General features: G+C 40.5%; 13 protein-coding genes across 15 annotated transcripts in view; 9 read left to right on the forward strand and 4 right to left on the reverse strand.

Moving 5' to 3' along the window:
• Positions 1 to 877: 877 nt before the first annotated feature.
• Positions 878 to 22,730, reverse strand: LOC138596103 (enoyl-CoA hydratase EchA19). Its single transcript, XM_069667704.1, has 7 exons — positions 22,476 to 22,730; positions 20,695 to 20,865; positions 16,283 to 16,380; positions 15,623 to 15,767; positions 4,243 to 4,392; positions 2,307 to 2,422; positions 878 to 1,697 (listed from the first exon to the last, which is right to left on the reverse strand). Exons 1-7 carry the CDS (start codon positions 22,612 to 22,614, stop codon positions 1,590 to 1,592), a joined length of 927 nt encoding a protein of 308 aa, XP_069523805.1. The 5' UTR covers positions 22,615 to 22,730; the 3' UTR covers positions 878 to 1,589.
• A 277-nt stretch (positions 22,731 to 23,007) lies between these two features.
• pdcd6 (programmed cell death 6) lies at positions 23,008 to 44,885 on the reverse strand. Of its 2 annotated transcripts, none has more exons than XM_069667407.1 (6): positions 44,690 to 44,885; positions 40,746 to 40,807; positions 28,050 to 28,094; positions 26,921 to 27,079; positions 24,824 to 24,933; positions 23,008 to 23,877 (listed from the first exon to the last, which is right to left on the reverse strand). In XM_069667407.1, the coding sequence occupies exons 1-6, from the start codon at positions 44,770 to 44,772 to the stop codon at positions 23,779 to 23,781; spliced, it is 558 nt and encodes a 185-aa protein (XP_069523508.1). In that variant the 5' UTR covers positions 44,773 to 44,885; the 3' UTR covers positions 23,008 to 23,778. The 2 variants fall into 2 exon arrangements, with proteins under 2 accessions (XP_069523508.1, XP_069523507.1); XM_069667406.1 differs by having other exon boundaries at positions 26,909 to 27,079.
• Positions 44,886 to 46,386: 1,501 nt separating this feature from the next.
• rec8b (REC8 meiotic recombination protein b) lies at positions 46,387 to 57,955 on the forward strand. The gene is made up of 18 exons (XM_069667775.1): positions 46,387 to 46,442; positions 46,601 to 46,669; positions 47,176 to 47,318; positions 48,494 to 48,569; positions 49,071 to 49,188; positions 50,967 to 51,042; positions 52,294 to 52,361; positions 53,196 to 53,277; positions 54,385 to 54,451; positions 54,699 to 54,879; positions 55,189 to 55,320; positions 55,764 to 55,839; positions 56,105 to 56,283; positions 56,585 to 56,624; positions 56,746 to 56,821; positions 56,901 to 57,002; positions 57,407 to 57,513; positions 57,639 to 57,955. The coding sequence occupies exons 1-18, from the start codon at positions 46,387 to 46,389 to the stop codon at positions 57,728 to 57,730; spliced, it is 1,740 nt and encodes a 579-aa protein (XP_069523876.1). The 3' UTR covers positions 57,731 to 57,955.
• A 1,045-nt stretch (positions 57,956 to 59,000) lies between these two features.
• On the forward strand, positions 59,001 to 61,828 carry LOC138596234 (uncharacterized). The gene is made up of 5 exons (XM_069667857.1): positions 59,001 to 59,084; positions 60,447 to 60,688; positions 60,767 to 60,866; positions 60,979 to 61,108; positions 61,740 to 61,828. Exons 1-5 carry the CDS (start codon positions 59,001 to 59,003, stop codon positions 61,826 to 61,828), a joined length of 645 nt encoding a protein of 214 aa, XP_069523958.1.
• Positions 61,829 to 62,361: 533 nt separating this feature from the next.
• ipo4 (importin 4) lies at positions 62,362 to 74,386 on the reverse strand. Its single transcript, XM_069667397.1, has 30 exons — positions 74,096 to 74,386; positions 73,673 to 73,759; positions 73,487 to 73,566; positions 73,324 to 73,365; positions 73,050 to 73,179; positions 72,757 to 72,936; positions 72,549 to 72,614; positions 72,332 to 72,433; positions 72,123 to 72,206; positions 71,525 to 71,680; positions 71,344 to 71,397; positions 70,987 to 71,096; positions 70,710 to 70,818; positions 69,058 to 69,187; positions 68,701 to 68,814; positions 68,330 to 68,443; positions 68,041 to 68,164; positions 67,703 to 67,814; positions 67,483 to 67,610; positions 67,286 to 67,363; positions 66,982 to 67,039; positions 65,894 to 65,999; positions 65,454 to 65,647; positions 65,307 to 65,357; positions 64,902 to 65,027; positions 64,390 to 64,616; positions 64,163 to 64,295; positions 63,887 to 63,991; positions 63,145 to 63,214; positions 62,362 to 62,872 (listed from the first exon to the last, which is right to left on the reverse strand). The coding sequence occupies exons 1-30, from the start codon at positions 74,159 to 74,161 to the stop codon at positions 62,742 to 62,744; spliced, it is 3,267 nt and encodes a 1,088-aa protein (XP_069523498.1). The 5' UTR covers positions 74,162 to 74,386; the 3' UTR covers positions 62,362 to 62,741.
• A 3,321-nt stretch (positions 74,387 to 77,707) lies between these two features.
• On the forward strand, positions 77,708 to 79,954 carry nanog (nanog homeobox). The gene is made up of 4 exons (XM_069667859.1): positions 77,708 to 78,107; positions 78,593 to 78,975; positions 79,070 to 79,213; positions 79,622 to 79,954. The coding sequence occupies exons 1-4, from the start codon at positions 77,708 to 77,710 to the stop codon at positions 79,952 to 79,954; spliced, it is 1,260 nt and encodes a 419-aa protein (XP_069523960.1).
• A 1,963-nt stretch (positions 79,955 to 81,917) lies between these two features.
• Positions 81,918 to 92,230, reverse strand: tm9sf1 (transmembrane 9 superfamily member 1). The gene is made up of 9 exons (XM_069667342.1): positions 91,758 to 92,230; positions 90,151 to 90,362; positions 89,669 to 89,800; positions 89,139 to 89,261; positions 87,151 to 87,509; positions 85,427 to 85,581; positions 84,953 to 85,138; positions 83,815 to 84,088; positions 81,918 to 83,022 (listed from the first exon to the last, which is right to left on the reverse strand). Exons 2-9 carry the CDS (start codon positions 90,355 to 90,357, stop codon positions 82,629 to 82,631), a joined length of 1,830 nt encoding a protein of 609 aa, XP_069523443.1. The 5' UTR covers positions 90,358 to 90,362; positions 91,758 to 92,230; the 3' UTR covers positions 81,918 to 82,628.
• A 195-nt stretch (positions 92,231 to 92,425) lies between these two features.
• Positions 92,426 to 97,770, forward strand: fen1 (flap structure-specific endonuclease 1). Its single transcript, XM_069667451.1, has 12 exons — positions 92,426 to 92,483; positions 92,911 to 93,026; positions 93,116 to 93,218; positions 93,341 to 93,443; positions 93,751 to 93,814; positions 94,079 to 94,188; positions 95,084 to 95,220; positions 95,771 to 95,837; positions 95,946 to 96,077; positions 96,507 to 96,658; positions 97,085 to 97,199; positions 97,450 to 97,770. Exons 2-12 carry the CDS (start codon positions 92,945 to 92,947, stop codon positions 97,525 to 97,527), a joined length of 1,143 nt encoding a protein of 380 aa, XP_069523552.1. The 5' UTR covers positions 92,426 to 92,483; positions 92,911 to 92,944; the 3' UTR covers positions 97,528 to 97,770.
• Positions 97,771 to 97,880: 110 nt separating this feature from the next.
• Positions 97,881 to 103,706, forward strand: LOC138596236 (B-cell receptor CD22-like). The gene is made up of 8 exons (XM_069667860.1): positions 97,881 to 97,953; positions 99,117 to 99,185; positions 99,411 to 99,797; positions 99,934 to 100,239; positions 101,243 to 101,517; positions 101,604 to 101,683; positions 101,806 to 101,842; positions 102,470 to 103,706. Exons 1-8 carry the CDS (start codon positions 97,881 to 97,883, stop codon positions 102,560 to 102,562), a joined length of 1,320 nt encoding a protein of 439 aa, XP_069523961.1. The 3' UTR covers positions 102,563 to 103,706.
• A 2,317-nt stretch (positions 103,707 to 106,023) lies between these two features.
• Positions 106,024 to 132,495, forward strand: LOC138595894 (vascular cell adhesion protein 1-like). 2 transcript variants are annotated; one of them, XM_069667395.1, is made up of 8 exons: positions 106,024 to 106,077; positions 129,292 to 129,367; positions 129,593 to 129,979; positions 130,121 to 130,426; positions 130,525 to 130,785; positions 130,890 to 130,977; positions 131,089 to 131,143; positions 131,444 to 132,495. In XM_069667395.1, exons 1-8 carry the CDS (start codon positions 106,063 to 106,065, stop codon positions 131,666 to 131,668), a joined length of 1,413 nt encoding a protein of 470 aa, XP_069523496.1. In that variant the 5' UTR covers positions 106,024 to 106,062; the 3' UTR covers positions 131,669 to 132,495. The 2 variants fall into 2 exon arrangements, with proteins under 2 accessions (XP_069523496.1, XP_069523497.1); XM_069667396.1 differs by lacking the exon at positions 106,024 to 106,077 and adding an exon at positions 128,842 to 128,875.
• On the forward strand, positions 106,479 to 111,015 carry LOC138596074 (B-cell receptor CD22-like). The gene is made up of 7 exons (XM_069667662.1): positions 106,479 to 106,539; positions 106,756 to 107,136; positions 107,273 to 107,575; positions 108,576 to 108,850; positions 108,937 to 109,016; positions 109,139 to 109,175; positions 109,804 to 111,015. Exons 1-7 carry the CDS (start codon positions 106,512 to 106,514, stop codon positions 109,894 to 109,896), a joined length of 1,197 nt encoding a protein of 398 aa, XP_069523763.1. The 5' UTR covers positions 106,479 to 106,511; the 3' UTR covers positions 109,897 to 111,015.
• Positions 119,186 to 128,525, forward strand: LOC138596186 (sialic acid-binding Ig-like lectin 12). Its single transcript, XM_069667802.1, has 8 exons — positions 119,186 to 119,612; positions 123,334 to 123,408; positions 123,537 to 123,986; positions 124,211 to 124,516; positions 124,618 to 124,878; positions 125,402 to 125,474; positions 126,503 to 126,542; positions 127,624 to 128,525. The coding sequence occupies exons 1-8, from the start codon at positions 119,186 to 119,188 to the stop codon at positions 127,870 to 127,872; spliced, it is 1,881 nt and encodes a 626-aa protein (XP_069523903.1). The 3' UTR covers positions 127,873 to 128,525.
• A 7,753-nt stretch (positions 132,496 to 140,248) lies between the features above and the next one.
• Positions 140,249 to 141,080, forward strand: part of LOC138596237 (sialic acid-binding Ig-like lectin 12) — a 2,326-nt gene continuing 1,494 nt past the window's right edge. Inside the window, exons 1-2 of the mRNA XM_069667861.1 lie at positions 140,249 to 140,576; positions 140,758 to 141,063. Of these exons, the coding sequence (XP_069523962.1) occupies positions 140,249 to 140,576; positions 140,758 to 141,063 (634 nt within the window). The remainder of the gene's footprint in view (positions 140,577 to 140,757; positions 141,064 to 141,080) is intronic.

Here is a 141,080-nt window from a genome sequence, read left to right on the forward strand (position 1 = left end):
TCTTCGTGGTCCCTTCAGACTGTGATGGTCCTGGTGATAAGAACCAAAGGTGTTCATATCTCTGTGTCTCTGCTACTGCTGCTACTGCAGAGCCTATCTTATCTGCATGTGAAGAGTGAGAAGCAGCATCAAAGCTACGCATACCAACACCACGCACACAGTTAATGATGTCAAGACTCAATGCAGAGTAGTGTTTTTGCATATGTTTGCCCTCTCACTTCCATAACCTCTTTTTAGTATCTCTGCAGCAATTTTGCAGGACATACCGTATCAGTAGAGATAAAAAACAATATTGTGCTAAGACTTGTGACCTGTTTGAGATAAGATTTTGCATATACCTGTGTGCCCATGAGTGTGTGTGTATGACAGTTTGTAAGAGGGGCAGCCTGACATATCATATTCTTCAATACCAGAATCAGGGTTAGAGGGTTAGGGTTAGAGAGCCTGTGTTCCCAAGGATGTAATTTATTAGCCTTTTACCTTTTTCTTGGTCTTGGTTAACTGAGCCTTAATGAATAATTAACCTAACACACGGCACAATAACATCACAGCATCTTCTGCTTTGTTTTTCTACAAGTGCTCAACATTTTGCTTGACATTAAGCAGCAGCTGTTGGTTTGTGTGTGTGTGTGTGTGTGCATCTCTGAGGTAGAGCAGGTGATGTGTGTGTGCGTGCTGAGCGAATTGGAAGCAGAGGGAGGAGGAGGAAACATTAAACAGAGGTTCTGTGTCCTGTCATCACTCTGTCTAGACAGGACACCTCCTAGACCTAATGAGGTCTTTGTCTGTCTGTATCTATCTCCTTTACTCACACACACATCACCATACATCTGGGTTTTACTCCGTCTCTGTAAGACATTTTTATTAAAGAGCACGGAAAAAGGTCATGACAGAGTTCACACAAATTCAAACACAAAGAGAAACTTGCGTGTGTGTCGTTTGCTCAACGATGAAACGGACACACACACACACATCTCTCCAACACGCAAATTAAGGGGAAGTGTGCTCCAAAACCATAGGAATGCTTACACCTGGCACAGATCTGACATGAAGTGCTGAATCTTCTGCAGTAATTACAGTAGACTGCAATGGTTACTTGGTCACACACATATGAACACACGCATGCAAAGAGACATTCAATCCCGATGATCAAGTGTTTTTAACATAGTCAGAAGAATAATGGTTTTGTGCTTTGATGCATTTTTGTCTTTTATGCTGGATTCATTTTGTGGTCATTGAATTACTGTGTGATTGATTTGCTTTGATTGTAGGGCCACTTTTTTAAAAACATGTATATTTATAATTGGTTGAATCTGCTTGGGTTTAGGCTAAAGTTAAAGCCCCAGTCTAAACTTAACACAGCATTCTGTTCTCTGCCAATCATCAGAGTCCAAACGTCCCTCATTTGAAAACAGTTTTAACCATATTGGTACATGAAATAAGGACTCATCTGACTGACAGTTAATCGGACTGCTTATTGCTCACAATTGCAACCTGATAATGAAATACTTGTGTTCCAAAAGCAGAGTAACCACCTTGGATGCAGCAAGATGTACCAGATCACCTCTGCGACCTTTGCGAACTAAATACTAAGAGAATTTTCCGCCTCTCCCTGCTCCACTTGTGAATCTGGTTGCCCCGGTGACAGCTTCTGCTAGGATGACAGGAACTCCATGATCCATCTCATACTGCATGGCCTGGAGGTAGACAAAAGAAAAAACCCATTAAAAAAAAAAATACTTTTCCTATAGTAGGATTTTTCTAGAAAACTTTTACAAATTTTCATTTTAATTTAAATCATCACTTATGGGCCTCTATACATGTGTGTTGGTGAGTGTGTGTGCAGACCCTTGTGAGACCCTTCCCTCTGCATCTATTCTGTTGTTTTGCTTTGCACGGGACGTTTTCAGGAGGGGCGCTGTTGTGGTTCCTTGAGCCAATCACAGCGTATAGGTAAGTGTGGGAGTGGTTCCAATTAGCAACTGGGCTCCATTCAGACCGGCGAACATGGTGAAAGAGCGATGCGGAGTTGGCCTTCTTTCTGTTGGACAGGTAGGTGCCTTAAACCGGGTAGGACAAGCTAACCAGTGGTTAGCATGCTAGTGCAACGGTAACAGGGATGCTGTCGGTGTGTGAGCTTCTGGTGACAAAGAGCCCAGGAGGAGGGGCCCGGTTTGAATGTGTTGTTGACAAAATGCAAGGAAAAATCCTACTTATTATACCTTTAAGTAACTTTTACTTTGAATCCTAATGTATGTATGCCATATGGAGCTGACATGTTGGCATCATAGGTGAGGTAGCTATACCTGTGTGAAGGAGGGAGCGTCATAGCAGCTATACATGGCTGAGGAGCGATCAGCACGTAGACACTGCTGAGGGAAGGAGCTGATCTCCTCTGCTAACTGCAGGGCTGCCTGTAAAGCTGTGGGTGCAATGGTGACACAGACAAACACATATTAATTCACACTGTTGCAGTCATTATATGTGCATTTATCATTTGTTTATTTTTGTATTCATTATAATGACCACTGGGTGGAGTGTGAGTGAAAGAGCATATAGGTGAGCTCACTAGGGCAGGTGGTGGTGATTGGAGACCGGGATGACCACACAGTTTTTGACCGTGTAGCCATGCACACGCTTTGATTTTTTTTTACAGATTTATTATTAGAATAAACCAGTCTTCCAAATTAGAAGTCCTCTGTGTTGAGTTCACGTGTCTAAACATCAACATTTTTTCGTTTGACCTATGCTACACTGCCTCCTCATCCACATGAAAGCACCGGACCACATCCATGTCAGTCCTATGGAAAAAAACTTAACCTCATGATGCCGCACTTTGATATCTTGTGTGTGTATGTGTTGTTAAGCTGCTACTTCATCGCTTCACTCTTGATGTTAAACCTGAGCTATGATCCCTCAGAGATGCCAATTAGGCCCAGGCTTGACTCTGAGAAGAAGAACTTCCTAATAGAATTATGCTAAGTCGAAGGAGTGAGGAGAAGGAATCTGGGATTAACGCTTGGAATGCTTTTTGGGGATTTAACAAAAAGGGAGTGTCCAGGCGTTAGTATATTTCAGGAAATGCCATATTGAAATGTGTGTATAGCTTAATCCTCACACTGCTGCATGAATGAGGAAAAGACGGTGCTAATGTTGAGTTATGACTTCAGTGTGGTGTTGGAGCCAAATAAAGAAAACAGATTCACTGGAACAAATTTAGATTATAAATGATTTAGTCTGAGCTTACCTACAGGACAGCTCCTTAAAACTATGTTTCCTGAATGAAAATGGGTCACAGGCCTGTTTCCCTGTGGGGTCGACATGGCTGGATTTCACAGTGAATAATGATTTTACTTCCCCCACAGACCGAGGGCTTCCAGCCTCTCTCATATCTGGTCTTATAATCTTTATCATTTGCCATCAAATGTCTTATAATACCAACTACAGTACACTGTAAATACACTTTGAACATTTTGTATCAACACTGTACCGAATTTGGTTTCCTACAGTCCTTTTGACTCCCTCTTGTTTTGTGTTCTGATTAGAAAAATCGGTATTTGTACCTCTGTACACAGAAGCACTGCAATGTTTCACTGTCTTCACTGTTATGTTTCATACTGATGACCATGTCAGTATTAAATATTGCAATAACTGTACACTGGCCCTCGGATCATTAAGCTAAGTATTGCTTGGGAAATTTGTTTATAAGTGCCAATATTATACCTCCCATGTTTTTGTTTAAAGATATAATCCTGAAGGTTTTCATTTAAATAAATGTCTGTTAAGTCACTATCTATCACTGAATGAGGTAACACAATGGTGATTGAGCCTATGGCCAACTGATGAAGAGTTACAACCGGAGCCAACCGTGGACGTCACACATGAGACACTGTCTGGATAGCTGGGAACAGTGCTCCCGCAATTACCGATTATCGCCATAGGTGCTGCCAAAGAGAACGAAACTGAAATCTTCAGCGATTATAACTTTAACAAATGAATGTGTCCTTAGCATTCAATGTCAAAAATATCTCAACAAATAGTGCATGGTTAAATAAAAAACTTAAGTCAGGAAATATCTGATCAAAGACGAAGTAAATAAGCGCAGGAATCTGTTCAAACATTAAAGGCCGACTTCAGTACTTCAGTACTTTGGAGACATGGTTTTTGTTGTGTGTTGAGGTGTGATACCTTGCCCGATCTATGACAGAGCACTGAGGAAAAACAGAACACTATCTCAAATACCTTGGCCATCAGGAACAACTCTGTTAGCCAGTCCGTAGGCGAGAGCCTCCTGCGCTCCGATTGGCCGTCCAGTCAGAATCAGGTCAAGGGCTCGGGAAAGGCCAATGACATGCGGGAGCCGCACCGTGCCTCCATCAATCAGAGGAACTCCTGAAAAACAAGAGATATTCGGCATTGAACATTTCTCTAATTTCTTTAATTGAACTTCAAATAAAGTCCAATGTGTACTTCAGAAAATTTCCCAACATTTGTAATAAAAACACTTACACTGGGCCTTAAGTATTAGTTGATTGATCTATTGCTCGATTAGTCTGTCTTAGTATTAGTCTTATATCAAGACAAAAGCTAAATATTCTCATTTCTGCTTCTCAAATGTGAAAACATTGGCCGATTGAAAATATGTAAACCTCCCGTCGTTCCTTCACATTTGGAGATTCCTGAGAGAAATATATCTAAATCATGAGGCCGGGGGACTTTCTATTACCTCTAGACAAAAACTTGGACTACTTATCTGTAAAAGATGAAAGGAAATGTGGGCCAGTGTGCCAGTGTATTAGGGTCAGATCACTTAAGCCGTGTGAAAACAGCCTAAGAAATACCTACTATACTTCTGGCATTAATCTAGGTTACAGCTGTCAGGGGAACAAAGATTTGAAACAATTTTACTCCTTAACTGTAACTCTGTTTTCTTTCCTCGGTACGTGAAAACTCAAACTCCTCCTTAGTCTCAGTCTCACTGGACACATTTGCATTATTACTGGGTCTACCAGGGAGAGAGAGGAAAAGCAGGGGAGGGAGAGAGGAGAGAAAGTACATTGCAAGGTACAGTAAGCTTCTGGCATCTGTCCTAATTTCTAAAGAGCACCAGCTGGAACTGGCATACTTTGTACTGTTTAACGCTCCCAAGTTCCACACCACAATCCCGACTCCCTAATTCCTCCAAGTCTCTGATTCTATTTGACCGCCCCTTATTGAGAGCACATGTGTCGGACATGTTTTCATAACCCCAAATCATCATGCGAGCTTTCAGGGTTTTTTTTTCATCCCCCTCTCTCATTCTGTGGGGAGTCATGGAAATACTGTGATTCTATTCATACTCTGCAAGCGACTCTCTTTCTCAGTTTAGTTCAAATAAATCAAATTGGAATACATGGAGTACCAGTGTTAATACACATGTGAACAATCCGGGAGCCCAGCAGCCCATGCAGTGCTCTGACAGATAGAAGACCGCAATTATTGCGGGGAGGAGGGTGTTACACTGTCTGCAAATACTAGACTTCACTCAATTTTTCAGTCATTCCGCATTACAGGAACGTATCACATTGAAATGTAATTTACAAAGTGTACAGCTGAGCGCCCTGAGCTGAGCAAAGTCAACATAAATGATGCCCGAATTCCTTTTGGTGCAGTTTAGTTATTGTACACGCGCAGATCCCTGCGACCCAGGTGTCTGGCTGGGTGTGTGCAGTTCAAAGTCTTTTCTATATCGACTGAGACAACAACACATTGTTTCAGCCAAGATTTTGCTCCATGGAGCTTTGTCTTGCACCGCATGTAACTACACACACTTACACGCACTAGAGCATTTCCATAACACGTACACACACCTGTAGTGCAGTGATTCTTGTCAGATCTATACCCAAAGCCCTACAGGATGAACTAAAGGACCCACCAACACCACCCATCCTTTTGCATCAGTGATTTGATATTAAGATTTTAAACTAGCATTTAACTTAATTGACAGTATAAAAAAAGAGTTACAAATGTAACTAAGGTTCTATGAATTCTGAATGACCACCAAAAACAATATGTAATTCCTGGATATGCATTGCACGCACACAAAGAAGGTGGACACACAATACCAACAAAGTCACACACGCGACCCGGGTGATGCAACCTGATAAAGGCGTCTGACACCCAGCAGTCGTCACCTACAGTAACTAAGCAGACAAGACTGCTTTCCCTACCGAACGAGGGGCGGCCACTCTGCAGAGGTACAAGACTAAATAGGTGCAACACAGATGTAATTCAGTAGAACACCCTTTAATGATCCCCAAGAAGTGGAGACAGTCCTGATCCAATGACATTTCACATGAAGGACTTAGAGGCAGGCCCCAGAGCCGGTAGGCATGTGATAAGCGTTTGTGAGTCTGTTTACAAAAGGCACAGAGAAACACTAAAAATACACCCTCAACTACATTGCAATGAGTTGATGGATTACAAGAATACTAACATTAGGGGTAAAGCAATCTTGGAAGCCCATATGCGATAGTCTGAAGACGATATAGCCTCTGGGGACAACGGTGAACATGTTGGGCATGTAGTCGGCTCCTTAGGTTTGTGATGTCTCAAACCTGCCAATCTGAAAACATGTTGTTCAGCCTGTCCTTGGTACACCGCACTTTTAAAGCAGATGCTGCTTATGTTGTCCCTGATATGTTTTATAGCGCATGAAAAACACCACATGGAGATGTTCACAAGGTTAAACACTTGATTTTCACTGGAGGGGGGCTTTAAGTAACAATATTTTAAGAGCTTTAGCTAAGCTCTAATTTCCACATACCAGTTGGCAACTGCAGAAGTACCCTCTGTGATACATGTACAGTATTTGAAGGTTGATATTTTCCAGCACAATTACTACTTACAGCAAAAGATAAAAAGGGGAAGCAGAGAGGTTGACGGAGACAGATTCGAGGGACGCAGTAAGAAGCACACGGAAGTGAATGAAGAGGAATGAAGCAGAGGAAGACAGCGCCTCACTCCAAGAAGAATAGATAAAGAGCCAGGTTGACCTCCAGCCCGTCTGTCTTTGGCACCGCCGCTATCAGAAACCGGAAGGATCTCTCTTATCCACAGTACTTGTCTCCAGCCCCTCCAACCCTCACCCTCTCTGTCTGATAGTCCCGTCTCTGACGTGTCCTGTTTGCAGGAATTTACCCGGACCTGCGCTTTGTCCCGCATGAATGGGAGCTGAGAGGTTGGGAGTACCTCCTTTAAGGACTTTAAACTCAAAAGGCATGTTTAGCTTGAAAGAATAAAGTTGAGGCGGAGTTTGGTGGCGTCTGATCCCTTATTCCAAGTTTCATAGAGGGAAATATTTGGCAGTGATCCTGATACATGATTATCAGCTGCTTCCGCAGAACAAGAGCATGGATTACTCATGGTTGGTCTACAATAATGAGCTAAACATTTTAAGAGCTCTCTGTCTTCTTGGTTAAAGCAGATAAGCCTACTGCCAAGACAGCAGCTTGTTATTAACGAGGTTAAACATGAGTCAGCAAAGCCTATTGTTTAATAATACCATGGAAGAGGTGGTTCTCTTCCTGCATTTTAGGGCCGTCACTGACGTGAAGCACAAGTCTGAAAGAAGAAACCTTGTATTTCACTTTCTTGCTACAGTTTGAAATAGTGATTAAAACAAACTCTGCTCTTCCTTTATGTTAAATACTTCATCACAAACAGTTTTTAGACTTCTGTATTTTGGTTTTAAAGATCCAAAACTATTTGAAAGTATTAACTACTTTTTAGCACATTGATTCTAAATAATGTTTGAATAATTTCCAAAGAAATGATCTTATTTTCATGTAAATAAATGTCTGTTAAGTCACTACCTATCGCTGAATGAGGTAACACAATGATGATTGAGCCTATGGCCCACTGATAAAAGCCTTTGCATTTGCAGAATTACGGACTGGGTGTCTGGTGCGACTTCAGCAGAAAAAATCACAAGCAGCGCCCAGTGAGTGATGGGTTTTCCATCACCCAGCAGTGGTTGGTCTGCCAGAGAGGGTAGGCGGAGCTAAGCGCTTGTTTTTCCAGTCTCCGCAAGTGTTGCGAGTAAACAGTAATCTACTATGGCCGAACAAAGAAAGAAAAGATCGATGGCTACAGATACAACGTCAAAAATAAGTGAAAATCCAAAGAAAAAGAAACAAATTGGACGCTCAGATGAAGGCAAACAGTCTAAAAAGGAAAGCGACCATCAGCGGGGAAAATCACGAGGAAAACTGGAGCCAATCGTAGACGTCACACATGCAACACTGTCTGGATATCAGGGAAGTGTGCTCCCACAATTACCGTTAATCATCATGGGTGCCGCCAAAGAGAATGAAACTGAGATCTTCAAGATTACCAGTTTAACTGACTATACCAAGTTCTTCACTGCTATGGCATCACCGTCAAGGCTTGATGCAGATGTTTTTTGATGACAGTATTTCAGATGCTTAAACCTGAACTATGGCTCTAATTTTTCCCTTCAAAATGACACAATGTTATACGTGATTCCTTTTACTGAGCTAATAACAGTAACAAATACTAAAAAGTAAAAATTCAATGAAGGTTAATCTTATGTGTTTGTTTACCTTCCACAAGGCATATTTTTGGCTGATGATCAAATGTAAATATATCTACCTTTAAATTAGAAGCATCTTTTCAGTATGTCAAATAAAACCAGGCAGCACATCACTAAGATATATAACAGACCTTTGTTTAAGCCCCCTTGTCAGATTGTATTCACCCTGCTGAAATGTCAGTTAACAACATTGAATCCCTAAAAGCTGAAAGGTGCTCTGCGTAATTTGCATCTGAACTCCTTGTGCACTTGGGCAAACAAAACAGAAAAGTCATCAGTCAGGCAGAAGGAGACCACACTCAATGACATATCAAATCCGCCATCTATAACTGCTGAAAACTTGAGAACAGAGTGTGACACATGACACTCGGAGGTGTTCTGGTTTGCTACTGGTACTGCTGGAATCCTCACCACATCAAAGTAAAACCCACTACAATGGCCTCCCATGAGGGTAATGCGATTAAGTTTGATGTGGATTAACGATTTCCGGACAACTCCAGACTAAATGGATGGAGGGAAAAAAGCAGACCTTCAAACGGAATCTCACTTTAAATAGTCGATGGGAATCACGTTAAACAGCTCCCACTGGAGTAAACCTTATTTCATGTATTTAGCCCACTGAGGTAATACCACGGCTGTGTATTCTGTAGTTTGCAGCACCATATTCAAAGACCACCAAGGTTTCAAACAGGGTCTTTAACTATGAAAATAGCAGAGGACTTGCAGCACCACCAAAATAACATAATAGTATAAACATGTTTAGATTCTATCAGGAACCAAATCGGCCAAAAAGTCAGTAAGCTTCAATGTATTCTGATTTTGGATAAAGACATGAGATGGTATGATGTGTTGTTAGATATGAATCTGTAACTGTCCAAAATGACACCTGTATCTTGCCATCAACTTAAGAGTCACACAACATTCAGTTCTTTATTGGAAAAGAAGCCTTAAGTTTCAAAATGAGTGCCGGTTTGAGGCAGAATGATGTAATCACAGGACTATGTCACTCAGCTTCAAACTCACCGAGCGGGTGTTTGAATTGGCTGATGTAATGTCAGCTTTGGACGGAGGTTTGACTTTTCGATTCAACATGTGGCTTCTTCTTCTTTGGCACTCCTCCTCTGTCCCTGGTCCAGGTATGAGAGAGGACTTAAAACTGAGAAAAGGCAGAGACACCGACATGACTTATTGTCCCCATTTAGCGGTCTCAATTTCAAACAGGAAAATCAGAGGAGTACTATGACTATCCTGAACAACCTCCGCGCTTGCCTGATTTAGCCTCAGCATTTAAAGAAATATCCTTGAATGAATTATTACAGAACTATTTTAAGTTTCCTTTCCTCGTGCCAACTTTTTTTTGTGATATTCTCCTGCTTTAAGGATCCAAAATAACATCAGGGAATGAGGTTAGCGCGGTGTTTTCTTATTCAGGTCTCTCAAAATTCAACGAGCATTAGACACTAATACCAGACTCCTGTGACGCAACCCTCTCCTCCTTCTCATTTCCTCCTCGACGAGGCAGAGGGGCCCCAGACAGGAAGCCACAGGTTCGGTAGCCAATCACGTGCCAGAAAGCTGTCAGATCCTTATGGTTGCCATTGGCCCACATCAGAACAGTGCAGTAGGCCTCTGAGGGGTTTTTTTCGACTCCAAAACCACAAGGGATTCCCTCCGGCTGCTGCCATCTGTGCCCGACCCAAAAACGGTTACAGAATTCAACCATTAAAAGGAAATAATCTGTAAGAGACACAGGATCTTTAAATAAACTGTGCGTCCCACAGAGTAGTGCAGCTTTTGATGTAAATGGGGAGGGAAGTTCGGTTTCCAATTGTTTAATGTTGGGAAATAAAGTCTAAATGCATGCTGCTGTGTCTTTTTCCACTGTATGGTCTGTTTTTTCTCTGTAATATATCAGCTTTAACATATCTTTGACCAAAACCAGGATTTAAACTTTATGAACTACAAGGTTGAAAATGTAAAGATCCTGGTTGCGCAGCGTAAAGCTACAAAGAGTAGGGGGATGCAAATACTCATGCCAGCAGTCGTAGCAATAATCACTCCGCTAAATACACATCTGAATGAGAAACCACAGTGGTTTCAACAAGGCTGGGGGAAAAGGGCTCGAATGTGTTGACAAACAAGTCTTGAAGATATGTGGCAATCAAGAGGCGGATAATTAATTACTAGGAGGAAATGTGCAACCTTATGTGTTGAAACCACAGTCAGGCTCATTTCTGCCTCCCAAACATAGTTTTGAGCTGATGGAAGAGGTTTGAGTGCAGGCGTTTGATTAATTTCATCCCTGATGGGACATGCAGAGTTCATACTCAGATTTTTAAATCTGCTAAACAAAGTGTGTTGGTTCATGTCAAGAGATGCTCTGAGAGTCCATTGTTAAAAGTACAACCCTGGCATTACAAGCCTTCTCCTGTATCTCTCCCAATCTTAAACTCCTGCTGTTTTCCGACTTCTTCCCTATTTTGTTCCTTACAGACAGCCAATATGCTGCTTGAACTTATGCAGAGATACATTAGAGATAATGTATAGTGAGCAGGTTGTTATCGCGGAATCCTGACAGTGTGAGCACAACCCTGAAGGGGTTCCTACGCGATAACAACCTGCTCACTATACATTATCCGGCTTATTACACGGCTACCTACTTACAAAAATAATAATTTGACACAAAATATTGATTTGGAAATTATTTTATTAATCAAAAAATGATTCTATTTCGGTTTTCCATTTTAAAATCTAGCCTTCTTAAAATGAGCTAACAGAGCTCTTATTACACACTTGACATCGTGATCGTAAACGTTCTAAAACTGAGCCGTTCACATCAAAGCAACGCAATGCGCACAGACGCAGCTGACTGTCTCCATAGCAACGACGCACTGACATACCCCACTATTGCTGCGTTAATACTATAACGTTAGTATTAGGCCTGGGTTACATGTATTAACTTGCTGGAATTCTGTTATTGTTATAAAAAGAAATGGATGACAGTGACAGTGACATGCTCACAATGTTAGCTGTAACATTTATTACTAAACAGCGAAGACGGAGAGTTAGGAAAGACAGGATCTGGAGTCGTCTTTGGCTACTGCAGCGTCAGAGATGGGGTGCCTACGCCAATTTATCAATCCGTTCTAAAACTGCATTTGGAGATTTGACAAGTCAAATCTTTTGCAACTCCAGGCAACGGCTTCAGACACTCTGCAACTAACCAGTTCACACTGCTGCAATTTCTCTGCAACATTCTAAAACCGTTTTGTCGCGTTGCAAATCATTGATCTGAGCTGGCCCTTTAATGAGCTAAGTTAGCTGTTTTTACTCACATTAAATGGAAACATTTCCACTGATGGAAATAAACTAAGAAAAGTTGAATCGGACAGCAGGAATCAGCGCAGCACCTTACTGAGGTGTTCTGTCTCGTCAGACATTTTCTTTCCCATTCACCGTCATATCCCATACTGTGTTCTGTTTAATGTTTACTTCATAGTTTAACCTTTGCTTTCTTTCAGCTGTTTTGTCTCTTTGCTTTTTTCCCTCTCTAAACAGACTGACGTCAAATTTACTGGACTTCTTTCGGTGGATTGATATGATTACAGTTAGTCCTCCAGATTGTGTAATTAGAGCCGAATCCCTAACAGTCAGTTCTTCATAAGAAACGCTTTGTTATCGAGAAATAGCAGACCTCATAATGCCATAATTAACCAATCAGAATCAAGTATTTAACACAGCCGTGTAATAATAGCAGGTAACCTACTGAATTGATAGTGGCAGGCATGATCATTTTGCTATGTGACATATGTATTTTTAACACATAAGTGAATGTTTTAAGCTCATCATTATGTCTTACTATCAGATAAATGATTTTATAGAAGGACAAGGTTCTTACTCTACTATTCTATTAGAATAAGTAACTAGATACCTCAGTAGTCAAATTAAAGAAGTAGTACTTATCTTAAGTAGAATAATGTTGCTTAAGTTGAACTAGGAAGTAAAGAGGCAGAGACTAGAGTTCGGCCTGGCACTGAAGAGTTGCCACCAGACAGGCAGAACAGTCAGACAGACAGAAAGGCAAGGATGCTGCCAGGATGCTTTCCTGTTAAATTACAGGCCTGAGAGGATAAGCTCTGCATGTTTACACTCTAAATCTAGTACTGCCAGTAAATTATAGTACAACAGTTGTATTTATAAACACCATGGTTGTATTTTAAAACCCTATAGCAGCATGGCTATAGCAATGACAGCTATATGATAGATGCTGCAAAGGCCAAACACGAGCCACTTTTACATAGGAAAGCAAAACACGACTTGCTAGGATCAGGACTCACTTAAAGTGTTTTCAGCAGAAGATCCAAAGTACCACTTGTTCTTTTAAACTATAGCTGAGTCAGAGGGCAAACCATGCCAATAAGCTAAGAGACGCCAAAAAAGGAAAATGTTGTTTATGAGGAAATTGTGTGACATAAATAATATGTAAGCCCTGTTTGGCCCCGCAGTGGAAACCTGGCAGTCAGTTGTTTCCTTTCCTACTTATCAAGACTGCCCAGCAGACTCAGGCTGCGATGCCAAAAGGTCACAGTCACTGGAGTTATCACACTATGACTCCGTCCTACCGCACAAACAAGAGGAGGCTGGGGTGATAACAGAGGACAGAGTAACAAAGTTGAAAAATAGAAACACCGTGGACTTCCTGGCATTAGGAGTCAGATGATGAATGTTTGAATGCAAAGACAAACAAAAGGATACTTTCACGGAGAGATAGAAGGAGCAGCAAAACAAAGACGCAGGGGGAGCAGAGACAGTTGGCTGAAAAATAAACGGTTTTGTTATTATTAAACGATTCTGTTTAATATTGCCAGCAGTGATAGGATTGTATTATCAATATTAAAAGTAGCACGATTATAACAGAAGCATGTATGAGTCACATGTTTTCCTGTGAGACGTCATTGTCAGAGTTTTCCAGAACACACTCATTGCTGTTTATTGAATGAAGGATTTTTGTTCTGTTTGTTGTCAAGAGAAGGAGACATCTGCGAGGACTTTGGTTGCCTTGAAAAAAAACGTGTGAATGATAAACACAGAGAATTGTTTAAGAATCATTGAAGTCTACACACTGACATGCTGTTGCATGTGTTCAACGAGGCAGCCTTAATACAAGAACAGATATTCAACTGGCAAAATGGATGTTCACTTTGCTCTTCTTGACTGATTATTCGATTTATCAACTTTTGTAATATCATAAGAGAAACTTTGAGTTGTAATATTATCTGAAATAAAAGCTGAGGCAGTAGTAGCACAAAAATTAGTTTCAGCTAGTAGATTAAGGACCTATAATGGATGTGTCACTGTAGCTAGCTTTTGAACTTTGAGGCGCTGGTTCAATCTCTGGAAGACGTCCGAATCTCCATATTTAACACAACTCTGTTGCCCTCAAGCAAGGCTCCAAGCCGCCCACTGATTCTGTGTTGCAGCTGAGTTACCAACAGTTCAGACTGAAGTTGTAGTCAACAACTTTAGGGCATGTTTATCTGTGTCAGTGTGAGCAGAGTTCCTAAAAAGTCAATGCTTTTTAAGACCTTTTATAAGTCTTCAACAAATACAATTTAAGCTAGCTGCTGCCAGTGCTGGTGCTTTCGTGATCTTATGTGTGATTCAACAGTTTTCCCCCCCATAGTCCCTGACGAGAATGTCTTTCAGCATAAATTGCACCTTGCGTCGTCGTTTCTTGCGTCGTTACCTCTCTTCTTCCAACCATTTTTTGCTAAACCTGCATCGCCCCATCTTAGCTTAATTATATCTAAGCACAAATCACGACTGACAACCACAAAACGATGTTACACAGCCAGACGTAACTGTTTGTAGCTGACCAACATAACATAAACACATAAAGCTTGAGGAGTCTCTGAGACATTACGGACAAAAAACTGCTTCCATTCTTATGTTACAGTAGTGTTAGACAACTGTGTTCCCATCAGCCTTAAGCGCACCATCCACAAATTTAATACCTTCTGCAAATTTACTGTAAATTTAAGACAAATTAATTTCTCAGATTTTAAGACTTTATAAGGAGCCGTGGGAACTGTATATGCTCTCAGGGAATTTACATTGGAGACAGTCTCGGAACCCATCGGCTGTAGTCTGATGACGATATAGCCTCTGGGGACAACGGTGAACATGTGAGGCGTGTCTGGTTTAGCCAGCGTTTAGCGATAAGGACTTCCAGCCAAGACTTACTTTTCCCTTGGCTGCATTGTTTACAGTCCAGCAACTTGAGAGGTGACGTGTGTTCAGATCAAAAGTGAAGCGAAGTTCACCCCTCTAGATATGTCTGCACAATAAATGGCATAATTTCTTGGTTTATTAAATCGACCAGAGGAGCGCTGGTCTGTTTCTGGTGAGTCACAGTTTCACTGTAAATAGTATGTTACACAGAGGCTGCACTGGTTAACTACAGTGGTACGAACCTGAAAAAGAAACCGTTTTTCTTGTGATTTACTTGCAATTAACTGGTCTGACCTTTGCAGAAAATACAACATCATGATGAAGATTTGTAAAAAGTAAAAATGAAGCTTTGTCAGGTCTTTTCTAAAGAGAAGAAGAAAACAACTTTTAAAATGCCTGTTTGAGGAACGGATTGTCGGATCGTTCATTTCTGATGCATTTGAGGAAGTCGGGAAATCTAAATGCTGAACAGCTTTTGGGACACAGTGTCAAGGGAATTTGTCTAAATGTACTGTTTTTCCTGCATACGCCGCAGGCTGCTGATACATGATTGGTCAATATTACTCAGACTACAAATGTACTACAAACGAAACGAGAACTAAATCCATGTCACTGCCTACAGATTCTTTATTTCTACTGTATGTCGAATCTGTAAATAGAGATAGATGTTATTAAATTACCAGCAGTAAAAGAAGCATTTTAAACAAAGTAGTAGTGGTACCATTCTACCACTAATTCTAGTAACATCACAGTACATCATCATACAGTAAAGGCAGCAGTGCCTGATGTTACACATACCAAATCTGCGACAAAACACTCCCATGACGGCGCTCTCCTCCACAACTCTCAGATCTGCCAGCAGAGCCAACTCCAGTCCTCCGGCCACAGCGAAGCCACCGACTGCTGCTATCAGCGGCTTTGAGAGCTGCAAACGGGACGGACCCTGCGGGAAACAACTGGATTAGTACATCCAAACACTCGCACACAAAACAATCGCAAAGCCGTAGTACATTGTTAACAAGGCAGGGATGCTGCTTCCTGTAGAGTATTTCCACAGTATGGCAAATCCGAATCAAGCCAAAACTAATCTATATTTTCATCACCCATGATCCATCTTTTGACCTTTTCAGACTCTTTCCTTTCTCTGCACAGCTTGGTAGCACTATCAGTTGTATCAGAAGCTAATGCTTTCTTTTTAAGTGTGCAAAAAGTGAGGGCTTTCTGCACACACACACACACACACACACACTTTTAGTTACTGAGCTGTTTCCAACATTCATTACCATTCTTTAAACCAGATTTGGACCCTTATCCGTCTTCTTAACCCATAAAAATATTCACAATCACAACTGACAACATATTTTGTTGAAAACTTCTGCCATTTATTAAGATCATAAGGAAATAAAAATATTACCCTCACCAACACACATGCACGCACACATCCTACACAGCGCTCACCATCGGACCAGGACCCTTGGTGACATCTTGCTCCAATTTGAGGGAGGCTGTGTGATTGGCTAGCTCTTTCAGATCATAACCAGCGCAGAAATTCCCTCCTGAAAGAAACCACAAAATTACAAACTATGGCAGCTGGCAAGTCAGAGAGGAAGGAAAATGATGAGGATGAAAAAAAACAAGTTGAGCTGAAGTCCAAGGCCTGCAATTTGGATCGCAGCTTGCTTTGGCCTGGCTGGCACACAAATGCTTCTCTTCCCTAAAGAGCCCAAACACGGTATATAGTCACAGTTCACACATCTGCTCGCACACATATGCACATACACAATATCCTCATTAATGGGAGACTAGTATACCCCGACCACAGCCCCTTCCGTTGGATTCATGTGGCAATTACAACATTACCCAAGAGGCCAACAAACACTATGTCACAGTCTCAGACAGGGACTCATAAAATCCTCCTCTCTACTTAATGTACTAGTAATGAAAATGATTATAACCAACACTTGTGCCAGCAACACCCATCAGCTTGGAGCTTTGATTACAGCTGTGGGTCAGCGCAGGGCAATTATAGAAAAACTGCGTCATGCTGTTTATGGCATCAGCGATGTGAAGGAGCTCCCTAAAGCCTTTTGTCCTTGTAGGAAGAAGAACCAGAAGCTGTAGAGAGACATAAAGGATCTCTAAGCATTATGTCTTTTGGAAGAGGTAAGTGAAATGAGAGGCCATTCAGACAGACAGATATCTTAGGAGCGACAAGCAGAGACACGATGCTTCTTTTAGTTTTATCAGAGATGTTGCTGTGAGAGAAGAGCAAGGATTAGGAGACTATGGGTATGCCTTGTTGGTTCAGTATGAGGATTAAAGGGTCATTAAAGGGTCATTAAAGCGTCACCCAAATTATGTAACAGACTGAAAAACCTTTTCAGTTATGATAAATGCAGGAGAGTGGACACAGGACTGGTTCACAAATGCAGACACATAGCAAGCTGACTAAAGTGATGTATTATTACAGTACAAGGCTTACTAAAAGGTTGCAGCAAGACAGGCAGGCAGGTAGGCAAGGTCAGGGTGACAGAACTCCTATTCAAACAACAAACAATAAACAGCCAAGTTAGATCATACAAGACCACCCTGTGGGGTGTACACCTGGAGTCTCCAGATTCTTGATGTATTCTTTTTAAATTGTAAACGTATTGGGATTATGTTGCATGGTAATTTTGCACTTTAAAGGGGACATATTTTATCTATACAATACATTTTTCTAATTCAAAAACACGTTATTCTAATGTGTTTTTGACTTACTTTGGTAAAGTTTGTTGTGTTTTAAAAATTGTATACATATTTTAATTCAATTATTTTTCAGAGCCGCTCCTTCCTCCTAAAAGGAACAAGCTGTTTTGCCATTCAAAGGTCAGACCTTAGCCACCGTTGGTTGACAGTATTTGGAGCGACTGCGTAGCCCCTCCCCCTCTTGTGCGGCCGCACTACACTGTCACTCCAAAGTTGTAGAAAACATGGCTGCTCTAGGATCGGTTATTCGGCATTATATGTACGAGCCAGAATCGCCAGGAGGTATCGGAATGGTAAAGTGAAACCTTGACAAAGACTCGACTACAAACTAGAACAAGAAGGCAGCCTGAGGTGAATGACGGCGACTGACGATTGGTCGATTTCAGTGAAAGCAAAGTTCTACGTAGAAACCTGCAGCTGTTCTGAACGGCCCATTTCAGAGGCGACCTTTTTAAAAATGCAATTCTGGGAAAACACGGAATTATGCAGTTTTCACTTTTTCATTGTGACCAATAAGCACATGAAAAAAATGTGAAACCCATGCTAAATATGAGAATATCCATTCAAAAGATATGGCCCCTTTAAATTAAATTGATTGATTGATTGATTAACCAGGAGGGGTCCACAAAAGTACTCGCTGCTGCCCTCATTTAAACTTGACACTGCCAGTCTCCCTTTGCATATGACGAACCACATGAATTATTGTGTCACATTCCCCTGACGTGCATTGTCTGGCTGCTTGAGGAAACGATAACTGTGCTTCTTGAATTAAAGAAAATTGGAATTGCAATTTTATCTAGCTGAGCAAGTCATAACCTACCTCTACCTTTAGTCTTAAAGTAGGGCATGTATGGAAGACCGGCAGGAAGGTTACAGGCAGGCAAACAAACGGTAGAAAGGGCTCCAGGTGACAAAACTCATTGACAAAATACCATGAGGTAAAAGGGGAACTAAGCAACAAGGCACATTGCAACTAGGATGGACAAAGGATCAGGGACTGGTATATATGATGAGTGGTTGATGAGGGAAGTGAGGAAGGTGAGCAGGTGAACCAGCAGAGGGCCAGGTGAGTGCAGGGCTGATAAGTGAGTAAGTCTGAGGGCATCTGGTGGACAGATTGAAGATGGCAGCTTTGGGAAATTGGAAGAGCCAAGTACATGGCATGGGAGAAGTGGATATGAGGGGCAATGCAAAGGAATGTGAATGAGAGTGTGGCTGCAAGAAAGGACTAATATTTTTTTGCCGTGCTGTTTTCAGGTCTATTTTGTTCTGTAGAGAGTGTGCGGTTTGACTAGAGGAGAGGGTCACACCTGTCCTTTTCCTGACATTCGGATTGCACCCGACCACAAAGCCCACAGACATCTGAATCCCAAACACTCCAAATATGTGCCAGCATACTCAAAACCTGCAGAAAGCAATTACTCATAATTTTTCAAGTAAAATAAAACGTTGACACTGAAAAATGAGAGCTGGGCGAGTGATCGAGTTGGCGCTAATTTGAACAAAATGGATTCCTTATGTTTTCAGACACACTACATCCAGAACAAGAACTTCCATGCTTGTCATCTCATAGCACAGACAGACTGCTAATCACTACTGAAGGTCAGGCTGCTTGTTAAAATAGAGCAGCAATACAGGACGACCTGCTGACAGAAAAGTGTGGTGGGACGATTAAAAGCACATTACAGACATAGCGGGAATCACATAAGAGCTATATTAGCTGGAACATCCTACTGTGATGCTAATTGTTAACCTATTTAAAACAAGCTAATGACTCCCTAACACACTGTTCTCTGCTCAAAGCTGAGACTAGTGGCTCTCAGCAGCCATCACTTGGAGCGAGTCCAACCTCGGAAGTACCAAACAAAGTGTACACTTGTGTCTCGAGGCCACCGTGCACTTTCTACAGCAGGCAGGTTGATCCAGGTTGAAGACATTATTTCCACTGAGGAAAGGAGTTCATTCAGTGTGTGTGATGATTATTTTTAGAGCTATTAAGAGCCGTGGCATGACTCTGGCTTTGGGGGATTGACACAGTGCAGGCCACCTCACAGGTGTGTGTGTGCATGTGTGTGTGTGTGTGTGTGTGTGTGTGCACTAGTACGTTCACCTCGGCCTCTTGGCTAGATCTCAGGACTCCGAGGAGCAAAGGGTGGAGGGAAAAAAAGATGCATGGGAAGGTGATAGAGAGAATCTAGGTAGAGTGCAGAGGACAGAGAGAAAGAGATTTAACAGTTGATGAAGGATAAAAAGAAGTTGGAGTAAAACATATAGAAATTGCAGTGACTACTCCATGACTTTTTATGAATAAATAAATATGTCTTGTCTCTACAATGTTGACAAGTAGCCACTGAAGGCTCCATAAAAACACCAAGAACTACAGTGTTAAATACTAATCCTTCACTAGTAGTGAACTACAATCTGACAAAGCTCCCTTTGTTGTCCAGATGAGAGGATGGTGTGTAGGATGTGTTCTATGGCATTTTCCATTGAATCGTTGGGGCAGTAGGAAGACTTCAGTGGCTCTAGTGTGCTGGGAAGGGGGGAGGTGATCTTGACAAGCCATTCAAAGCACTTCATCACTACATAGGTGATGCCACTGGGCCCTAGCTATTCAGGCAGGTTGTTTGATTTCTTGAGCATAGGAATGATGTTAGACTTCTTGTAACACCTGGGTCTGATAAACCTGGCCAGGGACAAGTTAAATGCGAGTGTAAACAAAGGCACTAACTAGTCTGCACATAGCTGGAGGACCCAACCAATGATTTACTCTCCCCTTTGCCTACTTTATGCTCATTCTACATTGTAGGCTGCTACTTTCTAATTGTCCAAGTTTCCCTAAATTGTAGTCTGCTGTTTGTGTGTTCATGGCATCCTGGATGGTTCTGGTAATCCATAGTTTCTAGTTGAGGAATAATTAGTGTGATGGGTTTCATTGTAGTTTTTGATACTAGGTATTTGTATCAAAAACTACAATAGGTTTGTGTTACCTTTGACAGGACAGCGGTTACCCCTCGTATCCAGTCTTGGGGATAAGCTTAATAAACCGGTAACTGTCAGTAGCAGCAAATTTAGCATTTTAACTATTTCCTTAAGGTGTTGTACTCTCCGACTTCTCTTACCTTTTCCATGCAGGACAGCCACATTCAAGTCTGGGTCACTGTCGAAGGCCTCCAGCTCTTCCAGCAGACGCCTCGCCGTCTCCTGGTTCACCGCATTACGCACCTCGGGACGGTTTATCCCCACGGTAACCACGCACCCCCTGCGCTCTGTGACCACAGTCTGTCCCGCAGCTAATGACAGAGAATGATAAAGATGCACAGAGAGAAACCAATATGGACCACAACACTAAGAAAGAGGCCTACTCAGAGACAAGGAGGGATGAGGATGGAATGTTAATTGTTTCATGTGGATGGACATGATAACCGAAGCAGTGAAACACTGAAAGAGATGGTCTAGGCTGAGGTGAGGGCCTTGGCTCTTGCAGTGTCTTAGTGTGTGTTTATAAGTGTGTGAGTGCTAGTGATTGTGGCTTGGGGTTGCAGCAGGCAGTTGACCTGACATTGTTCGGGTCATCCCGTGGAATCCAGCTGTCAACCGCAGCCTGAGGCTGAGAGCAAAGTAAGAAAAGCAAAGCTTCTGGATGCTGTTACCTTGCTCACACAGGCTATTTTAAGGTGATTGGACTGTTAAACAAAGCCCAGTGAAGCGAGGCACGGCAGGGTGGAAAAAAAGGCAATTTGTTTCATGCAGCCTTGTCTACTCTGCTACACCTAAAACAAATTATCACACAGCAGTTAGTGCAAGTGAATGGAACCCAATTTAAACCATGGTTGGCCTTTCTCACAGCACAATTTTAACATGTCATGGCAGGCAAACTACAAGAGGGGCATTAAAAGTGGTTGTTTAGATTCATCAATTTTAATTAAAGCTACTGTTGATTTTGGCGCCCCCTGTGGACAAAGCTGTACTTCTTATCGCTTTGCTGATTTTGTCCTGTACATGCATAAGTGGTGGTTTTTAACAAGAAATCTAATCCTGCTTTCTTTAACAGTCATTCCCTTTACATTTTTGCCCTGGAAAATGCAAACAAAGGCAGCACGCAGTAAACAGCTTCATCCGACACCTACCCACCCGCCAGCGGTTTCCGGCATTGAAAGTAAGTATATAGACTGACTCTTGTCACTGATGGTCTGTTTGCTTTTGTATATATTTTAAATATGTCTTTTAGTGTGCAAGTCTATGAAAAATAAACCATAAACAAAGTCCAATTTCATGTATGTGTACACATGCTTGCTGCAAATAAAGATTTGATTGTAGCCATTACAGTACGTAATGCTTTAAATATGCATCCTGCCTACATCCTACAAATTCTAAAATATGGATGGTTCACACATTTTCCCAGATACACTGAACAGATATTTACAACCAACACAGTTTAAGGTGGGCAGCCTAGATTAGTGATTCAGACCAAGGTGTAGAATTGGGTAGGGATGGGTAGGGACCTACCAATATACAGAAATTACTCAAGTATATAGACTGGCTCTAGTCATTGATGTTCTGGTTTGCTTTTGTAGGTCATAAAGAGTAATCAGAATAATTTTCAGTCTGTTTCATAACCAGCGAAAAACTTGTTCTGTTATGAACGGTCAAATATGTATGTGGTGAATAAAGTCTATTAGATAATTAAATAATGACTAGATATTAAACTTCAGTGTATTAGTATTGAGTTTTTGAATTGTTTAACTAACTTTGCGACCTTTTGTGTTCTGTGGTGTCTCAAAATTAAAGCTATTTGATAGAGGACCCAAGTTATAGTCCTCGCGTTGATAAACTAGTGTTATAGATTTGCTGCCACCTACAGTCAATATTTGGTAACTGCATGTTTCCACACATAGCGTACCTGCTTCCGTTTCTCCTCCCGCTGCAGTGCTGTTGAATCTCACTGGCAACAAACGGGCATTTATCGACAGTCCAAATGTTTTACTTCGGTAGGTGACCCCAAAAATTGGTGCCAACGTACGAAAATGTTTCAGCGCCATTCCTATATCACTGACGTTAAACTTAGAAGCTCCAACTAGTCAAACAATCCACAAAACAAGACCTGACGCAATTTAAAAATATCTAAATGTCCTTAAGCGTTAAAACCACTGTTACAGGAAGTACTTTAAGAAGGCTGCTAGCTAACTTTGATACAACTCTGATATGATGGCGCAACACTAATAAGCTCCCCCACAGAAACTAAAGCCATGCACAAGGTTCTGGAACACATTGGTGCATTGCAGTGGTGAAAACTGCCACTGTACAGCAGAGGGCGACATCGTGCCACTTTGCGGGTCCACCGTTTCCTCTGCAATGCAACGTGGCTCTGTTGACATGCAAATGATGAAAACAAACAACACGAGATTTTCATTTTTTTAATAAAAGATTTTGTCATTTGTGTTGTTTTTACACATTTTAAGGCATCATGCACAAAAAATAAGCCATACTAAAGGCGATATGCTTAACCTCTACCAACAATTATATTGTCTAACATTTGAAGATTTGTTTTTGTTAAAAATAAGTTTGTACAAATATGGCATGTAAGCTGGCATGTCAGTGAATCTTAAAAGCAGAACATTACCTGCTTTCACTGTTTTGTAAACATGGCTTTGAGCAAAATAGGGCTGAGGAAAAGACAAGAGAAAGGGATAGCATGCTTCAATGTGGGGCTAAATTTCCCTGAAAAGCATGCAATGCATCTTAAATCATATTTACAATGCATCATTGTACTCTCATCAGAGCTCTTTTTTCAAAGTTATTAATTAAATGTAAGACATTAAAAAGTTTGTCGACAATAACAGACAGACTTACAGACAGAAAGACATGATGTGTCCACAATATTCCCCAACCCCCACACAGATGTTGCTCAGTTTGGTCATCGAAAACACACTACAAGATTTTTTTTTTAAACAACTAGCATTGTTGTTGTACCTCGGACAAAATCTGTCATCTGGAGGGTATTTATTCTTCAAAAAGCTGGAGGTTCCTTTAACTTTTCTTAGATAATTTTTTTTTTTTATAAATTTGTGTGAAACAGCCAAACAAGGGCTACAAATTGGCTTTAAAAAAATCTTGTAGTGTCCAACATGGCAGACATCAAGGAGGTGCCTGTAGCTTTGGCACAGTTGTGTCCAGTTGTGCTCTTCAGTTGTGATCCTTATACGTTATACTATATTGAAGACCATGGATAGATATTGTTCATATGAAACCTGGATCCAGCCATCTTGATCCGTGTCGTACCGCCTGAACACATCAGTCAACCTCTGTTGAAGAGAGGGAAAATAGTACATTTCATTTTAGGGACATACTTGGGGTCATTGATATAATGCTGTATTGAAACAGCATTATTATAACACATTTCTGTTACTGTTTTATAGCATGATATCACTTTTTATTCATTCACTATCATAGTAAACACACATTCAACACTTCACTGCTTAATAGTATAAGTGCTTGATTGATACCTCTTACTTCTGAAGATGGGTATATACTCAAACAAGGTCACTCATTAAAATGTGCGGCCAAAAAAGTGGCACACAAAGTGGAGCTAGAGCTAAAGATACCTTGAGCGAGGCACTTCAAAAGCTACAGTTATATTAAAGGGATAGTTCGGTTTTTTTGAAGTGGGGTTGTATGAGATACTTATCAATAGTACTACATACAGTGGATGCCGGTCAGCACGGCTTGGTTTTGAGATACCGGCCAGAGTGCAGGCACGGAAGCTAGGCTATATGGCGCTGCAGATACGGTCATTTTCACACGTAATTTATCCACTTATAAGGACGTCCCACCTAGAAATCAATAGTGGTTTCAAATGTACGCTTTATTTGAATAATTCACCATGGTTCACTTTTCAGTAAGAAATCCTCTTTATTTGGCACTACTTTGCGTGGACCGCAACACATACGTGTTCACATATGTTGTTGGATGAGCTGTTTGGGTCAGCGGTTTGTGGAAGAGACAACCAACAAAAGAAAATACAATATTATGGAAACGACAAAGTGCCATTGGCGGTGGGGACCAGAGGACATTGTTTTCCTATGCATGCCGTGAAGTGTTTTATACTCTTGTATACTGTATACTGTACTGTTAATGAATAGTGCAAGAGTAGCCTTGTTGTGATTAAAAAGACATTCTTTGTTTATATGTGCACATGTGGAAAAAAAACGACATGGACATATTCTTTATTCTTGAGTATGAATGTGTTACCTGTAGTACAATACAGCACTGGATGAAGTCATCAAAGGCAACTTGTCCCTTCCTCTGGCGATCAAACTTCTCTATCAGTGTGCCGTAGAACTGATCTGATAGACGATATCCTGCAGAGAACAGCAAACAAGAAAAAATAAATACACTTACACAGATTTTATGTTTTTGATAACTTCACAGCCATGTGAAATCAGACGTCATTTTGGGATTGTCCTGCTCTGAGCCCATTGAAGCAAATGTTAAATTTGTTTCATTGAGATTTAATGTAGAAATTCAATTCATTGGACTCACTGTTTCAAGCTTTGTTAATCTAGTTCTGTTGTATGTCTTTCAGTGTAAGTTCCTCAAAATAAACTAAAAACTAAGTCAAATTCCATGTATGTGTTCACATGCTTGGCAAATAAAGATGACAGTAAATAATGCTACAATAATGCTAACATCCTACAAATTCTAAAATATGGATGGTTCACACATATCTTCCCAGATACACTGCACAAATCTTTACACCCAACACAGTTTAAAGGTGGGCACCCTAGATTCAGATAATTCAGTATCTGACCGACAGTGAAATACACACACACACATTCGCCTTCAACCTTCTAATCCCAAGTAATGGCCATTTAAGTGCTTTTCCTGTATGTCTTTGTGACATTGACCTTTGACCTTTCAGGTATAGAAATGTAAATGTAATCAAAGCCAAACTGAAGAAGTTCATTCAAGGCCCTCCTGAGAACGGGAGGAACTGTTGACAGAAGCACAGTGTAAAATGTAATTCCAGGGGTTGTGGAGGCATAAAAATGAGATTGAATGGTGTGATGATTTCAAAGTGAAGGACAAATAGTGAAATTGAGTCCCACAGAGCTTTAGACTACTTGGAAGTGAGGTGTTTAGCTCAGGTGGTGGAGCAGGCACCCCATGTATAGAGGCTGCAGTCCTCGACACACTGATCGAATAAAGGCAAAAAGCCAAAAACAATAATCTTTTAAAAAATAACAATTAATAATGGCAGGGGTAAATGAAGAAGTTGTGAGTGACATGTTAAGGTCTAATAAAGGGTGTTCTCCACAGCACTGCCACCATCTAATGATACACAGCTGTTACCCCACCTTGAAGATATTGAGCTTTTCATTTGCACATGTTAGAGAACAAATGCAAAACATTTGATGAGGGCAAAACAGCTGCCAATGTTCAGCCAAAGCTACAGCAGTGTGACAATAGTTATTTATATTTATATCATAAAAAAATAAATAGATTCTAAAGGCAGTTTATGCAAGTTCACTCCCTCACGTTTCTGCAAATGTAAATTGTGGTTAAGCAAACAACAAAAACTGAAAGTTTTGTTAAATATAGATAATTGGCTAAGCAACATTTGGGACAGGGTTTCCGTTATCTAGTAATTGCTGTTTTTTTACCGGTAAAATATGAGTCCGACATATTCAAAATCCATCCGTCATAATGTCCGGTGAAAATAATATATTTTCAACAAAAAATTATATCACCGATACATTATAACTCCATTCCCTCAGCGCTTCAGGAATATGCTAAACCAGCCATCTGAACCATTATTGGTCATTTTGGCAAAGGAATTGCTCTCATCGATGCCACAAGCGCATGAGATGACAGCGCTGTGATGACAGCGCTCCGCTGCTATGGAGGCTTGAATTTCTCCATTCATTCTTTTTAAGCAAAATAAATGCAGATAATATTTGACTGTAATGTCCCCCATTTTTCCAGAACATTGAAAGCTTCCAGGACATGTGGACCGCCTATGGGATCATGTTAGCTTTGTCAAAAACATTCTTTTTTTTTGTCACTGAATGAAGATTTTGGATTTATCCTCTGCTGTCGTCACCGCATTGGTATAGCATGTCCATGTATCAACGTAAAACCTTTTCTCAATTAAGGATAGGATTTCAAACTTTTCCTTTAATAAATAACTTCCACCGGCATGCTGATCTCTCCACACATACACAGATGTGGTAAAAAGACACAACCTGACCTGACCTTCATTCCGAGATAGGACATTCCTTTAGACAGCTGTAGAGCCCTCCACCACACTTGTCAAATTTAAATACATAAGCATACTTTGTTGCTCACCGAATCCAGTCAGCGCCTGCCTGAGCTCGTTCTTATCGATGAAGCCGGAGTTGTCCCTGTCGTAGGTTCTGAATATGTTCTGCCAGTCTGTGATGTACTTCCACACGCCGGCAAACTCGTTGAAGTTCACCCCGCCTTTATTTTCCCTGTCGAACATGGCTGAAGGAGAGGGGGAGGGTGTTTATTATTCAATGTATGCCTCAAATACTGACACATACATTAGGTATACACACACAGCTCGAGCCATAATGGACTTTAGCACAGAACAAATATAGTGACAGAAAGGTAGAAATGGTACCACACGTAGTTTGAATGGGCTGTCAGAGAACAGAGTAGTGCAAGCTGTGCCTCTCACAGCTGACTAACTCGTGCCTCCTAAGACTGCATTATACCAGAAAAAGAAAACCTGCCTGCTCCCCCCCAAACAAATACTCCACTCCTCACCCCCATGCGGTTCAATCCAATTACCTCCCAACAAAGGGAGTGTTATCACAGGATATGCTTCTTGCTAAGGGGACAATCAAACAATGGATTTACTGAGTCTGGTACAGTCAGAAGGCGAGGCGACAGAATTATAGGGATTTACTCTGCAAGTCACACAACAAAACGGGAACACAGAATAAGGGGAAAGATATTTTATTATATTTTGTCTGGCTTAGAGCTTTAAAAAAAAAAAAACAGCCACATTTTCGTCAGACTCCAAAGGACAGTTAAAGTACGAAAACAGATTTTGCTGAGTTTGTGTTGAGGTACAGTCTGACCTACCAAAGCTGCCAACCCAGTCCTCAAGTGCACTTCAGAGTTTACAGTTTTTAACCTCTGCTGTTTATTACAGCTGAGTGTGTAAACAGATCAATATTTAGAGTCTGAGGCAATCGGCAGCTGCCCTTTGAGACAAGCTTTCCCATTTCCTCCAGATGCGCTCTCCTCCTCCTCCATTTATTGATGGCTGCAGGTTTCCACTACAGCAGCAGTTACTGAAGCCAAAGATAAGTTTGTTTGCTGGAGAAGGTAATTCATTTAGCCAGTTGTCATGGTGAGGAGGGTAAATAAACAACACGCATAGTCTGAGAACAACAGGCAGTTGTGTAAAAATGAACCGGGCTCATCAGTGTCAGCGGATACTTACATATGATGGAGCGTACAGTCACTGGGTTGAAAGGAGTCCATGTGCCTGTGAGACAGAAGAATACCAGTTAAAACCAGTGGGCTATTTTAGTATCTATTATAAGAGGAAAAAACTAAAAACTTTATCACATAAAATGCTTTAATAAAACATGACATAGCTACTCAGGTGACAGTTATAAGGGGATAAAGGTGTTTTGTAGAGATTTGTAAGATTGCCAAGAACAGAAGGTAAAGAGAGGCACTTTATTGACACAACATAATCTTTAAGACCACTCTGTTATTAACCACCTCAGTATGTCTAGATAACAAAGGCATTGTTAAATTAATGTTTGGGGAGGGATAATTTATGTTCTCTTATTACACAGCCGTGTTAAATACTTGGTTCCCATTGGTTCAGAGGTCTGCTTTTTTTGATAACAGACCACTGCTATGAAGAACAGACTGTTGCTAGGGAATCGGCTCTAATCACACAATCCGGAGGATTAACTGTAATCATATCAATCCGCCGAAAGAAGTCTGGTAGAAGTCAGAGGGAAAAAAGAAAAGAGATGAAAACAGCAGAGAGAAAGGTGAAGGTTAAAAGACGCAAAAACTTTAGGCTACAACAGAGAGGTCTACAAAACTGAAGACGGCACACGAAGTAAACAATAAACAGAACTCAGTACGGGACACAGCGCTGTTTAAAGATGGTGAACATGAAGTAATCATTAAACGAAACACAGTGTGATATACGACAGTGTTTAAAGTAAAAAACTTGTCTGTTAGTCGCGATCTGTTGCCAAATAAGGTAACACAATGGTGACTGAGCCTTTGACCCACTGATGAAAGCCTTTGCATTTGCAGTATTACAGACTGGGTGTCTGTGGTGACTTGTGGAAATAATCACAAGCGGCGCCCAGTTAGTGACGCGTTTTCCATCACCCAGCAGTGGTCTGTGTGCCAGAGAGGGTAGGCGGAGCTAAGCGGCTGCTTTTTCGGTCTCTGCAATTGTTGCGAGTAAACAGTAATCTACTATGGCTGAACAAGCAAAGAAAAGATCGATGACTACAGATACAACTTCAAAAATAAGTGAAAATCCAGAGAAAAAGAAACAAATTTGATGCTCGGATGAAGGCAAACAGTCTAAAAAGGAAAGCGACCGTCAGCGAGGAAAATCAAGAGTTACAACCGGAGCCAACCGTGGACGTCACACATGCAACACTGTCTGGATACGTTGGAAGTGTTTTCCTGCAATTACCATTTATTGCCATATTAAACTATTTGTACTGTATTTTTCGGAGCTATCTGGCACTATAGTTTCCTTTGTGATTAATAAAGTTCTAGCTTATCTCATTTTATCTTATAAGGTGCCGAAGAGAACGAAACTGAAATCGTAGAGAATATCTTTAAGGACGGTGAACAGAAAAGAAAATGTCAACAGACTCTGACAGTGACGAGACAGAAACCCTCTTTCAGGGTCTGATTCCTGCGGTCCGGTTCACCTTGTCTTACTTCACCATCAGTGGAAATGTTTCCATTTAACGTGAGTAAAAACAGCTCGTAAATCTTTTCCCTTTTTTCAATGATCTGCCCCCTCAATGAAAAATAAAACGTTTTTTCCAAATCTTTCTCACTTTTTTATGAATTCATTGCCCTTATGGTATCAGTTTCAGTCTGTGTCACAAAAGATGGGGTAGAGGCCAGACAACAGCTTCTTTGGCTTGATTTATATGTCTGTTGCCTGTGCATTAAAAATTACAAATGGCTGGTGAATTGGAAAATAAACACTGCCATGTATCATCATTTTATATCCTCTGAGAATAATATTTCTCACCCCCATCATTTTCAAACATGCTGGAAAGATGTGTTTGACATTCCTCTTCCCTGTTAAAGATATTTCTATTTATTTATCAATCATCTTGTTGAAATGATTAAATATTGCCAACAAGAAAAAATATTAGAAATATGGAAAATAGCTGATGATCATTTTTGTCATGATGAAGAAGAGGATATCATGCATGTATTTTGGTATTGTCCTGTTGTTGCATCTTTCTGGCAGCAGGTGGCAGACTGGCTGGCTGAGCAGGCAATCCTACCTTTATCCCCATTTAACGTTATTTGGGGTTTTCAAGATGATCAAAACATGTTTTGATCATCTTGAAAACATGTTTGTGCTTGGCAAAGTTTATATAATGAAGTCAGTCCAAAAGTTGTCTTTGAGAGCGTTTATTTTAAGGATTATTATCTTCAAGAAAAGCTGATTTCGAAAAGTAAAAAATGCGATAAAAATAAATGGGATATCCTGACATTGTCAAAAACCTTGGATACAGAGGAATGATTTTTATGATGATCTTATGTTATCCATAATGTGATAATTTTTGGTTTCTTGTGATGTTGAAATAGCGAAGAGTTTTTAGACCTGAATTAAGGTACACATAATTTAGTTTTTCTTTATGTATTCAAATGTATGTAGATATGTATGTAGACATGTATATATATACTGTTTGTTTATTTGCTTGTGTCTGTGTATTTTTGTTTATGTGTAATAATAAATAAAAAAAAACAGCTAGCATAGCTCTTTCTAAGAAGGCTGGATTTAACCGTTGCTATGGACGCAGCTCTCACTGTGAGTGTAACAGACTATTTTTAAAGACAAAACTGAAACATAATAATCCTTAAATTAATAAAATAATTTCCTAATCAATATTTTGTGTTAAATTATTCGTTTGGAAGTAGGTAGTCGTATAATAAGCGGGATAATGTGTCGTGAGCAGGTTATCACGGAGAAGCCAGTTCCATTCCCGCGATAACAACCTGCTCACTATACATTATCCCTTACTTACATTGTTGCTATAGTTTGCTGTAATATTTGAGCTTTCCCACCACCTTCTCCCATTGGGTTGATATACATTTTGTTAGCTAAGTCCAAATGATCTGTGCCGATAACGAACAGAGGTCAGCATTTAAAGTAAGTTATTTTTAAACAGACTTGAAGGCAGCTGAGTTGAACACACAAAATTGTGAGGACAGTTATACGGTCAGGAAAAGACTGATTGGGCTTTAGTTCAGCCTAGTGTTTTTACTTTATAGCCGTCTTCACGCTCTAAACTCTCAAGACACTGAGATTTATCAGGGCATCTAAATCCTTGCTGACTCACCCTCTCACTTTATTACAGAGAAGCCCGACAGTTCAAGACCAGAAATAAAGACAAGTGAGAGTAGGGGGGTGGGGGTGCAGAGAGGAGACAAGAGAGCACATAAAAGAGAAGAGGAAAATACAACCAGAGGAGGCAACAAAAGGAAAGTGACACAAGGAGAAAGGAGGGAAAACTTTTGTGGTTACGTTTTTGTTACAGTAATCTGAACTCTCTTTCAGACTTTTGCTGACTTAAGATCACTCCCTGCAACTCTATCTGCAGCCCCTAAAACAGCATCTGCAGAATTTTAACAACTCTGCATAGCGTGGGGGCCTTTTTCACACTGTGCTGGTCCTGGCTGCTTGTTTTTGATTTCCCTGCCTGCTCAGACAAGGTCCTCTTTGAAATAGAGCAAACCAACTTGATTTAAATAAAAGGGTTGCGAGCAAAATAGAACAAAGACATTTTATTCTATTATTTTTTGCCTTTGAAAATGTGTCAAAATTAAAGTGAAGGCAGAATCGACTGAGTTTGAGATGTACTTCGGAAGCACCCGACGTTTTCCTCTTCTTTTCTTTGGTGTGTATTATTGATGAGTGAGGCTGTCTGGGACCTTTGGGTGGAGCTGCTCTGGGTGCAGGCCCGAGGCTCTTGCTGGAGCTGGGGTTTGGGCCAGAATCCATATTCTTACACTATCTATTGGAGTGCTGATCTGAAGCAACAATAATTAAATATGGTATTGATGTCACACCAAATTGTTGAACCTAGTCAGAGTAACTGCTGTGTTCATTTGCAACAGTGCAGTCAGATGTATGTTAGAAACTACACAGTATTCATCTGACATGTTTAACTCATAGATTGTATAGAAGTAGCCGTAGCCTCATGGTAAGGCCATAAACCTGCATTCTTCCTAAAGGCCAGCAGTGGTTCAAAAACAGTCAGATTGTATGATTGTATTTTTCATGAGCTGAACTCAAAGATCTAAGACTTTTTCTATGTACACAAAGAAATTAAAGAATAGAATTAAAGCAGCGGAAAATATCGGCAGAAAAATGACATATCTGCCGAAGCCTGTATGTAATTTTCAAGCCATTATCTGCAGATACTGATAACATGCCGATAACATCATGCATCCCTAGATCTTTAATATGATTTAGGGCAGGGGTCTCCAACCCTGCTCCTGGAGAGCTACCTTTCCTGAATGTTTTAGGTTTCTCCGTACACTGACACACCTGATCTGCTCATTATCAATCCCCTAAGAAGCTTCAGTTGGTTGATAACACGCACATTATTCAAATCAGGTGTGTCAGAGTACGGAGAAACCTAAAACATGGAGGAAGGTAGCTCTCCAGGAGCAGGGTTGGAGACCCCTGCTTTAGGGTGTGGCTTAATGTCATTGAGAAGTTGCTACCCAGGGGGCATGGCAGGATCAGTGTTGCCAGATATCGTGTTCGTATGATAATTTTGGCCTATGTACGAATGATAATGCCAAAAAAGGCCAAATGTACGATCATTTTTTTCCCTTTCAAAGAAACCCACACTAACAGTTCAGCGATGCATCTGTCATTCATTGCATCTTTGTGCGATCGCGGCTTGCAAGCAGCTTCCAGCTCTCTCTAAACTGACATTCACCAGACAACATTTCTGCCACCTTTGCTACAAAACTAAACATATTGTTCCTTCTGAATTGCATGTTGGAAAATGTTCAAAAGTTGTAAGATGAACGCATCAGACTTAAAGATACAGAGGCATCTGAAATCCTTAAATAACATCTGATAAACGTTGCCCCAGCATTAGATCCATTAGAGAAAAGACCAAAGCAAAGAAAAGAGAACAAGCTGTGACCCTCCCAGCCACACAGATCTTCTACTCTGACACACACACACACACACTCTCTCTCTCCTCACACCAGTAGCTAGCTGTGAGGTCACCAATGAATGCCAGACAGACTGTGGCTGCTGAGAGTGAGGTGGTCAGTATGGTTGAGATGTTTGTGTGCGTCTGTGTGTGCGCCTGATGGCCGACTGGTACAATCCACCCTCTGTCCGGTCCGCACACTGGGCTCTCTCACTGGGGAACCGCCAGGGGTGAGGTGGAGAGAGGGAGAAGTGAGGAGGAGGAGAGAGGGGGGGGAATATATGAGGTGAGGAGGGAGGCAGGCTGGTGGAAAAACAGAGTGAGCTAACCGCAGTGTACACAAATACATATAACGGCTGTGTGGGGCTCAGTGGGACACTTGTATGGAAGCAGACATTGATGTGAACTTTTACACACAAAACATTTCTGTCATACACCTTAAAAAGTAGTCTCAATTGATTAAACCAAAAAACAGAAACTTAATTCTCTTGGCCAAAAGGTAATGGTTTGATTTGGGGATATAAAAGGAAAAAAAATATACATATATATACTCTAGGGATGCACGATATTGGATTTTTTGTCGATATTTAATATGCCGATATTTTCCAACCCTTTTTGCCAATTGTCAATTTCAATAAGTCTCCCCTGTAGTGGAATTGATATTGTTATATGCCAATTCTTGCAGTGTCCAAAAACTGCCATAGAGCAGACATCTTGAACCCTTCTTCACACAAAATGTCACGTGTCTGATCACTCACGTTTCTGAGCACACCTGAATGCAGCATCCCCCCGAAACACGGCAGTGAGGGAGACATGCCCAGACTTGTTTACTGCACCTACTACGGAGACGTCAGTGATCGCTGACGGACTCTTTTTATTGCGTGTGAGTCCATGAATATGTGAGTTAGTTTTGCACTGATGTTTATGTTACTCTCTGTTAGCGTCGGCTAGTGTCTGTTAGTGTCTTTTTCTATTCATTGGCTCGAGTTTCTGCGACTTTTTAGTCTTTATTTGTACATTGTTGATAACTTTGCGCAGGCGGTGCAAGTGCACACTCGTGTCGAGTTAATGTCGTAGCATTACGTAGGTGTAGCGGATACACCTGCAGCGCACACATGGCGTGAGGTCGTGTGTGTCGTCAGGAAGCAGAAGACGTGACCGTCACCGAGCAGATCACGCTGATTAAACATACATTTGAACACAGTTAGACATGGCCGATGACATACCGTAAAAATAACCCAACTGCAGACCATAAGTCTGTTAGTATTTATTTCATAAAGAACATGTCGCTCCCCCTGAGCTTTCTCTACTTTTTCATAAGGGTGTCAGAGTCACTGAGCCAAGAGTGGTAAAAGTAGGAGTGGGGTTTTTACAATCCCAAATAATAAAAAGTATGAGTGTTATTGTTTATACGACCATGAAAACACACTGCATTTATCTGGTATAATTTCCTGTGTATTTTAAAATCACAATAAATATCGCAGAACAAAAATATATCACGATGTATGTTTTTTTCAATATTGTGCAGCCCTACATGGCATGTACACACGATATCCTACAACAGTGGTTTTCAAAGTGGGGGCCGCTAGGGGGGCCTCAGAAAATAGGAGGAAAAAAAAAAATATATATATATATATATATATATATTTTTTTTTTTAAATAACCATTTGTCCTGAACCTAACAACACGTAAACTGGCGTAATCTCGGATTCTCAAATTCAGCAATACAGAAAAATGGCCATGATTGCCCGAAGTGCGTCCTCTGTCTGGAGACCCTCTCAAACAAGTCTTTAAAGCCTTCGAAACTTCGGCGTCACTTGATGCAAAAACATCCGGCAGAGGCCGATAAAACAGTAGACTTCTTCAGACGTAAAATTAGCATTTGGTCAGGCGATCTGCTGCATTCACACAGCAAGCTACCGTGCCGAGCGGGCCCTGAAGGCATCATTTTTAGCCTCATACCACATTGCTCGTGCTAAAAAACCTCACACAATTGGAGAGGATTTGATTCTACCAGCTACCAAAGACATTGTCCGAGAATTGCTTGGTGAGGATGCTGCCAAAAAAATCAACGCTGTCCCACTCTCTGTTGTCTGTGGGTTTGGGGGTCCCCGGCCAGAAGCTAATGCTGTTTGGGGGGCCTTGGCATGGTAAAGTTTGTGAACCCCTGTCCTACAACACCAGGGAGTCAAATCGTTGTTACTTTTTCTAGCTCATTCACTGGGTCATTCTCAGTTTGTTTTGGTGGTTTAGGCCACACAACAGTTACAATGTGTGAGACATAGACTGACAGGCTTGATGCAAAGGATCCCATCACTCACAAACAGCAATGTTGCCTCAGACCATATGCTAAAAATGACACAGTGAGTGAGAACATTAAGCAGCTCATCCACTGTTTAGATACAGCACAAATCGAAAAGCGGGATTGAACAGTGACAGCGTGAAAAAGGGTTTAAAAAGCTCGACTACAAAAATCAATGTTCACTGTCTTGTAACCCTGCGCAACTGTAACAGAGCTTTGACAAATGTTACAAATGTAGTGTTGAGGTAAGAGTTGTTGAGCGAGCTCTTTGAATCCCGCCATTTGGCCGACTCTGCAATCTGCACGGCGAGCCCGTGCTCTCTCAATCGAATCAGCAATTTTAGAGCCTATTACTTCTCCTACACACTTAAATAAATAACTCAAGGAGGAGTATAAATCTGTGTGCGCAGGAGAGTGGGGGGAGCATTCTGGTAAGATGTCTACTCACAGCTGAGTGAAAGGGAGGCCAAAAAAACATATTTATAGCAAATGGCGCATTTTCTACATGGCATACACACAACACAGACATGCACATACACACCAGTGGCTCAGGTCCAATCAGTGTCTCATCAGGGAGGTTATATTGTCACACCCAGAACTGATACAGGGATGAGAGAGGGAGGGAAAATATAGAGAAAAAAACAGCAGAAGTGGGACTAAGTGAGGGAGCATGGGCGAGAGACAAAGAGAGGACAAACAGACAGAGGACACAGCAGGCACTGAGTCTGTGCCATATCCTCCTGGGGAATGTAGGGTGAGGAAATAAGAGAGGAGAGGAGAGATGATAGTGTAGGAGAGGAAAGAAAAGAGTAGGAGCAGGGATAGGAAAGGAAATAAAAAGGAGAGGAACTAGGAGAGGAGGGGAGCGATGCTAAAAAGGCCCATCTTGAACAGTCATCCATCTCATGCAGTCATAATTGTATTTGCTTTAAAACAACAGAGGCAAAATAAATCATGTGCCAGTATGAAGAGATGATAACACTCTTATAATGCAGTCTGTAATCCTAAAAACAGAACCATCACTTCACAGTGAGCCTCACAAGCATGCCAACACTTGATAAAAGAGAACCTGGGTTAACACAATGGAAATATCCTGCTGCGTTGGCAGGTTGTTGAACTTTGAAAAAGAAAAGCGGAAACATGGAAAGGGAGGCTGGCAGACTTCAGAAATGCAAAAAGGCAGGTTTTGAAGGCAGAGAAAGAAAGGAGCGATAAGAAGAAGAGAGCGTAAGTGGTGTAGAAACATCAGAGGATAGAAGAGTGTAAACAGCAACAGCAAAGCCCTGACTACTCCTGCCTCGCTCTGCAGCCTCAAGGGCCTTGATTCTCCTTGCACTCTGCTGCCCTGAGGAAGGAGGAAAGGAAGAGAGGAGAAAACAAGAGGTAGACGACTAAGATAGAGGTCAAGAAAGCAAACAGCGGTATGGCTGACAAAGCTTGGTTTACAGTGTGAAACTAAGTAAAAGCAGCGATATCGGGGTCAGTAGAGCCACAACACACACAGGTTGGTGGCTTCATAGCGAACTGTCGGGCAGGATGTGGTGAAGTGTGTGTTCAGCCCCACTGGCTCTGTTTCACATCACAGTGAGCCCAATGAGCCGGCGGAGGCTGGACCGGGAAACCTGCCGTTTACTACGCGCACAAACGCAGCAAGGTGCAGATCAACACAGCCCTGACAAAAAACGCACACACACACGATAAATCTGTGAAAACAAAAACGCGTCTCGCTGACCCTTGGAATAAATGCATGCAAAATAAATCACACTCACACATACCGTATAAACACAGATATTCATGCATGCATGCACAAACACACACTCACACTAATCAGTATGCTGAGCCAGAGCCACTGCGCAGCCTGATAACAGCTTCTTTCACTGCTGCTGCTGGCTTCAACGCTCCTTTTTTTTTTCTCCCCTCCCTCTGAAGTGCCCAGAAAAATGGGTTTCTGAGAGTAATCTGTTCAAAAGTCTTTGAAAAGCTGCCTGAGCCATTCAGCCATAAACCTGATGGGGAACACATTATATTTTAATGAGAAGACAAACATCAACCTGGTGCTACAGTTTCTGGGCAAACCGTGCTTCGTAACACACGTCACATTAATCATTACCGGATTTCAACCTTCCTGTCTGACTGTGAGCAAGGTCAAGAAGCAGTATTCAGCTATTTTAACTACCATGCTCTTCTCGCTTGCCATGATTTGGGCAGAGAGGATGACCTGTATCATTTATTCAGCAGTGCTCCTCGTGCCGCCTCGCAGAATCACAAGTATTCCTTCTTTCTGTTTAGAAGTCCTGATGGGAGCTAAGCCTTAATCCAGCTTGAATCCTCCTTCTCCTCCTGAGCTACACAGGACCAAGAGAGATTATACTTCCTTTACTAGCAGTTGTAATGCTCGTGTTGCTCTCTCTCAGGGTGCTTTTCATGATGATTTTTTAGCTATTACCGCTTAATCTTCAATCTTTTTCAGATGAACTCCCATTATGCAGCACAGAAAACACTCCTAGCCTGATTTTAATTTTGATATTACCTGTCACCTCCTTTACTGTTGCTACACGTGTCACAGTTTATATGCAGTTTACAATAATACTCCTTGGACCAGCAAAAAAATAGGTTACACTTTTAACATAACAAGAGAAAATACTTTATATATGAAGACCATAGGCACATCTCTTTTCCTCGCTCCTTGCTTTGAATAAGGATTTTTTTTCTGACTCACCATCTTGCAGGCCGTCCCTAAGCTCTTATTCCTGCACTGAGGAAATAGGATCAAGGATTGAGGTGGGATCTCTGAGGAGCCGTGAACGAGGGTTCACTAGAGTGCCTCCGCAGAAGTCTTTTACTGACAGACATCCCACATTATTAGATGTCAGTTATGGATTGCAGCAGTGGATTGGAATGATCTGATATTTTTACTCAGAGTGCTGATAAAAATCGATTCATGTCAGAATCGCAATTTTTTAATTTCTACAATTCTGAATTGATTTGAAACTTCAAAAATCGATTTTTATAAACGTTTCTTTCGTCTTAGAAAAAAACCCACTGCGTGAATTGTTTGCCGTGCACCATTTCCGGCTTCCATTGTACACAGTTCCAGGAAGGAGTGTGTCGGGCCTGGTCAGTAGTGCTGCTAACATCAGCTAGCTCTCGGCGTCGGTAAAGTACGGGGGAAGCCCTGACCAATGCCCACGGAGGAGCTCTTATCTGTGATGCGTGGACCTCTCGAGCCACCCGGTCATTCGCGACATTCACCGCTCACTACAGCACGGATTCCTGACAGCTCGAGTCTCGTATAAAAACGCAAGTGATGCACAAAAGTCACACGGCTGCGAACGTGACTCTGCAGCTGTCCACCACACACACGCTGAAAATCAATGTCTCAAAGAGCTGTCGAGCGTTATTGTGCGATTGTTTTGAAACATACAAAATAGGAGTTTTTGTGTTATTTGTGTAAAAATATTTTTTTAAATGGCAAGTTTCTGATAAATATAAAATAAAATAATTATAAAATAATTATATAATCTTTTGTCTTAGGTTTGCCTCTGTGTATTTACCTTATTGTATCAAATATTAAAGCTGCATAATCTTGAAAACATTTTACTGTGCTTTAATGTCAAACAATAATTTGCCACTGCGGTTTCCTAAGCACATGGCAGACTGGAGTAAATCCTGAAATAATCACCCCTTTGTAACAAATAGGGCATTGATTGTGAATCAGGAATCTGTTTATTTTACATAACCAGAGTTTCATATCAGAGAAAGGTATACAAAGACCCTAAAGGCAGTCAAACTACTAGTCTTGAAAGGCTTGCTTTTTGTAAGTATAGGATATTATCGACTGATAGGGGTCTATGAGGCCCATATACAGCGATATTGGTATAACTGTATTCTGTTTTTTCAATATACACTGATATGAAAAAACATTTTATAGGACATATATGAATACAATGCTTGGGTTCATTTGCAAATGTTGTCATTGCATAGTTTGTCCAGTAAAGCATGCGTCTTCTCTATTGTTTTACTCTCAGGACTGCAGCACATGCAGCAGAACATCCCGTGTGAGCGTACAGCAGTCCGAACTAGCATTATAGATAGAAGATATAATAACGCTGAATATTCCTTAATGAAGACTTTGGCTTAAGAACAGCCTTCTGTGTACCCTTTGCATAGTTATATTAGAGTAAAAGAGGCGCCCTATCCATGAAGAAAATGTCCATTCTCATTCAAGGTCAAAAATTCACTGCATAGGTATCATATAGTAAATCAGTTAATCTGGTATCAGCCTTTAAAATCCCATGCAGCTCAGGCTCTACCTGTTACCCCAATATCACACCAGTAAGCATGCTGTTGTACTGAATATCAGCACAGCTGTGATTCAGTCATAGGTAAAAGGCTGCAGGTAAACACAGCCGCGCTTATTTTCAGTCAAAGCACGACCCAGGTGTGATATTGCTTTTATAAGAGTTCTACAAGCTGCATTGATTAAAAGCAACACATTCAAATTTAGTCTGTTGACAGTTGTTTTGCTCGCATGTTTGAATGATTAATCTAAACAAAGACTGTTACACTGATAAACGGTATGCAAAACACCTTAGGCAGACTGATACATATGGCTAAAAGCTCCAGTGCTGTTATACTCTATATCAGCGCTCATAGAATGCCTCTTGTCTAATCTAATAACTGGGTCGTAACTAATTGTTGTATCGTGTAATGTGAAATTCTCCAGGACTTTGGAGTACGACTGGATTCCGACTATAGTTTGTAAGGTAGCCAGACTGACACGCTAATGTTTGCAGCATATGTTAAGAGCATGCAAACCTCATGTTTCATTCAATAAATCTACTTGTGTGAAACCAAGTGGTGTGCTGGATATCTGGCTATAGTTTTCCACTAAGCAGAACTGTAGTGAAGAAAAAACACTTCCTGATCCTGCCTTCCACTCATGGCAGGATCCTTCAGTAGTAGATCTGTGACACTGTTTGGACTGGTAAGGACCGTGACACAATTTCCACCATCAGCCGTAACAGTTTTGAGTAGGCTGTCATCACAGGGACGCTGAGGCATATTGAAGTTTTCTCTTTGAAGCTACACTGATAAACTTTTCACCTGCTGCTCTGTTGTCCTGGGACAAAAATAATTCATCTTTTCTCAGTCCGCCTGCCACTCCGGGATAAAAATAAAATCACTAAACATTTTCTGCTTAAGCTTGGCAGTTTTTTTTTTTAAATCAAAGAGTGTCTGAGAGCAATGGTGTGTAACGGCTAGAGGGGAGGGAGAGATCAAAAAAGAGGCAGAGAGAGAGTTATAAAAATGTGAAGAAGACAGGAAGAAAAGAGGAGGAGAGAGACGCCAGCAGAGGAAAAATGGTAAGAAGAAAGGAAGAAAAAAGGGAGTGGCAGAGCAGTCAGACACTGATACATACCATTCGATAAGGCCTGCTGAAGCTCTGAGTCTGATATCACTCCACTCCGGTCCTTGTCCACCCTGGGGAGAAAAACACAGATTAGATACTGCTTGCATTAACAGCTTCACACGCCCACACTCTCTGACACACAATAGGAGCGGGCATCAGCATGCGCCAGCTGAAACTTTATCCTGCAGAGCGTGTGTCAGTATTTCAACAGTTTACCGAGTATGAATGGAGTCCTGTGATCAGGACACACAAGGCCGCTTGTACGCTAGCAGCTCCCCTGAGAGTGGCCAGGCAGGCTCTGAGTGTGTGTTTGTGTTGATGGTAAGAAAGTAAAGTGAAACTGAATGTGGGCAAACGTACTTATCACTTGTAATGCTACCAGCATAGTGTCATCTTGCCAGTAATCCAGACATTGTTACATATTTTAGACTGATAGGCGATTGGATCACGTTGAAGTAAAGATGCCAAACATTCTCAGGTTCCGTCTTGCAATGCGGGCTTTGGAACGTTGGGACTTTTTCTAACTGCCAGGCGTTTTATGAAGCAGTAAATTACATGATTAATAAAGAAAATAATTTGCAGTCAAATCAATGCAACTAAAGATTATTCTCATTTTTAATTAATTAACACAAATCCAAAGATATTCAGTTTTCAAGACATTAAATTAAATGTTCACAGTCGAGAACCGGGGAATGTTTGGTATTGGTGCTCAGTTAAAATCATTAATCCCTTCTTACAATAACAAACCTAACTGCAGTGCTCTTGCGCTTATTGACGCCGTTGGCTGCTTCTTCTTTAAGTAAGAAGTTTGTTTTTTAAGTGATGTGTCAGTATTTAAAGGTAGCTTTAGTCGCCTATCTCGGGAGGTGCTGGGTTGTTGGCAGACATTAAAGAAGTATTCAGGAGGAAATACTGAGCAACTGGCTGGCGATGCGTGTCGATCTATCAACACTCCTCCTGGGTATTAGCTTGAATAACTAAATAAATAAAGTTAAAATAAACACACTTGTGTGGGTTTGTGTGGTGAGATGTTTTATAACCTTAAGGAGTTTAGTTTTTCTTCCTGTGTTTGAGCTCAGCTTAGAAAAACTTTCAGGAAACAAGGCAACATCCAGCAGTTTACTACATGGAAAACATACAGGCATGAGGAAACCTCCCTCATAAAACAACAAGGATATCTGAACGCTGAGAGCTTTAATTGTAAAACCTTCTACCTAAAAAGATAGAGGGTCAGCCCTAACGTAGCCAAGAGTCTTTCCCTGAGACGCAGAGACGTAAAAACATCAACAGGCTGGACTGTGACACAAATACCGAGTTCACAGTTTGAAAAACAGCTTAGTCAAACATCCAGTGACTCAGATGTTCCTTAGCAACCTGCCTGACCCGACCTGTCAATACAGAGCGCACTCGACAAACGCAGTCTGAATACCAGAGGAGAAAAAGACGGAGGGGAGGAGACGGGGAACCCCCCGAGAGAGAGAGAGTGAAAAACCACAGGACCGCCCCAGTGCGGACTTTATAGGCTGGGTTTCTGCTCGCAGCTTCATGTTGCACTCTTCATGTCTGGAGCTTTAATGGCTTTCTACACAGTGATCAGCTATAAGTCTGTGTGTTTTCCTCGCTTTACCTGCCCCCAACTAAATAAAGAAAAACAAACATATGGAGACTTGCTTGGCCTCCTTGGGGAGAAAAACAGCTCTCTGCATGACTCCATAAATGAGGGCTTTGTCACAGTTAGATGAGGGGTGGTGGGGATGGTGAAGTACCCCACCTTTACCAAACATTGATTGATTAACTCAAGATTGAAGTGTGTATGTGAAAAACTGAGCTCTCCCTTTTCTCCTCCTGCCGTCCTACTACTAACGCACTTACCAAGTTACCTCGCCGGACTCTTACAAAAGAGCGAGCTGAAAATGTGAAAACATCATTAAAAGCTCTCTCGCCTGCAGCACGGACAGTTAAGCATCTGCTGTTACCATCAAATACGAAGCTTGTATGTAAAACTGCCGGACAACGTAAAACACCACGGTTCAGTCAGTTATTCTGCTCAAACTTTCCCATGTTTCACTGTTTCCTATGAAGCAACCAGGTCGGAATATGGCTTGCGGAATCAAGGCCGCCCTACTTTCCACATAAACGGTCCAAAAGTAAGGAAAGCGGAAAAGAGAAACTTCCAAATTTAGGCTGCATTTCCGAAACCTTCAGAGGAAATCCTGCTCTCCAACAGTCAGTTTCCATAGCTTCTTTTTGTAGCTATGATCAATGGTGTAACTAAGTTACAAATCAAATCATTGATTGGTATGTTTCTGGTTAAACTGTCCCTTTGTTTCAGTGATCACATCAGCTTTACAGTAAATGGAATTGTCTGTTTCCTTTTCTTGACAGTGTCGTGTTTTTAATATGTTCTGTGTTTATCCAGCACCATGAACATCTCCATTGTTGATCTGAATCCATTTCAAAATTGAATATATCTATAGAATAGAATGAAGTAACTTAACTATCCAATGTAATAATTGCACAGAAAAGACAATCAAAAAAATGTGACTCAAGATGAACAGATAATCAAAGACTGTGAGACTGTGAGTCATATTTTAAAAATGCGTGGGTCACAGAGATTAAGAGGCCTCCCGCGTCAAGTATGCTCTACTGACTCTGATCACATGACTGAGGGGATTCCAGCGCCACTCTGCCAGATTTTCACCAAGAGGCAGCAGATGTTGCAGCGTAATGCTCATGTGAGGGATGACTGTGTGTTCATGAGAGTCTTTTCTTTGTGATGATCACTCCATATGTGTGCGTGATTGTCATGAGGTGCGCTGTTGTGACTGTGAATAATAATGAGATAGGGCAAAAGGGCAAAAGACATACATGTGTACATCCAACCTGATTTCTGAGGGGTTCTGCACCATACATAAATAATTCGTAAAGAGTGTTTCAAGCCTTGCTATGCGTGCAGAATCGCAATGTTGTGAGAAAGCAAAGCAGCAGGGAAGAATCCTCTGCAGTATTACATAACTCTATAGCTTACTACAACCAGGGGCCAAAGCATATCAACTATTTCCCCTCTGCCTTCTGCTGTGACCTTCTTAGCTGCTGACACACTTTTGACTCAGGCTATGCTGAAATTGATGACTATCACTAGTTGAAAGCCGCCACTGACACTGTAACATCAGCCCAGGAAAAAAAACACATGTTGTGGTTATCAAGCTGGACAGAGCTTTCCAATGTATTCATGTCATTCATGAGTTAATTCATGAGTCCCATAAATAGATACACGCTGCGTCATATATGGACTCACAAATGTGAGGGTTACTCCAGGAAAGCCCATCTTGAGAGGGTTTTCTGTGCTGACTTGGTCCAGACAAGGACTGTGGGATCATTCATTCATAAAAAAATCTCACAAATGTCTATTTTTATATTAAAGATTCTTCAATGGAACTGTCTCTCTTTTATAAGTAGAACCCAGAACAAAAGCCTTCAAGGACTCCTGGAGGTCCTTGGACCTCAGTTTGTAAACTCTTTTTGCCATAGAAGACAGTTTCCTGGTTGAACCGACAGATTCCTTTAGACTTTATTGAAGGTATTAAAAGCCTATAATTAAGCTCTGTGACAGGGTATAGTAGCGACTCCAGAGTATTACAATGTGACCAGCAAAGTGACGTATGACAGCTATTGGATATGTACGTACACTGTGCAGTTGTATTTCCAGGAAGCACCACAGCTGAGAGGTAACCGTAGAACTGAGATCACTTCCTACACTGCGGAGCACTGCTTTTTGCCAAAAATAGTTTGAAGACCACCAGAATAAAGACGAGCTGTCAGTGAAACATAGTATCACCAGCACCCAACCCCACTCTCTTCCTCTCGGCGCTACAAACGACAGCAGTTTTCACTGCGGATAGGAGTGAGGGGCAGGCAGACAGCAGCGAAACAGACCGCCTTTATCCACTCACCTCTGAAAGATATTCCACAGAAAGCCCTGGTCCGGGGGAGCGTTGATGTGCGGCGGAGCTTTGTACGGACTGTGATACGCCATGATAAAGGGAATGTTCTGTCAAAATTGTGCGAGTATAACCGAAAGGTTGCTTTCCCTTCCGCTGTAGTTTCTTCACTGGGCAGCTTCAATCAGACTCCACCACCCGACGTTCACGTTACTGCCTGCCTTCTCGCGCACAGAGGCGTGGCCAATCATTCAACACTTCCCATAAGGAGGCTGACGTCACATTTTCCTCACAATTTCCTTTCCTTTCATGAGTAAAAATAGACTGAAATATTTAGGCTACTAAAGCTCAAATTAACTAACTTAAAGCTAAAATTCAAAGAAGAAATTAAAAAGTAATAATATTAATGAAATAAAAGACACAGTAACATCATAATGACATTTTTCATAGTTACTGAAAGTTAAATGTTTTTCAATGTTACATTTGCATATTTTGTGAAGTAAAGTTGTAAGTAAAGTATAAGAAACAGTGTACTTTAAGTGCCAAAAGCAAAAGTACTCACTAGGCAAAACGACCACTGTAAATGTTTATTGAACATTAATTGATTGTTTATTTTCAATATTTAAATATTACTTGTACTGATGCAATCTCGGATCCCTTCGGCACACCTGTGAACATGCGGGGATATGTAGCCGGCGGTTAGCAGTAAATTACTTCCTTTTCCGCTCCATTGTACACAGAAAAATAACCTGTTTTTCTTGTGATTTATTGTAATTAACGGGTCTTACCCTTGCCGAAGTTTAAATATCATGATGCAGATTTGTAAAAAGTAAAATTCAAGCTTTGTCAGGTCTGTCCTCAAGAGTCGAAGAAATCTACTTACAAAACGTTCGTTTGTTGAACGGAGGTCTGTTAGATAATTTCTGATGCATTTGATTAAGTCGGGAAATCTTAATGCTGAACGACTTTCGTGACATCACCTCAGGGAATTTATCTCAAATTGGATTTTAGATCTAGAACAGATTGTTAGTGGTTAGCATGCAGATATCTGTTTATAGCGATTAATAAGGAACTAAATCATCGTCAGATAGCCGCTGATGGGAAAGGGGTGTTATTAAGGCTCATTACATTTCTGGTTTTCCTGCATACGTCGCAGCCTGCTGATACTTGATTGGTCAATATTACTCAGACTACGACTGCAATGTAGTACAGACAGAAACCAGAACGCTTGCTTCCCAGAAATCCATGCCACTGTAAATAGAGATTACTACTGATGTGGCAGTGTCTGGGTTGTAATTACTCCAAAGGTAGCCAATCATCAGAATTATACATACTGAGAATAATTGATTGATTGAATAATTGTATGTACCACAACTGTAAACAATCGACAGTAAAGATAGTTCCACTCGTGGACTTACTAACGTAAAACACATCTATGTATACTGTAGTCCTTGTTTCATTATTCACAGGACTTCCTAACTCCCTAGCACTATTAATAGCTGTCTCTATTACATAACATGTCAGTGTTCTTATTTTGTACTTTACTTGAAGGCATCATGAGTGTTTACTTTCAACTTGACTAAACTCGCAACCTGATTGGTCAAGTGTGACTAGACGCGGGAAAACCGTGCTGGGACTATATCAAAGAAATACTCTAAACTTAAACCTTTTTTACTCAAAGTACCTGCTATAGAGAGACCACATAAAATATGTTTTACTACCCAAATGTCCTTCAACGCCATTCTGGATGTTTTTCCACCATTTGGTAAGTTTTTAAAAAGCTAATTTAGGTCATGAGCTTGTACCTACAAGATTAGCGAGCCTTTGTTAACTGTTTACTAACATTACAGCAAAACGTCTTAACCTAGATGGCTGATAAGCCTGTGTAAGCCCGGTTTTTTTCTGAATTTGTTGGTTATTCAGGTTAGCAGCCACAAGAGGTATCAGGGTCACTCGGAGAGAGCTTCTCAAAGTCAATGTCAAACGAACATGGTAAGAATTTCCATAATGTTTGTCAAATGGCTAATGTAAGCTTCAGCTGTCAGGTTTTGTTGCTAGCAAGGTGAACAATTTTGACTAAATAAAGTTAAGATACAAATCTTTTTGAAGCATATATTGATTGATTTATGATTTTCCATCAAGTTCTTATTTTGTTACCTTATCTTGCTTAGTTATACAAGATAATCCGCAGGGGGGAAATTCAAAATATATATGAACCTTATAAAATGACCTTAGACATTTTTTGTAGTGTGTTGGTAATTTAAGCAGCTTGGCTCAAGCAATTAGTAGTTTAGTTTGGGGAAAATATATTAGCTCATCTGCCAAAAGCTGCTTTAAGGTTTAAAATAGGTTAAAGAGTTTGCAGGTAAAATGTATGTCTTTGCATTACTACCTAAAATTGTATGAAATTGTACATGGTACTGGGTTAAGTAGTACTGTTATGTTACTGTTACAATGTTAATTTGATTATACCAGAACATTTTGTTTGATTTTTACAGTGGGGACATTGTGGACTATGTGACAGCCCAGGTTCCTCCACCACAACCCAACCTACCGAGACCTCAGTTTTCTCTCTACCTGTCGTCCCAGCTGCAGTATGGAGTGGTTGTGGTGTACCACAGGCAGTGTGGCTTCCTGCTCGGTAAGGGGAAATCAAGCAAGTGTAGAAAGAGAAGAAGTGGAACTGTCCTCAAAACTACATTGTCTGAACATAATGTACTGTAAACTTCTGATAAATGAGCAAGAAGAAAGGGGGAATTGAATAAGCAGAATAGACCAAAGGAGACTTTATTTCTTTGGACAAAATAACAGTTAAAGCGGTAGCAGTCTTATTTTTTAGTATTTACCAGAAATCAGTCAGTTGATTTTAAACAAGGGCAGATTTCTGTCTGGTATATTTATATAGGATTAGCAGAAAATGCTGTGAAAAGGATGATTTTAAGCTAAACAAGGAATTCATTTTCTGTTGGGCTGCTTTACAAGGTAAACTCAGGTGAAATGTGAAAACGCTGTTTGTTCAAATTATGCAAAACACAGCAGATGAGTTGTCTCTGCAAAATGTAGAAGCTTCAGAAATGCTGTTTTAATATAAAACCAAAACAGTGCTATCGGTGCTCAATGCATGTTTCCCAGATCGCCCTGGCAAAGCTGATTTAGAAGCCGATATTGAGCTGATGCAAAACCATCAGACCCAGCTAAACAGTCTCTATTCATCATGTCTTAAATTACAGCCTAATATTGCATCCCACAGCTTCACAATCATGCTGTTGTCATGGTTGATGAAAACTGTGAAAAACACTTCATGATGATAAGCAGGGGGAGAAGCCAAGAAAGCATCCACTGCCTGTTGTCCCCTTAAATTTAGCAATGGTATTTCATTTCATCTGTCAGTAGAATAAGATAGAATCTCCTAAAGCTGTCACATACAACTGAGAGTATTTTATAGGGTGTGGTGGGATGTGCTTCATAATGGTCTTGTAAACATGATAAATATCTTTCTGTAGCAATCACAGCTGGGACAGTACAAAAGAGTATCTGTAAAGCTTAATAAAAAATCCACAAATGCAGAAAGCAAATGCATCATGCATATCATGTATTAGCACATGATAATCCCATTTAATATTGAAGGTGCCTTGCTTATTGCCATCTTCTGCTGACTAGACAGGCAGCATTATGGTAATACAATCACATTCATTACATTTGTCATGTCAGATATTTTAGACCCTGACCTAATGTGACATCTCTGCTTCTGTTACTGAGTGAACCGCTCATCTAAGAGTTGCGTGTGAAAACTTCTAACTCGTTCTCTGCTTCCAGAGGAGGCTCAGCACACCATGGACCGCCTGCTGCGCTCTGAAAGATGCCTAGGTATCGACATGGCTGGGTCTGACAGGTGTGCACACAAGGACATGTACAACCGTTTCATCTTGCACAGGGAATGAGTGTTTTGTATCCTGAAGGCCCTCTGATTATAAGCAGAACACTGCAGAGGTTTTATGTGTTTGGGGAAGTCTGAGCTCAAAGCATCTGGTGGAATATTTATGAAGGAGATTATTTTGGGGAATAAAGACTGTGAAAGGAGACAGTATTTTATTGGGTGGGTGATGGACAAATTGAGCTACTTTCATTTGAATGGCATCATAAATGTTTAATAGGCTGTGTTATGGAACAGTGGTGATGTATGAGCTCTTGTTTCTGCAGATGCAGTATATCTTTACACATTGTGCACCATGCAGATGGTGAACGTTAATCTTACTTCCATCATATTTTATCTTTTGTTGAAAAACCATGAAACAACCTGTGTGTCTGAAAGTGTTTATAGTGTTGCATCAGCCAGTCAGCACTTGTATGAAGTTTTAATATTTTAGATATTATTGGTTTGTTTGTCTGGCAGGCCGGCCTTGGACGTACGTGACAGCCTGTACATGATGGAGGAGGCAGAGGGGGCTCAGGACCCTTTCTTTGGTCTCATGGAATTAAACCAACTGCCCAGCCCCTACAAAATACACCAGGTACATTAAACCATGTACTGTATGTGTTGTTGTGGCAAGGGAATATTCTAAAAACAGGCAGTGTAAACTAATGTGTGTCTCTGTTGTGTAGCATTACAAAACTCAACAAATATCAGGTTAACCTTTTCACAGCAGGCTGGATAGATGTGATTGTCAGGAGCAGCAGTCACTCTAGAGTTGAATCAATGACTGTATATATAGATGGATGATGCGTCTCCATCTGCTCTTACGTTACGTTTCCTCTCGCCGTTCGGCCTCTACTCTGCTAATCCGAAACAGTTCAGCTGCAGGAGCCGTATTTGTCAACAGAGCTGTCAATCATCATTTTGACAGCATCAAATAACTAATTAAAAATGAATTTGTCAGAAAAATGAACACTTGGAAGTAAATCAGATAATGATAAGAACTTACTATAATGACAAACCATGTTTGAGAAAACAATTTTTGGCATGTATTTAGATTTTATAGTTTGACACATGTCCCATCTGTTAACATGGAGGAGGCGGGCTTTATGACCTATACTGCAGCCAGCCAGCAGGGGGCGCTCGAAATGTTTTGGCTTCACTTTAAGGGAGCTTTTTATACAGTCTATATGTTGAATACAACGGATATAAAAATAGTTTATTCACCATCACTCATAATAGTAGACGTTGGAGGTAACACAATAAACTAAACATTGATTCTGTCAATATTAAATATATAAGACATATAACCTGTACCCATAATATAATAGATGTATAACTGTGAATGTCGCAGACAAACTAAAGTTTCCTGAGGAAATATTCCCACATCTGGAGAACGGTTCATTAATAAGACAATACTCTTATGTCAGACCATTTGACACGGCAGCTACTTTCCTTTAGTAAAGCTTTCATTTGGATTTCTGCAGCAGAAGTAAATGGATCAATTATTGAAAATAACATAATAGTAAGTAGTGTCATCTGACAACATTCAACACACATGCTCTGCTGCTGCAAGTGTGTGGGTGAGTATTGTCTAACCACAGTTCAAATACTGAGTAAACACACACACACTAACCTACACATCCCATATATGCCACACCTATTTCAAGGACAAATACAGCATTTTTCCACTGAATTGAGAAAATATGATGCTTCTCTGATGTCACTGTTTGAGATAATCCCAGGATATGTACAGTAATTTGATGCACACCCAACATTTTCAAAATATTCAATATCCCAGCCTTTTATTCTTACAGTCAATTCACTAATAAACAATCAACTACCACAGGTGAATCATTGTTTCATGGCCTTACATTACAAGTGAATCCCATTCTAACATAACATGCGTGCAATATCTCTACATGCAATCCACCGGTATCGTCAGAGAGATTAAATCTCTAACTTAAACTCACACTGTGTGCAATAAATCTGTCTGACAAGGATGAACTTTGACCTCGTGGTCTTTCCCTGTGGAAATACCACGTCTGTCTTAAACCATGAACAGTGCCACTGTGTGATGCAAGATAATATTGTGACTATAATATAGAACTGTTTAAGTGGTTACTGTCATGTAATTTATAGAATTTTAGTACTGGGGTTTGCCATTTGCAAACTGCTGTATATTGAGATCCTGTTGTGTATTATTGTCCCCATGAATCCAAAGCATAGCAGGGTCATCCTTTTGGTAAAGAGGTCATATTTACACATAACAAGTGGTTTATATCAGGCTCAGTTCCTACTTCTGTTCTGTTCAAGAAAATTGTTATATCTGTCAGTATGTTTTCTTTTCTGATATTTTATAATGTGTGTTTGCAGTCAGTGTTGGTGATTGCAGAGGCAGGTTCACAGCACTCCCTGGTGCCCAGTCCCCACACCACACCTGACAAAGAGGGTGAGACTGATACGTTGCTGCCTTTTAATTCTTCATTTCAACATCAAACAGGTCATGATGGCTTAATTAGGTGGCCCCATTTCAAAAGCTTCAGGAAACTTAGATGTTCTTGTGTCTTTTTGTGTCCATTTCCCACTTCTCACGTGTCTGTTTGAGACGTGGAGCAGAAAAAAAGCACCAACATGTAAATGTAGTATATGTATATGTCATAGCGCTGCCTTGTTGCGGCAACAAGCAGCAGTAGTTACGATTGCTTTTAGTGTGGTTTTAATGTGTTGCTTATGTGAGTGGTGCTTATTTTAACCTTTTTTTTTTAACTATGTGGATTCATCGTGCTCTGCTATATTTTATTAATCTTTTATTGAGTTAATTGTAACTTTTGCGATAATCTGTTGGTTTGGAAACCTCAGCGTTGTTAACAAAAACAGGCTGCGAAACATTGTTATACTTTGCCGAAAGACTGTCGGCATTACCTTTAAAGATCTTGGCCATGTTTATCAAGACCGAGCCACTCAGAAGGCCATCCTGGAAGACCCTCACCACCCTCTTTATGTAGAGTTTAATCTTCTGCCAACAGGAGGTTCACCTACACTCGGATGGCTAAATCAAACAGATATCTTAGGTCATTTGTTCCATCAGCAGTTGAGTTTTTAAACAAGCTTTAGGCACTTTGCCATTGCATATACACCAAGGACTGTTGGCTTTGTGTCTATCATGATGACATCCATGGGATGTATGTATTATATTATATGTATGTATTTATGTCTCCTGTTCTTGTCTTTCATGATGTGTATTGCTTGTGTGTGACCCTTGGGGACCATACACACTGGATGCTTGCTTTGCTTCCAAACTGGTCTGTGACACTTGTGATTATGTTCTTTACGTACAGATTATTCTGATTCTAATTGGATGTCTAATTAAATGGTTGTGGTATCACTTTGCATGATAAAAGTCAAGATAATATGTCATCAGACGTTTCATAAATGGGTCATCTAGCTAAAATTCCATTAGTGGATTTTCTTCTAAAAATAAACGTTGGCGTAGTAGGGTGCTATTTCCACCCCTGTTAGGAAATTTGTGAATAAATGCTCAATCATCAGTGAATTTAATCTTATTTTCTATGCACATATTTAATAAAAAATGCATCAGTCCCGGATCCAGCCCAGATCTCTTTGTAAGGGCTTAAAATGATGTCTCACTGTGCTACAAACACACTTGGCTTCTAATCCCCCCCCCTTTGTGTCAAACCAGGTTTCAGGTCACCTCCAGCTGCCATCACCCTGACAGAGAAGGAGCAGTTGCTCATCCCCGCTGCTGAGGTAAACTCTCTGTCACAGTACAGGGACAGAAAACATCCCAGTCATCAGTTTAGATTCAGCAGGGGTCCTAGTGATTCATTGGGCTGGGATGTTGGACACGTGCCCGCAACAGCTTTACTGAAGGTTTTTATCGCAAGTCGGACACTGAAAGTCGGTCTTTTCCCTCACTCTGTGCAGCATGCTATGTGATGAGGAAGTAACATTAAAGCCAGATAAAGTTCAATATAGGTTTGTGAGAGTTTTTGTGCGAGGTTTGTGCTTCCATCTGCTTAAAGCACAACAAATATCTATGGGACAGATTTTTTTTTTACAAATGAAAAAAAACATTTTCTTAATGTTTTGTATAATCCAGTGAAGTTAACGGTGTAGGGGAATGTGGACGTAAAATACCTGATGCCTAACAGACTGTCCTGAATTCACCTGTCAGAGCTTTATTATGTACAGTCATCAAATGCAGCTGTTTCACCACGGTGAGTCTGTGTCCCACAGTACCTCCACACACTATTAGCCTCTTCGTATTGCCACTTAGGGACTGATAATGCTCCTCCTAAAGCATCATCAGCCAATGAAGTCCATTTTGTCCATTTGATAGGATGTGACTTAATTACATCAGCATGCACTCAGTTTGTTTACAGAGATATGTGTCCTCCGCCCCCGCCTGTCTGCCCCTTGGGTTTGTTTTTGCTTTGTATGCAAAAAATGTGTACATTTTTTTTATCATTCTGTTTTTTTTGGGTACACTTAACAGACTAAACCTCATGATTGTGTTTTTGTTTTACATTTTTCCTCTTCTGACCTTTCCTCTCTTTCGCTGTCACTCTGTTTCTGTCTCAGTGTTTTGTGGGTGATGACCTTCCTGAGGCCACAGCCAGAGAGATTGACTTGTTGATGGATCAGCCAGACCAGTTCCGGGGAGGTGAGTGCTTCTGTCTTTAACAACAAGAAGGATAAGCTTTGCATGTACATGTCTTTAAGTTTTGTTGTCTGACACTGGAGGTTTGTACTAAATGTAATAATCTGTGAAGTGCCTACTTTATCAGCCCCACAGCGTGTTCCTTTTTCTGTAATGTGTCTGCACCAGTGAACCAGGTCAAACTCTTTCTACTGTCACTATAATTGAAAAAAAAAAGAGGCAATTCTGACTCTGAGAGTGGTTTTGCTACTGGAAAGACAAGGGTTTATTTTCAGGAGACGCCTGCCTTCCTAAAACATTCGCTCTGAATTCAACTCATGCATTAAAACAGCAGTAAGAGAATCCAAATTGGGTTGTTAAGAGTTTTTTGACAAGAAAAAACTGTTTCCTAAACAAAGAAAGTGATTTAACTGTTGGTAAACTCTTTAGATTAGATTGTTTTGTTAGAGATGGGTTCACTTTAATCTCCATTTACACATTCTATATAGAAATGTAGAATCTGTAGGCAGGGACACGGATTTTAGGGATGGCAAGTGTTCTGGTTTCCGTTTGTAGTATGCTTGTTGTCCGATTAATTACATATCAGCAGGCGGCGGCATATGCAAGAAAAACAGAAGCAGGCGGAACATAATGCTATGCAGCTAACAATCCGTTCTAGATCAAAAAATCAACTTGAGTTAAATTCCCTTGACGCAAAAGCTGTTCAGCGTTTAGATTTCCTTACTTCCTGGAATGCATCAGAAATGATCAATCCGACCTCCGTTCAACAAACAAGCATTTTGAAAGTAGTGTTTTTTTCCTCTTGAGGACAGACTTGACAAAGCTTCATTTTGACTTTTTACTAATCTGCATCAAGATATTGAAATTTTGGCAAAGGTAAGACCCGTTAATTAAAGTAAAACGGGTTGTTTTTCTGTAAACAATGCAGCACGCGGAAAAGGAAGTCTTGACTGGAAGTCGTTTATTGCTAACCGCTGGCTATATGCCCGGCATGTTCACCTTTGTCCCCAGAGGCTGTATCATCGTCAGAATATAGCCAATGGGATCCAAGAGTGGGTTCACTTGAATTCATATTGTTTCTCTGTCATCATGTACTTGTTTGTTAAACAGAAGTAGGGGGACAGCAGACAGAGGAAAGGATCAGGGATCTTGAAGGAGCAATGTCCTCTATTGACCAGTGAGTCCTGTAGAGAACCTAAAAACTGACAGCCCATTAGCTACACACCTCAGAGAGCTCCTTCAGGGTAAACATCATTGCGATAATACCAGTCTGCTTTGTTTGCATGTCAAAGAATGTTTACAGACAGGTAAATATTGACAACAGATAACGACCACTTACAACACAAATACACACACACTGCTTTAAGCTCAGACTTGTGAGGACCAACTGTGTACAGTCAGCATGTGTGTGTTATTGTTTCCAGGCTGAAGGAGACGATGCTGGGACCAGAGCGGGACACCGTGTGGCTGCTAGACGAAGAGTCAGGTCAGCCTGTGGAGGTTCCTCTGGCAGCTGTTGCCCTAGAGATGACCCCACTGCAGGTTGCTATGCCAACTCCACCCTCTGGGGCATCTGAGAAAGAAGGAGACAGAACAACTGAAGAGGTGAGACATAGGTGATGCTGTCTATTCACTACCTTGTTAATCACCTGCTGTTTAAATTCTGACATGATGGAAACAACAAACAATGACAAAGCAGTTTCTGCTGGGACACTTGTCATAAACTTCAATCTACATTCCACAGAGTGACTCATGGGCGGCTTGTTTCGTTTTGGAAACAAGTAATGGAAAGCACATGTAGGTGCGGCTCCGCATAGATTCATAGTTTCCAGTTTGTGAGCTGGAGTGTGACGTCTTTTTTATAGATTCAATCGTCCAAACATTTCACCTGTGTGTTTCTCTCACTGCCATCAGGTTGTTCTTCCTCTCCCGAAGCACGTAGGAGGTCGCAAGCGTCAACTGGTCTTTGCTGACCCTCAGGTCCAGATATCTGACAGAGCGATGAAGGAACAGATCGGAAACCCACGGGCCGAGACACTAGAGCTGGTACTGAAACATGCTGGGAGCGTTTTACTTTACTCATATACTTAATCGTATATGTAAAAATTCATTATGAATATAATCTTAAACAACCCTTCTCTACCTCAACAAACACGCACAATATGACACAGGCTGTATATAGTGTATGCACCACTTTAATTCACACTCTTTCAGCCGTAACACTGACCAGCTGAATTTTCAGTCTTTGCTGTTCTGTAATCAAAGTGTTGCCATCAAAGTATCTATTCACCAGGGTCTCAGTTAATTAAACTCCAGATCTCCAACCCTCCTCCTGCTCTCTAACCCCACTGGAAAATTGCTCATTGATTTTATTTCCTTCCTCCCTTATTTTCTCTAATTTCCTTTGAGACATTGACTTTGGCCCTTCTCTCTCCCTCCACTGTGAAATTATTTGTACCATCATGTTAATATTTTGTTCCTCCTGTCAGTCCCAGGTGTTACTGGATTTGCCCTCCCCGACCAAGCGTGCTGCTCCTGCTCAGCTCTTCAGCGCCCCCTGTGGATGTCAGTACAAAGTTCTACAATAAAGATTTTTGTCTCTCTGCTTTCAGACTTAAAATTGCACACAGATGTAGGGACTATAACGTAACATTAAGAGGCACACAAGAGGTTAAAGAAAATGAAACTGCCCTGGAAGTATGAATATTAACTGCCAGCATGTTTTCTAATCAGCAAACACCTCGTAGATTGATTACAGCATTCTTTGATTTGGACTGTCTTTCTTAAACTGCTAAAAGAAATGACCAAATACCCCTTGACCCCTTTACAGCCCTCCTCCATACTGACCTCCAGTCTCTATGGAAACAGTGTGCCTCGCTCACCGTCCTGTCTGTATATGGGGAAAACCAGAGAGGGGAGGAGGACAAAGAGGGCGTGAGAGGAGAGTCAGAGCAGGACAGAGAAATACTGAGGACAGAGAGGAAGAGGAGGCACTCAAGCATGAGAGAGGTGGGTCTGTGCGAAGGTGTGTAGATATTTAATACTTATCTTTTTTAACAGCTTTTCTCTTGGTATCATATAATAATCTAAAGAAAAATACTAAATAGTCTTACGAAGCGCTGTACAGTTTCTTGCCGTGCCAAAATCTGCCAGGCTATTTGCGAAACTGTGGGTCGAGTAATAAAGGTTATCCATTAGGCAGCTGGCCTGCAGTCGTAGCCTGCCAACTGTGTTCAGTTCAGTGGTGAGACAAATTAGATTATAAACCTCGTTTCTGTTTCACGAAGCTCTGCCTCTCTCTCTTTCTCAGATATCCAGTGAGTCAGGACTGCAACCCGCTGAGGGCTCATGTAAGAATTCTTTCTCTTTTCTCACACATTAGTTTTTCAGATCATGTTTTGGCAGCACAACAAATAAACCATTTACCTAAAGCTGCCAGCGTTTCAAAGTGTGTATTTGTGTGTGAAACAGCTGCTTTAGATGTGATCCTGGACATGTCCAAAGAGGACAAATCCATGAGCGATGTGATGACTCCTGTCAGCAGATGGTGAGTCTCAGATGGTAAGACAGACACACAGCTGAAAGGATAAAGAAATAGATCACTGTGTTTTTGTTTTAATGTTTAGGTCCCCGCAAGAGGAGGCTCGGCTACCAATGGAGCCTATCGCTGAGGAGAACATTGAGATGCCCGAGGCTCAGAATGATGCAGAGAGCAGGGACATGCTGAGGTATTTCATACACACGCACACTCAGTACAATGAGCTCAAAAACACCCTGACATCTGCTTTGAAATTCAAAATAGAAAGCAACCATTCTGTCGAGGGATAAACCTGAGGCAAACACACATTTCCATGTTAAAGACCTCTACCAAGGTTGTATAGAAAAGAAACGCAAACATAAGTGAGGGTCAGAAGATTAGATAAAAAGCTGTTTCATAGTATACAGTATATTATGTATAAATGAGAAATGTCTTAATGCACAATGCTTTCTGCCCCGCATCAGTAAGATTTGAAAAATATGAAAAAAATAATCTTAGAATCAAGAAAAATATTGGAAGCTTAATAACAAATACCGGTAAGTCATTATCTGTCTTCTAGTTGAATCACGGCTTAAACTGCTTGTCTGTTTTTAGCTGGATCTCAAGCAGCCTGCAGAGATTTGGAGAAGTCACCTTTGACTCTCTGATGCCCCCAGAGGCCAACCGGACCACTGCAGCTCACACACTCTATAAATTGCTGGGTGAGGAAATCAAAAGCAGCTGCTGATTCAAATCCTGGAAGTTCATTTTAATGCAGAATGAGACAAAAAGGAATACCTGATGCAAACTGAAATAATGTTATCTAACTGTGTTTCTCTCTTTTCAGACCTGCTGTCTGCTGGACAGTTGACTGTACGACAGGTGGAACCCTACAGTATCATCACCATAAACCGTGCAGCCCTCAGGATAGCTGTCTGAACATACACACATACACACAGTTATTTCTCTATAGTTCTGTAGAGGGAGTGTTAACAGTGTTTTTTTATTGGTGAATATATTGGATGTATTAGATCCTATGACTGCTTCAGTAACACATGAGGTCATGATATCACAGGTTAAATGTTTTTAATGAATTTTTAAATAACTCCGAAACATTGAACTGTTACTTTTTTTCAGTGTTTTTAAAGAACATTTACAAGATTTTTAACCATTTTAACTGATTTTAATGCTGTTTAAAATAGCTATACCAATTGAGTTTATTAATGTTTCCTGTTTTATACTCTCATACTGTTTGTGAAGATTTAAACATGACGACCTAGCAGGTTTAATCATACAGTTTGTGTCTTTCGTATGGCTTTTTATCCTTTGTATTGATTTTAAATTAAGCTTTTTATACAGTTTGTAATGGCTGTGAGGTTTTTATCCTTTTTAATTATAGTTTCAACTTTGTAATAAACTTTGCTTGGTCAGTAGATCTGCATATGATGAATTATTCCACCAAACTCTTAAGGCTTGATAACCTCTATGGCTCTATAGGTTAGAGGTTATTCAGGTTTGTGTTAGCACAGTATTTTCTTTACTTAATTTATCAAGAACAACTGAAAACATTTTAACACTAGTCTCACTTTTGAAGTAAACTTGTTTATTATTTTTACCTATATTAATGCTTTGAGTCAAATGTCAAATAAGAACAAGAGAAATCAAGCAGTCTATAAATCCAATAGTTTATTTCAAATAGTCAAATTGGAGCTTATGGTGCAAAAAAAAGGTATAGAAATCATTGAAATGTGACCGGACAGTACATCAGCACTTGGACCATATTGTGCCTCGCTGGCAGAAAACTGTCTGACCTCATGCCTCAATAACTCCACACAATTAAAGTGTTTGCTCGTTAAACACACCGGGGACTGCTTTGTGTGTGTGTGTGTGTGTGTGTGTGTACATAAGCGTAACACCAAATCCATGTGGCACCTCATTGTGACAGAGGCCAGAGCTGAGGTCAGTGCTGCAGTCACAGAACAGAAATCCTCATTTACATCAACATAGTAGAATGAGTATTTTGTTGATACTGCTTGTGATACATTCAAGTGGCAGGGTGCTATGCCAGGACATGTCCTTTCCATTACCACGTCATGTTTTCCTACACAGATACGGCCTCTAAACTGGTCCGCTACTTTAGTTTATTGTGTTTCCGAGCTAGTACCTACTTCATACAGATGAAAAAAACCCTAAAGGTTTTCAGGACGCAATGTCCTCACTCAAGAGCAGCTTGATGCTTACAGTGAGCATCTTGAATCGTAACCACTTCTCTTACTGCTGCATCAATGGCACTGTAGGACAAAATGACATCACTTAGTTTACAGACACACAGATGCACACATCTGGGAAACCTTTAGGGACAACAGAAACAGGCCAAAAAAAATGACATAGAATTACAGTTGTTTTGGGAGATTTGGTAACAAACTGTTGCTTATTTACACGTCCAACAGACATTAAGCAACAATAGATGTACGTTTTTGCTGCTCTAGTTTCTGGGGGAAATATCTGGCTTATTAGCTACTCAATGCTCAATTATGTTAACCAGTTCTAATGGCTAACCCTGCCTGTCAGCCTCTTGGTGCTTAGCACACAAAGGGTATTTGGAGCTTTCCTGTAAAGCAATGCAATGACAGACATGAGAATAAACAGAATAAGACATTTTAACTATTTAAAGGAGGTTATAATAGCCGACCAAAAAGTGCAACCACGACCTGCTGTTTAGACAGCCAACCTCTTTTCCGCTCTACACATTCCCGGGCCTTTACATCATCTGTATCCCTCCACAGTGCTGACATTAAACTGCTGTTTTTGTTGACAGGATTCATTGTGGCTGCTCAGGGAATGTGACATGCAGAGTCCAGAGTGCTGGTTCACTGGTGGAAAAGATCCCTGCTCTAAAGGACAAAACACACACGTGTTCCACGGCATGCAGAGACACGTGTCCTGAGTTTGTGTCCCCCTGTAAATCTGAATGTGACACTGAACTGTAAATGGCCCATATATCAAGCTCCTGAAATGAGAGGGAGGGTAAAGAGGGGACACAAATGATGAGAGGGGGTATAGTTACGGTGAAGTGGATCATGTCATTACACAGATCTGTTGTGCATTCTGAACCTAAAGTGACATCTTGGCATGTGTTATGTAACCAAATGTATACATTTTAAAAACAAGTACCAATTATAAGTCAAAAAGCAATTAATCATTTCATTACAGGCTGGAAGATCTTTAGGTCACAAACTTCCGCCTTTTACACCTGAAACATGTTGAACTAAACACTGACCTCACACAGGCCCGGTCAAAATGATAATCCGCACAGACACCGAGCAGTACAAACAGCACCATCAGTCCATCACCCCCTGACAGTCTAATAAACCTAACATCTGAGTGACACATAACACACATTTGCACCGGCTGCTTATATCAGCCAGCAGTGCACAGCACAAGCCTTCATGCAGTCAGACACTCTCACTTTCCAGAAGCCTTTATCATCTGAAGACGCAGAGCTCTGAATCATCAGCCCTGAGGAGGAAAGAGTGGACCAGCCAGTATCTGCAACAACAGAACCACTGGAGACAGAAGGAGCAGATACAGAGCATCAGTCACAGGGATAAAGACCGAGGGATACATCGCATTCTTTTTTTGAGATACTGATCAGAGAGTCAAGCTGGCAGCAGAAGACACAAAAAGCTTGCTGGAGGAGGGAGAGGCCAATGCAGAGCAGGCCAACGGAGGGCCTGATGGCCCAGCAGACAGGGAGTCCCCTGGGCCAATGGTGCGGGTTGAACTGGAGTGGGAGATCCCGATGTCGGTGACACTGCCCATCGAGGTGCAGCCCGACCCAGCGCACCAACCGTTCCCCTTCTTGGACACGACGCTGGCTGACCTGGGCATCCAAGAGTAAGTCTGCTGTCAGCATGAGGGGTCTTAAAACACAATTTATACAGATGTATTTCAGCTTCTGTGTATTTTCTCCAGGTCAGAGGTGAAGGAGCGGGTGGTGTGGGTTGACAACAAGAAGACTCAGGTCAAGAACAAAGCAGGGAAGCTGAAGGAAAAGGAGATCACCATCCTCGAGGTTTGCTTTAAAATGCCAAAGCTTCTAAATTCATTTGAAGCTTTTTTGTTTTGTTTTAATCTACCAAATACATGTCTGAGAGTAGTGCGATGACAAATGTTTCCTCTTGTAGGTCAGAGTGAAAGCCCAGAAGCCTGGAGACAAACAGCTCCAGGAGGTGCTGTACAGCACCGAGGCCCACACTGACCGCTCCTTCTGCCGCACGGGAATGAACATCCTGCCGTGGAAACAAACATCTACAGGTTTGGAAGCAATTGAAATCAGTCAAATATTCAAATACAGCACTATTCGAGTTTTAATAGTAGCGTATGTTGCTTCTTGATTCAGATGTGTATGTTTTCCAGTGTAGATGTAAGCACATATTATATTATTTGCATGTTAATTCGTCCCGCTGCAGTCTGAAGCGACCTCTCAGATAGCAGAAGAATTGTCAGACTGATGTAGATCACAGTGGTGTGCCAGAGCCTCAGGCACTGAAATGACATCATTGTAAACATTTCATCAGCATCCAGATAAAACTTTAGACCTCAACACTATAAGGACTGGTGAAAACCACTTTGACTTGTCGTAGCCATTTTTACGTTAGCATTTCCCTACTTGTCATGGCATGACAGGCTTATGTAAGAAATAGGCTGTTTGTTGTGGCACAGAGGAAGCTAAAGCTCATGCCTCCTGTAAATAACATCATAAGACACTAATAGCTAACATGAACCTGTTTCTTCTTAGTTGTTTTATGTGTACTCACAGAGCGGTTTCTTTTACTGCTATAAATGTGATATTCCTCCCTGCCATCATTAGCACATACTGATATATCTATGTGGTTTAAGTGGCACATGCATTTAACAAAAGACCTCTGTCTGTCTGTGTCAGTAGAGGATGGACTGACACCGGTGCAGATGACTATGGCATTGGAAAACCAGCAGCCTGATTCCGTTGAGGCGCAGGGGCAACGGGAGATCTGAGAATAATAATTCTTCAAATAATAATCATAATTCTACCGCAAAGCTCATGTTAAACTCAGTTCTACAGTAAGGGGAGGTTAAAAGGCTTGACACTAACTACATGGTGAAACATGTCAGCATTGAAGCGTCATTCTTTATTTTGTTGCATTTGTTAAATATCTCTTGCACTTGTTTAAAACGTGTTATAGGATACTGTTAAATGGAGATTGACTGGTTCAGGCCAGTCACAGGCTGAACTGCTATGAGCACTAATAGACTGTACGGAGGGTAAAATAAGTGCTGGTTTTCGAGTGTAGCCTATTAGCTCAGTCTGTTCAGTAAGTCAGAGTGCTCTGGGGGTTTTCGCTGCAGTATTTCTGCCAGAGTTCACACAACACACAGCTGCAGTGTTGGCCCATGAGAGAACCCCTTTGAAGCAGCAGATACATTTCTGAGTGAGGCCACAGTATGAGGGGATAGCATAATGATCACACGTTTCAAGTCCACAGACTTACACTGGGAGATGAGAGTGAAAATAACATTTATTAGGAGATCTAAGTCATTGCTTCACTCTCCGAGAGTAAAGCCAGAAGTCTGTACAAACAGTGGCAAAAAAGGGGACAGTAGTAATTCATATAAGCACTTTACAGAAGTAAAAGGGAAACAAAATACAATGGTAACAACACAGGATGGTAAACCCTAACTCTTAAAATAATAAAATTTGAAATTGGCATGCATATAAGGAAATAAATTAAAAGGTAATATTCAGAACCGTAACTTCCAAATGTGATAACTATATAAGAATGGTTGAAGTGCTGTATTTAGATCAATTTGGGGGAAAAGTCTCCAATAACTGTCCCATTTTCCACCTACAGTATAAAAATGCATCTTTTTTTTGCTGGCTTTCACGCGAGAGTGGCAGGATGTGCGAGGGCTACGAGCCAGAGATGGCCACGCCAAGTTTGGTCTGCTGCTCTCCAGGTAGTGAGGTGACAGCTGCTTGGAAGTCTGCAGTGTGGTGCTGGGCAAATTCTTTTATCAGCATGGCCAAAGTGTTCTGGGCGTCTGTGGTGGGGAAGAGAAAGGAAGAGTTAAGCGATGACAGGAAAAACACTGATGATGGATAGCTAAAGGAGGAACGTTACAACAGAATGCTGATAAGTGCTGTGCAGACAGTCTGAGGATACTCAATGAGGGAAAACGTTCAACTCTGTTAAGTGAGAAAAGTTTGAAGCGTCATGATTTTTTTTTCAATAACTATAGAAGCAACAATACTTTTGTTTTAGCACTTAGTTCAGTTTAAGTGGCTGACAGAGAAAATAGAAAGACATTTTTACCTTCCTCAACATCCTTGTTGCCAAAGACATGACTGGAAGCAGCAACTATGGGCTTCATCAGCTTCACTACCTAGAGGTCAAAAAAAAAATGTGGTAACAATGTTCAACATGTGTGTCCAAATCCATCCACCAATTTAAGGCAACATCTGAGGAACTATATATTTTGGGATTCTCTCTGAAGCACTTGTTTGATGTTTGTTAAAACTGATCGGACGCTTTGTCGGACTGTAGTTAATTTGCTAATGTTTGTCAAACTTATTTAGGATTGCCTGATGTAGAGAGTTTGAAAACACTGTATGCCTGTACAATATGTTGAAGTGATACTTTAGTAAAAATAAAAATAAAAATAAAAATGAAGAAAGACTGTCCTGATAATGGTACAAACAAAGCTTGGTAGGATCTTTTTGAACATTTGAAAAGCTGCTCCAGCATTATACCGTTTCACTTTATTACATGTTTTTGTTTACTAGAGAACCTCAACATCATGATCCCCAATTTCAGGCATGAGAAGGCGCACTGAAGGAGAACTTGTAACAAATGAATGTAGCTTTGTTGCTTGCACACCCCAAACAAAATATAGCTTTCTGCAAGGCAGGAAACACCTTTTATGGAGGACAACTCTTTACTTAATATTACTGCTTATGTTGTAACTAGCTTGGATCCCAATGAAAACAGAATCTTAACACATACTTCCTCTACACGGGGATTGTCAAAGCAGTTGTAAACAGTGTTGGTACTGTACCAGAGCAGGACTGTGTGTGTAGAGCAAAGCCAGGCAGCTGAACACCGTCTTGTTCTCCTCCAAGTCCTCTTTGAGGGGAAGTTGAGCCACCAGAGCAGGCACAACCTTTAAGGGAACACATCAAGCCATTTCTATTAGTTTCCACTGCACACATCAGACACTGTTGTTGCCTCTCTTGAGTTGTTAGTGAATTTGCTGCATGTTAAAAGGTGTTGTCAGCAGTAAAGATTGCTTGTGATTGCACAATGACGGGAAAGATGAAAGCTGGAAACATACCTGCTCCAGAGGGACGGCTTCCACGTTGCTTATGATCATCCTGCAGAGGGCAGCGCACAGGTTGTCAATCACCCTGAGGTCTGACTCTTTGGTCAGCATGTTGGAAAACACTGACAGCATCATGGGATAGTCTCTGGAATAAACCTCACTAAGGAACAACCCTGTGTGATGCAATCATTTACAACACCTACACTTAGAGAAAAACATACAAACATACAGAAGGATACGATACAACAATGGGTCCAGCTGCCTGAGCCAGACAACCCAGTCCAAACACGCTGTTGTTGCGAACTTCAGCATCACTGTCCCTCACTCCGGCTACCAGCACAGGCAGCAAACGATTGGACAGTCTGCCTGCCACTCCCTGGCCGCCAGACACGCTCACCAGGGCCTGCAGGATTTCTCCAATCGTACCCACGGAGAAGGACCGGTCTGCCACCGTGCAAGTGGATTTCTTTTGAGGAAGAAAGACAACGAATCAGCGTGACGCTGAACAAAAGGAAAAAAACCTAAATATTATCCCGGCTTACTATCAATTGTTAGTACCCTAAAAATATTCTGATCCTTTCCATGTCATTTGCAAAAGATTTACAACCTCTCCTTGTCGCTGCACTTTTTAAAACAGCCCCTGCAGTTGCAGGAAGTAAAGCATCATTGCATAATTTTGAGGTGGAAAAAATGTGTCTGAATAAATACACTTATGTTGAACTCCTGTTTTTGTCATTGAGTCCAGACTCACAGCTTTGCTCATGATGAGAGGCAGCAGGTCGTTGAGGAAAGGGGCGAAGTTGTCTGCAGGTACGGAAGATGCCAGCAGGGGAATTCCCTCCCCTGCAAACTCTTGGAGCATGGCGTCATACTCTGCCTGAAGCAGAAAGAACACTGAGTAAACAGACAGCGATGTGGATACAGGAATGTGGAAACAATTAGTGCAAAACCTCCATCTCAAAGAAGCAGTTTTGTGGATATTAGGGCATACACTTCAATAGGGATGCCACAGAGGGAATTGAAACCTTGCTCTAACAGTGCTTTGTTCTATTCATTGACCTTCATAGTACGAGATGAGCTTCTATAAAATGCTAAAACACATTCAAAATGGTTGTGGTGACTTCATAAGATCCCTTTGATGTGTGAGGGAGCGAACCTGTTGATCTTCATCTTCAGCTTCATCACCACCACCGTCCTGACAAATTGTCTGAACAGAGAGAAACGATGGTTACAAAAAATGGGTGATCTCACAGATAACACAGAAAGGCCCCTCCCCTATCGATCAGCCTCCTCCTCTTCTAACCTTTTTCTTGAGCACATCGCGGATGACGTAGCTGATCTCCTTAAGACGTAAAGGGTTTTTGAAAACCTCCTCCTTGCAGGTTTTGATGACATTGTTCATGGTTTCCAGGACGCCCATAACGACCTGGCGCTCGTGCTCTGTTCGCACCGTTTCCACAAAGCAAGGAAGCACCACATCCAGCAACTTCAGTAGAGCTGGGGGAGGGATATAATATATGAAGTAATGAGGAGGGATAGATTCAAGTCAACAGAACTAATGCCTGCACCACAGTCTTACTAAATTAGCTCACCTCTACTTTAATGTTTGCAATATTATCTTATAGAATCCATCTACATCTGTTCATTGATAATACCCACTCTAGCAGAAAGCAGCACTGTGTATTTCTGTATTTCCTTAAAATAATAACAGTAGTGTAGAGTTCCTGAGGAGGGAGGCTTTACCCTGGTGGTTGGCCTCAGTGGGATTTTCCTTCCAAACTTGGTGCTGAGCTCGGCAAAACTGGCCCATGGCTCCAAATGCTGCCCTGCGGACATCCTCATGGGGGAACTAGAGTAGAAGGTAAGTGATGGAGGTAACAAAAAAAGGATCAGGTTACAGCTCAGTTCACAAAGGGTGTTGTTGAATAGAGAAAATATTCAACGCTCCAGACACAGATTTATGGTTTCACAGGTTGAGAGACAAACCAAAACCTAAACTATGGCCAGGGAAAGTTTGTCTAAATTTGCTACTATTAACATGCCGACTTTAACCTCATAGTGGGCTTACGCCGGGAACACACCGGATGCCGAAGCGCTGCGAAGCGCCGCGCAACGAAAATCGCGCGCGAGCCGGAGCACTTCCGTTCACACCAGACGCGCATTTCTCCGCGCCGGTCGACAAGCGCCTCAGCGCCTCTGCTCCTCAGCTGTCGTTAACTCACGTTTGGAGCTGTTTTCATGTTTTCATCATGCTCTCTCTCTGTTTGCGTGTGTGTTTTGACACCCTGCCCGCACCCCCTATAGCCAGTCCACTTTGTGTCTCTCTCTTTCTTGTGTGTTCCTGTGTGTCTGTGTCTGTGTGTGTGTCTATGTCTGTGTTTGTTTGTGTCTGTGTCTGTGTGTATCTTCATCTCTCTCGCGCTGTTTAGATACTGACAAATATATAAAAGCACACAAATATAACATCGCATTTGTCAATCGCGGTGTTTTATTTTGAAAATTGTTTTAATTTTGAAAATTGACCGGATTCTCTCGTTGTTTCATGTGTGACTTCCTGCCAGGATTGACGCGATCGCTCGCGGCTCGCGCAAAAAATAGACCAGACGCCGAAACGATCGCTGCAGGGCGCGAGCCGGCCGCGGCGCGCCTGGTGCGAACGACACAATCGGTTAACATGAGCGCCGAAAGGAAACTGGCTCCGCCTCTCGGCGCTTCGCGGCTATTCACGGCGCTCCGGCGTCCGGTGTGTTCCCGGCGTTAGAGTGCCCTGTACAGAACATAGAGAGACAGAGAGGGACGACTAGGTTGAGTAGCCAGCCAGAATTACTCACATCTCTCATCTCGTAAACCTGCTGGAAACTGGACTCCAGGAAAGGCTGGAAGGCAGCACTGTCAGTGGGAAACACATCAATAACAGTTAACAACACACAAAACAAATCTCTGACAGAGTGTCAGCCATCGAAGCCTTTTTATGAACATATGTATCAAAATTAGACAGCAAATTAATTCAAAACTTATTATTCTCATTACCTAAAGCATTACAATTGGGGACATACATTCACATATATCTAATGAGTGAAGGTTGTAACAACATTTTTGACAGTATAGAATGGATTCTATGTGAGAATCTGTTACCCGGTGCTAAAGGCAATCTCTCCCAGTGCCTCACACGCATCCTCCTTTTCATCAATGTAGGCATTTTCTACACTGAACCTAAATGATGGAAAAGCAGAATTAGACAGAGTAAGAGCAGTCTTTTGTCCAACAGTGTTAGTAAATAAATAATAAAGTTAATATACATGCATATGTGTGAGCATGTGTGTGACTCCTACCCTGCAACATCATGAACATCGGTCTCAGGTTCATCTTCCAGAATATGATCATCATCTTTTGCTTCTTCATGGTCATCATCATCATCTTCATCAAGAAGGACAAATGTCTTGTCCTCTTCAAGGTGGGCCTTAATGGATGACAGAGGATGTGAAATTTATTTAAACTTTATTTAAACTTTGGACAGTGTAGGTATCAAAGTGTTGTTATGATGCTTTATACCGTAATTCCTTCATTAGACTTGAGAGCGAGCAGCATAACTGTCGTAATGGCAGTTAGGTGAGGAGTCAGGCACTCTGGGCTGACTGTGGATACAGCAGAGTATAGACTGTACCTGGTAGACAGAAGTGATGAAAAGGTTACAGTAAACAAAATTATATCTGGAATGAAATTATGAAATCATATATTATACTTTATTGTCTGTAAATAATAACAATGAGTATATCCAAGTCTGTATGATGTGCAATTTAAGCATTTAACTAACAGTTTATGGACTGGTTCATTTAGTGGACACAAAAAGAAAAATGTATAAAAACAATTTTACAAACTAAGTAGCATACGTGCAACGCCTCAGGTCAGGGTCATCAATGGTGTCAGTGAGGTTGAGGCCCAGCCGAACACACTCTGCAGCGAGGGGACTGAACACATCTTTACCGACGGTACGGGCTAGCACTGAGAGTGTATCTAAGGAAAAAAGATGATCCATAGTGAGATGCAAGCTTTCTTTCCCTAACAGTAACAATAGAAAATAATGTATCTGCCTGGAGAACATGCTACCAGGGTATATGGTATCTAAGATAAGATAGAGAAATATCACAATGTCTTTCTTTTCCTTTGGGATGTACCTACCCAAGGACTGAGTCTGCAGAGACCTCATCTCCTCTGTGGTGGCTGTCAGGAAGCCCTTCAGGCTTTCAATAACTGGAGGGAAATAGGGAACCAGCAGCTCCTTGGCAGCATTGGCTGTTAAGAAAGTGATTCACTCATTCATTTCAAGCAGAATTTGTGTCATATTGGACCAAGACTTAGCATGTTGACAATGTACCAAAAATGACAATGTTGTGTTTTTGTTGATGATATAAGGTGTTAAGCTTAACTTTTTGATTTTAAATATAAATAAATATATATATATAATTTAAATAAATAAATATAATCAGGAAAAAAAGTGTATGAATACTTTCTTGTTCAATTATTCGGACAAATGTTTGAAAGCTTCTTACCTATGGCACCTATGGCGGACACAGCGAGCTCTTTTATCTTGAGGTTGTCAGTGTTGTTCAGGGCAGACAACATAGTTTCCATCAGGGTGGGCAGGTAAGGCTCAATATCTGCTCCTGTTTGCAAAAAAGGAAAAAAAGATAAAGCATGCTCAAAAAACAATGGATGACAAAAGTTTTGGCTATAAGAACTAACTAACAATGAGAAATAATTAATTGCATCTTGTATAATGTCAACTTTTTTGTAACCTGAATCAGCTAAACAACTCAATTAAAAAACGTAATGTTCATTACAGTCTGTGTGCAATGTCTGCTGTGTGCTACTGTGTCTCTCATTGCATGAACCTTTTTTCAGCTTACCTAGGTTCTCCATGAAGTTCTCTAAGGCATAAAAGGCCTTAGTAACATGGCCAACCTTGGCCTGGTTCAAGGATGAAAGGTAGCCTAGTAGCAAAGGCATTAACTCTGCACAGTACTTGCTCACTTCAGGCTGGGAAAAACAGTAAAAAAACAGAGTGAACCGTTGAAAACAGGCATCAAAAAATTCATTTTAACCACGATAAAAATAAATGAATATATACATTTACAGGTATAGATTTACAGGTGAACTACGGTAATTAAATTGTACCATAAATCAAAATGAATCAATGCCAACAGATGTGATATTGTACTGTCATTTGAAGAGTTCTGATACCGGAATATGGCTCCGCTACAAACTAGAAGTTTGGGATCGGGTATTGGCAAGTACACCAGTCCGGGCACTGATCTTATACCTGAATAAATTCCCCAAATAAAAACTGTCACTGGAAATCATGTCTTCTTCTCAGAGACAAAACATGTAGCCTACACAGCTGGAGCCGTGCTGTACTATCACCATAAAGATAAGATATTATGGCTGCAACAGGTAACTAGTGTTTTAGAGCTGCAAAGAAGAACTGATTTCCAGTCATTTATGTTGTGATGATAGCCAAACACAACAATGTAGCGTTAGCGGAGAATGTAACGTTATTCAGGGCTTCTTTAATTAAGCAGTGTCATTATAAAATCTGTGTTCCTCCAACGCTTTAGGGAAAACAGCAGGTCAGGAGCAGCAAGACTAGCTGCCTCTAACGTTACCTCAGCTTTCCTCAGGAAGTTGAACTGAGCTGAATTCTTCTCCTTTCTAAAACAAACTGACCAGGTAATAAAACCAGTAAAAACGCCGACTAAAGCAGCTTCACATGAAAGATGAGATTTTTCTGAAGATTTTCATTTAATGAAAAGTCACTGTCTATCGCCGAATGAGGTTACACAATGGTGATTGAGCCTAGGACCCACTGATGAAAGCCTTCGCATTTACAGTATATAGTATTATTATGGAATGGGTGTCTGTCGCTCCCAGCTAGTGACACGTTCCATCACCCAGCAGGGGTTGGTCTGCCAGAGAGGGTAGGCGGAGCTAAGCGGCTGCTTTTCCGGTCTCTGCAAGTGTAGCGAGTAAACAGTAATCTACTATGGCTGAACAAACAAAGAAAAGATCGATGACTACAGATACAACTTCAAAAAGAAGTGAAAATCCAAAGAAAAAGAAACTAATTAAGATGAAGGCAAACAATCAAAGGTGTCGCCCATAGGCTGTATAAAACATGGATGACATGACAGCTCCCTAAAAGTGAAGCCAAAATATTTTGAGTGTGCCCTGCTGACTGGCTGCATTATAGGTCATAAAGCCCGCCTCCTCCATGTTATTAGATGGGACATGAGTCAAACTATAAAATAAAAATACATGCCAACATTTTTTTTCTCAAACATGGTTTCTGTCATTATAATTACTTCTTATCATGCTGATTTACATCCAAGTGTCCATCTGACAAGTTTATTTTCAATTAGTTATTTGATGATGTCAAAAGGATGATTGACAGCTCTGTTGACAAATACGGCAAATCTGTTGTCAATATAATAATCATAATGTCAGAAAAATGTTAATAGCAACGGGACAAAAATGTGACGCTGTGATGCGTGTGTTGACTAACCTGTAAATGTTCGGAGAACTGTCCTAGGGCAAAAAGGCTGGCACTGCGCACCACTTGATTGCTGTCAGAAAGACTCTGGCACACTGTCTGCAGCACTGATGACAGCATCCTAGCAGCAATAATGACAAAGAGGAATACACTCAAATCCTGGTGACTTTTGATAAAAGGCCAACGCGAACAAACCAAGACATTGAGTCCACAAAGGAAGAAAGAAATAAGTGGACAGACGGATGCACAGACAGGCAGAGGGAGTATTTTAAACAACAGCTGGACGTACTTGGTGCGTATGTGGTCAGCACAGCCTTCAGCCAGCACAGCAAGACATAGGAGGCCACCCTTCCTCTGATAGGGGTTTTCACTTGCAAGGCAGGCCTGAGTGAGGGGCATCTAAAAAAGAAGACGCAATGGATTACATTATCAAGAAACCGGTACCTGAGTAAGGGCTTATATTCAATTATAATAATCTGCATTGAGTGATATTGTTTAAAAATAACTTTAAATGTCAAAGGAGTCCCCTGAGAAATAAAACTCAACTGGATATACAAAAATGGCAGCAAAAAATTCAAAAAGAAAAGAAAGTTCAGCTAAACAAAACCGATTTGTAATTGTTCACATAGGCTTACAGAAGACTTACCAGTTGCTGAAACAGTTTCTCAGGGGGCATGTGGAGTGCCATGGTGTCAATTATCTGGAAATAACATGACAACAACAATTCATTAAGTTTAACCTTCCTTGCAACTCCTTAGGGTTGTTCCAAAAGAGATATTGTTCAAAAAAAGAAGAACACATTATTGACACAAATAACTTCTCCACACCTGAGCAGCACAGTGTTTGGGATTGTCATTGTCTGTGCCATCTCCACTGTCGTCCTCCTCATCGTCTGGGTCCTGCTCACCAGGTGGGGGAGCTGCAACCAGCACAGGGAAGATGGCCTGCAGGATGGGGTTCAGCAGTTTCTGCTTCAGCACCGTCTAAAAAGACGAGAAAAAGTTCAAGATCTTTGTTTTTTGGTTAAAATAACATTACTATTCCTGATATGCATTCAATCATAAAACATGCAATTACATGAGATCTGAATACTACATCATATTTAGGCTAATAAAAAGGTGTCCAGTTTATGTTGTCTAATTTATCTGTACCTCTGAAAGCTATTTCATATACCATTATGATTAAAAGAAGAATCATTATTGATGAGGTTATCACCAAAATGCCGTTAACAAAATCTTTGACATCTTAGAGAATAAAAGGATATGTGCCTTCAGGTTTTCCCAAAACAGATCCAGAGGGATTGAGCGGCACCATGAAAACAGATAGCTTAGATACCTTTTGTCATATTCTTTATCGTTCTCACTCATTACAAACAGAAGGAAAGATAAAGGACAGTTATTTATAGCAGCTGATGTGTGACTTCACCTTGCTCTTCAACTTGATCAGGAAGGTAATACAAGAGAGTGCTTTCACCCGCAAGGAGTCGTTCAGAGTGGTGTCACTGCCCGCCTGAAACAAAGATTTAATTCAGCAATGTTCTCATTTTTTAGAATGACCTTTCAAGCACTTACATGAACACCATTTCAGAACACAGACTGAAAATAAAAGGCAGGATTCAAACATGAAGTTCCCACCTCCAAACAGAAGCGGACCATATCGGAAATATGAGGGACGATAATGGACACCTCGCTCTCCATGAGCTCGTTAAACACCTCCATGGCCTCGCTGGCTTTTTCCTGTGCAGACACAGATAAACCAAATATTTTAACAGGCTTTATTTATCCATCACAATGAATACACTTATCTGACAACAGAGACAGCAATAAATGTCTTTAAAATAATTCACATCACCTGATCTGCCTTGATGAGGTGTTTCAGAGCAACAATCAGACATGGAATGATGGAACGCATCTGGTTCTGTAGAGCAACAGATGTCAGGTCAGTCATTATGAAGTGTCTTCTTCATGTTCAAATGATAATTTCCTGTCAGAGTTTCTATATACTATCTGAATCTTTGTTCTGGTAAAATGTCAAGGTTAAAACAGTAACACTGCCTCACCATCTCTTCTGTGCCAGTGTATGCAGTTATGGCTGTTAGGGTGAGGATGCAGTAGTACAAGGCTGTTGGGTTGTTGTGGTCCTGTAGAACAGTGCTAAACAGCTGTAGCAGCTGGCAGTAGTGAGGCTTGAAAGGTTCAGGGTTCGACTCCATCACCTTATTCAGCAGCAGAAGTCCAATCTGTTAGGACAGAAGAGCAGTGATTTTCAAATGCTTTTATTGACAATGTTAAACAATAAGTGCCGTTGCCGTATTTGTAGCCATAGATAATACATGTTTGAGGAGTCCAGTACCTGTCTGTCATGAGGGTTGCTGCTTTTGGTGGATTCGTTGAGGAGCTGAAGAAGGGCAGGCCAGCGGTCTGGTGTCTCATGTTTGACCATCACTGCACAAAGCTGGGAGAGCGAGTGCTGCACTGTGTGCCTGTAAAAAAAAACCAAAGAGACACATGGACATATGTATGATGTACATGGCTTTTGAGATTTGTATGGCTATGTAACAAACACATTTACAACAGAAAACTTGATCATTTAAGACAAAGTCAGTTTTTAAGACAAAACAGCTTACTCTGTTTCCTGCATGAAGGCCTGCAGCACCACTGCCTTGAGGCTATATGATTAAAGGCAAACATCACAATTACAACTCACTTTCAACACAATGTACACTACAACAATTTGGTGCAGTATATAGTTAAAACATTTTTAGTTTAAAAAAAAACTAGTGGGCAAACCTCTCTCTGTCATTAGGGCTGATCTTCTTCCAGTGTTTTTTGACTCTCACTCTTATCATCACTGCAGCTGACTGACGAATCTGTAAAATCAGGAAAGGATTTAAGGTAGTTTACAAAGATGAAAACACATGAAGTAAAAGCTGACACCTCTCTCTCTCTCTTACACACACACACACACACAAATACCTGAGGGTTTTGGGAGCCACTCATGACAGCACACAGGGCTGGTATAATGGCTGGGTCTTTGAAAGCCTGTTTCAGCTGGGCTGTGGCCTAAAAAGGGATGAAATCGATCTTACTTTAGATTTAGATATCATATAGCACCAACAGATATAACGTCGCAACTTGGGATCAAATGGTTCATAGCACAAGAATGTATTTCCTTGAATAATATGAAGTTAGCTCCTTCACTGATAGTTCACAGCTACTAGCGTTAGAACGCAATGGAGTTCATTGAAGACAAGTTGTCTGGCAGTTAGCTAGCAGTCTGTTAAAAGACGTTTTTTAACGGTCAGCTAGTTAGCCAATTGTACAACGCAAGCAGTTACGTTTCAAAGTTGTCGTCTGTCTAACAAGCCGCTAAGTTAAGAAAGTTCTTCGTGGCGTTACCTGCTGAATAACTGCATTGTCGGGCTGTGTCAGCTCTGAAAGAATTTGCTCAAGTTTCTCGGTCATCTTGACAGCTCAGCTATCACCTTCGGTTAAACTGTAGCGACCGTTAACGTTAACCTTTATATTTCTAATAAAGTAAGCTAGACAGACGAGTTGTCCTCCCGCAGCGTTGTGACCAACGATAACTCAAGTTGGCTATACCAGTCAGATATGTAAACAAAAGTTCTCTGGGCAGCTTTTAACGCTGATTGAAGAGCTCGCCGTGAAAATTAACTTTATGAATCGAAGGATACGTATGCTGTGTTCACGCCGAAACGGAGAGTCTGACAGATTGTAGCATCCAGCTCACTCGGGTCCGTTAGTGCTTCCACTGCCAGCACGCGGGGCAGAACCGGCCCAGAGTTCCATGTGAGTTGAGTTAAAGGGACCTGCAATTTTTAGCCTGATGAGCAAAGAAAAACAGCGCCTACAATTGGAGAGGAGGACATGATGCAGCAATTCGAAATCGATAGTAGTAGTAAAACAGGGCTAAACAAAAATACAGTTTTAGTAATTTAGGTTGGCCTTACTAAAACGGTAATAATTCAGTCAAATACAAGAGTTCCGCAATACATTTTATTGAGTTAAGAATGTTCTGTTTTATTGAAATTGTTTTAAAGTGATGTTAATTCAACTGTATGGTCATTTCGGAAGATGTAATGTCCTACTGATAAACCGCCTATTTGCAAATTGAAGTTAAATGGAGAAAAAAAATTCACTACAAAAGATTTTCATAATGGTTAATGTGTTCATGTTTTGAAAAAATAAAATGTCACTTAATCATGACAGTCCAATGCCAGTTTACAGAGAATATGACATCTCAGAAGCTGGAGTTAAAGAATTCTAAAGATTATTACAGTTGTCCCTTTTCTATCCATCGACTAATCAGTTAATGTTTCAGAAATACGTGGATCGAGGTGTAAAATCTCAATATGACCAGCTACCACATTAAAGTTATGCTCACCTTAATCAGTGATTATAATACAGCACTGAAATGGACCATTTTATATAAGTAATTTTACCCATCATATTAGTTTTACTTTAAATCGATTGCCTTTATATTTGTTATTAAAATAAACAACATTTTCTTTGTATTGTTGTATGACCACTTTACTAAGTTAAATACCTTAATATTACTGCATGTAAAACACACTGTTTAAATTAGAGGAAAAGATTGCAAAATGAAGATTGAAAGTGCCTTGTTGCTGCAGGCCCAGGTCAGTTTGGTAAAGACAAACAAAAATTTTAATTTGCACACTTTTAATACAACAAAAGAGAACACCCAAAACACCCTTGCTGAGAACACAACTTCAGTTCATTATTTGATATCACTTGTTAACTTGTAACTTGTCAACTTAAGACAGTAAGAGACCTGTTATTTTAGAGATTTATTCTAGGAGGCTAAGAAAAACTTAAATGATATGAATAATATTGTTCATGTGGCTACTTTAACTTTTCAATAGGAGCTGTGCCTAACAAACACACTTACAAAATTCACTTCAGGTCCTTGTCATCAAAGGCCAATCTGTAGCCCTCTTAGCACATAACAATGCTAATGCAGTGCACACCTGTTCACCCACCCCCTATTCACACTTAAACCATAAACCCCCTTGTGTATGTCTTGACTCATTCAAGATCAGAAAAACACACCCTGTCCGAGCAGAGATCAGTAGAAATGCTAATGTGCCCATTAGGCTCACTGTTCTCACAGCATTGCATCACTAACTGACTCATTACCAAGTCAATACAGCCAAGGAGGAGGAACACAAACAACCACTTGGACAGTAACGTGAAGGCTACTCTATTCATCTTTGTGAAAAGGATTGCAAATAGAGGTTAAAGCAGTTTACGTCAACACGTCCAATCTGTATGGGGGATGTTGGGATTTGTAGCTATAGTCTCTGTTTTTAACACTTGTTTTTAAAATCAAGTTTGAGGCCTAAACGTGTTACTCTTTACAGAGAGCAGGTAATATTCTAAGGAATGCCCCTTAGTAATTGGGTCCACTGCCTAAGATTTATATTTTGAGTTGTTAATTATCAACAATAAATGACTAAGGAGTACAAGTTCTTCATTTACTATCCATGCCAGATAGACAAATTATATATTTAGTCTATTGATAGGGGGCTGAAGCTCATAACATTAATTATCACAATTAATCATGCCATTGGGGAAAAAAATCTGACTCATGTCCAATTTCTAAAAGCACAGATTATGTGCACATAAGGCAACATGTTATTTACGATCCAACATTACCTATATTTGGCTAGTAATCTTAAGCAACCTTTTTATTTAATGTTCATAGTTGCTGATTTCATTTGGCTGACAGAGAATGGGACGTAATACTGTTTTGTAACTCACAAACTCTTCGCTGCTTAGAAAGCACTTTTTGCACAATATACTCATTCAGCCAGGGAAGTTTGCTTTGTATACCAATGCCGTTGCTTTACCAAATGCCAGTCTCAGCCAGTTGCAAAACCACCCTTTCCTTTTTATTGAGGATATAAAAAGATGTTTCTGATAGTAGAGTGTGTGCTCCGTAAACAAACTACCACAAACCCACACCAGTGGTGCCTATCTGAGCGCCCAAAACAGAGCTTCGAGACAAAACGGTTATGGATGAACCACACAATGTTATGGTTATAGATTTTTGTACTATACTAAACTACTACTTTACTCAGTAATTTATCTAATGATTAAATCCCCCAAAATATATATCCATTAGGTATTTTGCTTTCTATTCCTTTTACCAAACACTTCTGACAGGACAGACCCTGCTGGGTAATTTCTTTCACCCTAAAACGATCGATACTTAGTTCCTAAACTTTAATTCAAAGACTAGGCTAGATTAGACTAGGGATTTCAACAGATTAGCTGCAATAATAAACATTATTTTGAAAAACAAATGCTTCTTAACACAGGGCTACAATAATATGTAATTATGCAAAAGCACACTCAGGCTCTTATCCTGCAAATCCAAGTTTTTAATATAGAAACTTCATATTTCAATCGAAGTCATATTAACTGTGTGGACTTATACTCTAAACAGTGACACTGAGACAGCCCTTAAGAAAGATCAAGAAATTCAGGATATTTAGTGTATAATTTGAACATTGCAAATAGTGCTTTAGTCGATGTTAAAATTGTTGGCATTTAGTAACTGCACTAGCATTACAACTTCCCCACTACAAATACAAAAAAATACATTTGAAATTTGAGAATAATCTAGGTGGCCAATGAAAGGGAACTCCTGCCGTCCATGGAGGGTGAATCAAAGAGATTGGCTCAAATCATAACACCCACCTACATCCCTGCCCACACCCACACGCGTCCTTAAAAACAGCATCTGGAAAGCTGCGCGCAGTTTTTGAACAGTGAGCGGCCTCACTTGTTTTAGTTGGACAGGTACTTGCTTTTATCTGCCTTTCCGGTTCCCCGGGATTGTCCAGCTGGATCTGCATTTTTGGCAGCAATAATTAGCCGTTCCTGTATTATAAATATACTTTTTATTTTGCTTTATTTATTTATTTTTTTATAGATTTTGATCACAACGAAAGTAGTTTCAGAAAAATGGCAGACTGGAAATCGCAGATAAGTTACAACTATAACCCTTCTTACCATGCCTACGCCTACGGCCTCGTGTACCAACCCGGGCCCGAGCAAAACCACGGGAACCTGTCCAGCTGGGCCGAAGCTGAAGATTTGAGCAATTACAGTTCCGGAGTGACACAGGCCTACTACGCATCTACCGCCAGAACCCGGGAAGAGTCTCCGCCTCACAGTCCGGATGAGCATGCAGTGAGCGGCCATTGTCACTACCAGGGCTCAGGGGTTGTCTACCTCGGTGACACACAGGCAGGCCGTCTGCTCTTGGCCGGACCACACCGGGCTGCCTACGATGTGCGGGAACACGACACCAAACGGGCCGGATGCGATTCAACCAGTGACTCTGAATCGCACACCTCACCAGGTGTGTTCTTGTAAACCAGGCTAGCATTTCCAAAGCTAACATTAGCCCGTTAACAAGCGTAATGCATAGTCCAGGTTAACGCGCCTTTTTGCCGTTTAGCAGGAAAAGCAATTGATCCACCGTGCTGTTGAATTTTAGCTTACGTGTAGTTGGGTGTTAAAAGTGATGATTTCTTCAGCTAGATTTGTCCATGATGTCCGACTCAGTTCCATCTTGGTTTTTTGAGTGTATAATATCCCGCCAATTATTTTTTACCTGGACCCCCGGAAAGGCAGAGTGGCGACATCTCGCGACAGAACTTGAGAATATCAGAGACATGCCAGTAGTTGGCTTTTGTACACTACGGCTAAAAACTTGCAGTAATGTGAAGTATGCGAATCATTAAGATGCATGATATTGTGGACTTTTCCTTTACATAGACTGTAACATGAATTATGTCAAAAATGACCATGTAAACTAACGTTAGTCGCCAATTGTTCACTTAGACTCATGGAGTTCTGGCAGCAGCAGGGAAGGAAGTCTTCCTCAGGCAGACCCTGTTACCTGGGCAAAGAAAGATCTCGACGACGAGACTAGCAGCAGAAGCCCCGATGCTAGTGAGGATGTTTCGAGCTCTCTCGTGGAGGAGCCAAGGACCTTTGTCATCGTAGGGAATGACAGCACCAACAACACTGCCCCTCTACATGCACCTATAACTGCCCCAAAGAATCCAAGCACTACTGCTGTCAGTAACCCTAAAGGAAAGGTCCGGGCAGCCTTCTCAGAGAGTCAAATGAATACTCTTGTTCAGCGCTTCAGTGTGCAGAGGTACCTCACCCCAGCTGAAATGAAGAACCTGGCAGAACTGACGGGACTGACATACAAACAGGTGAGGGATTAAGGAAGGTTGCTGCATCATATTCACAGCAAAATATATTTAGTGGTATATTTCTGACTCATCTGGATCTTTCATTTTGTTTAAGGTTAAGACATGGTTTCAGAACCGAAGAATGAAGCTAAGACGACATCAGAAAGACAACAGCTGGGTTTCTGAGCGCTACACCACCAACAAGGAAAGCCCAGTACGTGGCTCCATCTTCCACAACATACCTGCACATATCCAACCTGTAAGTAACTCCTAATTTCACATTAGGCGATGATACCTGGGTTGCATATTATATGTGTATTTTTCATATTTAAAAATACTGTTTAAAATATTGTTTTGGGACAAAGTTACATATTTGTATAGAATTCTGAACAAAAATTTGCGTCAGTGGATTATGAGGGCAAAAAGTTAGAAAGCCGTTATAAATGAGATCTGACAATCGTCCTGCCCAAGTTTCTTGTTAAACAATAACAGAGAAACAGTGGCTTGGACATAGAACAACACGTCCATAAAGGAGGCCGTACCATAGTCTGGTTGTGGCTTTAAAGGCGAGACGAAACATGATCAAGTAATATATTGTGATATGAGGCTATATACATTTTAATCTATTCCCAAAGTAGATACTGAACTACCGTTGTTTCTCTTTAAGTATCAGGGAGAAGCCCGACCCCAGCTAAAGGAGCATTACAACCAGCACATGATGGAGGCAGCCTTCAAGAAGACTGCTCCCCAGAACCTGGCCTTCTATTTGGCTGCTATGAGCTCTACAGCTGGTACTGCTGGCTACCCATCCTGGTCCTCTGGTTCCACCCAGACTGCAGTGCCCACAAGACCCCAGGCAACTGGCTGGTCCATGCCACCTGGTGTCACTCATTACGAATACAACTCCAGTGCATTCAACTTGGCCTCTGCAAATAACACTGGGCTAGACACCAGCTTTGAAGGCAAAGATGGGGAGCCTGTTCCATCACGCCAGCCTTAGTGCAGAGTGTCAGCCAGAAGTTGATGTTTGAGCTGATAAGACTGTACGCATTTCTGTAAATGTAAAACAGTCATGTTAATATTCTTCTATTCAAGTTTCCTTCAAGCCGAGATGCCTTTTGTCAGGCTGGTTGTACATAGGCTTTGTTCATACTTCTGTTCCGCTTTTATCTTGAAGTTCTATTTTTATATTCAACTATTTAATGTATGTGTGTGCTCTTTGTGCTTGGATATATGAAATCGGTCCAAGTTGATGCATTCTTACATTTTTTAAAACTGTTTTAAGACGAGGACTGATGATACCTTTTTTTTAAGTGCACACAGTTCAATGATTTTTTTTTTCTATAAATACAGGTTCACTTTGGCAACTTGATGTATTGTTTAACTGAATGTTTTAATATGGTAACATCTTTAAAGCATTCATTTTTGCATTAACATCCTCTAATTTGTTTGATTAATTACTTGCATGTGATTCCACAGTTGTGTGGAAACACCCATGGCCACTTCACTGAAAGTTGTGTCTAAGTGAGAAACTCTTTGCATTCAAGAGTGTTGGTGCAGTTTGTCAAACTTGCAATAAACATAGCCAAAGGCTGAAAGTACTAAAAGTGTCACATTTTCACTCAACATAACTATGTGCAGTTAACTGGTCACAACGGAAGGTATACCAGAGTTTGTTAAATACTGCCTGACCAAAAAAAAGTCACTAATATTTAGTTGGACCGCCTTTAGCTTTGATTACGGCACGCATTTGCCGTGGCATTGTTTTGATAAGCTTATGCAATGTCACAACATGTATTTCCGCCCAGAGTTGCATTCTTTTTTTGCAAAGACCTTGTATTGAGTCGGGCTGTTGAGTAAAATCTTCTCCAGCACATCTCAAAGATGCTCAATGCAGTTACGGTCTGGACGCTGGTGGCCAGTCCGTGTGTGAAAATGATGTCTCGTGCCCCCTGAACCGCTCTTTCACAATTTGAGTCCAATGAATCGTGGCATCTTGGAATATGCTCGTGCAATCAGGGAAGAGAAAAAAAAAAATCCATTGAGGGACAAATCTGGTCATTCAGGTAGTCAGCTGACCTAATTTTTTGGGCACATAACATTGCTGAACCTTGACCTGACCAACTGAAGCAACCCCAGATCATAACACTGCCCCCGACAGGCTTGTGCAGTAGGCACTAGGCATGATGGGTGCGTCACTTCATCCGCCTCTCTTACCCTGATGCGCACATCACTCTGGAACAGGGTAAATCTGGACTCATCAGACCACGTGACCTTTTTCCATTGCTCAAGAGTCCAATCTTTATGCTCCCTAGCAAATTGAAGCCTTTCCTTTCGATTAGCCTCACTGATGAGTGGTTTTCTTAGGCTACACAGCTGTTAAGTCCCAATCCCTTGATTTCTCTTCACATTGTGTGTGTGGAAATGCTCTTGCTTTCACTATTAAACATAGCCATGAGTTCTACTGTTGATTTTTTTATGATTTGATTTCACCAAACATTTAAGTGATCAGCGATCATTCAAGATTTTTTTCCGACCACATTTCTTCCTTGAAGATGATGGTTCACCACTATCCTTCCAGGTTTTAATAATGCGTTGGACAGTTCTTAACCCAATTTTAGTAGTTTCAGCAATCTCCTTAGTCGTTTTCTTTGCTTGATGCAGGCCAACAATTTCATCCTTCTGAAACATCTTTTCCACGACCACAGGATGTCTTCCGACATGGTTGCTTAAGAAATGAAAAGCTTCTCACTGCATCAGTTAGGGTTAAATAACTTGTTGCCAGTTGAAACATGCAGTAATTTTCCAATGGAAGGTACTTACCTATTTGCTTAGTTAAATCCGAGTGGTGACTTTTTTTTGTCCCGGCAGTGTAGAATAAAAGGGAAGGTGTTAAGAAATGGGGGGGAAAGCAAACAATAGGAGATACTTTATTAAAAAGCTTTTTATTGAAAAGACTATATTTACATCAGAACCAAAATCAGTCAATGGTGACCATAGAATACAATGACAATATTGCTCCCATCACCAGCATTTTTCAACAGCTTCTCAATCTACAAGGCATCATTTCACTTCTTTGCTGCAGGGCCATGTGATGCTTGAAAAGGCCAGTGCAAAACATTTTTCTTATATTTGAATAGGCTGCCATCATTTTACGTGTCTGGGAATATAACGGCAAGTACCCTTTGCATTGCTGCTTAACTAATTAAAACTACTAACTCAGTCGTCTCAGAGGATGATCGGTGTATTGTGTAGATCCTGCCCAGCCCTGATAAATCATAAAGTAGGAACGTTAGCAGGAGATGCCACACTGCATCATACAACAATTAAGTCTATGCATTCACAGGCATCACACATTTTGCTCGTTCACACTTAATCAGATACAATAATCCCTTTTACTGAAATAAACCATTTTCCGCTTAATTACCTGATTCACCTCCCCAACTCACACATATCCAGCCATTGATCCCTTATTTCAACAATGACAGCTCTACTTCAATCAGCTACTGTCAAATCAAGTTAAAGGCCCCGATTTCTGCTCCCGTTACCCAAGAGGAAGTGTGTTTGTTGTGTTGTGTTTGACTGAAAGAGCAAGAGGACAGTATGCAGATTGTCCATGTGTGCTATGAGGATATGTTTGTTTAACCTTGAATCTGTGTCTGCACATTTTTTGTCTAGTCCATCTTGAGGCTACGGTAGATGTAGCGAATAAATGCCAGGGAGGCCCAGAACGACACACTGCCCAGCATCAATGAGAAGACCATCGCTGTGAGCAGAGAGTAGCCAAAGAACTCCGTGCTCTGCACCAAGCCGCTCATAGAGGACCGGTTCCGGTAGTAGAAAACTGAGTAGACGAAGATGAAGAGGCCAGTGGAGCCGGTGCTAAGCACACTCCGCCACCACCACCTGTAGTCCTCGCCAGACAGAAGAAAGTAGGTGAGTGCCACAGAGATGCAAGCGCCAACTGAGAGGAGGATGGCGAAGACGCACAGCAGGATGCCGTACAGGGTGTAGTGCTCTCGGCCCCAAACGGTGGCAAAGATGTAGTACAGCTCCACTGAGATAGCACTGTGGGAAAAAATGGACAAGTGAGTGTGTAGAAAATAATATTTAAGAGGCTCTTACTACTGGGGTTCATAAATCCAGGGAATAATTAGCGATAGAGGTGATTCAAAAGTCAAGACGAACAGAAGGACCATTTTAACTGAATACCTTTGAAGATTGTAGACTTCATACATTATTCAAACATCTGGAGTTGAATAATAAAAGTAAGTAATTCTAATTTCAGAGCACCCCAGAAGTATACAAGTACATTTAAAAAAAAAAAATGTGTACTACAATATTTTACTTTACAAAAATTACTCCTGCAATTCTTAACATAAAAATACAGTTAATTGTGGGATACGCTCTCAATTGCTACCAAACATCTGAATAATAAAGATGGATAGTATTTCGGGGCGGCTGTGGCTCAATGCTAGTCGGTCATGTCCCTATTGGAAGGTTGGGGGTTCAATCCTTGACTGCTACAGTCACATGTCGACCTGTCCTTGGGCAAGACACTGAAATTGCTCCCGGTGGCATGAATGTTACATGTAGTGTAAAAGCAGCTTTGAGTGGTCGAAAGGCCAGAAGAGCGCTATACTGTATAAGTACAGTCCATTTAGCATTTTTTACATTAAAACGGAGCCGTGAAGCTAACCCGTTTGTATTGATTCTCATAACTTGTGAATGGCAATACATTGTGTGTTGATCTTTTCATGTTTACATCTCTGCTTTATGTGTGGGGAAAGTATGGACTTCATGCCATTAAAGTCACAATTTTATGGAGGCATCTCTCTTCCACACCCGACGACAGCTCACCTAAATGGCAGAAAACCGCCGATGGCCATGTGCACGGCCGTGTGTTTATACCAAGGCTGTGAGGGGATCTGCCGGGCAATGTTGCGAGTGCGGCAGGGTGCCTGGAAGCTGCCAGCTCGGTTCTTTCCGACAATGCCGCCGATGACGGTGAGCGGGAAGCCCACCAGCACCCAGGCACCCAGCAGTAGGAGCACGGTCGTGGCCGGCAGAGCCTGAGTGGAGCCGCTCCACCAGTGGATGGAATTCACAACGCTCCATGTCAGGAACAGAGGAGCTGAGGACACAGGAAAAAAGGACAGGCGTTGTTGTTTTCATCATTCCAGATAGAGAGTTGCTAAAAATGACCTTTATTAAATGGGGAAATATGTATAATTAGATAAGGCTGTTTAATCATGGCACTTAATAGGACCAGGAAGTTGTATGCTGCAGAAGACATAGGTTTTTTAAACATGTTCCTGAACCTGAACAAAGGTACATTATACATTAATAAATAATTAACAGAGTAGCATTGTTTCACTGTGTATGCAAAACCAATGGAGACCGATACTCCACTGGCGGGAGTGAAATCATTTTAGCTATAATCACAATTAGACTATTTCGGTAATGTTTACCATGATTTCACTTTAAGATGTCGTAACCAACAGAGTAAATAACGCTCCTGAGAAAACATATTGAAGATCTACAGACACAGTTTTGAAAGCATGAAAATCGATACCTTTTTGTCAGTATAAATTTTTTTTTTCACAAAAATTCTGCTTCACCTTGATGATTTAATCTACAGGAAAAATCGGTTTTCCAATTCCAGATGGAAAATTGTGAGATAGAAAATATGAGACTGATGTTACAACATTAGGAAATACAGAAGAAAGGATGGATGAGAATAAATGGGTACACACAATTAATTATTGTGAGAGGAAATCATCTCCATTCTTTACAGACAAATAATGTTTCCATAAACTGTGAAGATACTTTTAAGGAAAAAGTAAACTATACAAAGCCATGGGATGAAATTAGCAAATGGATATGGTTTTGCAAGGTCAACGATAAACTTTGAGAGACTGTATTTATTGCTACTCTACAGAGACATCCCTCACAACCAAAGTGTGATGTGATCTTAAACCCATCTTATGAGACTCACCAGAGAAGAGCGATGATGTGAGGATTATGTTCCACACCCAGCGCTGGCCGTTGATCTGTGTGTAAAAGCTGCATGACACGTAGCCTGACACACAGCTGGTCAGAGCGTACAGGACGATTGCTGCAGAGTTTATGGCACCGTGGCGGTGCACATTGAACATTCCAAGCAATGCCATGACAATGATTCCTAAAGAATGGCAATGAGAAGACACAAGGGTGATCAGACTTGACCTGCATGTATAAGCAATTATCTGGTTTGTCATTTTTTTTTTATAACTCTGCTGCATTTCAAAGACTGTTGCTAAGGGACTGCACTGAAAATAAGACACACTCTATTTGCAAAAAGAACAATAACAGTTCCTGATACTGAAAAATAAGTTTTGTAATTAATCACACCTCAATGCGTGTGTGTGTGTGTGTGTCCATGTTCAGCTGTGTTACTAGTTTTCAGCGCATTTTAAAAATGAACGTTCACCTGTGGCAAGGGTGAGAAACTGAGCCCCCACTCCCAGCACGGCACACAGCAGGCTTTTGTAAGGGGGAAACCTGAAGACGTCAGTGTGTATGATCTTCCAGCCGTTGTCTCCCTGGTCCAGATCATCGCAGCTGCCGTCCTCCTCCACATTGTACCTGGGAGAAAGAAAAATGTCTTACACTTGGTGTAATCCTACTCTTCATTACCTTATACTATATCAGGGGAACAAAGTAATGCTGGTTTTAATTGATGATGTATTGAGGTCTTAATTAGCCTTACAAAAGGAGACATAAACCTTAAAGTCTCACATACAGTACTGTGCAAAAGTTTTAGGCAGGTGTGAAAAAGTGCTGTAAACTAAGAATGCTTTCAAAAATGTAAATAATAATTGTTTTTGTTTGTTTCGGTTGAAACACATCCGTTAACTGAAACAGAAACAGCTGTGTAGGAGGAGTAACAGCCAAACTCTGCTACCAAGGTGAGGTTGTGGAAGACAGTTTCATGTCTTCAAGACTGAGCCCAGCAACAAGACACAAGGTAGTTATACTGCATCAGCAAGGTCTCTCCCAGACAAAGATTTCAAAGCAGACTGGGGTTTCAAGGTGTGCTGTTCAAGCTCTTTTGAAGAAGCACAAAGAAACGGGCAACGTTGAGGATCGTAGACGCAGTGGTCGGCCAAGGAAACTTGGTGCAGCAGATGAAAAACACATCAAGCTTATTTCCCTTCGAAATCGGAAGATATCCAGCAGTGCCATCAGCTCAGAACTGGCAGAAACCAGTGGGACCCAGGTACACTCATCTACTGTCTGGAGAAGTCTGGCCAGAAGTGGTCTTCATAGAACAGTTGCAGCCAAAAAGCCTCCGACATGGAAACAAGGCCAAGCAACTCAATTATGCACGAAAACATAGGAACTGGGGTGCAGAAAAATGGCAGCAGGTGCTCTGGACTGATGAGTCAAAAGAAGATATATATATATATATATATATATATATATATAATAGAAATATTTGGCTGTAGCAGAAGGCAGTTTGTTCGCTGAAGGGCTGGAGAGCGGTCCAATAATGATTGTCTGCAGGCAACAGTGGAGCATGGTGGAGGTTTCTTGCAAGTTTGGGGCTGCATTTCTGCAAATGGAGTTGGAGATTTGGTCAGGATTAATGGTGTCCTCAATGCTGAGAAATACAGGTAGATACTTATCCATCATGCAATACCATCAGGGAGGCGTATGATTGGCCCAAAATGTATTCTGCAGCAGGACAACAACCCTCAACATACAGTTCATTAGGAACCATCTTCAGCGTAAAGAGGAACAAGAAGTCCTGGAAGTGATGGTATGGCCCCCACAGAGCCCTGATCTCAACATCATGGAGTCTGTCTGGGATTACATGAAGAGACAGAAGGATTTGAGGAAGCCTACATCCACAGAAGAGCTGTGGTTAGTTCTCCAAGATGTTTGGAACAACCTACCAGCCGAGTTCCTTCAAAAACTGTACAAGTGTACCTAGAAGAATTGATGCTGTTTTGAAGGCAAAGGGTGGTCGCACCAAATATTGATTTGATTTAGATTTCTCTTCTGTTCATTCACTGCATTTTGTTAATTGATGAAAATAAACATTCTTAAAGCATTCTTAGTTTACAGCATTTTTTCCCACATGCCTAAAACTTTTGCACAGTTCTGTACATTGGCCCAGAAATAACCGCTTGGGCACCTCCGCTGACTTACCTGGCAAAGTCATTCTTCAACACGCGCATGAGAATGATTATGACGAAGCCCAACAGCAGCACCACCAGCACCAGAGAGTTAATGATGGACAGCCAGTGAATCTCCAGCGTTTTGGGGAAGAAGGAGTGGTCTCTGAGGCGCTCGGCTCTTCTGGCGTGAGAAAGAGAGGACTCAAACCAGCGCACGCTGTAGGTGTGGGTGACTGTCAGACTTCCTCCACCCACTCCAACTCCACCTACCACTGCACCTGCCCCCTCTTCCAGGGGAACAGGTTTGACATCTTTCACTGAGACATTAGCAAAAATTACTGAGTCGCCGTTGTACTCGATGTTGAAGTCTAAGTGAGTCCACAAACCAACCTGTGGAGTTAGAAAGCAGGGCAGAGAGGAGGAGGAGAAGGAAGTGAGAGAGAAGAAGAATGACAATGAGTGTGGCTTAACCAAAACATGAACTTTGAATAAAGATAAAACTTACACACTCTCTCCATTTGTCTTTGTCTCCCACATCAAATACACTGCTCAAAAAAATAAAGGGAACACTGAAACAACACATCCTAGATCTCGATGAATTAAATATTCCAGTTGAAAATCTTCATTCATTACATCGTGGAATGCGTTGAGAACAAAATAACATAAGAATGATCAATGGAAATCAAAATCATTAACCCATGGAGGTCTGGATGAGACAACGGATGTTCTCCTGAGGGATCTCCTCCCAGACCTGGATCGGGGCATCAGTCAACTCCTGGACAGTCTGTGGTGAAACGTGGCATCGGTGGATGGAACGAGACATGATGTCCCAGAGGTGCTCGATTGGATTCAGGTCTGGGGAACGGGCAGGCGAGTCCATAGCATCAATGCCCTCGTCATGCAGGAACTGCTGACACACTCCAGCCACATGAGGCCGAGCATTGTCATGCATCAGAAGGAACCCAGGGCCCACTGCACCAGCATATGGTCTGACAATGGGTCTGAGGATCTCATCCTGGTACCTAATGGCAGTCAGGGTACCTCTGGCTAGCACATGGAGGTCTGTGCGGCCCTCCAAGGATATGCCTCCCCAGACCATCACTGACCCACCGCCAAACCGGTCATGCTGAAGGATGTTGCAGGCAGCAGAACGTTCTCCATGGCATCTCCAGACTCTGTCACATCTGTCACATGTGCTCAGTGCGAACCTGCTCTCATCCGTGAAGAGCACAGGGCGCCAATGGCGAATCTGCCAATCCTGGTGTTCTCTGGCAAATGCCAATAGGGCTGCACGGTGCTGGGCTGTGAGCACAGGCCCTACTTGTGGACGTCGGGCCCTCATGCCACCCTTGTGGAGTCTGTTTCTGACAGTTTGAGCAGAAACATGCACATTAGTGGCCTGCTGGAGGTCATTTTGTAGGGCCCTGGCAGTGCTCCTCCTGTTCCTCCTTGCACAAAGGAGCAGATAGCGGTCCTGCTGCTAGGTTGTTGTCCTCCTACGGCCCCTTCCACATCTCCTGGTGTACTGGTCTGTCTCCCGGTATCTCCTCCATGCTCTTGACAGTGTGTTGGGAGACACAGCAAATCTTCTTGCCACAGCGCGCATTGATGTGCCATCCTGGATGAGTTGCACTACCTGAGCCGACCTGTGGGTTGCAGACACCGCCTCATGCTACCTCTAGTGGTGAGGGCACTGGCAAAATGCAAAAGTGACCAAAAATCAGCCAGAAAGGATGAGGACAGGGAAATGGTCTGTGGCCACCACCTGCAGAACCATTCCTTTATAGGGGTTGTCTTGCTAATTGCCTCTCATTTCCACCTGTTGTATGTTCCATTTGCACAACAGCAGGTGAAATTAATTCACAATCAGTGTTGCTTCCTAACTGGACAGGTTGATATCCTAGAAGTGTGATTGACTTGGAGTTACATTGTAATGTTTATGTGTTCACTTTATTTTTTTGAGCAGTTTATATCCAGTCAACATATCCAACAAACCCTCAGAAGCAAAATAGGTTTTACCTTGTGGCTGTGAGGCAGGAAGCCGCTCTCCTCTATGTATCCCACGAACCCCCAAATTGGAATGTCATCCAGGACAAATTCAAAGTAGAAAAGTTCCTCGATGGCCTCACGAAGCTGGTCCACCTGAAACACAAAACATATCCAAGATCACATGCTTTATGTTTTCAGGATCTTAGCTTGTTAGCCTGTTTTTGAGGTGCTTATTTCAGTGAACTGGTTTGAGAGGAAACATTAAAGACAATCATCACTGAGACTGCAAGGTGAAAACAGGTCTGGCATACATAGACCACACCAATTACATCAGATCCTAATCCTGGAACACATCTTTAAAAGGCATGGAAGCTATTTTTTTTTCCCAACAACCAATTGACGCCATACAGCAATTTTAATTTAAAATCAAAGTACTTAATGAATTACAAACTAACATCAGCTATGAGCCCAGAGTAAAGTGAAACTCAACACAAGATGTGTGTTAAGTTTCAAAGGGTTAAGTGCAAACTACCCTTGTGTCAACAACCACACCAATGTACCTGTTTCTCTGACAGAGTGAGCTGGCAGACAGTTTTTTTCTCCACGTTCTCTCGGAATCTGACGTGATATAACGACTCTGCCATCCTGTCACCATCCAACACTTCTCCCAGACTCAAGGACTTGTGATGCACCTGAAGGAAATGTGTTACAATATGAGTTAACAGTATGTGAAAGAGCAGCCTGTGTGAAATTCATTCTTGTATTTTTATAGCAAAGTGATAAGGTTAATTTTTGTTTCAAGTAAAAACTCAATGGTATGCTCCCCACATGGAAATAGGAAAAAAGGCATCTTTTTATAATCTTAGATAACATTGTTTTCTTTTGCCAGATGGGAGTACAACACCTGTAAGTTATAAGAAAACTAACAAGAAACATGTTATCTTTATACAAGTGTTTTCATTTAACATGACCAATTAATATACAGTTCCACTGTGAGTCACAGCAGCCCATTAATACACAGTAAGAGAGAACAAAGACTGACCTTCTCCGGCCTGCAAACAGGCAGGGTGTAGTAGTGATATGTCTCCTGGGGGTTATGATAAGGGCCCACTTTGTTGACATAGAGAGTCACGTTGTCCCCCTGCTTGTAACCCACGGCCCAGCCAGAGAACAAGCACAGGATCAAGACGCAGTGCAGGCCCATCGTCCTCTGGCAGCCACCTGGCAGGTGTCCTATTCCACGCTGCATAACCCCTGTTGCAAAGAGGGGATAGTTCATCCGAACATGAGAGACAGAAGAGATTTAAACTAGACTTTCTGATCCGACACTTACAGTATGCATCTAATTTCAAGTCCAGATATGAGCTCGTGTCCATTCTATTTAGACCTGATGTGTGATGATTTATGTCAAATGTATAAATTGAAACTTTTATACAACATCACTCTGAGACACTGTAATCACTATGATGTATGAAACATTTCACTTAAGGGGAGCTTTTTGACAGGAACCAAATGAGCTGTCAGTTAGTATCAGTCAGTTATGAGTTTGTGAGTATGGATGTCTAACATTGCTGACTTTTGGGGTCTGTAGTTATTTTCTCTTTAAAACTTTAGGGGTCTCCACAGAATTCCTGAGTTTCACTCTATTTCATTCATTCATATTTCATATTTGTAATATATTTTCTGCACTTCACACAAAACAAAGCATGTTACTGTAGATTAGCGCCACATTTTGAAAGTAAAATGATGATCCTAGCAGGAGAATTTGATGCTTCCAACATCATTGCTTCCATTTGTCTCCAACAAAAACAATAACTTTATTGATCCCCAAAGGGAAATTCACTAGGGAAATCCTAAAGCATTGGCAAGCAGGCTAAACTAACGCATAGCTAAAGACCTACCATACTATGCATTGAAACGCAAGTATAGCTCTATAAATTTTGACATGACAGGTCCTTAACCTCACAAAAGCAAATCACCTCTGGGGTAGAATTAATACTTATGTAGAGTTACTGTCAAATTTCAAAGCAATGCAGAAGTTACCTTTATGTTGAAGTTTTAATTAAATCATCTAGTGGATACAATTTTGAATGCTTAAATTATGTGATGCTCATTATTACACTGTCTCAGTGTTAACACTAAAGAAAACATTGAATGCTGTAGTGACAGACGATTTAAGTTTAAGGGGATGAAAGGATAGTGATTGCGCTTGATAGATAGTGGGCACGTTTAAAAAAACTGTAATACTGATTTAGCTGGTTTCTGACCAGTACTCTTGTCTTTAGAATCTGATCACCTCCCAATAACCTTCTCTTTTTGGGCAATCTCTCTCCCGTAAAGTCAATAAAGAGTAGCATCACAGCTGCAGATCTGGCCCTCTTTAACTTTTTAGTGTCAGCAGATATGAAGACACACTTATGATACAATTTGTTCAAGAACCCACCGGGTTGTCAACATAAGATTTAACAAAATAATTTCTCCAAATTACAACGTTAAAGAAGGAGCAAGGTCATTTAAAACAAACACTTTAATCTACATCAGCACTGCTGTATTCCAAAGACTCAAATTGCGTTTTCATTTAGACCACCGACTCAGGATGACAGCAGATGCCGAACAAACAGACAAGAAGTAAGTAAAAATATACATTACCGGTTCACGTTGTGTCGCTTCAGTCCCGATGCTGTAGATCCTACAAAACCTGTCTGGCCGCCGAATTCCTCGGACTCCAGGCCCCAACAGTCCCCTCTAAACCAGTATGCGTCTCTACTGGAGCTCAATGTAACGTTAAAGACTTACAGCTCAACATCTTGGAAATCCTCGAAGCAGTGTTCAAACGTATTAGGCATTCTCTTTCATATTTTGGAACATATAGTACTTTTACTGACATATGAGACAGCGAAGAAGGGGTCCGACTCCACGTCACCTTAAAAAATAAAAATAATGACGAGTCGGTTGACTTTTCCGGAGTGGGCGGAGAAACAATAAGATACCTCCAACGTTACCGGTTATTCGTATGCGTAACTATTCCACACCACGGGCCATTTGAAATGGACGTGGTGCATTTTCGTTTATCCAAAATACAACATATAGACCGTTGGAGCCCCGACCTGAGCAACTCTATTATTTTTCTATATGACCGGATTTCCTTCCACCGCAATGAACCAATCAAATGCCTTCGTACTACTTCCGCGTTAAAAGTCAGACCTTTCTAATCGTAACTGCATTATCGATGGTCAGTTCTTCAGTGAGTTGACGATGATTTGCTCGATGGATTGATGTTTTATGTCTGTTATTTAATTTCCCGCGAAAGAGCCGCAGTTCCTCGCGCTCGAGACGCTTGGACAAGTGCACAATTTCGAGCTAAACATCCGACTGGTGAGTTCGTTGTAAACAATATAACTGTTCAACTTTATCGGACATTTAAAATATATGGATGGCAGTTGTTTCTCGATGCTAAAAACAAAACAATGTGAATATATTTTACAATATTAATGTTTAGCCTTCTAACTAGCCACACTTGCAGCTTAACCTGAACTCTGCGGCAAAGTTAGCTTCTTGCCAGGACATGTTCTATTCCCGCATGCCATATTTGCTTAAAAAAGAGGAGAGTTTCTTTCTCCATCGCTCACTGAAACTCCACATCATAGAACATAGCTTACGTTATGTGCTATGTGTCCCCAGTATCTAGTCTTTTATTCGGCAGCACATATGCCCTATGCATCGGTAATTGAGCCCCTCTATGAGAGTAGCCAGAATTAATGTTTATGACAATAGAATAATAACATTATTTCATTGTTTACAGACTTCGCTGTTTTTGAGTCCTTCAGTCCAACACTATGGGAATAAACGGGCTCGCTAAGTTGATTGCTGACCAGGCCCCTGGAGCCATCAAAGAGCAAGACATCAAGAACTACTTTGGTAATTTTTACAAGTTGCTTTCCCCACATATTGATTGATTATCAGGCCTGCATAAGTAGTAAAGATTTTGCTTTTCTGAACTTGTGCAGGCAGGAAAATTGCCATAGATGCCTCCATGTGTATCTACCAGTTCCTGATAGCTGTGCGACAGGACGGCAATGTTCTGCAAAATGAGGATGGCGAGACGACAAGGTACACCCCCTACAATTACAGACATTTTAAAACTCAGACTATAGGTGATGCATTACAAATACAATGATCTTGATCCTTGAGACTGGAATATTTTTTTCCATCAATATGTTCTTTTTTCTCAGCCACCTGATGGGAATGTTCTACCGGACAATCCGCATGCTGGAACAGGGCATCAAACCTGTGTATGTGTTTGATGGCAAGCCCCCACAACTAAAGTCAGCAGAGGTAAGTGTGGGCTCTGACTTCCTGTGTTGATTTTCTCCCTACCTTCTGTCATTGTGGAAGTGGCAGTCGGATTGGTCTTCCTTATTCATTTAAATTTCCATGTTGTTTGGCTTTTGTTTGCTCGTCACTTGCAATCCTGATCCCTTATAAGTTAAACAATATGGTCAGAACTGTAACACTTACCCACATATTTACCATGATGTCTGTCTCTCTAGAACAAGCAATGATGTTTTGTTTTTTGTTACCTTTTCTTGTCTCTTGATGCTTCTTTATCTTACTGTGTCTTTACTCTTCAATTAACCTCCAGCTGGAGAAAAGAGGGGAGAGGAGGGCAGAAGCTGAGAAGCTGCTTGCTCAAGCACAGGAAATGGGTACAGTTAATGCTTTTTGAACTTTATTAAATAATTGCCTTGTGTGTTGCCATTGTTTCTTTACTAGGTTGTGTTTTTATTCAGGCCCTGTCCTGTCATTTAGGGTAAACAACATATTTTTATGTACAAAGATTGAAATCAGTTTATCATTCCAAAATAAAAATGGAATAAATATTTAAATGATTTGTCTTGATATTTTTGTGTAATGAGCTTAAATCTTACTTATAACGTATTTAAATTTCAAAATTGTGTGTCTCTGTCCAGGGGAACAAGAGAACATCGACAAGTTCTCCAAGCGTCTGGTTAAAGTCACTAAGCAGCATAATGATGAGTGCAAGAAGCTGCTGACCCTGATGGGAGTGCCTTACATTGAGGTTAGAGCAGCTCAAATTCTGCTACAACTCTTGCTGGTTAAGAATATTTTCACATTAGTGTTGACAGTGACTTTTAAAACACTTTGGAAGGACCTCCCCCCCCCTGGTTGATTCTATGTATTTATTTTGGTGCTGTTTCTTACATTTTATCATTATTGACCTAGTTCTTTATTTATTGTGAGAAAAGGCCCCAAAAGTCAGAAAATGTTATGTGACAACATAAACAGCAAGTATGTTTTTAACATTGCACCATAAGATATGGTATGTTCATGATTTACATATTGCAGAAAGACATAAGAATGAAATATTTTACTTATTAGTTTAACTCCAAGCAGATTTGCCTTACCCTCAATGGCGGAATAAAGAAGTACATTTGAAGTTTATGTTCAGTGAAATGCCCTCTGCTCTATTGTATGCCTTTCAACCAGTGACTGTATAAAAATATGGACGACACATCTCTGTCTGTTAAATACGTCCTGTCCTCCTCCTTTGCTCTGCTAATCTGGAGCAGATCAGCCGCAGGAGCTGTATTTGTCAACAGAGCTGTCAATCATCCTTTTACTTCATCAAATAACTAATTAAAAATGAACACTTGGATGTAAATCAGCATAAGAACTAGCTATAATGACAGAAACCTATTTGGCGTGTATTTTGATTTTATAGTTTGACTCATGTCCCATCTGTTAACATGGAGAAGACAGGCATTATAACCTTTACTGCATCCAGTCAGCAGGGGGCGCTCGAAATGTTTTGGCTTCACTTTTAGGGAGATGACATGTCGTTCATCTTTTTATACAGTCTATGCTTTCAACTAAAGCATTTTAGAGAAATCACTTGCAAGAGGACAAGTCTGGGTGAACAGTTATTCAGAATGTAATGTGTGTTTTTATTGTAGGCTCCATGTGAGGCGGAGGCCAGCTGTGCCGCTCTGGTTAAAGATGGAAAGGTCTTTGCCACAGCAACAGAGGATATGGACGGGCTGACCTTTGGGACAAATGTTCTGCTCAGACACCTCACTGCCAGTGAAGCAAAGTAATGATGCACCTCTATCCCGCTGTTATGGCATTAGTGATTTCAGCTGTTGGGTTCTGTAGCTCTCATGCATACACTTTGATTCTAAACTTAATAGGGATAAAATTCCACCTACAATCAGTTCCACTTTATTTAATTATCCATATTTGTTTAGGGGGTAGAAATTTCCACATTCATGTTGTTACATGTACAGTTTTCCTTTTGGCACTGCTTATGCACTGACTGCCTCACCAGCTCTGAATAATTCAGGAGGTACTGCTTTACATGAAACAAGTGCTACTGCCATTAAACTACATGAGACAGTCCCACTACACATTCTCCTCTGTTTTATTCCACTAAACTTGAAACCGCAGTACTAAAAACCTTAACTTTTTGTGACACTTTTTGTCCTATATTATCCTGTCTTACTCTTTATTTAATATGAATTGTATATAAGCCTTGGACATGGGATAGAATAAGCTATATGTAACATAAGTCAAAGTCATTACATTTAAAAGCAATGTTTTTCTTTATGCATTTGATAAAATGTTAAGTATTTTTTTTGTTATAGGAAACTCCCTATCCAAGAGTTTCACTTCAGTCGCATCCTGCAGGACATCGGCCTGACCAATGAACAGGTAAAGTTTGTGCTTTGGAACTGTGAACACATTTTTAAGGGTACATTGTGTGAGTGATATTTCAGTCTTTCAACCATCAATACCACCCACCCCTCCATTCTATCCTAGTTCATAGACCTTTGTATTCTGCTGGGCTGTGACTACTGCGCCACCATCAAGGGAATTGGACCTAAAAGAGCCATCGACCTGATCAAACAGCACGGATGCATTGAGGAGATCCTAGAAAACATTGACCCAAACGTAAGTTGATGTCTGCTACAATACAGAAACTCTAGCAGTCAAACGTTTGGATTAAACAAAGACACGCCCTCATGATAAGGATAAGCGCTCACTGAAAGAAACCCTCCCCTTGTACCCTTATAATTAACCTAATACTTACTATTACCCTAACCTACCACAGCAACCCAAGAAGCATTGCCTCTGTTCATGCAAGCTCCAGGTATTGACAACACTGATACTACCTCCCCTACCACATGGCTTTTACTGGCCCCCACCTTTGAATTAAACACACAAGAGAAAAATATTGAGAGTTTGTAGAGAGAGGTGTGTTAGAAAGAAGACGGGGAAGGCAGAGCTAGGGTCAGGTGCCCCGTCTGGGGCTAGTTCTACAAAGACAAAGGCGGTTTGGTTCTGACTCTTTGTGTGTTTCTTCTGCTCTCCTTCATGCAGAAGCACCCTGCTCCTGAGGACTGGCTGTACAAAGAGGCCAGGGGTTTATTTTTGAAGCCAGAAGTGGTGGATTGTTCCACAGTGGAGTTGAAGTGGAGTGAGCCGGATGAGGACGGACTGATCCAGTTCATGTGTGCTGAGAAACAGTTCAGGTAAACTATCAGCAGACTCTCCTTAGTGCTGCGTGTCGGATTCTTCTCTTACTTGTATTTAGAGTTTTCTGACATTGACGATGATGCTGATCAGGATTCTATAACCAGACAAGCTTGTTATACAACATTTGACCACTAGGCTTCACTGCCTTCCACGTAGAGCAGAGTTCATGCTTCTAGCATCAATTGAGCACAAATACATATGATATGAGGTTTAATGGAAATTATGTCTGTTAGACCTTTCACAATTAACCTTCTTCCTTACTAGGTTATAACATGACATCTTACTTAATCATTTTAATGTCAATTAAAAATGTCAATCAGAAATGATAATGGACAATGGTTTGTTCAGCTAGAGATACCGTTACACAGGACAGCATTGAGCCTTTAATGAAATAATGAATTCTTTGGGTTATCTGTTTGCAGTGAGGACAGGATCCGTAACGGCTGTAAGAAGATTCTGAAGAGTCGACAGGGCAGCACACAGGGGCGACTTGATTCTTTCTTCACTGTCACTGGATCTCTTTCCTCCAAACGGAAGGTACATTAAAAATATTTTGTAATATTATGTTTATGAAAGTATCTCCTATTAACTCAACAGCCTAATGTGGTACGTTATTGTTGTTACTGTGTGTCTGTAGTTGTGACTGTTATGTAGTCCTTTTTTTAAAGCAGTGAAGAGTAAGCCAAAGGTGTTCTGTAGGCTGTTGTGAACTTTTCAAAGTAGGTGTTTAAATGTTCAGTTATCATGTGATATGTTACTCATTAGGTCTATTTATCTTCCCCTACAGGAACCTGAGATCAAAGGATCAGCAAAGAAGAAGCAGAAAACTGGTGCCACGCCAGGCAAATTTAGGAAGGGGAAATAGGTAGATCATAGGGCTTCTTTGGTTCCTTTAGGAAGTGATGATTAGAAAAAGTAGCTCCCGGAGAGGAAGAAGTAAGCTGTTACATATTTACACAGTAAAAGGTTGTGTTTAATAATTTGTTCCGCTGAACAACTCCATGTAGACGACCAAACACGATTTTGTTGATGTAAAAAAAAAAAGAAGCAAGGATTGTTTTTAATAAGTGTTAAAGGGTTTGACTAATGTGCTATTTCTGTTATTAAATAAAAGTAATTAAGTCTTTTGTAAAGACATTGGTTTGTGGTCTTTTGATTGACTCATTCGGGGTCATCATTATGAAAAGTCTATGTGTGCGTGGTTTAATAGGAGCACGGATGGACACAATAAAGCCCTCATGTGTCTTCCAGGTGGTAAAAGTCAAAACCGTCAACTTCACAACAGGCACAGGTGGGAAAATAGTTAAGCATAGAGTGTGTGTCATGTGTTGTGTATTGCTTTCTGACTTAATCATGGCGACTGCACAAGATCTGGACTGAACAGGTTGTGAGTGTGTATGAAGCACAAAGGAAATGCGATGAAATATCTTGTTAAACATTAACAATCAACTTAAACCTTAAAATACAAAAGATGTTAAGGATTGTTTTCAACTATTTCTTTTGCACAACTTTTTCCATTTTTACAAAAAAAGCTTCTGATAATTTTCCTCTTTTTTTGGAGCGGTAGGATCCGTGTGAGAGACAAAATAAGGTTCATCTTCAGCTCTTCACATATCTCAGCCGTTGCAAGGTCCATTAATACTTGACACCTTGCCATCATGGTCTCCCACTGTTCTGTGAAGTGTCAAGTCTATCTATAAGCAGCTAAAAATCCTTATTATATTTGGTCAGAAAGATATATTTATAATGTTTGAATATTTTGGTTCTGTTCATTTGAACCTGGCAGGGATAAATGAATTGTGTTATCATTGAACACAATTGTGTGAATTTCTTCTCACTTCGTCACTCAGGTAGATAATATTTAGCAGACGTACAACAACAACTTGGCAAACTTTGTAGGCTACAAAAAAAGGAAGCTGACTTGGTGTGACCGGGTGTGTGAGGTAAAAAAGGTTTTGGGTGATTTCATGTGTTGTACTTCCGCTCAAATTGATAACTGAAGTACACATCACCGTCATAGGATCTCATCGCTACTCTCTCTTTTTAATGTGGGCTCGTCTGGTAAGAGTTTTACTGATTTTACTTTTCAGCTTTTAACCAACAAATTATATTGTTACCATGCATGTTCTCCCCCCCAAAGAAGGAAACACTAATATTTTATTGATCTGATTTTTTTCTTTTGCAAAACTGCTAGAAAATATGAGGCTGCCTCAGCAGCATTTTAGTCCAAATGAAATAGCATACCTTTGGTATTATTCAGAGTTTACTTTAATTTGACATTCTGAAAATTCTAATTGATCATTAGTGACTCCTGGTTGTATGATGCATGTTTCTGGTGTAGATGTGAGCACAAGAGATTTTGTTCCCTATCTTACTCGTTTCTTACAATCTTTGTTTTTGCTACAAAACTATGTTTAAAAAAAGGTCGCTGCTTTATTGTGTGTGCAAATCTAGGTGATATGGCATTCCTGTGTGTGAAGATAGTGACAGCCAACATGCTGCTGAGTGTCTTCTTTCTTCCAGGTGAGCTGTTTGTTCAGTCCCTTTTATTTGGAGACATTACTCTATGATTACAGTTAAAGCTCATTGAGAGACCAGTGCAGACAGAGCTCACAATCATTGATGATTTATACTGACATGTTTGGCAGCACAGGGGAAACTGGTGCAACATCTTTCTGCTGATTATATCATCTCTTTCTATTCATAGCAATTTGACCACATAATGTTAATCCTGAGTCTGGTTTACAGGCATGATGGCTGCTTGTCTCAATAATACAAAGCTGTTCATTACTACGCCACAGACGATGGAAGCCCTGAGTGGATCTTGTTTGCAAATCCCATGTAAGTTCAGTGCTAAACCAGAACACGAGTTTAACCAAGGAATAAACTTCGGAGTTTGGATTAAAAATTATCCCTTCTTTGGAGAAGAGCCGGAAAATGTGATTTACAACAGTAGTGGGAAAGTGACAACCTATCCAATGAATATAACTGGAAACCTCAGTCAGAATGACTGCACCACTTTATTCTCTCGTATGAACTCAACATATGACGACACGTACTACTTCAGAAATGAAAACAAACCGACTGGCTTCATGGCCACAGCTCTTTGTGATCCTGTTCGTATAATAGTTAAAGGTAAGAGAGCTTGTTTTATTTTTATCAGCCTATACTGTTAATTTTAAGAGAACAGAATCCCAAACATAAAAATACTAAACACAAATAATTAAAAATTACTTACTGACATTAAGCTGATTCTGATTCTAAACCACAGATTCTCCTCGGAGCCCCAGCATAGAGATCTCAGGTGACCTGAAGGAGAAGGAGTCTGTCACTATAACCTGCTCAGCTTTCACTCCCTGTCCACACTCCCCTCCTAAACTCACCTGGAATCTCCAACAACACTCTCACAACAACATGGAGGAAAACACAGATGGAACCTTTACAACTAAAATCCAGGAGACCATCACTCTGTCAGACAAACATGATGGATACAACATCACCTGTTCTGCCAAATATCCTGTGAATGAAGGACAAGATGTGAAGATAGCAGAGGAGACAAAGACTCTCAGTGTTTCATGTAAAGACTTAGTTTCATTTGATCTTTTGTAGAAGAAAGCAGGTTAAAGTGGTAATCTTGAAGATCTCAGTTTCATTCTCTTTCAATAGTTGGCAGGACCTTTGGTGATAAACGGTAATTGGGGGAGAACACTTTCCAGAGAGTTGCATGTGTGTGTGATTTCCACGGTTGGCTCCCCAACTCTTGATTTTCCTCGCTGACGGTTGCTTTCCTTTTTAGACTGTTTGCCTTCATCTGAGTGTTGAATTTGTTTCTTTTTCTTTGGAATTTTACTTATTTTTGAAGTTGTATCTCTAGATATCGATCTTTTTTTTGTTTGTTCAGCCATAGTAGATTACTATTTACTCGCAACACTTGCAGAGACCGGAGAAGCAGCCGCTTAGCTCCGCCTACACTCTCTGGCAGACCAACCACTGCTGGGTGATGGAAAAGGCGTCACTAACTGGGCGCCGCTTGTGATTTTTTCCGCACAAGTCGCACCAGACATCCAGTCTGTAACACTGCAAATGCAAAGGCTTTCATCAGTGGGCCATATGCTCAATCACCATTGTGTAACTTCATTCGGCGATAGATAGTGACTTAACAGACATTTATCTAAATGAAAATATTCAAGATTATTACTTTAAAGAAACATTTAAAAGAAACGAAAAGAAAGAAACTTAAAAGAATGCTTCATCCTTAAAAATAGGCTTATTGGGGCGATTTAGCTTAGTTGGTACAGCAGATTGCTCCATATACAGAGACAACAGTCCTCCACTCACTGATCGCAGGTTTGACTTCTGGTCTGCTGATCATTTGGTGCACGTCGTCCCTCACTCTCTCCTCCCCACATTTCCTGTCTCTCTTCAGCTGTCCTCTACATAAAGGCAAAAGCCAAAAAAAATAGGCTTGTCGAGCTGTTCTTTAGCATAATAATAATAATAAAAAAACATGTTAAATATTCATCATCTTTCTACTAAATATTCCTCTTTATCTCACTCTCTCCTTATTTCAAATCTTCTAGACTCTCCCAGGGACCCTTCAGTGATCATCAGTCCCACTGGTCCAGTGTCAGTTGGCAGCAGGGTAAACCTGACTTGCTCCTGCAGACGCAAACCTCCTGTTGTCCAGTTTTCCTGGTTCGTGGTCAGTGATGGCAGACTGGAACTCATCAAAGTTGATTCACAAGTTTATGGCCTTAATGTGACCGCCGCTGATCGGGGCAGATTGTTCTTCTGTGGATATAAAGGTGATGTTGACCCTCAACTATCAAAAGGATGTCAACTTACATTTGAAGGTATCAGCAAGTTTCTGATGTTTTAAAATCATAAAATCTTCTAGGAAGCAGAGAATGACCCTGCTGCTGTGTTACAGGTGATCAACTGGATCAACATGTTGGTGTTCAACTTGTATTAAAGATCCTGGGAATTATGATGCTCATCAGTACACTGGTCATCTTTGAGTGGTGAGACGTGTGATATGATCATTTTCAGTTACGGACTAATTGGTCAAATTTGAAATATGGTTTAATTGCATGAGACTGATCATTTTCATCACAGTTTGACATAAAAAGTAATTTTCTTTCAGTTGGTTTCGATCGAGAGGCTCCGTCAAACGCATGGAGGTAAGCTACCAGAGGAGGAGCGGTACTGTGTAACTGTCTGGACTCCTTATTTAGTCCAATGTTACTGTCTATCTGTTGCATGTGTGTTTGTCTTTACAGCTTTAAGGTTCAATTTATGCATCCATAAGATTGCCAATTACAGAACAACAGAAAAACCCATACAGTATATCTCAGGGAACGATGTTCCCCAGTTGCAAATAAAGAAATAAATCCATCTGTGAGGATTTTGGGGGTCCCTGTGGACAAATTGGCATCAGTTTTAAATACTGTGAAAACTCCTCAAGCTAGCAGCTAAGAAACATGCAATACAGTTTTTGGCCACTTGGGTGCAGCTCCACAAGCTGTTAAAGACGATATGGCAATAATGATATAATGGTCATTGTGCGACACTTTCTAATCTGGGGGATTCATGATTGCTGATATGTTTTGTGCGTGAGAGAATTAGAACTTGTTCTTTGGTTATCTTTTTTTGGTGGTTGATTGCTCCAAATATATACGTTTCTATAATGCAGGTGATGTAAAGACTGTTGACACTAACATTAATGTGTCATGATATAAAAGGTTCTTGGAGTTTTACAGTGACAAAAAAAACAACCTTTCTGCTCTTTCTTTGTTTCATTTTCACAGGACACAGTGGAACCAGACTACGTCAACACAGTGGCGTTGGGATTGTCACCAAAAGTGCACCCATCACAAACCATACCAGCAAAACCCACCTGACAACCCCACATAATGACAATAATAATAATGATACAATTCTATCTATCTATTTATCTATCTATCTATCTGTCTATCCATCCATCTATCAATCTGGCCTCTGTGGCTGAGGTGTATGTAAGCAGTAAGCACATGTGGGTGTAGCTTGGTAACCGGAGGGCTATTTCACAAAACCTAGATAGCGGATTAAGCCGTGATTTTCCACCTATCCTGGCTGAATTTAGTCGCTACTCGGTTTCACAAAAGCGGTTGGCACAAAAGTTTTCTAAAAAAAATTATAAAATGTTATTCTGTGCTGCTAGCCTGCTACAGACCAGGCTAACAGCCAGGCTTGATCAAGCGGCAAGCAGTGTTGAAAAATGAAGCCGATGCAGAAGTGCAAAAAACTGCAGTTCCTCGAGTGGCCACTTGAGGCTGGCTCCAGAAAACAAGAATAACATTACATCAGGTGGGAAAATCCCAATTTTTACAACAGAAGTAAACATGTTTATAGCCTGGAACAAAAATAGCAAATTTTATTGTTCAAGATATCTGTACGGGGTAATTTTTTAATAACACACCATAATATATTCTAGCATTGTGGATGAGTGGTTGTAAATTATCTTGATGGTAAATTCCCTGAGTAACATTAACTTTCATTGCTAATTTTTAAAGCAAATGATAAGAATTCCTTTTCATTTCCTTTTAAAGAAATACACAATATGTGTTTCACCTCTTCATAAACTTCTATTGGTAGCTCTTGCTCGATTGGTGTGAAGTATGCTGCGTGCGTCTTCTCCATTTCAGCATCAGGAAATCTGTGATCGGCCCCGTGGTCTTTTGGAGAAAACCATGAACGCGCATTTATGAGAAATACTTAAACCTGGCTTGACCTAGTTGCACCTGTTCAGCCTGGCTTGACCTACATGAAACAAAAATTAATCAGGATGCACTAACTAGGCTAGGTCAATCCTCGCATTTTCTCTTATCCGGGATCTCTGAATTCTGCTTTTGTGAAATAGCCCCCTGCAGATGCTATTTCTGGTTATTTATTTATACCTATTGTCATCATATTCATTGTAAACAATCTGTTTTACATTAAGAAGTATCTCACTGTTTAAAAGCTATATTATTAAGCTGCCATAGTCTTTCTTTTTCGTTTATTTTGCTCGTCATTTGTGTATATTTTTAGTGTTTTCTTGGTGTTGTATAAACTTCAAATAAAACGTTCACCAAAGGAAGACCACTCAGGACCGTCTTTTTCTTTTCCACCACTCAGTCAATTCTCTTCATGAGTGTAAGGCAAGCGAAATGAAACGTTTTTTAACAACAAATCTTTGAGGATCTGAAAGGTAAACATTTGAATATGTCGTAATATCTGACTGTTTTTTGTCTACAGGATATGAGCTGTAACACTATAACTCCCCGAGTTATTTTAGGCATGGTCTTGGGAATGCTATTGTAACATGTAATACATGTATAGTCAAAGTTAGGCTGTATTGAAACTGATGCTAGCGTTTTTGAAGGTTTCTCTGTCCAGAATTGTTTGAATGATTTGAATGTTTTGCTCATTATCAATCCCCTGAGACGCTTCAGGGTTGGAGACCCCTGGTCTAGATGCTTCATCACTCAGCCTGGCCTGGATGTGCACACTTTAGTTATCTCATGGGGATGCCATTGCAATCACAGAGGATAGGATTGTATTATGAATATTCGTATGTCGGTCTGTACTTGCACTAGACTAGCTCCATTGCCAGTTTTTGTTCAGCCTGAACTCTGACTGATTTAACCAAGCACCTGCAGCAGGCTACTTGTCCAACCCAGCAAATTCTGATTAGAATACAAATCCTAAAATCACCCATTTAACATTTCCCAACATTATCAAAAGCACAACTCCCAAACTGACTAGCATGGAGGTGCTCATTTAACCACTGGCCATTCTCTCAGGATGCCCTTATCTTAGACTTTTAAGTTGCTACCACCTGGTCTACGTTTTAGGCCATGACTACAAATACAAGGTAGAAGAAGTCCTACATCCCAGTTGCCATCAGGGCCCTTAATGCTACTGGTTGAGGAGATACATGCTGTTAGTAGTTAGTAGTATTGATGATGATTATGATGATTAGGAATATAGACAAATATAGTAAATAATTCATATAATTTCATCTAAATCGAATCTCGAATCGAAGATCCATCTTTTTAATCTATCCTGTTTTTCAGTGGATGAAAAATTAGTACACCTACCGTCCTGCAGATGTCCCTGGTAAGCCTTGTGGTGAGTTTCTGCTGAACTACTATGGAAACTCAGTTCACAAAATTTAACCTTTTGACATAATGATGATGTGCTATGGTTTAGCACACTTGACTGACTACATATCCGAGTGCACCGTTCACAGCCTGTTGTTGCATCTTCCTCTCCCGTTCTCATTATCTCTCCCGCTGTTGTGCGGCTGAGATATGTTGTCAATTTTGGTGGTGTATTTTTGATTAAGTAGGGAAATGTTTAAAATGAGTACGGCCGGAGCATCAGCTGTTTTTGTTCTGGTTTTTTTTTTTGCCATTTTTGTTTAGTTACATTGCGCATAGACTTACTCTGTGCATAGAAAGTCATGTTGCAGGGCCCTCTGACATATGCCCTCCCTGTGGTTCTGGGGCATGTCATGAGCACGACTTGACATGTTCAAATCTATGTTATAGAGCATAGAGTGTGTGTCATGTGTTGTGTATTGCTTTCTGACTTAATCATGGTGACTGCACAAGATCTGGACTGAACAGGTTCCTCATTAGTGAGTGTGTATGAAGCACAAAGGAAATGCGATGAAATATCTTGTTAAACATTACAGTCAACTGTAAACCTTAAAATACAAAAGATGTTAAGGATTGTTTTCAACTATTTCTTTTGCACAACTTTTTCCATTTTTACAAGAAAAGCTTCTGATAATTTTCCTCTTTTTTTGGAGCGGTAGGATCCGTGTGAGAGACAAAATAAGGTTCATCTTCAGCTCTTCACATATCTCAGCCGTTGTTTTGCAAGATAAACCGGTTATTTGTTAAGAAGTTGGTTTGTCCTTCCTTTTTCTTGATTAAGAAATATTTTCAGCAACAGAGGTCCATTAATACTTGACACCTTGCCATCATGGTCTCCCACTGTTCTGTGAAGTGTCAAGTCTATCTATAAGCAGCTAAAAATCCTTATTATATTTGGTCAGAAAGATATATTTATAATGTTTGAATATTTTGGTTCTGTTCATTTGAACCTGGCAGGGATAAATGAATTGTGTTATCATTGAACACAATTGTGTGAATTTCTTCTCACTTCGTCACTCAGGTAGATAATATTTAGCAGACGTACAACAACAACTTGGCAAACTTTGTAGTCTACAAAAAAAGGAAGCTGACTTGGTGTGACTGGGTATGTGAGGTAAAAGAGGTTTTGGGTGATTTCATGTGTTGTACTTCCGCTCAAATTGATAACTGAAGTACACATCACCGTCATAGGATCTCATCGCTACTCTCTCTTTTTAATGTGGGCTCGTCTGGTAAGAGTTTTACTGATTTTACTTTTCAGCTTTTAACCAACAAATTATATTGTTACCATGCATGTTCTCCCCCCCAAAGAAGGAAACACTAATATTTTATTGATCTGATTTTGTTCTTTTGCAAAACTGCTAGAAAATATGAGGCTGCCTCAGCAGCATTTTAGTCCAAATGAAATAGCATACCTTTGGTATTATTCAGAGTTTACTTTAATTTGACATTCTGAAAATTCTAATTGATCATTAGTGACTCCTGGTTGTATGATGCATGTTTCTGGTGTAGATGTGAGCACAAGAGATTTTGTTCCCTATCTTACTTGTTTCTTACAATCTTTGTTTTTGCTACAAAACTATGTTTAAAAAAAGGTCGCTGCTGTATTGTGTGTGCAAATCTAGGTGATATGGCATTCCTGTGTGTGAAGATAGTGACAGCCAACATGCTGCTGAGTGTCTTCTTTCTTCCAGGTGAGCTGTTTGTTCAGTCCCTTTTATTTGGAGACATTACTCTATGATTACAGTTAAAGCTCATTGAGAGACCAGTGCAGACAGAGCTCACAATCATTGATGATTTATACTGACATGTTTGGCAGCACTGGTGCAACATCTTTCTGCTGATTATATCATCTCTTTCTATTCATAGCAATTACACCACTTTATGTTAATCCTGAGTCTGGTTTACAGGCATGATGGCTGCTTGTCGCTATGAGTCAAACCTGTTCATTACTACGCCACAGACGATGGAAGCCCTGAGTGGATCTTGTTTGCAAATCCCATGTAACTTCAGTGCTAAACCAGAACACGAGTTTAACCAAGGAATAAACTTTGGAGTTTGGATTAAAAATAATCCCTTCTCTTGGAGAGAGCCAAACAATGTGATTTACAACAGTAATGGGAAAGTGACAACCTATCCAATGAATATAACTGGAAACCTCAGTCAGAATGACTGCACCACTTTATTCTCTCGTATGAACTCAACATATGACGACACGTACTACTTCAGAATTCAAAGCAGTAAATTCAAGGCCGCAGCGGTTTGTGATCCTGTTCGTATAATAGTTAAAGGTAAGAGAGCTTGTTTTATTTTTATCAGCCTATACTGTTAATTTTAAGAGAACAGAATCCCAAACATAAAAATACTAAACACAAATAATTAAAAATTACTTACTGACATTAAGCTGATTCTGATTCTAAACCACAGATTCTCCTCGGAGCCCCAGCATAGAGATCTCAGGTGACCTGAAGGAGAAGGAGTCTGTCACTATAACCTGCTCAGCTTTCACTCCCTGTCCACACTCCCCTCCTAAACTCACCTGGAATCTCCAACAACACTCTCACAACATGGAGGAAAACACAGATGGAACCTTTACAACTAAAATCCAGGAGACCATCACTCTGTCAGACAAACATGATGGATACAACATCACCTGTTCTGCCAAATATCCTGTGAATGAAGGACAAGATGTGAAGATAGCAGAGGAGACAAAGACTCTCAGTGTTTCATGTAAAGACTTAGTTTCATTTGATCTTTTGTAGAAGAAAGCAGGTTAAAGTGGTAATCTTGAAGATCTCAGTTTCATTCTCTTTCAATAGTTGGCAGGACCTTTGGTGATAAACGGTAATTGGGGGAGAACACTTTCCAGAGAGTTGCATGTGTGTGTGATTTCCACGGTTGGCTCCCCAACTCTTGATTTTCCTCGCTGACGGTTGCTTTCCTTTTTAGACTGTTTGCCTTCATCTGAGTGTTGAATTTGTTTCTTTTTCTTTGGAATTTTACTTATTTTTGAAGTTGTATCTCTAGATATCGATCTTTTTTTTGTTTGTTCAGCCATAGTAGATTACTATTTACTCGCAACACTTGCAGAGACCGGAGAAGCAGCCGCTTAGCTCCGCCTACACTCTCTGGCAGACCAACCACTGCTGGGTGATGGAAAAGGCGTCACTAACTGGGCGCCGCTTGTGATTTTTTCCGCACAAGTCGCACCAGACATCCAGTCTGTAACACTGCAAATGCAAAGGCTTTCATCAGTGGGCCATATGCTCAATCATCATTGTGTAACTTCATTCGGCGATAGATAGTGACTTAACAGACATTTATCTAAATGAAAATATTCAAGATTATTACTTTAAAGAAACATTTAAAAGAAACGAAAAGAAAGAAACTTAAAAGAATGCTTCATCCTTAAAAATAGGCTTATTGGGGCGATTTAGCTTAGTTGGTACAGCAGATTGCTCCATATACAGAGACAACAGTCCTCCACTCACTGATCGCAGGTTTGACTTCTGGTCTGCTGATCATTTGGTGCACGTCGTCCCTCACTCTCTCCTCCCCACATTTCCTGTCTCTCTTCAGCTGTCCTCTACATAAAGGCAAAAAGCCAAAAAAAATAGGCTTGTCGAGCTGTTCTTTAGCATAATAATAATAAAAAACATGTTAAATATTCATCATCTTTCTACTAAATATTCCTCTTTATCTCACTCTCTCCTTATTTCAAATCTTCTAGACTCTCCCAGGGACCCTTCAGTGATCATCAGTCCCACTGGTCCAGTGTCAGTTGGCAGCAGGGTAAACCTGACTTGCTCCTGCAGACGCAAACCTCCTGTTGTCCAGTTTTCCTGGTTCGTGGTCAGTGATGGCAGACTGGAACTCATCAAAGTTGATTCACAAGTTTATGGCCTTAATGTGACCGCCGCTGATCGGGGCAGATTGTTCTTCTGTGGATATAAAGGTGATGTTGACCCTCAACTATCAAAAGGATGTCAACTTACATTTGAAGGTATCAGCAAGTTTCTGATGTTTTAAAATCATAAAATCTTCTAGGAAGCAGAGAATGACACTGCTGCTGTGTTACAGGTGATCAACTGGATCAACATGTTGGTGTTCAACTTGTATTAAAGATCCTGGGAATTATGATGCTCATCAGTACACTGGTCATCTTTGAGTGGTGAGACGTGTGATATGATCATTTTCAGTTACGGACTAATTGGTCAAATTTGAAATATGGTTTAATTGCATGAGACTGATCATTTTCATCACAGTTTGACATAAAAAGTAATTTTCTTTCAGTTGGTTTCGATCGAGAGGCTCCGTCAAACGCATGGAGGTAAGCTACCAGAGGAGGAGCGGTACTGTGTAACTGTCTGGACTCCTTATTTAGTCCAATGTTACTGTCTATCTGTTGCATGTGTGTTTGTCCTTACAGCTTTAAGGTTCAATTTATGCATCCATAAGATTGCCAATTACAGAACAACAGAAAAACCCATACAGTATATCTCAGGGAACGATGTTCCCCAGTTGCAAATAAAGAAATAAATCCATCTGTGAGGATTTTGGGGGTCCCTGTGGACAAATTGGCATCAGTTTTAAATACTGTGAAAACTCCTCAAGCTAGCAGCTAAGAAACATGCAATACAGTTTTTGGCCACTTGGGTGCAGCTCCACAAGCTGTTAAAGACGATATGGCAATAATGATATAATGGTCATTGTGCGACACTTTCTAATCTGGGGGATTCATGATTGCTGATATGTTTTGTGCGTGAGAGAATTAGAACTTGTTCTTTGGTTATCTTTTTTTGGTGGTTGATTGCTCCAAATATATACGTTTCTATAATGCAGGTGATGTAAAGACTGTTGACACTAACACTAATGTGTCATGATATAAAAGGTTCTTGGAGTTTTACAGTGACAAAAAAAAACAACCTTTCTGCTCTTTCTTTGTTTCATTTTCACAGGACACAGTGGAACCAGACTACGTCAACACAGTGGCGTTGGGATTGTCACCAAAAGTGCACCCATCACAAACCATACCAGCAAAACCCACCTGACAACCCCACATAATGACAATAATAATAATGATACAATTCTATCTATCTATTTATCTATCTATCTATCTGTCTATCCATCCATCTATCAATCTGGCCTCTGTGGCTGAGGTGTATGTAAGCAGTAAGCACATGTGGGTGTAGCTTGGTAACCGGAGGGCTATTTCACAAAACCTAGATAGCGGATTAAGCCGTGATTTTCCACCTATCCTGGCTGAATTTAGTCGCTACTCGGTTTCACAAAAGCGGTTGGCACAAAAGTTTTCTAAAAAAAATTATAAAATGTTATTCTGTGCTGCTAGCCTGCTACAGACCAGGCTAACAGCCAGGCTTGATCAAGCGGCAAGCAGTGTTGAAAAATGAAGCCGATGCAGAAGTGCAAAAAACTGCAGTTCCTCGAGTGGCCACTTGAGGCTGGCTCCAGAAAACAAGAATAACATTACATCAGGTGGGAAAATCCCAATTTTTACAACAGAAGTAAACATGTTTATAGCCTGGAACAAAAATAGCAAATTTTATTGTTCAAGATATCTGTACGGGGTAATTTTTTAATAACACACCATAATATATTCTAGCATTGTGGATGAGTGGTTGTAAATTATCTTGATGGTAAATTCCCTGAGTAACATTAACTTTCATTGCTAATTTTTAAAGCAAATGATAAGAATTCCTTTTCATTTCCTTTTAAAGAAATACACAATATGTGTTTCACCTCTTCATAAACTTCTATTGGTAGCTCTTGCTCGATTGGTGTGAAGTATGCTGCGTGCGTCTTCTCCATTTCAGCATCAGGAAATCTGTGATCGGCCCCGTGGTCTTTTGGAGAAAACCATGAACGCGCATTTATGAGAAATACTTAAACCTGGCTTGACCTAGTTGCACCTGTTCAGCCTGGCTTGACCTACATGAAACAAAAATTAATCAGGATGCACTAACTAGGCTAGGTCAATCCTCGCATTTTCTCTTATCCGGGATCTCTGAATTCTGCTTTTGTGAAATAGCCCCCTGCAGATGCTATTTCTGGTTATTTATTTATACCTATTGTCATCATATACATTGTTAATCATCTGTTTTACATTAAGAAGTATCTCACTGTTTAAAAGCTATATTATTAAGCTGCCATAGTCTTTCTTTTTCGTTTATTTTGCTCGTCATTTGTGTATATTTTTAGTGTTTTCTTGGTGTTGTATAAACTTCAAATAAAACGTTCACCAAAGGAAGACCACTCAGGACCGTCTTTTTCTTTTCCACCACTCAGTCAATTCTCTTCATGAGTGTAAGGCAAGCGAAATGAAACGTTTTTTAACAACAAATCTTTGAGGATCTGAAAGGTAAACATTTGAATATGTCGTAATATCTGACTGTTTTTTGTCTACAGGATATGAGCTGTAACACTATAACTCCCCGAGTTATTTTAGGCATGGTCTTGGGAATGCTATTGTAACATGTAATACATGTATAGTCAAAGTTAGGCTGTATTGAAACTGATGCTAGCGTTTTTGAAGGTTTCTCTGTCCAGAATTGTTTGAATGATTTGAATGTTTTGCTCATTATCAATCCCCTGAGACGCTTCAGGGTTGGAGACCCCTGGTCCTCTGTGACCCCTGGTCACAGAGGATAGGATTGTATTATGAATATTCATATGTCGGTCTGTACTTGCACTAGACTAGCTCCATTGCCAGTTTTTGTTCAGCCTGAACTCTGACTGATTTAACCAAGCACCTGCAGCAGGCTGCTTGTCCAACCCAGCAAATTCTGATTAGAATACAAATCCTAAAATCACCCATTTAACATTTCCCAACATTATCAAAAGCTCAACTCCCAAACTGACTAGCATGGAGGTGCTCATTTAACCACTGGCCATTCTCTCAGGATGCCCTTATCTTAGACTTTTAAGTTGCTACCACCTGGTCTACGTTTTAGGCCATGACTACAAATACAAGGTAGAAGAAGTCCTACATCCCAGTTGCCATCAGGGCCCTCAATGCTACTGGTTGAGGAGATACATGTTGTTAGTAGTTAGTAGTATTGATGATGATTATGATGATTAGGAATATAGACAAATATAGTAAATAATTCATATAATTTCATCTAAATCGAATCTCGAATCGAAGATCTATCTTTTTAATCTATCCTGTTTTTCAGTTAATATTAGTACACCTACCGTCCTGCAGATGTCCCTGGTAAGCCTTGTGGTGAGTTTCTGCTGAACTACTATGGAAACTCAGTTCACAAAATTTAACCTTTTGACATAATGATGATGTGTTATGGTTTAGCACACTTGACTGAATACATATCCGAGTGCACCGTTCACAGCCTGTTGTTGCATCTTCCTCTCCCGTTCTCATTATCTCTCCCGCTGTTGTGTGGCTGAGATATGTTGTCATTTTTGGTGGTGTATTTTTGATTAAGTAGGGAAATGTTTAAAATGAGTAAGGCCGGAGCATCAGCTGTTTTTGTTCTGGTTTTTTGTTGTTGCCATTTTTGTTTAGTTACATTGCGCATAGACTTACTCTGTGCATAGAAAGTCATGTTGCAGGGCCCTCTGACATATGCCCTCCCTTTGGGTCTGGGGCATGTCATGAGCATGACTTGACATGTTCAAATCTATGTTCTTTTGACCTGTTGAGTTATTTGTAAGAAATTCTTTGATTGTTTTGTCTCATAAATCTGTTTTAATGCCAGAAGAGCTTCCCCTCATTTCACACCCTCCTGGGACATTCAAACCAACCCAATTAGTCACAGTGTGGTGTATTTTTACATCAGGCTTTAACTAATTTAACAGCAGCAGACAATAAAGTACTCAAAGTGAAACCTCGAGTTTGAGTGACCAGGGAGCAGCAGAACAGTTGACTTGTGCGGACAGAATAAGAGCATGGCAGATGATTCAACATAAGATGAGTCTAATGAGTTGAGGCCCAAATAGAAATACGATGTGCATAAAACTAATTCGTCTGGTGTGTTTGTGTGTCTTTCTCTGCATGTGGATGTAGGAGAGTGTAACTGAGAGAAAGAGGCCAGGGAGCTGCCATAAAAGTGGGGTTTGTGTCTGCATGTTGAACTCTATTCCAAAAAAGCAGAGAAGATTTAAAATGACTGGTATTGTCTTTTTGCTCAGGGCCAAGCCATAATCGTAATTATGCATAATGCACATTTCTAAGACTGGAAAAAGGATTTTTTTTTATTGTGCGTAATGGATAAAATCTAAATCAGTGATGGCTGTCGAGTGTAGAGCTATTTCACATTTATTTTAACAAAGGATACGGATAACATATAGCCCACAGCAGTTTTGTATGCACCGTCTTCAAATTATTTGAATCTTAATAGCCTAAAGCTCTGTTTTATACAGCTCCAAATAAGTCAGTCTGCAGCCAACGTAAATTAAATATTTTTCAAATCAGATTTATTAAAGGTTTCTTTCAAATGATCAAAGAGCCACAAAAAAAAAAACGTGTTGTCTCAAATAATTTTCTAAATGTGTTATATTTTAATCGTTTGTCATTTAGGCTATATCACATGTTTCAAAGGCATCTGCGTATGGTGTACATAACAGAGCACAATATGTTAAAATTGTAATTTCCAATAGTGACAAGCATTATTTATGTGCATTCTTAAATTTACACAAGCACTACGCGTGGTCAGCAGCATGTGTAGATTTTATTAGTAGCTACGAAAAGATCGGAGCTACTAAAATATTGATGAATGCGGAGATGCGCGTAAATTTCCGTCTGTGAACAGTTTACACACAAATTCGTTCTGCTCATGTTTCATGAATGAGACCCATTGTGTTCTATAGAAGAGCAAGGACAAAAAACGATATCATATTTTAAAAATCATCATTTAATTCAGTCATTTTAAAAATGCATAGATAAAAATACTTAGAAGAAATGTTCCAAAACGTCTCGTCATCTCACACAAGTGGACAAGGCATACCGACCCTCTCGCTCTCTCCGTTTCTACGTCTGTTGTGGAAAAACACAAGATGTCTTTAGATGTAAAAGAGTTGGTAACAGTTCATTGAAACCTGAGCAATTCCATGTAATCTTTAGTGTCACAAGTCAAAACCAAAGACAAACCCAAATGCACGACTCAGAGACCAGAGTTCACAAAAAAAACAGGTTACAAGGAAAAAATATCCAGGCAGGCAAACCAAGTAAGAGGGATCAGGCTGAGGCAGAGTCGGGAAACAGGCAGGGTCGATATCAGGATCAAAAAACAGATAATCAGGCAGGATACAAAAATGCTGGAAGGTATAGGTACGAGACACTATGACAATCTGGCAGAGGGTGAGTGGGGAAGCACATGTTAAATAGTGTGGGGAGTGATTAGGGAATGAGGAGCAGGTGAGGTGAGACTACAGGTGCAGGGACTTGTCTAGATGAGGTAGGAGTGGTTAGGAGGTGGAACTAGAGAGGAGGCGGGGTGAGTGAACTATGGGGGAGGGGAGGTGAGAGATGAGGATGACCGTGTCTGAAATGACAGGAGAATTAGTAAACAGAATATTGCAGGCAAACAGAATGAATATTGCAGGTGTATAACTAAAACCATGACACTTTAGGTAATGTGTGTAATTTGGCATAAAAATGAATTACACCTGCCTGCTGTGACGTCATCACTTCAGTCCGCGATCACCCGCTCCCCTCTTCCCTCCTTCTGTACCCATGCTCTCCCCCTCTCAAAGCTGCGAGTCTGCGAGCAGTTTTTATTATATGATGTTTTTAAAGCCTAATGATGGTGAATGAGGCTCCTTGTATATTCACACGGCCTAAGGCTGTAATGTATGTTTCTGTTTTCATCAGAGTAAACGGATAGTCGGAGTCAAAAGTGATGTTTATGTCTGGTTCATCACACAACACAAGACAGAGTAGTTATCTTGTTCTCACAAGATAATAACTTGTGCGCACAAGATGAAATTTATCACCTTTTGGGACTTCAGGGGCTCCGTAGTTTACAGACTGGGTGGGCTAAAATGCACAAAATTGGTTAGCAAAATCACAAAAATATGTAATAATAAATATCGGTGTATATGATAGAAGAGTGCCAATAAAATGTGCCAGTAGGCCTTTTATTTAACATTTCCAGGGTAGTTTTTTTATTTATGTTTTACAAACTTTATTTGTAACATTTCCAGGGCAGCTGTTTGGTAAATAGAATTGGTAAATAAAATAAATAAAAAATAAATCGCTTAACAGTCTCCTTATTGTGGTTCTTGCTTAATTAGCTTTGGAAAAAAAACGTAAGTCTTATGTAGGCCATGAGTAGGCTCTCTCTCGCTAGTTCTCTCTGTCTCTCTTTGCTCATACGGTTGTTTTTGTCATGAGTTTCTAGTTTAGTTCTGGTTTTGTCTTGTATTTCGGTGTTCAGTTATTATTTCTTGTTTTACCTTGTCACTTTGTCCCTTGTCATGAGTTTTCCTCGTTCAGTTTTCTATTTAGTTTATTCTGTGTTCTTGTCAGTATTTAGTCTTGTTTAGTTAAGTATTTCACTTGTGTCTTTTTGATTAGATCATTTCCTGTTTTACTTTGTCACCTTGTCTCTCGTGTTGGTCCACTTCCTGCCTTTGTGTTTCCCGCTTGTTTGATTATGTGCCCTGCCCTGATTGTTTTCACCTGCCCCTTGATTGTCTCACCTGTGTCTGATTAGTCTCACCTCTTTGTGCTCCCCTGTCTCGTTGCCTGTTCATTGTCATCCATCCTGTGTGAATCTACCCCCCCCTTCGCCCAATGACAGCTGGGATAGGCTCTAGCCCCCCCGAACCCTGAACAGGATAAGCGGTATAGATAATGGATGGATGGATATTCAATTTATCTTGTAATGTGTGCACAGGCATATTGAAATTACACCATAATTAGTGTTGTCTGAGTGTTGCCATTTCATTATTGCTTGATACTAGCCACAAACTGATTCATTCACAAAACTAAAGCAATTCTAACGTAAGAGATGGAGGAAAAAATCCACATATTTAATTCTGTGCAAAAATATATTATATAGTTCAGACAAATCTGTATTTTCCTAAGTAATATTTTTTAAGGTTCACTAAGCTATAAAAGAGATAATTCTGCACTGCAAAGATTGTAACATTGGAAATATTCATTTGATTTGTCTAATTCAGACTGCGGTAGCCTTATATCATATTCATCTTAAAGCAGCTCTGTGGAAGTTGTCGTTTTGTGTTGATTTTTGGACAAAGGCGGTTGTGTTTCACCTAACGTTAGGTTACATATTCCCTCCGTTTCACTCCCCGCTGCAAGGAGACGACTTCTCGGGGAGGAGAGCAGGCGGCAGCTCCGGAGATGGACCTTTAGTAAGTGACTGAAGCCACTCGATTTCAGCCAGAGCAAACCCCAGTACCGTTTTGCCATTAAGAATAACAATTAGAAACTAATAGAAGTAACCAATCTTCTCGCTGTTGGTCTCGCTTGCCTAACTAGGTCATATAGAGGCACTGGTATTACATTTAGACTGTTTCATAACCTTTTAAAACTCCACAGAGCTGGTTTAAATCTTGAAGTTATTTTGAAACATAATGGGGATTGTTGAATTTCTTCCCCCACATCAGTTACACTGCACTCACGTTACGTGTATGTACAGTATGACAGAACAAATAAGATAACAAAAAATTATTTCACCCATACCACTAGTGTCCACTTTCCTCCTTTGTTTGTCTTCCTTTCTGAGTCTGAGTCAGGAGTGTCCAGCTTAGTGGACACAGGTGGGGTCCGGGAGGTGGACATAGGAGGAGCAAGGGAGGTAGACGCAGGTGGTGTGAAGGAGATGGACGCAGGAAGGGCAAGGGAGGTAGATGCAAGAGGAGCAAGGGAGGCAGATGCAGGAGGAGCAAGGGAGGTAGATGCAAGAGGAGCAAGGGAGGCAGATGCAGGAGGAGCAAGGGAGATGGACGCAAGAGGAGTCAGGGAGGTGGACGCAGGAGGAGCAGGGGAGGTAGACGCAGGAGGAGTAAGGGAGGTGGACGCAGGAAGGGCAAGGGAGGTAGACGCAAGAGGAGCAAGGGAGGTAGATGCAGGAGGAGCAAGGGAGGTAGACGCAGGAGGAGCAGGGGAGGAGGACACAAGAGGAGTCAGGGAGGTGGACCCAGGAGGAGCAGAGGAGGTGGACGCAGGAGGAGCAGAGGAGGTGGACGCAGGAGGAGCAAGGGAGGTGGACGCAGGAGGAGCAAGGGAGGTGGACGCAGGAAGGGCAATGGAGGTAGATGCAAGAGGAGCAAGGGAGGCAGATGCAGGAGGAGCAAGGGAGGTAGACGCAGGAGGAGCAAGGGAGGTAGATGCAGGAGGAGCAGGGGAGGAGGACACAAGAGGAGTCAGGGAGGTGGACGCAGGAGGAGCAGAGGAGGTGGACGCATTAGGAGCAAGGGAGGTGGACGCAGGATGCTGGGTCAGCTGTGATGTTAGAAGGGAAGACATCATGGTCTAATGATGGAGACTCTGTCTGTGTGGCTGAAGGATCCTCACTGTTTGGTGCTGGAGTCTCCCTCATCCCTGGTGCTGGTTCAACTGCCACAATCACTTTTGGGATGAAAAAATTGTGATGTGGCAGAAGCAGTCGCAAGAAACACATACACATATCAAAATCTGCACAAAGAAATACCTGATCATGTGAAATAGGATGACCAATTACAGACCATATACAGTTACAGTTCATACAGTAAGCTCAACAATACAACTTTGGATTAATGCAATCAAATAACTTAACCCATCGATGTTTATGGTCAACTAGATTGGTTTCCAGTTATTGTGGATAGAACAGTACTTATTGTTTGTTATGTTTGCATAGTCATTGGTGGACCATGCTGTGTACTGGTGGGTGTACTGCCCACCTCTGATGCTTGATTTCATTTTGTCCCAAGCGGTCGACTTTACATCTTCATCGGCTGGCAAGGTTCAGGGCTGATTTAAAACAGTAGATGGTGTGTTGAGCCATTTCAAGCCGCTAACTTAGGAAATGCTCCTGGAGGTCGTATTAGAGGGTAGGAACAAATGACCTATCCGGCCGTTTGGTAGGAGGACTTGTTGGGCTTAGAACAGGGGGGTCCCCCCCCTCCACCTCAAATGAATTATTCAATAATGAATCCTCCACAATTCATTAACTAAACTGAAGAGGACTAAAAAATTTCTCAACTAAAATCATACATTGTAAGACCTGCTGGAAACAGTAGAGGAAGACAATTTTGCAACCGACTTAAAGACTTATTTCTTAATTGTACATAAATTCTGTATTTATGTAGGATGTAGAATCAAACAAGGATGAATTAACAGGATTGGTATACCAAGATGCTGAGGAAACGCTGCAGGGTTCAGTTCAATCGGACTAAACAAGGCTGGTGTGAACGCACACTCAACCACACCTTTCATTGGGGAGACTCCTGCATACTTGTTTTCTCATCTCAAACAAACAGCAGCAGCACTCACAAGATGCATTAAGCATTACTAGTAGGGCTTGACATTAACTTTTTTGCTCACCAGCCAGTGTGGCTAGTGCAGGGGTCACCAACACGGTGCCCGCGGGCACCAGGTCGCCCCCAAGGACCACATGAGTCACCCGCAAGCCTGTTCTAAAAATAACACAACTCACTAGTGAGCTGCGTCTAAAATTTAATTTTATTCTGTTGCTATTCTCTTTTAATCACACTTGCATTTATATAGATTTAAAAATGACAATATCTTAAAAATATGTTCATTATACATGAAGTTTAGATAAGTTTAGGTGAACTCTGACCTACTCTAGTTCAAAGGTCAGTATTGTGTGTGTGACAAAACCAGTGCTCGTGGAGAGTAAGCTAGCGGGCGCAGCGAAGATGGGCGCTGAATGCAGTTTCTTACCCCAAAAACATGGCAGAAAAAAGAAAGAAAACGTATCACTTTCACAACGAATGGGAGGAGGAGTTCTTTTTTACGACTGTGAAAGAAACCTGCGTGTGTCTCATTTGCGGGGCGACTGTGGCGACGGCAAAGCGGCACAATGTGGAGAGACACTTCACTATGTGTCACAAAAGCTACCATGCTAACTACCCACCGGGAAGTGCACTATGGGCAGAAAAAGCCTGTGAGCTAAAGGCAGCTTTGGGTAAGCAACAGTCTGTTTTCCAGGGCCGGCGAAAAAGTCACAAAAAGCAACCGAAGCCTCGTTTAGAGCTACACATTTTCTGATTAAGAAGAAGAAGGCATTTTCAGACAGAGAAGCAATGATGATAATTGCTAACACAGTACTTAAAGACGAGAAAAATGGAACCGATCTAATCTCCACTCTCTCCGACGTCCAACTGGGGGCATCTACGATGGCTAGACGAGTGTCAGCTATGTCTAGTAACTTGGCCGATCAGCTGGACCGGGATCTGGAGAAGTGCAGGTGGTTTAGCATCCAGTGTGACGAGTCCGTGGACAGCAGCAGTACAGCACAGCTGTTGGTTTTTATCCGGATGGTGTTTGAAGATTTCTCCACAAGAGAAGAACTCCTGACACTACTGCCCTTAAAGACAACTACGAGGGGAGTTGACATTTATAACACGGTGAAGGAGTTTTTCGTGCAGAAAAAGGTACCATTGGAAAAACTGGTAGCGGTGACTACAGACGGGGCTCCTGCTATGATCGGCCGACATACAGGTTTCATAGCTCACTGTAAAGGTGACCCAGACTTCCCAAAATTTCTGCATTACCACTGCATCATTCAACTAAACCACTTGAACTGCGACCTGCAAGGCAAAGGTAAGACTGTTGTTGATATGATAAGTGCTTTAAATGCATTTAAAGCCAAGATGAACATTTTCTCTGTGGATTTACAGAGAAAAAAGGTGCTGCACTTTCCCTCTGTGCAGTCGGTGCTGAAAGACAATGCTTTTGCATCTGAGACATTTGACAAAGTTGCAGAAAAGTACTGTGAAGTCATAAACAGACTTGGGCAAGAGTTTGAGAATAGGTTTTGTGACCTTGATCAGCTTGAGCCATGTGTGTCATTCATTTCCAATCCTTTCATGAATGTGGACACAAGATTGAAATCATAACATTGCAAAATGACCTCCACCTCAAAGCCTACCAGGCTGCACCAAACTTTTGGTGCCTTGTTAACACAGAGAAGTACAGTGGTGTATGCACAGCAGCTATGAAGGTTGCCAGCCTGTTTGGTTCAACCTATCTCTGTGAATCAAGAACAAACACAGAACACGCCTCACTGATGCACATCTGAAAGACTCACTCACAGTTGCAGTGTCAAGTTACACACCAGATTACAATACACTGGTGAACAGCATGCAATGCCCACTATCAAAGAAAAAGATACCAGATGTTGTCGGTGGCAACATGGCAGTGCCATGGCAAAGTTGAATTAAAATATTGAAGAATTGTGTTCAATTTAAAAGTGTGTTCATGACATGTAACAGTTATAATTTTGTTAAAAATGCAGCAGATTTGGTCATTAGTTCAAAATGTGACAAGATTTATTTAAAAATATGTAAGTTGATTTTTCTTTAACATTACATAATTGATAACTTTTTGAAACATGGTGCAACATAGTTCATGATTTGTTAAAAGGGTTGGTCAGTGGCTAGTGAAAATGGGACATTTTTCCTATTAAATGTAGTGATGTAAGTGATCATCTGAAAATGTAACAATTACTGAGATTAATAGAGATAAAGTGCTGAATATTGATATCTGTTTCCCACCTTGTTGTCATTGTTGATAATTATTGTGAGAAATCATTAACGTGATCAGTGTCTTCACATAGATGAGTATCATTAATCATTATTAATAATGTATAACTAAAGGCAAACTGAGCAAATTTGTTATTTCAGAAGAGCGTATCAAACTGGTAGCCCTTCGTATGACTCAGTACCCATGAAGTAGCTCTCAGTTTCAAAAAGGTTGGTGACCCCTGGGATTGATTATTCAAAAACTGTCAAAAAATATATACAGCTCTGGAAAAAATTGAGAGACCACTGCAAATTTTCCTTAAATCAGCATATCTACATGTATGCCATTCCAGTGTCCAGTGAATTCCTTTACAGGCACACCTGATTCTACTTAATGAGGTACTGATTAGGTGATCACCTGAACCAAATCTTATTTAATGAGGAAAAGTATTAATACCACTGCTGTGGTCATCACTATCCTCTTGCAATAGTTGGATGGCAAAAACAGTGCTAGTAGTACGTCAAAAGTAATTGGAATAAAAAAAAGACTACTGACCATGCCAAAAAAGTTGAAAAGAAAGGTTTTGAGTGAAGAAACGAAGGGTTCAATTCTGGTTTAACTGGTAGAGGGATACAGTGAGCGTCAGGTTGCTTCCATTAAAATTTCAAAGATGGCGGTTCATTAGAGCGGCACGTCAAGCAGCAGACATTACAACAAAGCTACAGACTGGCAGCGGACGAAAACGACTCTCCACTCAACGGGATGACCGCCAACTCATTCGAATGTCACTCAACAACCGTAGGATGACATCAAGTGACCTGCAAAAAGAATGGCAAATGGCCCTTCATCAATGAGAAGCAAAGAAGAGCCAGGCTGAGGTTTGCAAAACACCACAAGGATTGGACCGTAGAGGACTGGAGTAAGGTCATCTTCTCTGACGAGTCCAATTTTCAGCTTTGCCCAACACCTGGTCGTCTAATGGTTAGACGGAGACCTGGAGAGGCCTACAAGCCATAGTGTCTTGCAGCTACTGTGAAATTTGGTGGAGGATCTGTGATGATCTGGGGGTGCTTCAGCAAGGCTGGAATCGGGCAGATTTGTTATTGTGAAGGACGCATGAATCAAGCCACATACTAAGTTGTCCTGAAAGAAATCTTGCTTCCTTCTGCCTTGACAATGTTCTCCAACTCTGAGGATTGGTTTTTCCAGCAGGACAATGCTCCATGCCACACATGGTGTGGATGGAGGACCACCAGATCTAGACCCTGTCATGGCCAGCCCAATCTCCAGACCTGAACCCCATTGAAAACCTCTGGAATGTCATCAAGAGGAAGATGGATGGTCACAAGCCACCAAACAAAGCCGAGCTACTTGAATTTTTGCGCCAGGAGTGGCATAAAGTCACCCAACAGCAATGTGAAAGACTGGTGGGGAGCATGTCCGAGACAAGTTTCTCCCACGGGAGACAAATAAAGATACCTTGACCTTGACCTTGATGCCAAGACGCATGAAAGCTGTGATTTATTTCTGAACTCTCCCTAAGTTAAAACATTAATATTGTGTTGTTTAAAGATGAATATGAACTTGTTTTCTTTGCATTATTTGAGATCTGAAAACACTGCATCTTTTTTGTTATTCTGACCCTTTGTCATTTTCTCCAAATAAATGCTCTAAATGACAATATTTTTATTTGGAATTTGGGAGTAATGCTGTCAGTAGTTTATAGAATAAAACAAAAAATTTCATTTTACTCAAACACATACCTATAAATACTAACACCACAGAAACGGATAATTTTGCAGTGGTCTCTTAATTTTTTCCAGAGCTGTATATATACTTAACACAAGGGACCAACACAATATTTGTTAAATTATTATCCAATCACGTTGCAAACTGTAGTGCTGGCCTCTCAACATGCCCAAACTTCCCGCAACGTAAAGGTTGTTGACTGTGGCAGCGGGAGCTGGAAATTTTTATGTTAACCTGTTTGATCATATGTTTTAACTTCTTTAATATTATATAGACAATAATCATGGTATAATCAGCTAAGGTTAATTGCAATGATTTGTATTGTCTACTCCTCTCTTAGGGTCTCGTGAATGATTCACTGTTGCTCTTTCTGTCTGAGAGATAGTTAGTGGCCTTGTCTGGGGCGAAGAGCTCCAGGACTCTAGTCTTTCTTTTTCTTGTGCTTGACGTTTTTTAACTACAAATCTTTAAGGAACTGAAAGTCAAGCATTTGATGTCGTAATATCTGTTTTTTGCTTACAGGATATGGGCTGGAACAACGCCCTGAGGTATTTTAGGCATGGGGGTCATGTGATATACAGCAGCTTAAGAACGAAAACGTCCTAAAACAGCAAGTCCTCTTTCAGGTAGGTAAGTAGGTTTATTACATTTCTGCTGAAATGAACAAATTGGCTTATTTTATGTACTAAAAATAAAACTTAAATTTTCTCATTTTCTGAGTAGGCTTGTTTAGGGAAACATAATTCTACTTTGATTTTATAGCTTCTTAAACTACAACTTTCATTCATGTTCTGTGCTGACAGAGACATTATTTATTTCATGTTTTTATTTACTGTAACTGACAAACTTGAGCTCAGTGTGATTTTAAAGCACAACTCTGACACATTGTTAACCATTTCTTATAAAAAAGCGCTGATGTGAAGGGAACGTTTCCGGTGTGAATGTTAACAAGGGAAGTTACTTTAAAACAACATGAACACTGTCAAAATGTAATGATTCGTATGATTAATAGAACTGAAAAGTAACAGTGTTTTTGTATTTGCAAATCCAGGGCGCAAGTTTCTGTCTGTGAATATGGTGACTGCCAACTTGTTACTTCTTGTTACTATTTGTTACTTCGTTTCAGGTGAGCTGTTTTATTCAGAAATTGGTCATTTATATTCTGAACTTCATTTAAAATCACACAGTCACTGTTTTCAACTTTCTCATGCCTTGACTGCAAAGTTAAAAGTTTTATATAGAATTTGTTTAAAGAACAGGGGAAAAGACCAGCATGCAACATACTGCTACTTTGTTCTTCATTTTTTTCTGACCTTACAGGTGTTTGCGCTGCTTGTACACGTCAAGCAGACATTGACCTTACATCACCAAAGACGGTGGAAGCACTGAGTGGATCTTGTCTGCAGATCCCATGTTACTTTAGTGCTAGACCAGAACAAGAGTTCAACAGCCGAACAAATATCTTTGGGGTGTGGATTAAAAGTGACTCTAGATTTCAAACCGATCCAAACAATGTGGTTTTCAACAGTAGCAGAACAGTTAACAGCTATATGATGAGTATTACTGGAAACCTGAGAGAGAAAAACTGCACCACTCTGTTTTCAAATGTAATCACAAGTTATACCGACACATACTACTTCAGAATTGAAAACAGACGCTTTCAGGCAACAGCTTCATGTGATCCTCTTCGGCTGACAGTAAAAGGTAAGAGAGTCTTTTTATATATTGTTGCAGCCTTTGTTCTAACTTTTACTATGACACTAACTAATCTACTATAGATCAACATTATGTTGTGGCCAAATGATAAAGAAATCATGGCATGTCATGAAAACTGCAGGGATGTATACTTAAATGCATATTTAAAAATATACAAGTATATTAATTTTTGGGCAAAAAAAGCTGATTCTGAATTTGTTTCTAAACCACAGATTCTCCTCGGAGCCCCAGCATAGAGATCTCAGGTGAACTGAAGGAGAAGGAGTCTGTCAATATAACCTGCTCAGCTTTCACTCCCTGTCCACACTCCCCTCCTGAACTCACCTGGAATCTCCAACAACACTCTCACAAAAACATGGAGGAAAACACAGATGGAACCTTTACAACTAAAATCCAGGAGACCATCACTCTGTCAGACCAACATGATGGATACAACATCACCTGTTCTGCCAAATATCCTGTGAATGAAGGAAAAGATGTGAAGACAGCAGAGAAGACAAAGACTCTCAGTGTTTCATGTGAGACAACCAGAGTTTGTTATTGGATCCTGTCAGCACATGATGATTTATGCAATGTCAGCTGTTTTTAATGAATACAGTTAATCTCTCTTTTTCCTCAGATGCTCCTAAAAACACCTCAGTGTCCATCAGTCCATCAGGTTTGGTGTCAGCAGGTGAGCAGGTGAACCTGACCTGCTCCAGCAAAGCAAAGCCTCCTGTCAGTCACTTCATCTGGTTCAAGATCAGCAAAGATGGACCCATGAACGTATCTGAAGGAGAGTTTTACAGCTTCACTGTGACAGATGGAGGAGTTTATTACTGTGTGGCCATAAATGGTCTTGCTCAACAAACATCCCCAAAGATTCAGCTGAATATTAAAGGTAAACACAGAACTGTAATGCATTTAGTAAATAGGAGCAGTAACTCTTAAGTATTTAATGCACACATTTTTGTACGCAGGAATAATGTTTTAAAATTCAGTAAGGGGATAGTGATGGGAAATTAAAAATTATATTATACAGAAAATTATAGATAAAAACTTCAGGAAATGTAAGCCCAAGAAATTGAATGAGAGGGAATGTAGAGATAAAGATGTTGAAATGTGAGAATGAAAAACGACAATGAAGAGTAAAGGAGAGAATTTCAGCAAAAGAAGGAAAAGTGACAAGGAAGATTTTCTATATTGAAATCTACAAATAATTAATAAAATAAAATTATAATCTCTGCTTTTTGTACAGTGTATAATTTACTCCAAAGAATGTCAGCAAACGTTATTGACATGAGCAAGGGATCTGCATTTTTGTATCTGATGCAATGGGTTTGGGAAATACTGTTTCAGTTGGTGACAAGCCATGATTGTTATTGAGTTTAATTAGTCACTTACATTTTTTTTTGTTCCTGTAGGAGTGTCATCAATGGCACTTATTGGAGGGGTCACTGGGATCATAGTACTCATCAGTGTGGTTGTTGTAATTTGGTAAGACTGCGATTCATCTTCATCATATATTTCCTCAATTATTTTAATGTGTGATTTGTTTTTAATCGACAATAGTTATATGCAATATTTTGTTCTTTCACAGCTGTGTTCTGCATTTGATATTGTTGATTTTTCTATTTTGATTTAACATTTTGGACAACTTGTGACATCACAGTTTGAAATTCATATTTTCAATACACTATCTTTTCTGGTTCTTAAAATCCAGAATCCAGGGTGCATATGTGGAGTTGCTCAGGGTACTATACTTGAGCCATGACTGTTATTACTAGATGCTGCCACAAGGTTGCTATGAACAAATATTAATAACATTTTGTATTTGACACCATTATATTCTTTCAATATCACATATCCTGATTGCAAATGTGAGACCAAAGGCCTATGTAACTGTAGTGTTTTTTTTTAGGCTATAAGGTTATTAAATCATTGGAGGTCACAAAAGATTTGGGAGGCTAATGTGAAAAAAAAAATCAGTGCAATAAGAAAGAACAATATCCATTAATTTCTTTTTAAGTGTTAAACTAGCTTTATAATTGTAAAACCATGACACACTTGTCACATCTCTTATCAAACTGTAACAAAGGGTATGCCTTTCTGTCTGACCCTTTAAGCCTGTCTTAAAGTCAGCAAGTACAAATTGTCCAAGCCACACTTATCACCAGATCCAGCCAGAGTAACAATTTAAGCAAGTTTAGAGTAATTTCTTTGACAAACCATGTGGATATTTTAGATTTTAAATCTTTTCGTGTTGTTGTAAAGCACCACATTAGTGTTATACAGGCAGTATGTGGTTGTCTTACACAATGTGTAAAATAAGGAGTGTAATCCTTCACTTTTAAACCCTCTAAAATTTGAGTCAACATTAATCCATGTGTTTATTTTTATTGTATTATTAATCAATGACTTTCCCTGTGTTTTATTGATTTAATGACGCTGCTCAATTATCATATCATTGTTATACTTGTTATTATACCAAACGTATTTAAGCTGACATCCCTCATGTCTTTCAGGTGGAAAAAGTCAAAACTCAGAGTGGCGAAACAGACACAGGTGGGAAATGATCTAAATGTACATTGTGTGTTATCTGTTGTTTTTTTAACTATTCATACTCACAGCTTTCACGGTTATGATTTAAACAAAAAAGGTGAGGACCCAGATGCAGACTTAGATGCTTATGTTTAATAAACAAAAGACAAAAAGGAAAATCAAAAGACACAGCAAAAAAACTTGCAAACAAAACCAGGAACAGGGTAATCCAAGGAACACTAGGAAATCAGGGGAGGCATGAAGATAATCCAGAGTAAGGGACATAGACAAAACTCCAGAGAAGGACGACACAGGATGGACGACATAGACTCACGTATGATGGATCACAATGAACAGGCAACGAGACAAGGGAGCACAAAGACTAAATAAACTTAGGAGGTGAGGCTAATCAGACACAGGTGAGACAATCAAGGGAGCAGGTGAAAACAATAAGGGCAGGGCACAGAATCCAACAGGCGGGAAAACACACAAAGGCAGGAAGTAAAACAAGACAAAACATACATAGGGCAAGAACTACAAAATAAAACAGGAAACACTAAAAACCAAACTCAGGACTGTGATAGTAGAACTCATGCAGAAAATCTCTAGACAATAAAACACAAATGAATTACATAACTAAACAAGACTAAATCAAGACAAGAACACAATATATTAAATACAAAATTAAACAATAAGAACTCATTACAGGGAGACAAAGAGACAAGGTAAAACAAGAAATGATAACTGAACACTGAAATACAAGACAAAAACATAACTAAACTAGATTGGCTCATGACAACAGCACTTATAAGATTTAGACTAGATGAACAGGTTCCTCATTAGGGAGTGTGAATGGAGAAACACAGGAAATGTGATGAAACATCCTGTTACCCCACATTAAAAGCCATTGTTTTACTAACAAATACACAAGATCATTTCATTATTTTTCTGTTTTTGGCACAATTATATTTTGCATTGCTTTGTCCCATAAAAGTAGATTATTCTGATAACTATCATTTTATCAGAGCAGTAGGATCTGAGTAAGAGATTCAGCTCTTCACAGCATTTCTCCTTTGGTCTTTTTTTTTTTTTTTTTTTTTTACAGATTCAAACATTTGAAGAGCCAGCTGTACAAGAACCAGCCAGAGCCTCAGATAAAGAGGATATCCATTATGGAGAGATCAACTTCTCCAAGCATAGACCTGAACCATACTCTAACGTAGAGCAGGGCAGTGGACATCAGCAGGAGTCGCTGTACGCTGAGATCAAAGTGTCCGAGCCAGTAATCAGCTTCACTCAGGCCTCTGAAAGCCCAGAGGATCTCTATGCTCAAGTGAAGAAAAACAAAATGTAGTAACATCTTTCATCAAACAAATACTGTTTACTATCACAAATAAATTATTTTACAACCTTCTGTAGTTCATACATTATATTACATGCACTATTCACCCAGCTGACTTCTTTATGTAACGTGCATCTTATTTATTCATTTGTTGGTTTAAATGCAGCTAAAGATGAAGTACGGCCATAGTTTCGGCATGAGAGGTTCTTTTTATGTGCACTTGTTTAAGTGGTCATGCAACTAACAGCTTAATGGCAAAGGTCCTGGGGAAGTTACAACGTGACTGAATTGTGTGACAGGAAGACAGATCGTGACAGCTGTCTGTTATTTAATATCATGAATTTACTGAAGACAGAGCTTCCATTGTGTACAGTTTGAACTTGATTCCTGATTTGTTTTTTCATCTGGGGTCATCACATGCTTATCACACTATGGTACAAGCAACAGGCATTTCCTGACTTTTTCTGAATAGAGGGACTAATGCAAAGGATGACATGCAAATATTATGTGAACATGCAAAAGAAAAAAAACGGAATAATGTTGTTTCTGTTTTGACTACTTACTGTACATCTACTGTAATTACTAACATTACAGCATTTCTTCAATTTAAACAGACATCAGGAATGCATTCAAAAACTGTCTAAATATAAAAAGCTTATTTCTGTATGGAGAAAACAAATCGTCGTTTTATTAGTAAATGCTTCATTGTTTCTTTATTGTTTGAGAATAAACATTTTGATGTGTTTAAATCAATGTATTATTTTTATACAGATAGCAAATGTGTGAGCCTGTTTCCCTGATATTAACTGTAAGTCCCTCTGTGGGTTTATACTTAGCATGTTTAACCCAACACCAACAGTATGTACTCTGTGGTCATGAAATACAGGAAGTCGGCATGGTTTTACAAAACATCAATTAAAGGGGAAGTTTGCTTTTTCATGTGCTGTACTTCAGCTCAAATTTACATCGCCATCAAAGGACCTTTGCTGCTCTCTTTTTAATGTGGGCTCGAATGGTAAGAGCTTTACTGATTTTACTTCTTTGTTCTCTAGCACAAATATATATATTATCTTGTTACCACTTACATACTTCACAAGTAAAAGCCAATGAAATATTTTATTTGTTAAGATTTTGTTTATAAGAAGTAAGTAAGAGGTTATAATATGAGAGGTTGCCTCTGCTGCATTAGACTTCAACTGAATTAGCAAAAATTGGTTAATGAGGTATTATCGAAAAGTCACTTTGAACATTATGAAGTCCTGAAGATTCTAATTGATCACTTGTGACGCCTAGTTGTATGATGCATGTTTCTGGTGTAAATATGAACAATTTTACAAGAGATTTTGTTCCCTATCTTACTCGTTACACTCTTTGTTCTTGCTACAAAACTATGTTTAAAAAGTTGCTGCTGTATTGTGTGTGCAAATCTAGGTGGTGAGGGATATGGCATTCCTGTGTGTGAAGATAGTGACAGCCAACATGCTGCTGAGTGTCTTCTTTCTTCCAGGTGAGCTGTTTGTTCAGTCCCTTTTATTTGGAGACATTACTCTATGATTACAGTTAAAGCTCATTGAGAGACCAGTGCAGACAGAGCTCACAATCATTGATGATTTATACTGACATGTTTGGCAGCACAGGGGAAACTGGTGCAACATCTTTCTGCTGATTATATCATCTCTTTCTATTCATAGCAATTACACCACTTTATGTTAATCCTGAGTCTGGTTTACAGGCATGATGGCTGCTTGTCGCTATGAATCAAACCTGTTCATTACTACGCCACAGACGATGGAAGCCCTGAGTGGATCTTGTTTGCAAATCCCATGTAACTTCAGTGCTAAACCAGAACACGAGTTTAACCAAGGAATAAACTTCGGAGTTTGGATTAAAAATGATCCCTTCTTTAACAAAGAGCCGGAAAATGTGATTTACAACAGTAGTGGGAAAGTGACAACCTATCCAATGAATATAACTGGAAACCTCAGTCAGAATGACTGCACCACTTTATTCTCTCGTATGAGCTCAACATATGAGGACACGTACTACTTCAGAAATGAAAACAAACCGACTGGCTTCATGGCCACAGCTCCTTGTGATCCTGTTCGTATAATAGTTAAAGGTAAGAGGTTTTGTTTGTCCTTTTTTGTCTATGAATATTTCATGGCTATGTGCAGGGTTATATGCATCTTTTAACAGTGAGTGTGGCTGAAACACCATATATATGTATATGAATTAACATTTTTCCTGATTTAAACCACAGATTCTCCTCAGAGCCCCAGCATCAAGATCCGAGATGATCTGAAGGAGAAGGAGTCTGTCACTATAACCTGCTCAGCTTTCACTCCCTGTCCACACTCCCCTCCTAAACTCACCTGGAATCTCCAACAACACTCTCACAACAACATGGAGGAAAATACGGAGGGAATCTTTACAACTAAAATCCAGGAGACCATCACTCTGTCAGACAAACATGATGGATACAAGATCACCTGTTCTGCCAAATATCCTGTGAATGAAGGAAAAGATGTGAAGACAGCAGAGGATACAAAGACTCTCAATGTTTCATGTAAGAAAATAAAAGTTTGTTTTGGATTCTGGTGAACACATGATCATTTACTGGATGTCAGCTGTTTTTTGATGAATAACGTCACACCTTTTCCTCAGATGCTCCTAAAAACACCTCGGTGTCCATCAGTCCATCAGGTTTGTTGTCAGCAGGTGTGCAGGTGAACCTGACCTGCTCCAGCAGAGCAAAGCCTCCTGTCAGCCGCTTTACCTGGTTCAAGAAAAACAAAGATGGACGCATGAACGTATCTGAAGGAGAGTTTTACAGCTTCAATGTGACAGATCAAGAAGTTTATTACTGTGTGGCCACAAATACTGTTGGTAGTGAAACATCGCAAGTGATTTGTCTTTCGATGAAAGGTAAAAATTAAAGCAGACTGAACCCACTTGCTTTGGAGCCAGATAAGATTTATAACATGTCTTCTTTTAGTGGCCACTTATATCTAGTGAATTTCTATGAGCAGGACCGACTGATTCTCCACCAAGGGGAGCAGTTGTCGGAGCAATCATTGGGATCATCTTACTCATCTGCCTGGTTGTTGGTCTAATTCTGTAAGTATCACAAATGAGAGCAGGTAGAGTAACTAATTTTTTCCAAGGGCCCTTTTCTTTTTTACATACAATTTACTAATCCAGATTTCTCAATGATTTTTAACTTTACAGCACTTTTGTGTACTGGAGGCGGTTAAGATCGGCTGAATCATCTCAACAGAGTCTGGTGGGAATAAAACTTACATTTCACCTGAAATGTTTTGTATCTCTTCTCGGTGACTGTGTGCTGTTCGGTGCATGAAAGCATTTGGACTTCGCAGTAAATATATGAAAGAGTAAAAACGTGAAGTAACACTACACACGTGACAACATATCCTGTTGAAACTACAAAGATTCATACAGCAAAAGAAAATTTACTTTTTAAACTCTTTTGTGTCACAGTGTAAGATGATTTGATGCTGTGGAAAGTAAAAGCCAGATCAATATATTGTCTACATCCAGCTCACACATTTTCATATTTTTGCAGTATCAAACAGGTGAAGAGCTGGCAGTTGAAGAGTCAACAAGAAAAACAGAAGAAGAGGACATCCATTATGGAGAAATTGACTTCTCCAGGCAGAAAGCTGAACCATCCTCCAAGCAGGACAGTGGACAGCCGCAGGAGACGCTGTATGCACAGGTCAAAGTGTCCGGCTTCATACAGGCTGCTGACGGCTCCGAGGACCTCTACGCTCAAGTGATGAAACACTGAAAGGTGGAAAAAAAGTATTTTGTCCCCAAACTCAAATAATTAGAATTTTCAGAGAATCTACTATCTCCTATTTTATTTACTCTAATTCTGTTGCTTTAAGATGTTGGAACCTGTACAGGATAATGCTGTCTGCACTGACCACAGTTCATCCTGCAGCTTTTTTGTCAGTTATTAACATGTGCTGTTGTCATGTGATCTGTAAATCAGATACGTGCCAATAGGTCACCAAAAAAGGAAGCCAGTCCCTCAGAGAAATTATGAGGTTTCTTGGATGTAACAAATGAACCACTGTGGAATATGTGGTCAGGTTTTGAAGCCTGCCAGACTTCCTCTTTGCTGCAAAAAAAAAGAGTAGCTGCCCACCTCAACAACTTCTGTATTATTCATACCACTGACGCCTAATCATGTTTGTTTTATTATTATTACTGACCATTTGGAAGGTCTTCTTTCACTGCTTCCCATGTGTTCCTGTAACAAAGGCTCAACCTTTTTACCCATGCATGTTCCTTTATGACAGGTAACAAAAACAGATACAGCTTCAACAATGATGTTTGAAACACTTGGCTGCTCTTCGGCATGTTTTCACATTTTATTTTCTCTTTAATAAAATTAAACAGATACATTTTCCTGCTGGTGATTCTTTGTATCTAAGGTATTATTTTTTAAGGTCATGAATTAATCAATATTTGTTTATTCTCTGATTATGTTGACCTGGGATAGTATGACATAGAATGCCGTCGTTGTTCTGCTCTACTGTATCTCTCAGGCCTGCTGCAATGTAATGTGGGGTTGTGCGATCTTTATCCACATTCCTGTATCATGTTTGTAAATGCCAATAAAAAAAAGATTAAAAAAAAATGAATCAATCAATACTGCTGACAATTTAACTGCCACCATTACCTCTGGCCTACTTTTGTAGATAACTATTGTAATATTGTTTTTAGGCACTGTCTCTTTCGCATTAACCCATACACTTTATATTTTCACTTATATTTGAGTTGTTTCTTTGTATTTCTCAAATTTTGTTCTGTAGTTTTGGAGCAATCTGGCGCTATAATTTCCTTCGGAATTAATACATTTCTATCTTATCTCTTATTTTATCTTATGGGGAAGAAAACAGTGTGGATGAGGAAAGCAGTTTATCACTTATTCTTTAATTTGTGTGTTCACATGTGTACTTATACTGTGTACATCACTGATTTGGGTCAGTTAGTGCAGTGGTTCTCAAAGTCGGGTCCGCGAACCATAGTCTGGAGGTCTGCGAAATATTAAAGATTTATAACAAATTATAAAATTTTGCGCTGATTGCAGTCATGTCACTGTGGATTGGGCTAACGGGGTCTCAAGGTTTTGCTAATAGCGGGTTGGGTTGCAGATATTTTTAAGTTTATTAGACACCTGCAGTGATCGCAGCGCAGCAGAAATGAGGAGTGCACCTTGGACTCGAGGTTTGGTGACTCGACTACAACACTGATAACAGAGTAAAAGTAAAAGTCACTGCTCGTGCTTCAAAATTGTACTTTAGTATTGCTTATGGGTGAATGTGTCTACTTTATACCGCTGATAAAGGGGATTTTGTCCTCTATTTGTTGTAAACCAGTGACTGTATATAAAAATGGATGACCCATCTCCACCTCCTCTCGTTCTGAGGAACAAAATACACCATGGAGCGGGGTGCCTCAGACACCAGGAGGGGGGCGGGTCTTTCTCAGCAAGCAGCTTTAGGATCAGTATGTTTAACAGTGATCCCTCTTTTCCTGTAAGTTGTCTGGTTGACAGCTGACAGCTGCCCTCGATTGGGAGAAAGGATTGCAGAACTGGAAGAAAAAATCTCCACCCGTAACCATATCAAAGTCGATGAGCAGTTCATTGACTCCATGATCACTGCGGGTTGAGCCAGGATTGCAACTTCCACCACTGGAGGCGAGCTCCACTTAATTGTGCCATGCAAGTGCCCGTCTGCTGCCAGAGAAGGAGGTAGTGTCACTGGCATACCGGGCGTAGCGCCTCCACCTACACAGCCAGATGATGCATAGGCACTACTTGGGGCAAAACCCAAGGTTCCTGTCTGCATTACTCCATCTAAATCTTTGTCCCTGGTCAACAGAGACCAAGTCCAGCCCCCCCCACTCCATCAGAGGTTCTCCCACTGTCAAACAGATTTGACGGGCTTGACATGTCTCACTTCCCTCTGTTGAGTGGCCGCAACAACCACTGGTCATCCTCCTAGAAGGATCCTACGTCTCCTACGCCTTTGTGACAATTAGTAGAGGTAGAGTCGAGAAACAGCCCCCTCCAAAGGCCTTAGTTTTCGACATACCTCTACCTGAGGTAGAACAAAGGTTGTTTTTTAGATCTTATCCAGAAACTGAAAATAGTGAAAATTTAGGCTCCAAATTTTGGACTGGATGTTCACAGACATTTCTCTACTTACAATAAAGCAAAGCTTTTGGTAATACCTTTTACGGTCTTTGAAATTTACACACTTAAACACACATAAATAGGCGAAAATTGAATCAGAAAATCAAAAATCAAAACGTATGTATATAAAAGTCTGTCATTTTTAAAGTAAGGAGATCAATCATCAAAAGATGTAATTCATATCTACTTATAATAAAAGATGATTTAACTTTTCATGTTACCCTGTGATGTCACCAGCCCCTAACAGTGGAGCCAACGACTCTGACACTGAGGCCCTATTTGTGTAAATGTGTGAAGAGAAGGACACAAACAATAGATGAGACAAAAACAAGATATAATATAACTATACACTGTATTATTCTACATATGATTAAAAAAAAACCCTTTAATTTTCATTCTAAATACATTCTGTCTTCATGTTTTATACATTGATACTCTGAGTCAACAGGCTGCTTTACTGAATATTGTCACATAATTTGATGTATGAGTTGTAAAAATCCCACAAAAACATTTAAAATGAATCATTAATAACACAGAAAATATATACAGTATTGATCTGTCCTTGAGTCCTCTGAATTTGCACATGTTTCATTGCTATTGTTGTGTTCAATTCAAATCAGTCATATAAAGATGACATTTATGTTTCTGTTTATCATACCTCCTACTTTTAAGATGAATCTAGTTTCTTTATAGAATGCTCCTGGCCAACAATGTGCAGTTAACATTAAAATCAGACACAAAAGACGGGCTTCGTGCACAGGAGAAAGTCTGGCATGATTGACAGTTTACTCCTCTCCCACACCTGGTCAATCAACAGGTCAGTCCACCACGTCACTGCTTGGTCTTGCTGTCATCATTCTCCAAAACACCTGCAACAAACGCTTCTCTCACTACAGAGCATAAGTGTAAGCCGGCCAAAGCACTGTCGGGAGGATAGTTCTGTTGGATACAAGACTGATTCATCAACTTTCTTGAATGATAGCACCCCCTGCTGGTTCCCAGCTTCAACTTGCAGTGTTGGGGTGATCATAATAAGCGATCACTGCACTATAAAAACTCTGTGCCTGCTCCCAAATCCCATGCCCACCCCCCACATATTAAGACAACCTGAATTCTTGTACGTTTACTGCTGCCTGACTCACTCCTAGAGCTGCCTGGCACACTCCTAATGATACAATGCCCTTAATTGATTTTCATTTCCCTTGGCTGTCAGGTCAGGTGGTGGCATTGCTGTTATCCACAGAAATGGTTTTAAGTGCTCTCCTTTGTCTTTTGGTTCTTTAAGTCCTTTGAAGTTTTGTGCTTTCAAATTTCTGACCCAGCTCCGCTGCTTTGCATACTTTTATATAGACCTCCTCCTAAACAGCTTTATTCATGAATTTTCGGAGCCCCTCTCTCTTGTGATACCCAAATATATCACGTGTTATGACTGCTGATTCTACAACTGAATTCTGTGAGGCTTTCTCCAAAACATTTACCACCCACGTGCTGTTTCGTGCAACAACAGTGCCCTGACACTTCAGTAAACATGTTTAACTATATTTGCCTCTCTTTCTTTGACAATATTGCTTCTCTCAAAACTCAAAAAAGAATGCACAGTTCTTCTCCATGGCTCAGTGAGCACACTCAGGCCTTCAAGCGAGGAAAGCTAAATGCATATGGAAGGCTAATCGATTACAGGTCTCCCTTGACATCCTTTAAAATAAACTTTGTCACTGATATTACACACTTATAACAATATTAATAGTGTTATGGCTCACAGTATATTTAAAGAAAGACACAGATTATTCAACACATTTAAAATCAATTCATTAAACTCCACTAGCTGAACAGTACGTTTGTTTCGGGAGTCTGTTTGCATCTGTGACTCACTGTTTGGACACTGATCTACTGTTTGTTTTTGCGAAGAGCCAGAAACATTAGGGCAAAAAAACAGAAGAGATCCATTATGGAGAGATAGACATTTCCAAGCTCAGATATGACCGGTCCTAATGCAGGACAGCAGCAGGAGATGCTGCACGATAAAATTCAATTCAATGGGAAAAAAGTGTCACTAAATATTTTGTGATATCTCATGTTTATCTTGTTTTGCTTTGTATCGAGGAAACCATTTCTTATTTGGTTTGGTTATAGAATCTTTTTTTTTGTATCTTACTTTGAAAAAAACACACATCACATTCCCATATAATCACCAGAACCTTGCCAAATGCTCAACACTGGTAAAAAAAAAAAAAAAAAGATTATTTGCATACTGAAGAGCTAAAGCTCACTATCTCACTTGCAGGCTGGGAGCGGGGAGGATAAAGACTTGTTGTATTGCTTGGCAGGTTAGTCTGTTACTGGGTCTGTTGCTGTTCTGCTGAAACTCAGCAGTTACCTGATTTTGCAACAAATTGTTTCTGTTCTCTAGGTAAAGGCTTTGTTAGGTAAGGCAAAATGTCACTTTTTATATTCTAGGTTTTAAACCGACAGATTCATATTCATTTTGGTGCTTTTGATGAGCTCCAGTGAAAAGCGTGACATATTTTACTCATTTGGATTTGGTTTAGAAGAGAGTTTTCTAAGGTTTGCTTCAGCAACATTATATGTACTTACAGGTATGTCTAGTTAAACATGACAAGTAACTGGTTTGAATGTGTAATTACGAGGCAGTTTAAGAGAACATGAAGGCTCTGTTTGAAAGATGCTTGGATTTCAAATTGAAAAGTCACTTTTTTTTCTCAAATCCAGGTGCTGAGTGTTATTCATGATCCTGTCTGTGGATATGTTGACAGCCTACATGTTACTGAGTGTCTTCTTTCTTCCAGGTGAGCGTTGTTTTTTATGTCACTCTTATAGGAAATGTTAATAATTTACAGGTTGACATAATTTAGAAACAAAGTAGAAAGAGTGCAGATAAGAGGTGCTTTTCCCAGCTGCTCATTTCCTGAATGCAGAGTCAGAGTATGTTTTATAGTGACTGTGTTAATAGAAAAGGTAAAACCACTTAACATGATGCTGAATAGTATTTTTTTAATATAACATAACTTCTCAAATACCTAAATGAACAAACATAAATGCAAATAAACAAGACAAATAAAGTACAAGCAAACTCATAAAAACAATGTACATATCTTTTGCAGTCTATTAACTGATTTCTAATCTGCTTTGCTTGGTTATCAATCAGCAGGAAACATTCTGATGATACATAGCTCAGGGCATACTGACAATCTTACACATAAGTAATGTAATACATATATCAGGGATGGATATTTATCATCCGAGCAGACCAAGGAGCTATCCACCACTTAAATGGTACATTACTATTTACAGAGAAAAGAGTTGGTAAAGAAAGGATGTTTTGTCTGTTGGATTCGCATCTTGTAATCTGCAGATGCTAAAAAGTGTAGGACAGGAAAATCAAGGGGTACATGTTGCTTACAGACTTGCCTTATGAGAGTTGAGCCACGCAGTAAAACTGTTGAAGACTTGATCATTTAAAACCATCTCTTTTGTGGCGTAGGTATAGCAGGGATAAACAAAGCCTACACACTAATCCGGGGAATTTGTTTTTATTATATATAGGACAGCTGAAGAGAGACAGGAAATATGGGGATTAGAGAGTGGGGGATGACATGCACCAAATGATTTCTTATTTTACCATACTTTCTATGTAACTTTACTTTTGAAAATAATGTAAAGGACGTCAGGAAGAACCTGTGGAGTTAATCAGCTGCTCTGATAGTCTTGAATAACTTTAACTTTGGAATAAAGTGCACAATACACAAGGGGACACAAGCCTTCAAGTCAGCCTTCGAGTCCCCCTGTCTGAGAGCAGATTCACTGGCCACGTAGAGGACTAGGATATTCTCTAGCAGTGGATCAAGAATATTACAATTATTATTATATGGCATTTTGTTGTTCATCCAAATTACATGATTGACATTCCTTTTATTAGCTAGTTAGCATAATCAAGTAAGAGATGCATGTAATGATTACAGTTGCATTATAGCAAATAAACAGAAAATATGTGCTTAATGAATATCTATAAAAAAAAAACTTAGATGCCAAAGTGACTAGTATGTGATGATTAAATGCATAAAGATGCGGATGTAACAAATATTTCTAAAATTTCACACCGCTCTTAAACCGGCAGCTTCCTTAAACTGTACACCAGTCTCACTATGAAGGATGAGGAGGCAACTTCAGGATGATGGCCCTCAGATTAGAATAGAAAAAAAAAAAAGAATAGAAAATTCCCTGTGACAGGGAAATAAAAGAAAAGCATTAAAACAGGAAGTGAGCCATGATGCCACCTGTTAGGCATGCTGGAGTAAATTTGATGGTGTAGGGGGCTTTGGTCACAGTCAAAGGAAAGTCAACACTCCTGTTTGCAAGCATGCTATAACCTGTGGACGGCGTGCGACTGAAGGATTTCCTCATATAATAGGGCAGTGAAAGCAATGATGTTAACTCTGCAAGAACTATTAAGGGAAGAAGTAGTTAGCTAGTATTCTGTCTGTAACTCAGTTACTACATCTCAATCCTAATAAGCTGTAATGGTACCAGCTTGACCATATGATACACAAGGTGACCCCAAATGTTGGACCGCTTGTGTTATTAGTCACCAAATGTAGTATAGTACTGTTTGTCTTTGTTCATGATATTGGGCGATAGGAATCACATTCTGTGGGTGATTTTTAAGATTTTGTAATTACAGTTATAAGAGCATTTTGTGGGTCAGTCAACAGAGTGAAACCTTTTGTACAACAAATCACATAATGGAGGATAATTTTTTTGGGCCAGGAGGTTTCCTTTCTTTCATACACAGTATAATAAAAGAATAATAAATGTGTTTTCTGAATATTTTGCAACTCCAGCTTAAAGATTTGTATTTATCTCTGAGTTTTAATATCCACTTTGTTGATCTTTCTGTCTAAGTGTCATTAGATTGTTTTGCGCTTCACAGAGGACGGATCCACTTTTTACGACTGTCTCACCTGTGTACAGTTGTTAAAAGTATGTTTAAAAAACGTAATAATGTTTTTCAAGGTTTGATTTAAGCCGTTATTTGTGGATAGTTCAATATATTCTGCCAATCCATGTAACATATTTACAAAATGGAAATGAAAATACAAAACCAGCTGGTCAGAGCTCAAACTCAGGTCGACACTGTAACCAGGAGCCTTTCTGATTTGTAGTTTACGTATCACAAATGCTCGATTCATGCAGAATTTTAAGAACGCGTCTACGGTGGACACCTTCAGGTTCCTGGGATCCACAATCTCCCGGGACCTGAAGTGGACCTCAAAGCAGGCCCAGCAGAGGATTCACTTCCTGCGCCAGTGTAGGAAGTTCAACCTGCCTTAGGAGCTGCTGATCCTGTTTTACACTGCCATCATCCAGTCTGTTCTCAGCAGGTCCATCACTGTTTGGTTTGGATCTGCCACCAAACAGGACAGGAACAGACTGCAACGGACAATCAGGTCTGCAGAGAGGATTATCGGCAGAGATCTGCCCTCAATCCAGGACTTATACAGGTCCAGGGTCAGGAAACAGGTGGACCCATCACACCCCGGACACAAACTTCTCCCCTTCGGCAGGCATTACAAAACACTGTGCGCCAAAACATCCAGACACAGGAACAGTTTATTTCCCCAGGCTGTTAATCTGATGAACACTTACCTCAGTCAGAGTGTCATTTATTATTCTCGGCAAGCACTGTAAATACTACAACCATCTACCTCTTGTATATTATAACAACCTGACTCATAACACTATTGTCTACTGTCTCCTGTGTTGTTGTAGTAGTAGTAGTAGAAGTAATGTGCATATTTTGTGTGGGTGTATATATATATACATATATATACATACATATATACTTTGTAATTATATTTGTATCCATAGGCATTGTTACATTGTCTAGCCTGTCCTTGTTTTAAGTGGAGTATTTCATGTTTAAGGCTTGTACATATTAGTTTAATATTCATTGTTTAAGTGTACAGAGAGAGCAACGTTAACAGAGTCATACTGATGTGTTAGGGGGACAGTTCAGTTTATAATGAACATTTTCTTTGTGCAGATTTTGCTCTACATTATAATAATCCTGAGTCTGGTTTTACAGATGCTTCGACTGATTGTCAGACTGAATCACACCTCTTTGTTACGACACCGAAGACGATGGACGCACTGAGTGGATCTTGTTTGCAGATCCCATGTAACTTTAGCTCTAAACAAGAAATAGACTTTGAAAGATCAAGAGAAACATTTGGAGTGTGGATAAAAACTGACAGCAATTTTGCCTCCAATCCAAACAATGTGATTTATAACAGCAGTGGGACAGTTAACACCTATCCAATGGAGCTCACTGGAAACCTTAGTGAAAAAAACTGCACCACTCTGTTTTCCAACTTAACCACAAAATATACAGACATATACTACTTCAGAATCAGGACTGGGTCATTCATGGCAACAGCTGTTTGTCATCCTCTTCATATAACAGTTAAAGGTAAGAGAGATTTGTTTTCTTTCACTCAGACTATAATGTTATTACTGAAAAAATAAAAAACAAAATCAGGGCCATCTTTGGTTTAAGCAGAACACTTTTATGTTTGTTGTTTGCATTTAAGACTCAGATTGTTGTGACAATTGTTGACTCAAAAACGTCTCTTGTCTAATTTAAACCACAGATTCTCCTCGGAGCCCCAGCATAGAGATCTCAGGTGATCTGAAGGAGAAGGAGTCTGTCAATATAACCTGCTCAGCTTTCACTCCCTGTCCACACTCCCCTCCTAAACTCACCTGGAATCTCCAACAACACTCTCACAACAACATTGAGGAAAACACAGATGGAACCTTGACAACTAAAATCCAGGAGACCATCACTCTGTCAGACAAACATGATGGATACAACATCACCTGTTCTGCCAAATATCCTGTGAATGAAGGAAAAGATCCGAAGACAGCAGAGGAGACAAAGACTCTCAGTGTTTCATGTGAGACAACCAGAGTT

The sequence above is a fragment of the Semicossyphus pulcher genome, unplaced genomic scaffold (genome assembly GCF_022749685.1).
Source record: "Semicossyphus pulcher isolate SPU_LCO1_2020_fin unplaced genomic scaffold, fSemPul1.0.p SCAF_18, whole genome shotgun sequence".
NCBI lineage: Eukaryota > Metazoa > Chordata > Actinopteri > Labriformes > Labridae > Semicossyphus > Semicossyphus pulcher.

Coding starts and splice junctions, on each gene's coding strand:
- LOC138596103 (XM_069667704.1), bottom strand. CDS start 22,614: ATGGCGCTGAAACATTTTCGTACGTTGGCACCAATTTTTGGGGTCACC. Junction 15,768..16,282: donor CCAAGGGTCCTGGTCCGATG/GTGAGCGCTGTG, acceptor TGTTTCCCGCAG/GGTCCGTCCCGTTTGCAGCT. Junction 2,423..4,242: donor AGTTGTTCCTGATGGCCAAG/GTATTTGAGATA, acceptor TTGCACCCACAG/CTTTACAGGCAGCCCTGCAG.
- pdcd6 (XM_069667406.1), bottom strand. CDS start 44,772: ATGGCGTATCACAGTCCGTACAAAGCTCCGCCGCACATCAACGCTCCC. Junction 40,808..44,689: donor CTGTGGAATATCTTTCAGAG/GTGAGTGGATAA, acceptor TTTTCTCCCCAG/GGTGGACAAGGACCGGAGTG. Junction 23,878..24,823: donor AGTGCTGTATTGTACTACAG/GTAACACATTCA, acceptor TCTCTTCAACAG/AGGTTGACTGATGTGTTCAG.
- rec8b (XM_069667775.1), top strand. CDS start 46,387: ATGTTTTACTACCCAAATGTCCTTCAACGCCATTCTGGATGTTTTTCC. Junction 49,189..50,966: donor GCCCCTACAAAATACACCAG/GTACATTAAACC, acceptor GTGTGTTTGCAG/TCAGTGTTGGTGATTGCAGA. Junction 56,822..56,900: donor ATGACTCCTGTCAGCAGATG/GTGAGTCTCAGA, acceptor TTTAATGTTTAG/GTCCCCGCAAGAGGAGGCTC.
- LOC138596234 (XM_069667857.1), top strand. CDS start 59,001: ATGTCCTCACTCAAGAGCAGCTTGATGCTTACAGTGAGCATCTTGAAT. Junction 60,689..60,766: donor GCTGACCTGGGCATCCAAGA/GTAAGTCTGCTG, acceptor TATTTTCTCCAG/GTCAGAGGTGAAGGAGCGGG. Junction 61,109..61,739: donor GTGGAAACAAACATCTACAG/GTTTGGAAGCAA, acceptor CTGTGTCAGTAG/AGGATGGACTGACACCGGTG.
- ipo4 (XM_069667397.1), bottom strand. CDS start 74,161: ATGACCGAGAAACTTGAGCAAATTCTTTCAGAGCTGACACAGCCCGAC. Junction 73,567..73,672: donor GTGGCTCCCAAAACCCTCAG/GTATTTGTGTGT, acceptor CTGATTTTACAG/ATTCGTCAGTCAGCTGCAGT. Junction 73,180..73,323: donor GCCTTCATGCAGGAAACAGA/GTAAGCTGTTTT, acceptor TTTTTTTTACAG/GCACACAGTGCAGCACTCGC.
- nanog (XM_069667859.1), top strand. CDS start 77,708: ATGGCAGACTGGAAATCGCAGATAAGTTACAACTATAACCCTTCTTAC. Junction 78,108..78,592: donor TGAATCGCACACCTCACCAG/GTGTGTTCTTGT, acceptor TTGTTCACTTAG/ACTCATGGAGTTCTGGCAGC. Junction 78,976..79,069: donor CGGGACTGACATACAAACAG/GTGAGGGATTAA, acceptor ATTTTGTTTAAG/GTTAAGACATGGTTTCAGAA.
- tm9sf1 (XM_069667342.1), bottom strand. CDS start 90,357: ATGCAGCGTGGAATAGGACACCTGCCAGGTGGCTGCCAGAGGACGATG. Junction 85,582..87,150: donor TTGAAGAATGACTTTGCCAG/GTAAGTCAGCGG, acceptor TCTTTCTCCCAG/GTACAATGTGGAGGAGGACG. Junction 83,023..83,814: donor GGCGGTTTTCTGCCATTTAG/GTGAGCTGTCGT, acceptor TTTTTCCCACAG/TGCTATCTCAGTGGAGCTGT.
- fen1 (XM_069667451.1), top strand. CDS start 92,945: ATGGGAATAAACGGGCTCGCTAAGTTGATTGCTGACCAGGCCCCTGGA. Junction 94,189..95,083: donor TGGGAGTGCCTTACATTGAG/GTTAGAGCAGCT, acceptor TTTTTATTGTAG/GCTCCATGTGAGGCGGAGGC. Junction 97,200..97,449: donor CTCTTTCCTCCAAACGGAAG/GTACATTAAAAA, acceptor CTTCCCCTACAG/GAACCTGAGATCAAAGGATC.
- LOC138596236 (XM_069667860.1), top strand. CDS start 97,881: ATGGACACAATAAAGCCCTCATGTGTCTTCCAGGTGGTAAAAGTCAAA. Junction 101,518..101,603: donor GTCAACTTACATTTGAAGGT/ATCAGCAAGTTT, acceptor GGTGATCAACTG/GATCAACATGTTGGTGTTCA. Junction 101,843..102,469: donor GCTCCGTCAAACGCATGGAG/GTAAGCTACCAG, acceptor TCATTTTCACAG/GACACAGTGGAACCAGACTA.
- LOC138595894 (XM_069667395.1), top strand. Junction 129,368..129,592: donor GAGTGTCTTCTTTCTTCCAG/GTGAGCTGTTTG, acceptor TCTGGTTTACAG/GCATGATGGCTGCTTGTCGC. Junction 131,144..131,443: donor AATCATCTCAACAGAGTCTG/GTGGGAATAAAA, acceptor ATATTTTTGCAG/TATCAAACAGGTGAAGAGCT.
- LOC138596074 (XM_069667662.1), top strand. CDS start 106,512: ATGCTGCTGAGTGTCTTCTTTCTTCCAG. Junction 107,137..107,272: donor TGTTCGTATAATAGTTAAAG/GTAAGAGAGCTT, acceptor TCTAAACCACAG/ATTCTCCTCGGAGCCCCAGC. Junction 108,851..108,936: donor GTCAACTTACATTTGAAGGT/ATCAGCAAGTTT, acceptor GGTGATCAACTG/GATCAACATGTTGGTGTTCA.
- LOC138596186 (XM_069667802.1), top strand. CDS start 119,186: ATGGCTAGACGAGTGTCAGCTATGTCTAGTAACTTGGCCGATCAGCTG. Junction 123,987..124,210: donor TCTTCGGCTGACAGTAAAAG/GTAAGAGAGTCT, acceptor TCTAAACCACAG/ATTCTCCTCGGAGCCCCAGC. Junction 124,517..124,617: donor AAAGACTCTCAGTGTTTCAT/GTGAGACAACCA, acceptor CTTTTTCCTCAG/ATGCTCCTAAAAACACCTCA.